General features: G+C 42.9%; 3 non-coding genes and 3 pseudogenes across 3 annotated transcripts; 2 read left to right on the top strand and 4 right to left on the bottom strand.

Annotated features, from left to right (window-relative positions):
• Positions 1-26,021: 26,021 nt before the first annotated feature.
• On the bottom strand, positions 26,022-26,104 carry trnal-uaa (transfer RNA leucine (anticodon UAA)). The gene has a single exon. It is a non-coding gene; the product is annotated as a tRNA-Leu (tRNA).
• Positions 26,105-28,230: 2,126 nt separating this feature from the next.
• On the top strand, positions 28,231-54,002 carry LOC139252685 (Ig heavy chain C region-like; annotated as a pseudogene).
• On the bottom strand, positions 29,368-29,450 carry trnal-uaa (transfer RNA leucine (anticodon UAA)). The gene has a single exon. It is a non-coding gene; the product is annotated as a tRNA-Leu (tRNA).
• On the bottom strand, positions 32,776-32,858 carry trnal-uaa (transfer RNA leucine (anticodon UAA)). Its single transcript has one exon. It is a non-coding gene; the product is annotated as a tRNA-Leu (tRNA).
• Positions 54,003-54,388: 386 nt separating the features above from the next.
• Positions 54,389-57,258, bottom strand: LOC139252683 (probable G-protein coupled receptor 139; annotated as a pseudogene).
• A 17,981-nt stretch (positions 57,259-75,239) lies between these two features.
• LOC139252682 (Ig heavy chain C region-like) lies at positions 75,240-108,310 on the top strand (annotated as a pseudogene).
• Positions 108,311-125,886: the final 17,576 nt, after the last annotated feature.

The raw sequence follows: 125,886 nt of genomic DNA, 5'->3' as shown, positions 1-125,886 counted from the left end.
AGAAAGTCTGTTATCAATCTCCTCGAGTAGACAGAATAGAGAACGATGCTGACTCTAAGAATATCTACCATCTGTTGTAAATATCTTTCAAATCCTGACTGATAAAACCTGGCATTTTCCTTTCAGTTGAAGTGAATGGAAGATGAGAGGGGACTTGGCATAGGGAACTTGGTTAATTCAACTTCTGAAAGGTGTTCATGTTTAGTTCATTCCATATCGGGGAAAATGTGGTTGTTATCATTAGAGAGAGATTTCACTGAACAACAGTTGGTGTTTGCAACCAACTGGCTGTGGATATTTTCATCATAGAATGTTTAGATTAGAAATATTATGCGTGAATAAGTAGAGTTCAAAGACTAGTGGTTTGTGCTTATCACAGGAAGACTAGTGCTTCCAACATTGTTGATGTATGTTGAAGAAAATGCAGACTTGTGTCTCTGGACTATGCCGTAGCCAAAGACGACCATATCAGGAAATGCCAGTTCCAGTTGGATAAGAGGTTGATGGCATTGCAAAAGATCCAGCAGTTAAAACAAAACTATCTCCAGTTATCTGCAGACATCGAATTACGCAGCATGGTCACAAAGTTGGACTCAAGAATTTAAAGTATTGAGTTAAATTATTGGGATTGATTGTTATTGAATTGAATTGTTGTAGAATGGAAAAGTGGTGAAGTTATGCTAAACTTATATCGAACCTTGGTTAGACTTTGTGCGTGCAATTCTGGTCACCATATTATAAAAATGATATGGAGGCACTGGAGAGGGTGCAGAGAAGATTTACAAGGATGATACCATAAAGGCGATCGTATACCTATCGGGAAAGGATGGACAGGCCGGGTCTATCTTCTCTTGAAAAAAAAAGGCTGAGGGGTGACCTAATGTCTTTAAAATGATGAAAGGTTTTGATAGAGTAGATACAGTGTTTCCACTTGTGGGGACCAGCATAATTAGAGGCCATCAACATAAGATAGTCACCAAGAAATCAAATAGGGAATTAAGAAGAAACCTCTACCCAGAGAGTGGTGAGAATGTGGAACTCACTGCCACAGGGAGTGGTTGAAGCGAATAGTATCGATGCATTTAAGGGGAGGCTAGACAAGTATATGAGGGAGAAGGGAATCGAGGGTTATGTGGATATAGTTAGATGAGGAAAGAAGGGAGGAGGCTCGAGTGGAGCATAAACGCCGGCATGGACTGGTTGGGCCGAATGGCCAGTTTCTGTGTCGTATATCCGATGAAATCCTATTGTCCAAGTCACACTGCTCGAAGGGGAAGATAAATGACTTGCATTCAAACGCAATTGTTACTTTTGTCTTCTTGGTAAAATGACCATGTCTGGGCATAATTTGTTTGTGAAATTAATACTGATTTTATATATATATATATATGTATTGCAAAGCGTCGCTGGTCAAACACATGGAAAGGAAAATTTAGCTGAAAATTGAGATCATTAAGTTTTATTTTTGAAAAGGTCCCGTCTCTGTGGTTCTGTCCAAACTATGTATTCAGAAATAAGTTTTTGGGGGTGACTGTTATGCTAAAGGTAACTAACATCCTTCCTCTTGTAGACTGAATTGCTCTCTGGCATATTTTGGAGAATAAAAGGTCCAAGAAGAGGTTTGGTTAAATAAAATTAAACAAAGAAACTGGGTCAAAACTTGAACCAAGTGGGATTATTTGATCGATGTTTAAAGACAGTATGATAATATTGTATTAGACAGTAAAGTTCCTCCGGGCTCATGAATGAAATGGTGAACACTGTATAAAATGTAATGAGAGGAAATGAGTGAGGATATACGAGGAAAACAGGAAAGTTACACCTCCAAATAGAAATGTTTCTTAACTCATTGTCATAAATCACCTGGGTACAATCTGGTGTTAATGTAAATTCTTGTTAAAGTCAGGGAAGTGTAGGAAATTGCTAAGATTTCTCTCTCAGATGTTTGTGTCATTGCCTACACTGAACAATAAGAAAACTGAATTTGATCGCCTGGCCACTACCCCAGACATCGGGACTGTGCAGAGGGAGATGAGCAAAGATCTTCAGACACCCCACGATCTTTTGATAAGTGCACCTCAAATGGCTTGGATCAGATGTCACATGTGGCATGATACTGGGATACCACTGCGTGTGTGTGTGAACGAGTCTCAGGCATGCTCCGTTATCGACAACAGCACAACATGAAATGGCTAATGTGGCTCAGGAGAGTGAGAGAACTTTTTAAACCATCAAGGCCGTGACACATTCTCCATAGAAAAAGCGACTTTGAAATAATCAGGATGGAGTTAAACACACTGCTACATGTCAGAGGCATTAGAATTAACAGTGGCGAGAATGCTGATCAAATTAGGATTTCCTCACAGCTAGAATGGTCGTCAGTTTCAAGGCCTCCACTAAGTACTGTACAAAGAAAGCTTGTAGAGAGGCTAAAAACAAAAAAAGCCAGCCTGTCTGTGTCTGGACAAGGTGGCCATGGCTGTGTACAGATCAGCTGCAAGCTGAAGGTGGGAGATAAAGAGGCCAGACCTCACAGGCTCCATAACAAAACATGAATCCAAGTGAGAGGCCATCTCCAACAGGAAGCAGAGGACCTCAAAAGGGATAGTTTTGGAATCGTGATAAACCGAGGTATAGACCCTCAAAAGCATAATTTTAGTGGTAATAGAGAAAGAACCCTAAAGCCTGCTCCTTGGAAAGATTGGGAGACCAGGAAGACTCCCCTGAACCAGGTGGGTTGGGACACATCCTGACCCCAAACACTAAATTAATAGTGTTCACTTAAAGAGTTAGTATCACACCAGGACAATAAGTAATTCAAGAACATTATGTCATACTTCAATACAAACTTAAAAGGTAATGACAGCAGGTTATTTTAAAGTAAGAAATGTCGTATGTTGATCAGTAATGTTAACTATTGGTTTGCCAAGTACAAACGCTGATAGTGATCATCATATGTGGGACTTAAATAAAATGACATCCCACCTCACAAAAAGACTCGACCTGTCCCATTCAGTAAAAGAACCCACATTTTATGGACTAGAAGTAACTGAATCAGGAAATGTATTATATAACAATGTGTGTTTTTAAATTGTGAATTGAAATCAAAAGATTTAAACATGAGCTTGAATCTATCAACTAGATTATGTGAAGGGAGATATTCACAGTTAATAGACAAAATTGGAAGAGAATTAGTAAAGGATGTGTTAGTAAAGAATAGAACACAGGAACCAAGGGATGAGGAAGATGGGGAAAACAAGGAGAAGCTGTTTAAATCGACAGTAAAGTGACAGCTGACAGGATAGCTCAGAATAGGAGCCACAGCAAGGTTAGCAGGAGTAAACAGAATAGATACAGAAAGTGAATGGGAACACGATGTGGCTTACTGGTGGTATTGTGTGTAGCCTCTGTGACATTTATGATGAATGTGGTACAGAAGGGACTAGACAAGAGAGAGAGTAATCAAATTCCTTTGTTTATTCATGAAGGACAACTGAGAAAAAGGTTTCGGGGAACCAAGTCATAGGCTTTGATGTGATGCAGCCAATAGGAATGGGGATTTGTCCCCCAAGGAAGGAGAAAGAAGTGAAGATATTAGACCAGTGGGATTGGTCTTGCCTTTGCTGAGGAAAAATAGAAATGAAACGAAACCTTGGACGGTGTATCGGGTAGAATCATTTGCAAGGGTGGAAGACTGAGTTAGGTCCGATCCATAAACAGTGTGAGGAATATCCAAGATATCTGATTCAGAAGGGAGGAACTTGGATAGCACCAGATAAGCAGTGTTGTACTCTGAAAGGAGCAACATGGCTGTAGCATTGACGGGGAAGGAGGTGATCTGTATAAAGAATTCGAAGGGGTAAGCTGCAGGACAAGTTATAACGAACCACAGAAGGCTGAAAACCAAGGGTGGGATAGGTGTATTGCCTGAAAAAGAAGGAATACAACTAAAGGGAGAATGTACCCCAGCGATCGTTAGAGGAAATATACGGCGTATGACTTGAAGCGTGACATGGTAATAACACAGTGAAGCTGGTATTGATCGTGTGTAGTGTAAGCAAGAAGGAATTCAAGCTAAAAAGTGGGGTGGGACCCCAGGATCCTAGGAAAACTGGCCAGTGGGATAAAATGCAAGCTAAAATAAATGGAAAATTATTAAAAGAAAAGAAAAATGTTGGAAAAGCAAATTGAATTTACAAAGGACAGTTAGTTTTTACCAAAAGATACAAATGCGAACTTCAAAGCTGCAGCAGCTTGAAAGAGAAACAAAGATGTTGAGGAAAATGGACTGGAGGAAGATCATCAAATTACAAAAACGAATTTGAAGAAATGAGATTTAAATTGGCTGTGAAAAAGATATTGGTTTAAATATAAAAACTTACGAGTTAAACCCGACAAAGCTTTGTGCTGAGAAAGAGAAACAACGATGTTTAACGATGGACTGGAGTAAGGTCATCAAAAAATGATTAAGTTCCGATTCAAAAGGGGGAAAAGTAGTAAGCTAGGCGAACTCAGCACAGAAAGAAAAAACTGGGAGTTACAGAATTCTTAAAAAAGATGGACCGGCACCGAAGTTTAGATTTTGTGCTGAGAGAAATAAAACACAAGATTTGCTCAGTGAACGGGATCGTAAAAAAACCAAACTGCTGGAATGTATATAGATTGCGTGGAAATTGGATTTCTGTAAACAGAATAGCTATTAAAAATGTGTGGTCTCGCTTTAAATCAATGAAAAACTCGTTGGCAAGTATTTGAATTGGATGTGTAGAGAAATTGGAGTTTAATCTAAAATGCTGCCTTTCCTGATGAAAAGGTTTTATTATGACAACTTTACTAATAATTTCTGCTATTTTAACGGATTCCTAATTTCTTATCAAGTTTTCAAAGCACAAAGACTTGGGGAAATATTTTCAGATGAATACCCGAAGTCACGTAATTACGTCAGACCTTCTTACAAACCTGTAGTGGAATTAACCCATTCCATTGACAGCTGTTTTATTTATACTGGACCTTATCAGTTTGGATTTCTTAATAAAAGAAAGAAGACTCACCCGACAGACAGAGGACATGGTGGGATAGTCAGAATAAAAATAAAATGAAGAAAGGCGATGCAATAATACTTGCCTGCTACAGAGGAGAGATAGATACTCAAACAAAACAAAAGTTAGCAGCCCGTCTGCCTGTGGACTGCAAATTTACAGAGCGACCTTCCTCACCCCGACCCTTTCGGCCCAGCAGACCATGCCAGAGTTTACTCCATCATCACGTCCTGATCTTAAACGGAGTGCACAAAGAGAGTAGTCAACATGGGAACGGAGGGAAAGTGAGATTCGGTGGTAAGTCCGTGGTGAGTCTAGCTGAATATTAGCTGTAAGAAGGGAAATTTAGATTAACGTTTTGAATTGAACTTAGAACTTTAAATACAGAAATTAGCAGAAACTGCCTGTTAGTGGTAGTTAACCACCAGTCAGCTGTAAGTGTTAGTCTGAAATATGTGCTAATTACTGCCAGCAATGGGCATGGAGCTGAGACAGCACTTGTAATTTGTGTGTGGCTCCAAAGATATAAAACTAAACACTGACTTGTGCTTCTCAGTGTGTTATGCACAGTGATATTAAACGGAATTTGGTGAGAGTTTGAATGTGAACAGTGGTTGAAGGAGGTGCTGCTTTGGCCTCCAAATTACAGCCGGTCGATGAACGTTTGGTGAGTATTACCTTTTTTCTCGAAGCTTGGTCTACACTAAGACCTGGGAGCAATAACAATACTTTATTAAATTAATAATTTAACTATAATTACTAATTAATTAATATCATTATAAATAACCATTGAATAAAAACTAAGTAATTAAATTAATTCAGTGTGTAAATAAGCAAATAAATTTATAAAAAAATAACTAAAGATGGCAGGGTAGACAATGAGTCGAGACTGTAGTGTGTATGAGTTTGTGGACATCAAATCTGTCCCACTTTCCCACATCTGCAGGAAATGTCTCTGCTTTATTCACTCTGGCTCAGCGCAATTGGGCTGGGGTGCGAGTTCGACACACTCTGAAACACACAGGATAAGTGATATAATCCAGAAAACAGTCACATCCCACAGAAAAACGCAGGTTCAGGAAAGTCCGTGGTGTATTGGGTGCCGTGTAGCGATAACTGAGGAGAGGCTGAGAATGAGATACTGCTCCTGCCCAACGATAAGGATAAAGATTGCGTGGAGGACATCCACAATACATACCAAGGTACGTCGCTCATAAGGTTGTCCACAGGCAGAGATAGGAAGAAATATTAAACAATTACATTGCATCAGTATTTATCAGGGAGTCAACACAGGTGGACATGACATTGGATGATATTAGAAATGAAATAAATGCATTTAAAATAACAAGAGGGAAAATATTATATAAACTAATCAAACCGAAATTGGATAAAATGCCGGCTTCGGACAAATTACATCGAGGGAAGAGATAGCAGAGGCATTAATAAACATATTCAATATTTCGTTCGAATAAAGTGCAGTGCCGGAGGATTGGCAGATAACGAATGTAATACCTATTTATAAGTAGTGAGGTAGAACGTGTCTGAGGAACTAGAGTACAGTCAACTTAACGTCGTTGGGAGTAAAAATAATGGATTTCCTACTAAAGGAGAAGGTGGAAGAACAACTAGAAACCAAAAATGAATAGTCAGCATGGATTATAAAAGGGAAAGTCTTGAATTGACCAAATTCTTTGAATTTTTCGAAGAAGTAACAGATAGCGTAAACTAACGTAATGTAGTAGATGTAATTTATCTAGATTTCCAAAAGCCTTCGATAAGATACCCCATAATAGATTGAAAGGGCAGAACAAAAATTGTAATTACAATTAATAATAATAATTGAGATGTTTTGAGAGTTAGCAGATTTTTAAAATGGATCCCACAGCCTGTTTTTCAATCAATGGGAAGCATGTGTGGGATGCCTTCCGCAGAGGGTCAGATGTTCCAATGCGTAGACCAAAGGCCTTGGGAGCTGGGCACAGACACAGATAACATCGAATTTGAATTCTGTAATACGATACAAGTTAAATAAAAAGAATCATAGCAACACGTATCCTGAATTACTAATTAAAGTATATAGAGGCCAGATTGGAGGAAGCAACCTACCAGATAATCATGTATTAATCAATCAGCACGTATTAATTGTAACTTGCGTAATTAAGTAAGACTATAATCTGAAACTTTATAAAATAAGATGTCTCTGGCAGTTTCTCTGAGCATTCCTTCAAGGGTAGCTCACCTGCCAGCTTGTATCTCCGAGTGGTGGTTTGAAGTTAAATCTAACAACGTGGCGCAGTCAATAGGATCGACTCGACGGGCAGATTAGACTCAAAAAGCCAAACCAACCGAATAACGAGTGAGTAGAGAATTACCTTGAGAAATTCTCCTCGCAAAGTAACCAGATATCCAACGAATCTGAGGTAGAGTCCATGCAGCCAGTAAATCCAGTTGAGGGGCGCGTCAGGACAATGTAAATAAGTACTGTAAGTGTTGGGGCAATAAGTACGCATACGGGATATCGGGGAAAAAGCCTCAGTGTAAATATTTCCGCATAATTAAAGGTGGAAAAACAGCACTAGTTAAAAAGCATTGGTGTAAAAAGTTCTGCTTAAGTAAAGATGGTAAAATAGGAACTGGTGAAAAAGCCCCAATGTCTGAAATGGCAAAGGAATCTGCCAAGGCCCTTGGAGGGCTTCGGTATAAACTACCAGAAGAGTTTCTGAGAGATACATCTGAAAAGGTCATGGAGATGGTTAAGGCAGGATATGATGAAGGGAAAAAGATAATTTTAACAGCCGGAAAGATGAATAGAAAGATACCCGAAGGTGAGATGGACAGAGAAAGTGACAAAAGACAACAGGATGTAAGTATAAAAATAGATATAGATGACAGAAGGGAATGGACAGAGGAATTTGGCCCAAATTTGTATCCCACACTAACAGGGTTATGATTAGGACTGAGGAAAATAAAGGATTGATTGGGGGCCAGAAGGCTCGCTTAGTAGATATTTTTCGTAAGTCCATAACACAAGATGTTAGTGACTATCTTAAGTGAAGTATGGATCCAAAAATAGAGCCGGCCAAACAATAAGCTTTGTTGAATGAAGAGAGACTTTTGTGAATGTCTGTCTTTGAATGAAAGTGCTTGTGTGATTTTTGGCTGCGAAATATTTGAGGTGGGAATTAATGAATTTTTCATGTGTCTGTAAGCCTGCTTCAGAAAGTGGTAGAGCTGTCTGTTGTTATGGCTCCACCCACTTTTTCAGACAGAGTGAATTTGTTTTAACCCTTTGCAGTGTTGTCCTGTATGAAGGAAGTTTTAAGAAAGTGTGAACCTAGATTTGAATTACATTTTAATTTAGAAACCCAGGTGTCGATTTATTCAGGTGATATGTTATGGAGCTAGGAAATGCACAAAGGATAGGTTTGTTGAGCAAAAGATAAAACAATGTGTGGTCCCGATGGTTTAAAAAAAACATTTCGACACGCTCACTTGTCAAAAGAAAACATGTAATCATTGATTACATTTGTTTGAAAGACAATACATTTAGTCTAGGAATGAGATAAAGAACGGAGAAGGGAAATTGTAATGCCTTAAAAAAAGAATCCTGCGTGGGTGTCTCAAGGCTGCGGGCTTGGGAAGTACGCCCCCATATTTCTTTGTGTAAAATCTTGATGCGAAAGCTTCGAGCTCAGTAAAAATATTTTTAAATCAAAGATTGGCATATTTGAATTGGGATTTTGAGATATTTGTGGTGATTCTCCTTGATAAACATTTTGGTTGTATTGGAAAATCTTGGGTTTGGAAGACTTTTAATAAAAGTAAACATACTGCGTCAGAAGCTGAAGCTTTAAATGATTACATTTATGAGATACTGTATCACAAAATTGCAGTTACAGCGCAAAAGATTCGAGTTTTTGATGTTCAGCTTCTAAAACAGAAGTGAGGCACATAATTATAAAAAAAGTAATTTGCATTCTGTGATCTGTGAATCACTATACGCATAAATGATAAGTCCGATTAAAAAACAGTATTTTCATATTTGACATTTCATAATCCAACAATAAATACAAATACTACAAAAAGGGAGCAGAAATTAGGATGGAAGCAGTGAAGAGTTAATTTTGTTGTGAAGATTTCAAGTACAACTATTTAAGAAAATACGCAACAAAATTAGATACATTTAAATTAAAAAGTTAAATCTGATCTCTTAAAAAAAAGAAATAAAACTATAATGTTTGGAAACAATGTAGAAATACCTTCAGGGATCAGGCCAAACTCCTGGGCATGTGGGGAGCTATCTGCGAAATTGCAAAAGGAATTTTGAAAAAAATTAAATATTAAAATGGCAGGCTTTAGCAGTTTAGAACAAAGGAAAATATAAGTTGAACTTGTGACTTCAGATACGGTGGTTGAAGAACCATAGAAACTGAGACGTAAAGGCTTTGAAACTGGAACATTTGAGACAACAGAAAGCAGTTATCAAAGCCTCCGTGCTAGACTCTGTTCTAGTAATGAAAAATACATTTGAGATAATGGAAAGCAGGATGTAAACTAAATCCCAAAAAGGCACAAATCGGACAATTTGTGGTACAGTACCTGGGACACGAAATATCCCAAGGAAATCGGACCATGTCCAATGACGGGAAGGAGGGCATTAGGATTATGCCCCGACCAAAACCAGTCTGAGGGGTTTGTAAGGTACTGGGGTTCTTTAGCTATTGTAGGAATTTTGTGCATAACCACAGCAATTGCAGAACCAATACAGTGGCGAGTGAAAGGAAAATCCGGTTAAAATGGAAATGGTAAGACTCTCACTAAAACCTGGAATATCCAGGATGTGCTTTATCAACAGAATATAAACGTGATCATCACCGTCCTTCCGATTCTACAAGGACAAGCTACAAGGCCGCCCCGAGGGGGCCCAAAAGCATTTAACCACAGCGGAGGGTACAACAACTACATAAAGCAGCATCTAGGGTGCGGCATCTAAGTGTCGGGAGCGTTTGTCTTGAAGCCATAAGATAAGTGAGTAAAAAATGTTAGCTGAATATTGTAAACCAGGGGAATTAACCTTGGGAAATTGCGTGGTAGTTAAACCTGGAACAGAAGTAATGTTGTTATTTGACAATGTGTAGCATGAAATGTTACCTGTGAGCATAAATTAATCAGCCAGAAAAAAATAACCACAAGACTAAAGCGTTGTAAATACGATTGCTAGACACAATCCTGAGAATATCTAGCGACACATCAGGAGCAAGGGAGTAACACAAGAAGCTGAGACACAAAGAAGGAAGACAGAGGAGATATAGAGCGAATGACGTATTAACTTTAAAGGGACATCTCTAGTAGTTGCACCAGATATACAGGCGATCCAGGCAGGTGTAGAAAGTTTGAGGGGAACAACGGAGTTACTAATCAGGAAACAGGCCAGGATTGGGATAGAATCTTCAGAGTTAGGATCTAAAACATCCCAAAAAAAATGCTAGAGGGTGTAGCCGTATTGGAAGGCCATGCACGAAAAATTAACGAGCAAAATAAGCAGGAATTGAGAGGACGATGCCGAGGACAGGAAAAGAGACACATGTCATGCTGATGGGAGATGGATGATTGGTCAGGTGAGACACGATATGGATCAGATACAAACCGGGCGAGTTACAGGTACAATAAATAGCACCCAGTTGAAAGAAATGGCACAGCACACTGGGCCATTAGATGCATGCACCCTGAAACATAGAAACATAGAAACATAGAAAACGGTTGCATGAATAGACCATTCGCCCCTTCGAGCCTGCACCAACATTCAATATGATCATGGCTGATCATTCACCTCAGTACCCCTTTCCTGCTTTCGCTCCATATCCCTTGATCCCTTTACCTTAAGGGCCATATCCAACTCCCTCTTGAATATATCTGATGAACTGGCATCAACAACGTTCTGCAGAAGAGAATTCCACAGGTTAACAACTCTCTGAGTGAAGAAGTTTCTCCTCATCTCGGTCCTAAATGGCTTATTTCTTGTCCTTAGACTGTGACCACTGGATCTGAACTCCCCCAAAATCGGGAACATTCTTCCTGCATCGAACTTGTCCAGTCCCATCAGAATTTTATATGTTTCTGAGGTCCCCTCTCAATCGTCTAAACTCCAGTGAATGCAGACCCAGTCGATCCTATCTCTCCTCTGATGTCAGTCCTGCCATCCCGGAAATCAGTCTGGTGAACCTTCGCTGCACTCCCTCAATAGTAAGAACGTCCTTCCTCAGATTAGAACAAAACTGAATACATTATTCCAGGTGAGGCCTCACCTAGGCCCTGTACAGCTGCAACAACACCGCTCTGCTGCTATATTCAAATCCCCAAGATATGGGGCCAACATGCTATTTGCCTTCTTTCTGTCTGCTGCACCTGCATGCCAACCTTCAATGATTGATGTACCATGACACCCGGATCTCGTTGCACTTCCCCTTTGCCTAATCATCCGCCATACAGATAACATTCTGCCTTCGTGTTTTTGCCACGAAAATGCATAACCTCACATTTATCTTTATTACACGACATCTGCCACGCAATTGCCCACTCACCTAACCTGTCCAAGTCACCCTGCAGCCTCTTAGCATCCTCCTCACATATCACAACGCCATCCAGCATCATGTCATCTGCAAAATTGGAGATATTAGACACAATTCCTTCATCTAAGTCATTGATGTACATTGTAAATTGCTGGGGACCCAGCACTAAGCCATGCAGCACCCAACTAATCAATGCCCGCCATTGCGAAAAGAACCCGTTTATCCCGACTCTGTCAGCCAGTTCTCTATCCACATCAATACATTACCTCCAATGCCATGTGCTTTAATTTTGCACACCAACCTCTTGTGTGGGACCTTGTCAAAAGTCTTTTGTAAGTCCCACTACACCACATCCACTGGTTCTCCCTTGTCCGCTCTACTCGTTACATCCTCACAAAATTCTAAAAGATTTGTCAAGCATGATTTCCCTTTCATAAATTCATGCTGATTTGGACCAATCCTGATAGTGCTTTCCAAATGTGCTGCTATTTCATCTTTAATAATTGATTACAACATTTTCCCCACCACTGATGTCAGGCTAACTGGTCTGTAATTACCTGTTTTCTCTCTCCCTCACTTTTCAAAATGTGGTGTTACATTCGCTACCCTCCAGTCCATACGAACTGATCTAGAGTTGATGGACTGTTAGAAAATGATCACCAATGCATCCATTATTTCTAGGGCCAATTCCTTAAGTATTCTGGGATGCAGACCATCAGGCCCCGGGGATGTATCGGCCTTTAGTCCCATCAATTTTCCGAACAAAATTTCCCACAAATAAGGATTTCCTTCAGTTCCTGCTTCTCACTAGCCCCTCGGTCATGTACTATTTCCAGATGGTTATGCGTGTCTTCCTTCGTGAATGCAGAGCCAATGTATTTGTTCAACTGGTCTACCATTTCTTTGTTCCCCATTATAAATTCACCTGAATCTGACTGCAAGGGACCTACGTTTGCCTTCACTAATCTTTTTCTCTTCACATATCTATAGAAGTTTTTATGTTCCCAGCAAGCTTCCTCTCATACTCTATTTTCCTCCTCCGAATTAAACCCTTTGTCCTCCTCTGCTGAAATCTAAATTTCTCCCCGTCCTCAGGTTGATGCTTTTTCTGACCAATTTATATGCCTCTTCCTTGGATTTAACACTATCCTTAATTTCCCTTGTTAACGACGGTTGAGCAACCTTTCCCGTTTTATTTTTTTACTCCAGACAGGGATGTCCAATTGTTGAAGTTCATCCATGTGATTTTAAATGTTTTCCATTGCCTATCTGCCATCAACCCTTTAAGTATCATTTCCCAGTCTATTCTAGCCAATTCATGTCTCATACCATCGAAGTTACCTTTCCTTAAGTTCAGGACCCCAGTCTCAGAATTAATTGTTTCACTCTCCACCTTAACAAATATTTCTACCTTATTGTGGTTACTCTTCCCCAAGGGGCCTCACACAACAAGATTGCTAATTAGTCCTTTCTCATTACACATCAACCAGTCGAGGATGGCCAGCCCTCTAGATGGTTCCTCGACATATTGGTCAAGTAAACCATCCCGAATACACTCCAGCAAATCCTCCACCGTATTGCTACCAGTTTGGTTAGTCCAATCTATATTGGATTAAAGTCGCCCATGATAACTTCTGTAGCTATATTGCACACATCCCTGCTTTCTTGTTTGATGCTGTCCCCAAACTCACTACTGTTGTTTGGTGATACACAACTCCCACTAGCGTTTTCTTCCCTTTGATATTCCGCAGCTCCACCCACACAGAATCCACGCGAATGTCCTTCCTTACTATTGGGTTAATTTCCTCTTCAACCAGCTATGCCACCCCACCTCCTTTTCCTTTCTGTCTATCCTTCCTGATTGGTGAATATCCCTGGATGTTGCGTTCCCAGCCTTCGTCACCCTGGAGCCATTTCTCTGTGATGCCAATTACATCATATTCATTAATTGCTGCCTGTGCAGTTAATTTGTCCACCTTATTACGAATACTCCTCGCATTGAGGCACAGTGCCTTCAGGCTTGTTATCTTAACACACCTTGTCCCTTTATAATTTGGATGCAATGTGGCCCTTTTTGATTTTTGCCTTGGGTTTCTCTGCCCTCCACCTTAACTTTTCAGCCCCCATTTTACTTCCCTCTGTCTCCCTGCATAGGTCCCCATCCCACTGCCATATTAGTTTAACCCCTCCCTAACAACACGAGCAAACTCTCCCCCGTGGACATTGGTTCTGTCCAGGTGCAGAGCGTCTGGTTTGCACTGGTCCCAGCTCCCCCTGAACCGGTTCCAATGTCCCAGGAAATTGAATCCCTCCATTCTGCACCACACATTCATCTGAGCTATCCTGCGATTCCTCCTCTGACTGGCAGGTGTCAGTGGTAGCTGTCCTGAAATTGCTACCTTTGATGTTCTATTTGTTAACTTAGCTCCAGGATCCCTAAATTCAGCTCGTAATTCCTCAGACAGAGTGAGTCAGACTCAAACACAAACACATAAAGAGCTCTCTTAACACAGAGAGTGAGAGGCACAGAAACATTGCATAATCCCATTTCTTTGTCAGTTGAGAATGTTATAAAGTTATCGACATGAACAGATTCAACAGAATACATTTGCGTATTACTGAGCAGGATGGGAGGAAATCGGATTTAATTTAAAGATTTACCAGGAGTGGGGTTCGAGCCCACGCAGCTATACACCCATTGGATTTTACGTCCCACGCCTAAACCACTCGGCCATCCTGGTTTTGTCAGTATTCGGATTTTGTCTCTGTGAGAATCTGGGCTGCAGCTCCACTCTCACAGACATCGGTTTTCAATGAGCATTTTCAAACATTTATAGTAATATTGACACAGGGGCAACTCTCCTATTCTTTTTCGAGTAATGCTCTGGGAACTTTCACATCTACCCGAGGGTGCAGACGGAGCTTCAATTTAACATTTCATCCGAAAGTCAACAGCTTCAACAATGCAAAATTGCCCAAGTACTGCATTTGAGCGTCAGCCAAGATTATATGCTCAAGTCTCAAGAGCAGGACTGACACACACAACCTCCTGATTCAGCCGAGAATGCTGCCACTGAACCAAAGCTCACATCCGTATTACTTTCCACAAGTCTTTTTCTAAAGTTCCAGGACATTTTGAAGCAATATTCAACATTTTGAAAAAGTTCCACCCTCGTCAAGGTATTGAACCCCGACCTCACGCGTGACAGGAAGGGATACTAACTACTACACTAACGACGAACTGACGGGCATTTGTTTTGTCAGAGCAGGAATCGAGCTGTGAACAGAACTGGACACCATGAGAAGTCGACAGGCACTTTGGGAGACAGAGACTTCCGACAAACAGGGAGAGACAGACAGCGAGATAGAGACAACGCGAGACAGAAAGTATGAGACTGAGAAGGAGAGGCAGACTAAGTGAGAAAAAGGCTCAAACACACACATATACAGAGATGTGTGTGTATGTGCTCTTTAAAGAGAGAGAGGGAAACAGTGAGAGAAAGACAGTGACAAAGACAGTGACAAAGAGAGAGACAGAGAAAGAGTGAGCGACAGATAGAGAGATAGACAGAGATAGAAACAGAAAATGATGGAAATACTCAGCAGGTTAGAGGCAGTAACTAACAGAGACAGGCAAAGAGAGAGACAGGTAGAGACATGGACAGACAGAGATGATGGGAATGAGAGCGACAGTCAGACAGAGAGACTGAGTGAATCCCATTGGAACAGAACTGGACATCGTGAGAAAGAGACAGATACGTTGAGAGACAGGGAAACAGGGAGAGACAGACAGCGAGAAAGAGACAAAGAGAAACAGAGACTTTCAGACTGAGATGGAAGGTCAGACTGAATAACAGAAAGACTCAAACACATACATATACAGAGATGTGTTTGTGTGCTCCATAAAGAGAGGGAGGCAAATAGTGATGGAATGGCAGGCATAAAGACAGGAACAAAGAGAGAGACAGTTCATAGAATGCATACGGGACTGTTTCTTAGAACAGTATGTAACAGAGCCTAAAAGGGAGCAAGCCATCTTGAATCTGGTCCTGTGTAATGAGACAGGAAAAATAAACGATCTCCTCGTAAAAGATCCTCTCGGAATGAGTGATCACGATATGGTTGAATTTGTAATACAGATTAAGGATGAGGAAGTTGTATCAGAAACGAGGGTACGATGCTTAAACAAAGGGGACTACAGTGGGATGAGGGCAGAGTTGGCTAAAGTAGACTGGAAACAAGGACTAAACAGTGGCACAATTGAGGAACAGTGGAGGACATTTAAGTAGCTCTTTCATAGTGCGCAAAAAAAATATATTCCAGTGAAAAAGAGGGGAGGCAAGAGAAGTGATAACCAGCCATGGATAACCAAGGAAATAAAGGAGAGTATCAAATTAAAAACCAATGCGTATAAGGTGGCCAAGGTTAGTGGGAAACTACAAGATTGGGAAAATTTTAAACGACAGCAAAGAATGACTAAGAAAGCAATAAAGAAAGGAAAGATAGATTACGAAAGTAACTGGCGCAAAATATAAAAACAGATAGTAAAAGCTTTTACCGATATATAAAACGGAAGAGAGTGACTAAAGTAAATGTTGGTCGCTCAGAAGATGAGAAGGGAGATTTAATAATGGGAAATGTGGAAATGGCTGAGACATTAAACAATTATTTTGTTTCCGCCTTCACAGTGGAAGACACAAAAACAAAGCCAAAATTTGCAGGCCACAGGAATGTGGGAAGGGAGGATCTAGAGACAATCACTATCACTAGGGGAGTAGTGCTGGACAGGCTAATGGGACTGACGGTAGACAAGTCCCCTGGTACTGATGAAATACATCCCAGTGTATTAAAAGAGATGGCTGAAGTTATAGCAGATGCATTCATTATAATCTACCAAGATTCTCTGGACTCTGGGGAGGTACCAGCGGATTGAAAAGCAGCTAATGCAACGCCTCTGTTTAAAAAATGGGGCAGGCAAAAGGCAGGTAACTAAAGGCCGGTTAGTTTAACATCTGTAGTGGGGAAAATGCATGAAACTATCATTAAGGAAGAAATAGCGGGACATCTAGATAGGAATAGTGCAATCAAGCAGACGCAGCATGGATTCATGAAGGGGAAATCATGTTTAACTAAATTACTGGAATTCTTTGAGGATATAAGGAGCATGGTGGATAGAGGTGTACCGATGGATGTGGTGTAATTAGATTTCCAAATGGCATTCGATAAGGTGCTTCACAAAAGGTTACTACAGAAGATAAAGGTACGCAGAGTCAGAGGAAATATATTAGCATGGATAGAGAATTGGCTGGCGAACAGAAAGCAGAGTGTCGGGCTAAATGGGTCCTTTTCTGGTTGGAAATCAGTGGTTAGTGGTGTGCCACAGGGATCAGTGCTGGACCACAACTGTTTACAATATACATAGATGACCTAGAGGAGGGGACAGAGTGTAGTGCAACAAAATTTGCAGATGACACTAAGGTTAGTGGGAAAGCGGGGTGTGTAGAGGAATCAGAGAGACTGCAAGGAGATTTGGATAGGTTAAGCGATTGCGCTAAGGTTTGGCAGATGGAATACAATGTCGGAAAGTGTGAGGTCATCCACTTTGGGAAAAAAAAACAATAAAAGGGAATATTATTTGAATGGGGAGAAATTACAACATGCTGTGGTGCAAAGGGACCTGGGGGTCCTTGTGCATGCATTCCAAAAGCGAATGGAATATTGGCCTTCATTGCGAAAGGGATGGAGTACAAAAGCAGGGAGGTCTTGCTGCAACTGTATAAGGTATTGGTAAGGCCGCACCTGAGTACTGCGTGCAGTTTTGGTCACCTTACTTAAGGAAGGATATACTAGCTTTGGAAGGGGTACAGAGATGGTTCACTAGGCTGATTCCAGAAATGAGGGGGTGACCTTATGATGATAGATTGAGTAGACTGGGTCCTTACTCCTTGGAGTACAGACGGATGAGGGGTGATCTTATAGAAACATTTAAAATCATGAAAGGGATAGACAATATAGAGGCAGAGAGATTGTTTCCAGTGGTCGGGGTGACTAGAACTAGGGGGCACAGCCTCAAAATACGGAGGAGTCAATTTAAAACCGAGTTGAGAAAAATGTTCTACTCCCAGAGGTTTGTGTATCTGTGAAATTCTCTGCCAAGGAAGCAGTTGAGGCTAGCTCATTGAATGTTTTCAAGTCAAAGATAGATAGATTTTTAATCAATAAGGGAATTAAGGATTACGGGGAGAGGGCGGGTAAGTGGAGCTGAGTTCACGACCAGATCAGCCATGATCTTATTGAATGGCGGGGCAGGCTCGAGGGGCTAGATGGCCTACTCCTGTTCCTAACTCTTATGTTCTTATGTTCTTATGTTCAAAGGGGGAGACAGATAGAGAGAAAGACAGATATAGAGAGAGATAGAGACAATAATTCGGTTCTGTCTTTACAAAGGAAGATACAAAAAACCTTCAAAATGTACTCGGGGCCTGTGAGTCTAGTGAGAATGAGGAACTGAATGATATCCTTATTGGCGGGAAATTGTGTTCGGGAAATTGATGGGAATAAAGGCCGATAAATCCCTGGGTCCTGATAGTCTGCATCCCAGAGTACTTAAGGAAGTGGCCCTAGAAATAGTGGATGCATTGCTGATCATTTTCCAACAATCTATCGACTCTGTATCAATTCCTATTGACTGGAGGGTAGCTAATGTGATGGCACTTTTTTTTTAAAAGGAGGGAGAGAGAAAGCGGGTAATTATAGACCAGTTAGCCTGACATCAGTAGTGGGGAAAATGTTGGAATCAATCATTAAGGATGATATAGCAGCCCATTTGGAAAGCACTGACAGGATCGGACCGAGTCAGCATAGATTTATGAAAGGGAAATCATGCTTGAGGAATCTTCTGGAATTTTTTGAGGATGTAACTAGTAGAGTGGACAAGAGAGAACCAGTCGATGTGGTGTATTGGGATTTCAATAGGCTTTTGACAAGGTCCCGCACAAGAGATTGGTGCACAAAATCCAAGCGCATGATATTGGGATTAATGTACTGACCTGGATAGAGAACTGGTTGGCAGACAGGAAACAGAGAATCTGGATAAACAGGTCATTTTCAGAAATGCTGGCAGTTACTAGTGAGGTGCCGCAGGGCTCAGTGCTGGGACCCCAACTCTTTACAATATACATTAACGATTTGGTTGAAGGAATAGAGTGTAATATCTCCAAGTTTGTGGATGACACTAAACTGGGTGGTGGTCCGAGCTGTGAGGAGGATGCTAAGAGGCTGCAGGGTGACTTGGACACGTTAGGTGAGTGGGCAAATATATGGCAGATGCAGTATAATGTGCATAAATGTGAGATTATCCATTTTGGGGGCAAAAACATGAAGGCAGAATATTATCTGAATGGCGGCAGACTAGAAAAAGGGGAGGTGCAACGAGACCTGGGTGTCATGGTTCATCAGTCACTGAAAGTGGGCACGCAGGTACAGAAGGCGGTAAAGAATGCAAATGGAAAGCTGGCCTTCATAGCTAGGGGATTTGAATAAAGGAGCAGGGAGACCTTACTGCAGTTGTACAAGGCCTTAGTGAGGCCAGACCTGGTATATTGTATTCAGTTTTGGTCTCATAGTCTGCGGAAGGACGTTCTTGCTATTGAGGGAGTGCAGCAAACCAGTTGCCAAACAGTTCTCTATTCACGTCAGTACATTAATCCCAATACCATGCACTTGGACTTTGTGCACCAATATCTTGTGCGGGACCTTGTCAAAAGCCTATTGAAAGTCCAAATACACCACATCCACTGGTTCTCCCTTGTCCACTCTACTCGTTACATCCTCAAAAAATTCCAGAAGATTCATCAAGCATGATTTCCCTTTCATAAATTCATGCTGACTCGGTCCGATATTGTCAACAGACTGATTCCAGGGATGGCAGGACTGTCATATGAGGAGAGATTCGATCAACTGTGCCTTTATTCACTGGGCGTTTAGAATGATGAGAGGGGATCTCATAGAAATATATAAGATTTTGACGGGCCTGTACAGGTTAGATGCGGGAAGAAAGTTCTCGATGTTCGGGAAGTCCAGAACTAGGGGACATAGTCTTAGGATAAGGGGTAGGCCATTTAGCACTGAGATGAGGAGAAACTTCTTCACTCAGAGAGTTGTTGACCTGTGGAATTCCCTGCCGCAGAGAGTTGTTGATGCCAGTTCATTGGATATATTCAAGAGGGAGTTAGATATGGCCCTTACGGATAAGGGGGTGAAGGGGTATGGTGAGAAAGCAGGAAAGCGGACCTGAAGGAATGGTCAGCCATGAACATATTGAATGGCGGCGCAGGCTCGAGGGGCCTAATGGCCTAATCCTGCAGCTATTTTCAATGTTTCTATGTTTCTAAAAATGAAAATGATGAAAATACTCATCAGGTTAGAGACAGGGACAAAGTGAGACAGGCAAAGACATGGGCAGAGATGATGGGAAAGAGAGAGACAGTCAGACATAGAATCTGAGAGAATCCTATTGGAACAGACGTGGGCACCGTGAGAAAGAGACAGATTGAGAGACAGAGACAAACAGAAAAACAGGCACAAACAGAGTGAGTCAGGGAGAGGCAGACTCAGACTCAAGCACACAAACACATGCACAGTTCTCCAAAGACAGAAAGGCAGAGACTGAGATACACAGATACATTTCACAATTTCATTTCATGATCGGCTCAGAATGTCACAGAGCAACAGAAAATTGTTGATTCTGCAGATGAAACGCAGGTATCACTGATCAGCATGGGGCAAAATCAGTGATACATTAAAGAGATTCGAGGAGTGGGGACCGAACTCTCGTGGGAAAATCCCATTGAATTTTAAGGCCAACGCCTTAACCACTCGGCCAGCCTGGTCCTTCCAGTGATTCGATTCTGTCTCTGTGAGAATCTGGGCTTCAACTCCACCTCACAGACACACAAACACACCGGGTTTCATTGAGCATTTTGGAATATTTTTAGTAATATTGACACGGGGGCAACTCTCCTATTCTTTTTCGAGTAATGCTGTGATCCACCCGAGGGTGCAGACGGAGCTTTAATTTAAAATATCTTCCGAAAGTCAACAGCTTCAACAATGCAAAATTCCCCAAGTACTGCACTTAAGTGTCTGCCAAGATTATCTGCTCAAGTCTCAGGAGTGGGACTGAAACACACAAACTCCTGATTCAGTCGAGAATACCGCCACTGAACCAAAGCCGATACCAAAGTTCACAACCCTATTATTTTCATCAAATCTTTTTAAGAAGTTCCATGACATACCAAATTAATGGTGATGATTTATACAGACAGTTGCACATACACAGATATATATATATATATACAGATAGACAGACACAGACAAACACACACATAAGCAAAAATATACTCGCAACAACGGACAAGGACAGATGTCTTAGACATCGAGAGGGATAGCCAGGCTGAATCACTGTCGCAACTTTGGCTGATTTTTGCGTTTTTCTACACGAAAGTATCGTGAATATTGCAGTTTAATAAAATTATTTAAAAAATGACAGTTTTGAAAGGTGTGGGACGTTATTCCATCTATCTTAGGATGAGTTTTGCAGAGACCTGGTTAAATTGTGAAATGGAATGAAAAATGCTGAGAATCGTAGTCGGCAGGTTTCGACCTTCAGCGGAAAAATACGATGGATTTTCTAGTTTATCGCTGTAACCTCTTGGCCACGACTACTGACTCATTAGTTCTTTAAATGTTACTCAGATAAAACTCAATCATCCACCTCTCTGCAGCAGATGACACAGAATTCTGAAAAAATCTCCTCTTCCTATATTTTTACTATTCTGCATTGCACTGGAACTTTTTAACATGAATCTCTCCCAAGAAACAGAAGTAAAATCCTACATTTTGAAAAAGCTTCCTGCCCGTTGGAGAATTGAAACCCTGTCTTCTGCATAATAGGCCGGGATACTAAGCACTGTACCAACGAATGTGGGTTTAGTCAAAGCAGGAATCGAACTGTGAAGAGAACTGGACTCCATGAGAAGTAGCGAGACACATTGAGAGACAGAGACAAACCGACAAACAGGGAGAGACAGATAGAGAGAACGAGAGACAGAAAGTGTGAGACTCAGAAGGAGAGGCAGACGCAGTGAGAAAAAATCTCAAACACATACATATACAGAGATATGTGTGTGCTCTATAAAGAGAGAGAGGGAAAGAGTGAGACAAAGACAGTGTTAATGACAGTGACAAGGACAGAGACAGATAGAGAGAGAGCGACAGATAGAGAGAGAGACAAAGATATAAACAGACAATGATGGAAATACTCAGCAGGTTAGAGACAGGAACTAACAGCCTCAGGCAAAGAGATACAGACAGGCAGAGGCATAGACAGACAGAGATGATGGGAAAGAGAGAGACAGTCAGACAGAGAGATTGAGAGAATCCCATTCGAACAGAACTGGACACCGTGAGAAAGAGACAGACATATTGAGAGACAGAGACAAACAGGGAAACAGGGAGAGACAGACAGCGAGATAGAGACAGAGATAGACAGAAAGTTTTAGACTGAGAGGGAGGGTCAGACTGAGTGAGACAAAGACTCAAATACTTACATACACAGAGATGTGTTTGCGTGCTCCATAAAGAGAGGGAGGCAAATAGTGATGGAATGACAAGAAAAAGACAGAGACAAAGAGGGAGACAGATATAGAGAAAGACAGATAGAGAGAGAGAGAGAGAGAGCGAGAGAGAGAGACATAGAAATAAAAACAGAAAATGATGGAATGACTCATCAGGTGAGAGACAGGGACAAACACAGACAGGTAAAGAGAGAGACGGTCAGACAGCGAGTCTGAGAGAATCCCTTTTGAACAGAATTGGACACAGTGAGAACGAGACAGAGGCAGACTTCGAGCGACGAAGACTCAAACACAGACACAGCTTTCGAAAGAGAGAGGTGGAGACTGAGCGACGCAGATACATTTCATTATCTGCTCAGAGTGTCACCGAAACATGCACATGCAACAGAGGTAAATCGGGTAACACTGAGCAGCATGGGAAATAATCTCTGTTTAATTAAATAATTACCAGTTGTGGGGTTCGAACCGGCGCAATTAGAAATCCATTGGATTTTAAGTCCAACACCTTAACCACTCGGCCATCCTGGGCCTGGCAGAAACGGGCTTTGTCTCTGTCAGAATTTGGGCTTCAACTCCACCCCCACAGAAACACACATACACAGAGGGTGTAAGGGAGCATTTCCGAACATTTTTCGTGATATTGACACGGGGGCAACTCTCCTATTCTTTTTCGAGCTCTGGGACCTTTCACAGCCATCCGAGGGTGCAGACGGAGCTTCAATTTTACATTTCATCCGATGGTAAACAGCCTCAACAATGCAAAATTCCCTAAGTACTGCATTTGAGTGTCAGCCAAGATGATGCGCTCAAGTCTCAGGAGAGGGACTTACACACACGACCTTTTGAATGGAGCCACTGAAACAAAGCCGATACCAAAGATCACAACCGTATTATTTTCCCCAAGTTTTTTAAAATGTTCCAGGACATACCAAATTCTTGGTGATGATTTCCATAGAGAGTTGCACATACACAGAGACATAGATACAGATAGACATACACAGACACACACACACATAAAATAACCAAAAATATACACGCATTAACATAGAATCATAGAAACATATAAATTAGTTGCAGGAGTAAGCCGTTGGCCCTTCGAGCCTGCACCACCATTCAATAAGATCATGGCTGATCTTTCAACCTCAGTACCTATATCCTCCTTTCTCTCCATATCCCTTGATCCCTTGAGCCGTAAGGGCCATATCTGACTCACTCTTCAATATATCTAACGAACTGGCTTCAACAACTTTCTGTGGTAGAGAATTCCACAGGTTAACCACTCTCTGAATGAAGCTGTTTCTCCTCACCTTGGTTCTAAATGGCTTACCGCTTATTCTTAGACTGTGACCCCTAGTTCTCGAACTCCCCAGCAACAGAAACATTCTTCCTGCCTCTCACTTGTCCAATCTCGTCAGAATTTTATATGTTTCTATGAGATCCCCTCTCATTCTTCTAAACTCCAGTGGATACCAGCAGAGTTGATCCAGTCTATCCTAATATGTCAGTCCTGCCATCCCTGGAATCAAGCTGGTGAACATTCGCTGCGCTCCATTAATAGCAAGGACGTCCTTCCTCAGATTTGGAGACCAAAACTAACAAAATATTTAACGTGTACAACTGCAGGAAGACTTCCCTGCTCCTATATTCAAATCCCGTAGCTATGAAGGCGAACATGCCATTTGCCTTCTTCACCGCCTGTTGCACTTGCATGCCCACTTTCAATGACAGATGTAGCATGACACCCAGATCAAGATATACACAGAGTGCCTTAGACAAGTAGACAGATAGACAGGCAGGGTCACTGTCGCTACTTTGGCTGGCCTTTGCGTTTTTCCGTCGAGAATGCTGCCACTGAACCAGAGCCGATACAAAAGTTCACAACGTATTATTTTCTCCAAGTCTTTTGAACAAGTTTCAGGACATACCAAATTCATGGTGATGATTTCCACAGACAGTTGCACATACACAGAGACATATATACAGATAGACAGACACAGACACAAACACACACACACATAACCAAAAATATACATGCACCAACTGACATGCACAGATGCCTTAGACATATCGAAGGATAGACAGGCTGAGTCACTACATTGGGTGATATTTGCATTTTTCTATCCGTATGTATCGTGAATATTGCAGACTAATAGAAATGTGAAAAAAATGTCAGTGTTGAAAGGTGTGCGACGTTATTCCATCTATCTTCGGATCATTTTTGCCAAAACCTGGTTAAATTGTAAAATGGAATGAAAAATGCTGAGAATCGTAGTCGGCAGGATTCTAACCTACGCGCAGAAAACCCAAAGTATTTCTAGTCCATCGCTTTAACCATTCGGCCACAATTACTGCGTCTCTGGCACTTTAAATGTTACTCAGAAAAAACTCAGTCGTCCATCTCTGTGCAGCAGACGGCCACAGAATCCTGAAAAAGTCTCCGTTTGCAAAAAATCTGAAGAGGCAATCTCCTCTTGCTGTATTTTTACTGTTCTATATTGCTCTGGATCTTTTTAATAAAATCTATACCAAGAAACAGAAGTAAAATTCGACATTTTGAAAAAACTGCTGCGCCGTCGGGAAATGGAACCCGGTTCTCCCGCATAACAAGTGGGGAAAATCACCACTATACGGACGAGGATATGGGTTGCGTTAGAGCAGTAATCGAGCTGTCAACAGAAGTCGACAGACACATTGATCGACAGAGACAAACCGGCAAACAGAGATCGACAGACAGCGAGAGAGAGAGACAACGCGAGACAGAAAGGGTGAGACTGAAAAGTGAGGCAGACTCAGTGAGAAAAAGACTCAAACACCTACATATACAGAGATGTGTGTGTGATCTATAAAGAGAGAGAGGGAAAGAGTGAGAGAAAGACAGTGACAAGGAGAGAGACAGATAGAGAGAGTGCGACAGATAGAGAGAGAGACAGATATAAACAGAAAATGATGGAAATACTCAGCAGGTTAGAGGTAGCAACGACCAGCGACAGGCAAAGAGAGACAGATAGGCAGAAACATAGACAGACAGAGATGATGGGAAAGAGTGAGACAGTCAGACAGAGAGACTGAGTGAATCCCTTTCGAACAGAACTGGACACCGTGAGAAAGAGACAGACAGATTCAGAACCAGAGACAAACAGGGAAACAGGGAGAGACAGACAGCGAGATAGAGACAAAGAGAGACAGAAAGTTTGAGACTGAAAGGGAGGATCAGACTGAATGAGAAAAAGACTCAAACACCTACATACACAGAGATGTATTTGCGTGCTCCAAAAGGAGAGGGGGGGCAAATAGTGATGGAATGACAGAGAAAATGACAGGGACAATGAGAGTGAAAAAGAGGGCGACAGATAGAGAGAAAGACAGATAGAGAGAGAGAGACATAGAGACAAACACAGAAAATAATGGAAATACTTATCAGGTTAGAGACAGGGACTAACAGAGAAAGGCAAAGACATGGACAGACAGAGATAATGAGACACAGAGAGACAGTCAGACAGAGAGTCTGAGAGAATCCCATTGCAACAGTACTAGACACCGTGAGAAAGAGACAGATTGAGAGACAGCGACAGACAGAGTGGGTCAGAGAGAGACAAAGACTCAAACACACAAACACATGCACAGCTCTCGAAAGAGAGAGAGCGGCAGAGACATTTCACAATTTCATTTCATTATCTGCTCAGAGTGTCACATAGTTACAGAAAACGAGAGATTCAGCAGATGAAAATTGGGTATCACTGAGCAGGATGGGAAAAATATTTGTTTAATTAAGGAATTACCAGGAGTGGGGTTCGAACCCACGCGGGTATAAACCCATTAGATCTTAAGTCTAACGCCTTTACCACTCGGTCGTCCTGGTCCTGATCCTGTCAGAGGTTGGACTCAGCCTCTGTGAGAATCTGGGATTCAGCTCCAGACATATCGGATTTCAGGGAGCATTTACAAACATTTTTCGTTACATTGACACGGGCGCAACTCTCCTATTATTTTTCGACTAAGGCTCTGGGAACTTGCACATCCACCCGAGGGGGCAGATGGAGCTTCAATTGAAAATTTCAGCCGATGGTCAACAGCTTCAACAATGCAACATTCCCCAAGTACTGCATTTGAGTGTCAGCCAAGATTATGGGTTCAAGTCTCAGGAGTGGGACTTACACACACAACCTCCTGATTCAGTCGAGAGTGGAACCACTGAACCAAAACCGATACCAACGTTCACAACTGTATTATTTTCCCCAAGTTTTTTAAAAAGTTCCAGATCGTACCAAATTCATGGTGATTATTTCCACAGACAGTTGGACATACACAGAGACATACATACAGATAGACATGCACAGACACACGCACACACAATAACCAAAAATATACACGCTTCAACATAGAAACATAGAAATTAGGTGCAGGAATATGCCATTCGGCCCTTCGAGCCTGCACTACCATTCAATAACATCATGGCTGATCATTCAACCTCAGTACCCCTTTCCTGCTTCCTCTCTATACCCCTTCATCCCTTTAGCCGTAAGGGCAATACCTAACTCCCTTTTGAATATATCTAATGAACTGGCCTCAACGACTTTCTGCAATGGAAATTTTCACTGGTTATCCACTCTCTGAGTGAAGACGTTTCTCTTCATCTCGGTTTCTAAATGGCTTACCCCTTACTCTTAGACTGTGATCCTTGGTCTCGAACTCCCCAGCAGCGAGAACATTCTTCCAGCCTCTAAGCTGTCCAATCTCGTCATAATTTTTCATGTTTCTTCTGATCTCCTCTCATTCTTCTAAACTCCAGTGGATACCAGCCCAGTTCATCCAGTCTCTCCTCATATGTCAGTCATGCCATCCCGGGAATCATGCTGGTGAACTTACGCTGTACTCCCTCAATAACAAGAACGTCCTTCCTCAGATTCGGAGACCAAAACTGAACACAGTATTCCAGTTGTGGCCTCACGGAGGCCCTGTACAAATGCAGTAAGATCTCCCTGCTCCTATACTCAAATCCCCTAGCTATGAAGGGGAACATGCCATTTGCCTTCTTCACCATCTGCTGCACCTGCATACCAACAATCAATGACTGATGTACCATGGCACCCAGATCAAGATATACAAAGATTGCCATAGACAAGTAGATGGATAGACAGGCAGGGTCACTGTCGCTACTTTGGCTGGCCTTTGCGTTTTTCCGTCGAGAATGCTGCCACTGAACCAGAGCCGATACAAAAGTTCACAACGTATTATTTTCTCCAAGTCTTTTGAACAAGTTTCAGGACATACCAAATTCATGGTGATGATTTCCACAGACAGTTGCACATACACAGAGACATATATACAGATAGACAGACACAGACACAAACACACACACACATAACCAAAAATATACATGCACCAACTGACATGCACAGATGCCTTAGACATATCGAAGGATAGACAGGCTGAGTCACTACATTGGGTGATATTTGCATTTTTCTATCCGTATGTATCGTGAATATTGCAGACTAATAGAAATGTGAAAAAAATGTCAGTGTTGAAAGGTGTGGGACGTTATTCCATCTATCTCCGGATCATTTTTGCCAAAACCTGGTTAAATTGTAAAATGGAATGAAAAATGCTGAGAATCGTAGTCGGCAGGATTCTAACCTACGCGCAGAAAACCCAAAGTATTTCTAGTCCATCGCTTTAACCATTCGGCCACAATTACTGCGTCTCTGGCACTTTAAATGTTACTCAGAAAAAACTCAGTCGTCCATCTCTGTGCAGCAGACGGCCACAGAATCCTGAAAAAGTCTCCGTTTGCAAAAAATCTGAAGAGGCAATCTCCTCTTGCTGTATTTTTACTGTTCTATATTGCTCTGGATCTTTTTAATAAAATCTATACCAAGAAACAGAAGTAAAATTCGACATTTTGAAAAAACTGCTGCGCCGTCGGGAAATGGAACCCGGTTCTCCCGCATAACAAGTGGGGAAAATCACCACTATACGGACGAGGATATGGGTAGCGTTAGAGCAGTAATCGAGCTGTCAACAGAAGTCGACAGACACATTGATCGACAGAGACAAACCGGCAAACAGAGATCGACAGACAGCGAGAGAGAGAGACAACGCGAGACAGAAAGGGTGAGACTGAAAAGTGAGGCAGACTCAGTGAGAAAAAGACTCAAACACCTACATATACAGAGATGTGTGTGTGATCTATAAAGAGAGAGAGGGAAAGAGTGAGAGAAAGACAGTGACAAGGAGAGAGACAGATAGAGAGAGTGCGACAGATAGAGAGAGAGACAGATATAAACAGAAAATGATGGAAATACTCAGCAGGTTAGAGGTAGCAACGACCAGCGACAGGCAAAGAGAGACAGATAGGCAGAAACATAGACAGACAGAGATGATGGGAAAGAGTGAGACAGTCAGACAGAGAGACTGAGTGAATCCCTTTCGAACAGAACTGGACACCGTGAGAAAGAGACAGACAGATTCAGAACCAGAGACAAACAGGGAAACAGGGAGAGACAGACAGCGAGATAGAGACAAAGAGAGACAGAAAGTTTGAGACTGAAAGGGAGGATCAGACTGAATGAGAAAAAGACTCAAACACCTACATACACAGAGATGTATTTGCGTGCTCCAAAAAGAGAGGGGGGGCAAATAGTGATGGAATGACAGAGAAAATGACAGGGACAATGAGAGTGAAAAAGAGGGCGACAGATAGAGAGAAAGACAGATAGAGAGAGAGAGACATAGAGACAAACACAGAAAATAATGGAAATACTTATCAGGTTAGAGACAGGGACTAACAGAGAAAGGCAAAGACATGGACAGACAGAGATAATGAGACACAGAGAGACAGTCAGACAGAGAGTCTGAGAGAATCCCATTGCAACAGTACTAGACACCGTGAGAAAGAGACAGATTGAGAGACAGCGACAGACAGAGTGGGTCAGAGAGAGACAAAGACTCAAACACACAAACACATGCACAGCTCTCGAAAGAGAGAGAGCGGCAGAGACATTTCACAATTTCATTTCATTATCTGCTCAGAGTGTCACATAGTTACAGAAAACGAGAGATTCAGCAGATGAAAATTGGGTATCACTGAGCAGGATGGGAAAAATATCTGTTTAATTAAGGAATTACCAGGAGTGGGGTTCGAACCCACGCGGGTATAAACCCATTAGATCTTAAGTCTAACGCCTTTAGCACTCGGCCATCCTGGTCCTGATCCTGTCAGAGGTTGGACTCAGCCTCTGTGAGAATCTGGGATTCAGCTCCAGACATATCGGATTTCAGGGAGCATTTACAAACATTTTTCGTTACATTGACACGGGCGCAACTCTCCTATTATTTTTCGACTAAGGCTCTGGGAACTTGCACATCCACCCGAGGGGGCAGATGGAGCTTCAATTGAAAATTTCAGCCGATGGTCAACAGCTTCAACAATGCAACATTCCCCAAGTACTGCATTTGAGTGTCAGCCAAGATTATGGGTTCAAGTCTCAGGAGTGGGACTTACACACACAACCTCCTGATTCAGTCGAGAGTGGAACCACTGAACCAAAACCGATACCAACGTTCACAACTGTATTATTTTCCCCAAGTTTTTTAAAAAGTTCCAGATCGTACCAAATTCATGGTGATGATTTCCACAGACAGTTGGACATACACAGAGACATACATACAGATAGACATACACAGACACACGCACACACAATAACCAAAAATATACACGCATCAACATAGAAACATAGAAATTAGGTGCAGGAATATGCCATTCGGCCCTTCGAGCCTGCACTACCATTCAATAACATCATGGCTGATCATTCAACCTCAGTACCCCTTTCCTGCTTCCTCTCTATACCCCTTCATCCCTTTAGCCGTAAGGGCAATACCTAACTCCCTTTTGAATATATCTAATGAACTGGCCTCAACGACTTTCTGCAGTGGAAAATTTCAGAGGTTATCCACTCTCTGAGTGAAGACGTTTCTCTTCATCTCGGTTTCTAAATGGCTTACCCCTTACTCTTAGACTGTGATCCTTGGTCTCGAACTCCCCAGCACCGAGAAGATTCTTCCAGCCTCTAAGCTGTCCAATCTCGTCATAATTTTTCATGTTTCTTCTGATCTCCTCTCAGTCTGCTAAACTCCAGTGGATACCAGCCCAGTTCATCCAGTCTCTCCTCATATGTCAGTCCTGCCATCCCGGGAATCATGCTGGTGAACTTACGCTGTACTCCCTCAATAACAAGGACGTCCTTCCTCAGATTCGGAGACCAAAACTGAACACAGTATTCCAGTTGTGGCCTCACGGAGGCCCTGTACAAATGCAGTAAGATCCCCTGCTCCTATACTCAAATCCCCTAGCTATGAAGGGGAACATGCCATTTGCCTTCTTCACCATCTGCTGCACCTGCATACCAACAATCAATGACTGATGTACCATGGCACCCAGATCAAGATATACAAAGATTGCCTTAGACAAGTAGATGGATAGACAGGCAGGGTCACTGTCGCAACTTTGGCTGTCTTTTGCGTTTTTCAGTCGAGGAAACTGCCACTGAACCAAAGCCGATACCAAAGTTCACAACCGTATTATTTTCCCCAAGTCTTTTTAAAAATGTTCCAGCACATACCAAATTCATGGTGATGATTTCCACAGACAGTTGCACATACACAGAGACATATATACAGATAGAAAGACTCAGAGACACACACACCCACACACATAACCAAAAATATACATGCACCAACAGACATGATTTTGACATATAGACGGATAGACAGACTAAATCACTGTCGCTACTTTGGCTAATTTTTGCGTTTTTCTATCCGTATGAATCATGAATATTGCAGATGAATAAAAATGAGAAATTGATGTCAGTGTTGAAATGTGTGGGACGCTATTCTGCCGATCTCAGGATCCGTTTTGCAAAAACCTGGTTAAATTGTAAAATGGAATGAAAAATGCTGTGAATTGTAGTCGGCAGGATTCGAAACTACACGCAGAAAACCGAAAAGATTTCTGGACCATCGCTTTAACCACTCGGCAACAACTACTGCTTCTCTGGCCCTTTAAATGTTACTCAGAAAAAACTCAGTCATCCATCTCTGCAACAGACGGCCACAGAATCCTGAAAAAGTCTCCGTTTGCAAAAGATCTGTAAGAGGCAATCTCCTCTTGCTGTATTTTTACTGTTCTATATTGCTGTGGAACTTTTTAATAAAATCTATACCACGAAACAGAAGTAAAATTCGACATTTAGAAAAAGCTGCTTTTCCGTCGGGGAATTGAACCTGGTTCTCCCGCGGAAAAGGGGGGCATAATCGGCACGACACGGACGAGAGAACGGGTTGCATCCGAGCAGTAATCTAGCTGTGAACCGAAGTCGACAGAAACATTGCTCGACAGAGACAAACCGATAAACAGGGATAGGCAGACAGCGAGAGAGAGACAACGAGAGACAGAAAGCGTGAGACTGAAAAGTCAGTCAGAGTCAGCGAGAAAAAGACTCAAACACCTTAATATAACGAGAGATGCGTGTGTGTGATCTATAAAAAGAGAGAGGGAAAGAGTGAGAGAAAGACAGTGATAAAGACAGTGACAAGGTGAGAGACAGATAGAGAGAGAGCGACAGATAGAGAGAGAGACAAAGATATAAACAGAAAATGATGGAAATACTCAGCAGGTTAGAGACAGGAACTACCAGCGACAGCCAAAGAGAGACAGACAGGCAGAAACATAGACAGACAGAGATGATGGGAAAGAGTGAGACAGTCAGACAGAGAGATTGAGAGAATCCCATTCGAACAGAACTGGACACGGTGAGAAAGAGACAGACACATTGAGAACCAGAGACAAACAGGGAAACAGGGAGAGACAGACAGTGAGATAGAGACAAAGAGAGACATAAACATTGAGTCTGAAAGGGAGGACCAGACTAAATGAAAAAAGACTCAAACACATACATACACAGAGATGCATTTGCGTGCTCCTTAAAGAGAGGGAGGCAAATAACGATGGAATGACAGAGAAAAGGACAGGGACAAAGAGAGAGACAAAGAGGGAGACAAATAGAGAGAAAGACAGATAGAGAGAGAGATTATCAGAGACAAAAACAGAAAATAATGGAAATACTTATCAGGTTAGAGTCAGGGACTAACAGAGACAGACAAAGACATGGACAGACAGAGATAATGGGACAGAGAGAGACAGTCAGACAGAGAGTCTGAGAGAATCCCTTTGCAACAGAACGAGACACCGTGAGAAAGAGACAGATTGAGAGACAGAGACAAACAGAGAAACAGGGACAGACAGAGTGTGTCAGAGAGAGGCAGACTGAGAGAGACAAAGAGTCAAACACACAAACACAAACACAGCTCTCTAAAGAGAGAGAGCGGCAGAGACCGAGCGACACAGATACATTTCACAATTTCATTTCATTATAGACTCAGAGTGTCATATCGTTACAGAAAATTGGAGATTCAGCATTTGAGAATCGTGTATCACTGAGCAGGATGGGAAAAATCTACTTTTAATTAAGGAATTACCAGGACTGGGGTTCAAACCCACGCGGGTATAAACCCATTAGATCTTAAGTCCAACGCATTTACCATTCGGCCATCCTGGTCCTGATCCTGTCAGAACTTGGACTCTGCCTGTGAGAATCTGAGCTTCAGCTCCACGCCCACAGCGACACACAGACACATAGGATTTCAGGGAGCATTTACGAACATTTTTCGTTATATTGACACGGGCGCAACTCTCCTATTCTTTTTCGACTAAGGCTCTGGGAACTTTCACATCCACCCGAGGGTGTAGATGGAGCTTCAATTTAAAATTTCAGCCGATGGTCAACAGCTTCAACAATGCAACATTCCCCAAGTACTGCATTTGAGTGTCAGCCAAGATGATGTGTTCAAGTCACAGAAGTGGGACTTACACACACAACCTCCTGATTCAGTCGAGAATGGAGCCACTGAACCAAAACCGATATCAGAGATCACAACCATATTATTTTCCGCAAGTTTTTTAAAAAGTTCCAGGATGTACCAAATTCATCGTGATGATTTCCACAAAGAGTTGCACGTACACAGAGACATGCATACAGATAGGCATGTACACACAATAACCAAAGATGTACACGCATCAACATAGAAATATAGAAATTAGGTGCAGGTATATGCCATTTGGCCCTTCGAGCCTGCACCAGCATTCAATAAGATCATGGCTCATCGTTCAACCTCAGCACCCCATTCCTGCTTTCTCTCCATACCCCTTGATCCCTTTGCCATAAGGGCCCTTTTGAAAATATCTAACGAACTGGCCTCAACGTCATTCTGCGGTAGAAAATTTCACAGGTTAACCACTCTCTGCATGAAGAAGTTTCTCCTCATCTCGGTCCTAAATTGCTTACACCTTATTCTTAGACTGTGATCCTTGGTCTCGAACACCCCAGCAACGAGAACATTCTTCCAGCCTCGAAGCTGTCCAATCTCGTCAGAATTTTATATGTTTCTATGAGATCCCCTCTCATTCTTCTAAACTCCAGTGGATACCAGTACAGTTGATCCAGTCTCTCGTCATATGTCAGTCCTGCCATTCCGGGAATCATGCTGGTGAACCTTCGCTGTGTTCCCTCAATAGCAAGAACGTCCTTTCTCAGATTTGGAGACCAAAACTGAACACAATATTTAAGGTGTAGCCTCACCAAGTTGTACAATTGTAGTAAAACCTCCCTGCTCCTATACTCAAATCCCCTCGCTCATAAGGCGAACATGCCATTTGCCTTCTTTACCGCCTTCTGCACCTGCATACCAACAATCAATGACTGATGTACCATGACACCCAGATCAAGATATACATAGGTTGCCTTAGACAAATAGATGGATAGACAGGCAGGGTCACTGTCGCTACTTTGGCTGGCTTTTGCGTTTTTCAGTCGAGGATGCTGCCACTGAACCAAAGCCGATACCAAAGTTCACAACCGTATTATTTTCCCCAAGTCTTTTTTAAAAGTTCCAGAACATACCAAATTCATGGTGATGATTTTCACAGACAGTTGCACATAAACAGGGACATAGATACAGATAGACAGACACAGCGACACACACACATCAATAACCAAAAATATACATGCACCAACGGACATGCACAGATGCCTTATACATATAGAGGGATAGACAGGCTGAATCACTTTCGCTACTTAGGCTGATTTTTGCGTTTTTCTATCTGTATGCATCGTGAATATTGCAGATATTGAGATATTGCAAAAAATGAGAAATAGATTTCAGTGTTGAAAGGGGTGGGACGTTCTTCCGCCGATCTCAGGATCAGTTTTGCAAAAACCTGGTTAAATTGTAAAATGGAATGAAAAATGCTGAGAATCAGAGCCGGCAGGATTCGTTCCTGCGCGGGGTAAACCCAAAGGATTTCGAGAACATCGCGTTAACCACTCGGCGACAACTACTGCGTCTCTGGCACTTTAAATGTTGCTCAGAAAAAACTCAGTCATCCATCTCTGTGCAGCAGACGGCCACAGAATCCTGAAAAAGTCTCCGTTTGCAAAAAATCTGGAAGAGTCAATCTCCTCTTGCTGTATCTTTACTGTTCTATATTGCTCTGAAACTTTTTAATATGAATCTATACCAAGAAACAGAAGTAAAATTCGACATTTTGGAAAAGCTGCTTGTTTATTGGGGAATTGAACCCGGTTCTCCCACGTAACAGGCAGGGATAGTCACCACTATGCGGATGAGAATACGGGTTGTGGTGAAGCAGTTATCGAGCTGTGAAAATAAGTCGACAGACACATAGAGAGACAGAGACAAACCGACAAACATGGAGAGACAGACAGCGAGATAGAGACAACGAGAGACAGAAAGTGTGAGACTGAGAAGGAGAGGCAGACTGAGTGAGAAAAAGACTCAAACATATACATATACAGTGATGTGTGTGTGTGATCTATTAAGAGAGAGAGGGAAAGAGTGAGAGAAAGACAGTGATAAACACAGTGACAAGGAGAGAGACAGATAGAGAGAGAGCGATAGAGACTAAAACAGAAAATGAAGGAAATACTTCTCAGCTTACAGGCAGGGACTCACAGAGACAGGCAAAGACATGGACAGACCGAAATGATGGGAAAGAGAGAGCCAGTCAGACAAAGAGTCTGAGAGAATCCCATTGGAACAGATGTGGCACCGTGAGAAAGAGACAGATTGAGAGACAGAGACAAACAGGGAACCAGGGACAGACAGAGTGAGTCAGACTGAGAGAGACAAAGACACAAACATACAAAACTCTCTGAAGAGAGAGAGAGAGGCAGAGACCGAACGACACAGATACATTTCACAATTTCATTTCATTATCGGTTCAGAGTGTCACATTGTTACAGAAAATTGCTGATTCAACCGATGAAAATCCGGACTCATTGATCAGAATGGGAGCAAATCCGTGTTAAATTAAAGAGATACCAAGAGTGGGGTACGAACCCACGCGGGGAAAACCATTGAATTTTAAGGCCAACGCCTCAACCACTCGGCTATCCTGGTCCTGTGAGAACCTGGATTCTGTCTCTGTGAGAATCTGGGCTTCAACCCCAACCCCACATACAAACACATACACATCGGCTTTCAGTGAGCATTTACGAACATTTTTAGTAATATTGACACGGGGGCAATATCCAGATATTTTTGTTTTTGTATCCCCTCAAAACAATACTATTTAGATGATACTGCCTCTCCATGTTCCACCCAAAGTATACCGCTTCTCAATTATCCGCATTAAATTGCACTGCCATGTCCCGGCCCATTTCACTCGTCTCTCTGATTCCTCTTCAAGTCTGTTACTATCATGCTCACTATTGCCTACGTTGCCAGGTTTTGCTTCAACTTCGAACTTCGAGATGGAATCCCTATAACCAAGTCCAGGTCATTGTTATATAACAAGAACAACAATGGGAATTGAAATGGACCGTTTTAAGGAGAAACTTCCAATTAACCGGATTTTGTAATGGTATTTAATTCGGATTATTTATTGAGTGGGAGGAAGGAGGAAACTCAAGAGACGTCCATTCAATAGGATGGAATAGAGCCCAGATCATAGTGCGCTGAGTAGGGAGAAACTGCTTCCGCTGTTTGGCGATGGACTACTCCCCCAAAATCACCAGCTTTTCCTGGAAGAAAGATAAAATCACCAGCCTTTCCTGGAAGAAAGATAAAGAGCCGGTTAACCATCACCGAGTCAGAGGTGTGCAGTAGCACCATCTACTGCGAGGTTTGACGTGGTGTGTCGGTCTGGGCCATCACAATGCCAGGTTAGTGATGTGGAATACAGGGCAAACTGTGATAAGATGAGAAGGTATGTTCAACTTGTACAGAAATTTGGTTAGACGACACTTAGAGTGCTGTGTACAGTTCTGGTCTCCATATTACACTTAGAATGAAGTGTACAGTTCTGTTCTCCAGATCACACTTAGAGTACTGTGTATAGTTCTGGTCTCCCTATCGCACTTAAAATACTGTGCACCGTTCTGGTCTCCCATATCACAATTAAAATACTGTGTATAATTCTGGTCTCTCTATCATACTTAGAATATTATGCACAGTTCTGGTTTCCATATCACATTTAGAATACTGTCCACAGTTCAGGTCTCAATATCATGCCAAGAATATTGTTTACAGTTCTGGTCTCCTAATCACTCTTGGAATACTGTGTAACGTTCTGGTCTCCAGATCATACTAAGAATATTATGCACAGTTCCGGTCTGCAGATTACACTGAGAAGACTGTGCACAGTTCTGCTCTCTGTAAATGCCAGGTTAGTGTTAGTCTGACAGCGAGGAACCTGTTAAAATATAAGGACACTTTGCATTTCTTAATGATTGATTTTGCAAGCAATGTCAATAATTTGTCTTCTCTTGAAGATCCTGAACGCGACATCATTCCTCCAACTGTTCTCCTCACGCTGAGTTCTACTGAACAAATCACCAGCAGCAGATATGCAAGCGCCGTGTGTTCAATCATCGATTTCCGGCCAAGGTCACTGACCGTGAATTGGCTGGAGAGTGGACAACTCATGGATTCGGGCTTCGTCACCTCTCCCGTCTTTGAGGTGAACGGGAACTTCTCGGCGGCCAGTCGGCTGACAGTCCCCGCCGAGGAATGGTTCACCGGCTCGGTCTACACCTGCTAGGTCACTCATGAAGTGGTCACGCAAAGCCGTAACTTCACCAGATCTCAGAGTAAGAAGCACAATCCCGAGAGGTTACAGACCATTCTGAGCGCTGATCTCAGTCAGGACTTTTATTGAAATTAGTAAAAAGCACCGAACTATTCCTAATTTCCAATCATGCAGTTTGTATATTCTTGTGATTACAAACTTGCCTTGAAACAGCGCCTTCAGCGACCTTAGGCTGAACCAAATCGCTTGCCAGCCAATGAATTAAGTTGTGAAATGTGGTCACAGTTGTAATGTACAACGTGCAGCAATCATTTAGTGCACAGCAATCTCCCACAAACAGCAGTGTGTTAATGACCAGATTATATTTTGCTTAGTGGTGTTTTTTGACCTATAAATATTCCCAGGCCACGAAGGAAAAGTCCTCGGCTTTTCATTGAAATAGTTCCAGGGAATCATTTACGTCCACCCAAGAGGCCAGACGGATCCGCGGTTTAACATATGATCCGAAAGACGGCACCTCCGATAGTGCACCACGCCCCCAGTACTGCACTGGGAGACTCAGCTTACATTTTGTGATCAAGTATCTGGAGTGAGACTTCAACTCACGATCTTCTGGTTCAGGATTCCTCATTGTTCAGGATTTAATAAACTCGCCAACGAAGCTTTCCCCCTGCTCTGATTTCAGGCAGTGAGTGACGTGCCCGTATTCTCAGGTTTATCCTGAGTTGGCTGATCATATACGGAGCGGCAGTCGGAGTCTGGAACCCTTTACTGCTAACTGTCCAGGAACCCACTGTTGGAATGGGCATCTACCCTATTCAGAGCGCTGAGTCCAATTCTGGGCTCCGCACCTCAGGAAGGACATACTGGTCATGGAGGCGGTAAAGTGCAGGTTTATCCGAATGATACCGGAGCTAATAAAATAAAATGATGAGGAGACGAGTAGAGAATATTAAGAGGTGATACAATTGAGGTGTTCAAGTAGATAAATACAATTGATCAAGTAGATATAGAACAATTATTTCCTTTGATGGAAAAGTCCAGAACAAATAGCAGAATCTTATAATTAGAGCGAGATCGTGCGGAAGTGATGTCAGGAAGGATTTCTTCACAGGAAGTCTGGATTTCCCTCCCCAAAAGCTGCTGAAGCTTGGTTTCAATTGAAAACTGCGATTGATAGATTTTTGTTAGGCAAGATTATCAAGTGTTACAGAACTAAGGCGTGAATATGGTGTTGAGTGTAGATCAGCCCTGATCTAACTGGATTGCGGGACAGGATGGATGGGCTGAATGGCCTCCTCCTGTTCCTATGTTGCTATTAATGCCCTGAGATCATATTTAACTCTGACTCTCTCTTACCAGACATGATAAATGTTCAGTAACGACAGAAATTAACAAACTACATCACATCATTACAAATGATGCCCCACCACAAAAGACCCTTTGGAACTCCATTCTCCCGACCTTGAACTTCTCCTCTGACGGGGGCTGTGACTGGTTCCTGCACATTTTCACCGCAATAAAGATCACAGCAAGTGACCAGAAACATAACTTTGTTTCCTGCTGTCCCATAAATCCTGAAATTAATTTGACACTTGTTTTGAACCAGAGTAATGCTGGTGTAGACCTCTCGACCTTCGGGCTATTTGGGTTACACTATTATAACCAGCGGAGATGCGTTTGGATGCATAGATCTACAGATGGGTGTAAACATAGAAACATAGAAACATAGAAAATAGGTGCAGGAGTAGGCCATTCGGCCCTTCTAGCCTGCACCGCCATTCAATGAGTTCATGGCTGAACATTCAACCTCAGTACCCCATTTCTGCTTTCTCGCCATACCCCTTGATCCCCCTAGTAGTAAGGACCTCATCTAACTCCTTTTTGAATATATTTAGTGAATTGGCCTCAACAACTTTCTGTGGTAGAGAATTCCATAGGTTCACCACTCTCTGGGTGAAGAGGTTCCTCCGCATCTCGGTCCTAAATGGCTTACCCCTTATCCTTAGACTGTGACCTCTGGTTCTGGACTTCCCCAACATTGGGAACATTCTTCCTGCATCTAAACTGTCTAACCCCGTCAGAATTTTAAATGTTTCTATGAGGTCCCCTCTCATTCTTCTGAACTCCAGTGAATACAAGCCCAGTTGATCCAGTCTTTCTTGATAGGTCAGTCCCGCCATCCCGGGAATCAGTCTGGTGAACCTTCGCTGCACTCCCTCAATAGCAAGAATGTCCTTCCTCAGGTTAGGAGACCAAAACTGTACACAATACTCCAGGTGTGTCCTCACCAATGCCCTGTACAACTGTAGCAACACCTCCCTGCCCCTGTACTCAAATCCCCTTGCTATGAAGGCCAACATTACATTTGCTTTCTTAACCGCCTGCTGCACCTGCATGCCAACCTTCAATGACTGATGTATCATGACACCCAGGTCTCTTTGCACCTCCCCTTTTCCTAATCTGTCACCATTCAGATAATAGTCTGTCTCTCTGTTTTTACCACCAAAGTGGATAACCTCACATTTATCCACATTATACTTCATCTGCCATGCATTTGCCCACTCACCTAACCTATCCAAGTCGCTCTGCAGCCTCACAGCATCCTCCTCGCAGCTCACACTGGCACCCAACTTAGTGTCATCCGCAAATTTGGAGATACTACATTTAATCCCCTCATCTAAATCATTAATGTACAGTGTAAACAGCTGGGGCCCCAGCACAGAACCTTGAGGTACCCCACTAGTCACTGCCTGCCATTCTGAAAAGTACCCATTTACTCCTACTTTTTGCTTCCTGTCTGACAACCAGTTCTCAATCCATGTCAGTACACTACCCCCAATCCCATGTGCTCTAACTTTGCACATCAATCTCTTGTGTGGGACCTTGTCGAACGCCTTCTGAAAGTCCAAATATACCACATCAACTGGTTCTCCCTTATCCACTCTACTGGAAACATCCTCAAAAAATTCCAAAAGATTTTTCAAGCATGATTTCCCTTTCACAAATCCATGCTGACTTGGACCTATCATGTCACCTCTTTCCAAATGCACTGCTATGAAATTCCTTAATAATTGATTCCATCATTTTACCCACTACCGATGTCAGGCTGACCGGTCTATAATTCCCTGTTTTCTCTCTCCCTCCTTTTTTAAAAAGTGTGGTTACATTGGCTACCCTCCACTCCATCGGAACTGATCCAGAGTCAATGGAATGTTGGAAAATGACTGTCAACGCATCCACTATTTCCAAGGCCACCTCCTTAAGTACTCTGGATGCTGTCCATCAGGTCCTGGGGATTTATCGGCCTTCAATCCCATCAATTTCCCCAACACAATTTTGCGGCTAATAAGGATTTCCCTCAGTTCCTCCTCCTTACTAGACCCCCCGACCCCTTTTATAACCGGAAGGTTGTTCGTGTCCTCCTTCGTGAATACCGAACCAAAGTACTTGTTCAATTGGTCCGCCATTTCTTTGTTCCCCGTTATGACTTCCCCTGATTCTGACTGCAGGGGACCTACGTTTGTCTTTACTAACCTTTTTCTCTTTACATATCTATAGAAACTTTTGCAATCCGTCTTAATGTTCCCTGCAAGCTTCTTCTCATACTCCATTTTCCCTGCTCTAATCAAACCCTTTGTCCTCCTCTGCTGAGGTCTAAATTTCTCCCAGTCCCCAGGTTCGCTGCTATTTCTGGCCAATTTGTATGCCACTTCCTTGGCTTTAATACTATCCCTGATTTCCCTTGATAGCCACGGTTGATCCACCTTCCCTTTTTTACTTTTATGCCAGACAGGAATGTACAATTGTTGTAGTTCATCCATGCGATCTCTAAATGTCTGCCATTGCCCATCCACAGTCAACCCCTGAAGTATCATTCGCCAATCCATCCCAGCCAATTCACGCCTCATACCTTCAAAGTTAGCCTTCTTTAACTTCTGGACCATGGTCTCTGAATTAACTGTTTCATTCTCCATCCCAATGCAGAATTCCACCATATTATGGTCACTCTTCCCCAAGGGGCCTCGCACAACGAGATTGCTAATTAATCCTCTCTCATTACATAACACCCAGTCGAAGATGGCCTCCCCCCTAGTTGGTTCCTCGACTTATTGGTCTAAAAAACCATCTCTTATGCACTCCAGAAAATCCTCCTCCACCGTATTGCTTCCAGTTTGGTTAGCCCAATCTATGTGCATATTAAAGTCACCCATTATAACTGCTGCACCTTTATTGCACGCACCCCTAATTTCCTGTTTGATGCCCTCCCCAACATCACTACTACTGTTTGGAGGTCTGTACACAACTCCCACTAACGTTTTTTGCCCTTTGGTGTTCTGCAGCTCTACCCATATAGATTCCACATCATCCAAGCTAATGTCCTTCCTAACTATTGCCTTAATCTCCTCCTTAACCAGCAATGCTACCCCACTTCCTTTTCCTTTTATTCTATCCTTCCTGAATGTTGAAGCAGCAAGGGATTTCAGGATGAGCGCTATTCAGTGCCTAACACAATAGCACCACAATGTATTCCCGTTTTACGCCGGTTATTTGCTTCACAGCCCATTACAGGTGGCTCTGGCTTCAAATACACAGGAAATGTTACAGATCTCCCGGAATCGTTGCCAATACATTGTCCTTCCAATAACGCCGGTGTTAAAGCAATAGCGTGAGGTTGATATCTCAAAAGTGATTTATCCCCCTTGAACGAGTTAAGGCTAAAAATTGGTGTCCGGATTCTGAAGATGCAGCTTTTCCTGACTTTCATTCCTGTTTTGCAGTGGATGTCCCATGCAGCGATTCAAAAATCACTCTTCGCCCACAGTCACTGGCACAGGACTTACTGGAGCGACGGTGACCTTAAACTGCGTCGTGTCTGATGCTCCTTATGGGCTCACCGTGTCCTGGACCTGAGAAAAGGAGGCTTTGAAATCAGAGATTGCCGTCTAACACGGAGAGGGTCCCAGCAGCGTAATCAGCAACTTAAACATCTCGACACAAGACTGGCTGAGTGGGGATAAGTTCTACTGGATGGTGAGCCATCAGGATATACCGACTCCTATCAGAGATTCCATCCACAAGGAAAAGGGATAGCGGGGAGATTGTTGCAATAAGTCAGATACTGTGACTATTTCTGCTGCATGTGCAAGGGCCAATTCATTATTTAAAGTGTTTAATGGGCTACTCTGATCATTCAGTTTGGTAATTCCACGAACTCAGCACTCTGGGACCTGATGTTATGTATTTTAGGGGAAACTGGATAAGTCCATGAGCGAGAAAGGAATAGAAGGGTATGTTATTAGGATGAGATTAAGTGAGCTAGGAGGAGGCATGTGTGGAACATACACACCAGCATAGACCAGTTGGCCAAATCTCCTTGATCTGTGCAGTAAATTCAAGTCCAACCCTTCAAGATTTCAGAGAGAAAAATTATGTTCACTCTGCTGCGGGATGGTAAACCAGAGAGGCCCCAGAGGGGAAATAATAAAACGTTAAATGTCAACGAAGAGCATATTTCTCTGACGTACAACCACGGGACATTGGCGAATGTTAAAAGAGAAGGCGAGTTGGTGGTGGTCTCAAAGGCCACCCGGGAGCAGAGGAGGATTGGAATCCGAGTGAGGAGCTCTCGGATCGCGGGGGGTGGGTTAGGCAGGGACCCTGGATCCAGGAGGGAGGTGTAAGGGCAATAACCACCTGGGTGCAGCCGTCCCCGCATCGCTGTAACTGCTGCGATTTACACAGTGTGTCAAGCCGGACCAGCTACAGTTAAAAACCGAATGGAGGTTAAAATAGAGGATTCCAGCCTCCTATAAATATATTATTCAAATACAATATTACAACCAGGAGTGGTCGGGTTGATGTCGGGATGCCGATTTTTACCAACTTAATCACCCCCACACCCTCAATACGCCTGCTTTATTAGATTACAACTCACACCATTGTCTCTGGAACTGTCCAGTTCATTTGCCTTTATTGTAACTGTTCTACAGCGAAAGATCCATGGGAACCAGCCTTGTCTGTCCTCCTGCCCTCGGCAGAAGAAGTCTCTGCTCAGAGGTTGGTCAGCCTCACCTGCTTAGTGAGAGGTTTCTCCACCCGAGAAATCTTCGTCAAATGGACCGTCAAGGACAAGCCGGTGGTTCCGACAACTACAAGAACACCGAGGTGATGGCGGAGAATGGCAGCAGCTCCTTCTTCATGTACAGCCTGCTATCCATTGCAGCCGAGGAGTGGGCCCGCGGCGCCTCTTACTCCTGTGTGGTGGGACATGAAGCGATTTCCTTGAAAATCACCAACAGAACCATCAATAAATTCAGAGGTAAACTCTGTTTTGTGAACATTTCCCTTGCTCTGATGGACAACATCAATTCTTATCAATGAGAATCTCTCGATTGCCTTTCAGTTCTTAAGTAAAAAACAATAAAGGCCTTTTCTTCCAATCGTGAGTTACACACACAGCCGCTCAATTAATTTTGTTTCCTATTTTAGCCAAGGGGCGGGCTGTTAATCTGAAGCAGAATATTTGTCGGACTTGTGGCCAAAGCTGGTACATTCAGCGCTCTCAGCTCATATACACCACAGGTTGGAGAGAAAGAGAAGATATTTAATGACAGGATACCTCAAAGTCATTTCAGCAACTTTCGTCCCACTGGGAGAATCTGCATAGTTCTATTTCCCGATAAACAAATGCTGTACATTTATATTTCGGTGCCCTTGTTTCTCGTGTTGTCCATCCCTTCAGATTTGGGGACAATTTATTTGGCAGCATCGCACACTCTCGAATCTGAAATGAGGTCCACACACGAACACGAACTGAATCTCCCATCGCCCCACCAGAGAGAGGTGAAATGGCAATTGTTATACCCCTGTACCTCCCACTACACCACCAGAGAGGTGAAAGCGCAATTCTGAACCAACTGTACCTCCCACTGCACCACCAGAGAGAGATGAAAAGGCAATTATTCACCCACTGTAAGCCCATTGCCATACCAAAGACTGGTGAAATGGCAATTCTGAACCCACTGTACTTCCCACTGCCCCACCAGAGTGAGGGAAAACGGCAATTGTTAATGCACTGTAACTTCACTCCGTCTCTGCAAGATTCTACAAGTTCCCTGGCAGGACAGACGCGCCAAAATTAGCGTCCTCGTGCAGGCCAACATCCCAGCATCGAAGCACTGACCACATTTGATCAGCTGCTCTGGGCAGGCCACATTGTCTGCATGCCAGACACGAGACTCCCAAAGCAAGCGCTCGACTCGGAACTCGCCCATTGCAAATGAGCCAAAGGTGGGCAAGGGAAACGTTATAAGGGACCACAAAGCCTCCCTGATAAAGTGCGACATCCCCACTGACGCTTGAGAGTCCCTGGCCAAAGACCGCCCTAAATGGAGGAAGTACATCCGGGAGGGCGCTGAGATCCTCGTGTCTCGTCGCCGAGAGCATTCAGACATCAAGCGCAGGCAGTGGAAGGAACGTGCGGCAAACGTGTAAAATCTTCCCCTTCCCGCAACCACGGTCTTTCCCACCTGCGACAGAGACTGTGGTTCCCTATTGGACTGTACAGCCACGTAAGAAATCAGGCTAAGAGTGGAAGCAAGTCTTCCTTGATTGCGAGGGACTGCCTTTGATGATGTAAACCCTCTCCCCCACCAGAGAGAGGGGAAAGGGCAATTGTTAACTTACTGTCCCGCCCACAACCCCAGCATAGTGAGGGGAATCTGCAATTGTTAACCCAATGTATCCGACTTCCACACAAGCGAGAGGGCAAAGGGCAATTGTTAAATCATTGTACCCCTCAATGTCACCAGAGAGAGATGCCCATCGATTCATTTGTTGCATTCCGTCAGCTGATGTCACATTGTGTCTCACACTGAACACATTTACACAGAGCGAGGAAGAATGCGTGGAAACGTTAGTAGTGTATGTTTTTGTGGAAGTTCACACTTACACATAAACACAACACGGATTTACACATAAACACACAGCGACTTACACATAAACACACACATTGACACACTGACACAAGATATTACGCATACCCAGAATATAATACACACCGTCATTGTCAGAACCACAGCACCATTAATATGACAGCAAAAATAAACACACCCTTAAATAAAACAGAAGCACTAACACACACACACACACACAAACACACACACTTTCACTTGCATAAACACATATTCAACACAAATTAACTAACGCATAACACACACACACATTTACATGCGAACACACACAGTTACACATAAATGCACACATTGTTACCCATAAACATACACAACACGTACACATAACCATACACAAACACATTAAAACACGCACATGAACGTACTTACAAAGAATAGACATATTTAAACATAACCACAAACAATTGCATATATACACATAAAGGCTTACATGTAAACATACACAAACTTACAAAAATACACAAACACTTACACAAAAATATAAATATATGGAATGACACATTAAAACATTCAAACTTACATATCAACATACATCAACACACAAACACAGACAACACCAAAAGAAGAGATCGTCATACACACAAACACAAACACTAAAGTGCAAAAAATACGTCAGGTAACAGACGAATATAGAATTAAAATAAATTCTTTGAACAGACAGTCTGCAACGATTGTATTAAATAAATCATTTCTGATACCATAATATCTAACATTCCTATATTCTGGTCCTGAACGCAAACTGAATCAAAGTTCTTAGTTGGAAACTCATGCAAATTAATTATGTTCAGAACCTTGACTACCACAAATTAATCCAGATTATAACTCACATCTGATGTCTTACCCTGTCCCTTTGACAGTCTCCGAATAATTAGCTATCTGAAGCTATTGTTAAATTAATCGATATCATTCAGTATAGTTCCCCCGATATTACATCATACTATTCCCGAATGGTAAATCCTATGAAATTGATGCAAAATCAATTAGCCTGTGACATTGAAGGAAAACTGTCATATTTTCCAAAACCGACTATAGAAGGATCATAAAGAAGGAACGACTGTGGAATTAGGAACACAGATAGATTACTGAGCGTGATTAACTTAACACAGGGCATACATTGAACATTAAAATAGAGAACAATCTAACACCTTAAAAAAAGAAAATAGAATACGTAATAATAAGATGAGATCGTGGGTTAACAAACGATCTGAATATATTTCCTCCCCTGCATCCCGTAGATTCCTCAGACCACATCTGGAGTGAAGAGTATGAGGACGAGAGCAGCAACATCTGGACAACCGCTTCCACATTCATCATCTTGATCTTCCTGAGCATTTCCTACAGCGCTGCCATCACTCTGGTGAAGGTGAGAAGATTCAATGCACTCAGTTCGAGTTGATTGAAGAGGTTTGACAAATCTCTAAATGTTTCATTGATAACAACCCTGAAATTAATGCCCCAAATCACTAAAACGCTGCTTCAAACTTTTATCCCTCTTTTACAGGTCAAGTGATTGACTGAATTTCGGCCGCCGTGGATTTTTCTCCTCTGGTTGTTCACATCACTGTGTCTTGAAAATAAATTATGTCCTCTTGGTGATTCCCGGAGTAAATTGCCTTCAATTTTTTCATTTCTCTGTTTGAAATGTGTGAGATAACCGTGGCTATAATGTAAATGTATCTCGGAGTCAAACAATTGTTTGAATATCTCATGTGTACATAAGTCACTTTTATCATTCATGATTCACAATTATTCACTTCCCTTGGTGTTGAACATCTGTTTCTCTCCCTGATGTCTGTTAGAGTTGTACAAATAGCTGGCAGCTCAGACCGACTGTGTTCTGGTCTTAATGTGACGCTCATTTGTTGTATTCAATTTGTGTGAACTTTTGAAAACCTTCTCTGTGAATTGCTCTCTGTGAAATTGTTAATAAAACTGCAATGACAAATGGAATAATTTGGACTTTGCTGAACTCTTTACTCCAAGGCTCCTTCACACTGTTCTATTTCCCTATCACACGTTGTTTTATTTCTATGAAATTTATTCTTCCCGCGTCCTATCCTGATGTGTTTGAATCCAAGTCCCTTCGGTTAAGGAGCCACTGCGCCACCTAGTGTCCCATCAGAGTGACGGCACATTTTCCCCTGCCTTGTTACATCATGCACCAGAGGCGGAAGGACTGCACAGTGACCAGGCGGTCTCCTCTAATATTATGGCCTTTCACGTGCCAGGTTATATTAAAGAGCAGGCCTCTGATGCACCATAGTCCGATACAGTATAGTATGTGTCAGAGCAAATCTCCCTCTACACTGTCCTAACAAACACTCTCAGGGCAGGTACAACACAGGTTAGATAAAGAGTAAAGCTCCCTCTGCACTGTCCCATCAAAAACTCCCAGGGCAGGTGCAGTACGGGTTTGATACAGAGAACAGCTCCATCTACACTTGCACACCACACCCTCCCAGGGCAGGTACAGCACGGGTTAAATATAGAATAAATCTCCCTCTACACCGTCCCATCAAACACACCCAGGTCAGGAGCAGCACTGGTTAAATACAGATTAAAGCTCACTCTATACTGTCCCATCAAACACTTCCAGACACACTAGAGAGCACAAACTCTTGGAATGATTCCCAAAGACTGGGGCCTAACTGACACACAGACACGCGCTCCAATGTTTCTGTTATACACATATAGAAAGCCAAGAAAGAGACGACAGGTGGAGAGATTATCTTTGACAGAGAGGAGATGAGGGTTCACGCGGCATCTGCAGGTACATTTGGAGCTTTGTGCCCGTTGGGCACCTACATACAAAATGTGTGATGCACGGGCAATATCAATTTCTGATGTAAAATCATTGTCGTTTTGTTCTACCCAAATATATGATTGACATCCTCCTCTCTGGGAGGGCATTCGTAGAATGTAAGTTTCGTTTACGATTCAACTCTTTAAAGGTCACCTGAATGCATATGGTCCATACGGACAGAAATGCGTAGGGTTATCACTGCCAACCGTTCTCCATTATGAGGAACATACATAAAAACATAAGAATATAAGAAATTGGAACAGGAGTAGGCCATACTGCACCTCGAGCCTGCTCTGCCATTCAATAATATCATGGCGGTTATGATAATGGACTGAGCTCCACTTTCCTGCCTGCTCCCCATAGCCCCTTATCGTTTAAAACACTGTATATTTCTATCTTAAAGTTATTCAATGTCCCAGCTTCCACGGCTCTCTGAGGCAGCGAAGTCCAGACATTTACAACGCTCTTAGAGAGGAAATTTCTCCTCATCTCTGTTTTAATTGGGCGGCCCCATATTTTAAGATCATGCCCTCCAGTTCTAATCTCCCCCATCGGTGCAAACATCCTCTCTGCATCCACCTTGTCAAGCCCCCTCATAATCTGATACATTTCGATAAGATCACTTCTCATTCTTCTGAATTCCAATGAGTCGAGGCCCAAACTACTCAACCTTTCCTCATAAGTCAACCCCCTCATCTCCGGAATCATCCGAGTGAACCTTCTCTGAACTGCCTCCAAAGCAAGTATATCCTTTCATAAATATGTAAACCAAAACCGCACACAGTTCCAGGTGTGGCGTCCCCAATATCCTGTATAACTGTAGCAAGACGTCCCTGCTTTTATACTCCATTCTCTTCACAATAATGGCCAAGATGCCAATGGCCTTCCTGATCATTCGCTGTACCTGCATATCATCCTTTTGTGCTTCATGAACAAGTACCCTCAGGTCCCGCTGAACTGCGGCACTTTGCAATCTTTTTCCATTTAAATAATAACTGTCTCTTTGATTTTTTTCTGCCAAAATGCATGATCTCACGTTAAACACGACCCGCTGTCACCTCTTCCCCGGACTGCCTTTCTGTCTGCTCTGCACTATTCCCTCTGATACCATCTCGCTTAACTCACTGAACATCACCCACAGATTTGTTCTCACTGCTCTGCTCCATTCCTTCTGATACCATCTCCCTGAACTCACTGAACATCTTCCTAGGGATCCTGCCTCCCTGCTCTGCTTCATTCCCTTTGATACCATCTCGCTGAACTCACTGAACATCACCCTGAGGATTCTGTCTTCCTGCTCTGCGCCATTCCTTCTGATACTATCAACGTGAAATCAGTGAACTACTCCTACGGATACGGCAGTAACCTTCGAAGAAACAGCCAATCACTGTGCTATGATGTATGCGAGGGATTATGGCGTCATCCACGGAATCCAGGTACGCAACTCAGTTGAAGTTATTACCAGGGACAAACATATTTCCTGATGTTTGATTTCTGATTTAAGCAAATTGGAAAAGGAGCCTGAGGTGAAAAGGGCCGAATTTATTGATGCAGTTATGATCAGGAATATACTACGTGAAAGAGTGGGGAAAAGAATTAATATTAACTTTCAAAAGGGAATTAGTTAAATATCTAAAGGGAGAAAATTGCAGGGCTTTAGGAAAAGAGTGGGACTAATACGATAGCTCTTTCAAAGTGCCAGCACAGGCTTAATATTCTGATGCTAGATTCGAGGCGATGCCAGCGAATGTTGTCATTCTGTTCTCACAATTAACTTTAGCTGCAACCAGTTGGCTTCTGCTTCGTGCATGTCGCTAAGATACTCAACCTGCCCAATTGATTGGCTCTGCAGGACATTGCCACGAGTATCAAGAAATCAGTTTATTGTGAGCCCTTCATACAGGAGACTCTCCTTTGGGTCCATCTCAGTGTGTGTCGGCTCACAGGAACCAATGTGGCAGGATCTGCCCGCCGTTCTATACGACTTCAGCAGTCGGAGCCAAGATCTACAAAGTGGCGGGAGGTTCTGTATGAGGGTTGAACTGAGTTCCATCACTGTGAGTGCCAGGGCACGTTAATAAACTGCAGGTCCAGTCATCTGCAGCCCAGAGATGGTTAAACCGGTAAACTTAGTCACAATTTAGAGATCTGCAGAGAAACGTATCTGGCAAAATATATTACCTTCATAATAGCCGATGTATTTCACCAGAATAATCTCGATCGCAGGTAGGTTGTGGTAAGTGTTCCCTGTGCTGGTTTAAATTGTGCTAATTAAGAAGGACATTAAATGATGATCTAAATAAGCTTTACAGGTAAAATCCAATGGAGTTCGGTAATGCAGCCTCAATATGAGATGACGGTATATGAAGGAGAAAAAACCTGAAATAAATGCACTTACAACACCAGTTCCGAAGATCCAGATCGTTACTGGTACGCCTGCACCCGATCCCGACAACGCAGTTTACCTTATACCGCAATAACACCAGAGAAATTGGTGCCGATTTTGCAAGAGGAAAATTCGGTGCTCGTCATTTAAATGTATATTAATTTTTCCTTTGTCAATTCAGAAAATGAATGCAGCGCCGTTTATTTCTGTTGACTGAGAATCACGGTGCTTCAAACTGCTCGACTATGTAAAAAATTCTAGGGAAGCCACAGACCAAACCAAGAAGATATCTGTCATCGAGCGATTCAGTAAAGCAATATCTGTAATTGAGGGAACTTTTAAAACAACATGTTTAATTTGTTTCATATCAGGGATGTGGGCATTTTGTGGAGGGACTGGAGAAGCTGGCATTGATCTCATTAAAACAGAGAAAGTTAAGAAGAGATTTAATAGAGTTGTTCAAAATTATGAAGAGTTTTGATAGATTAAATTAGGGAAACTCTTTCCACGAGCAGAAGGGTCGGTAACCAAAGGACAAAGATTTAAGGTAATTGGGAAAGGAACCACAGATGACACGAGGAAACATTATTTTACCCAGCGAGTTGCTTTGATCCGCAATGCAGAGCCTGAAAAGGGGGAGGAAGCAGAGTCAGTAGCAACGTTATAAATCGAATTGTGTAAACACTTGAACGAATAAACGAACAGTTCTATGGCGGAATGCAAAGGTGTGGGACTAATTGAACAGCTCTTGCAAAGAGGAGGCACAGGCACAAAGGTCGTAACGGCGTCCTTAGGTGTTGTATCATTCTACGTACGGGACCGTTGTCCCGCAGCAATGCTCCAATTCCCCTTGAATCATGCTGCAAGTCTCTTTACTGCAACTCATAAGAAGAAGCGTATTCGTGTCGACCAAAACACAGCGGGGTTAATGGAAGGAGTAGATTGGAGAAGGTTCTTTCACAGAGCGAGCACAGACATGATTGGTCAGACGGCCTCCTTCAATGCTGTATTATTGTGTGATTCTATAAGTCAAGCACCATCCGGAATTTTCATTTATCCATGTTACTTTATTGTCCATGGGTTGAAATACTGGAACTTCCTACGTGACATCACATTCACCACATGGACTGCAGCGGTGCAAGGAGAAAGCCCACCAACACTTTTTCAAGGGCAGCCAGTAATGCACAATAAATTCCGGCCTTGCCATCTACGCCCATATCTTGAGAATAAATACAAACATCTAAGAGAAACAGCGGGTATAGAAGGACAATTACAAAGTAAAACATTTCTTGATTTCTGTCATTTTTCCTTTCCTTTACTATTATCTTATTTTTTTCTCTTACGCTTCTTGTTCTTTCTCCATTTCAATCTTTCTCTCCTCTCTCACACTTTCTCTTGTTCACTCTATTTACTGATTCCAATTCCTTCTTTTGCAATGTTCATAACGTTGAATGGTTAAATTGCATCCCCGAATATTTTCTTATTTTGAACAAGTGAGGTGCAGTTGGGAGGGAGGCTTGAATTACCATTGAGAAATACTACCCAGAGAAATGCTCCTCCAAAATCTGTATATCTCCTCCTTCATTGTTACTGAGTGGTATTCTGAGTGATGCGCCAAATTCACATGAGAGGGAGTAGAGTAAGTACATCGTGGCGATTCGTCAATCCTATTCAAACGCTGTTACCCAATTAAAGAATTTGGTGCCTTTTACCAGGAAAAGAATTGCATGCAATGCTTCTTTACTTTCTGTTATACCTCCCTGCCAAACAGTTGCTCACTTTACTGAGTATAGCAGCTTGCAATGGGAAATAGAATTTAAATTTTAAGGTGTTGTTGGTGACGCTGTAATAGCGCCCATATCGTACCATCATATCATTATATTGTGGCTGGTGCAGGATCATAGAATCATAGAATGGGTTACAGCATAAATGGACACATTTCGGCCTGTGGAGCCCCTGTCCGCAATCTGCAAGAGCACCTCAGCTATTCCCACACCCTACCTTTTCCTCATAGCCCTGCATTTTTCCCCTTTAGGTAGCTATCCAACATCCTTTTGAAAACTACGATTGAACTTGCCACCACCATCCTTTCAGGCAGTGCTTTCCAGATCATAACCACTCGCTGCATAAAAAAGTTATTCCTCAAGTCGCCTTTGGTTCTTTTGCCAGTCCACTTAAATCTGTGTCCTCTTGTTTTCGAACCTTCCGCCAATGGGAAGAGTTTCGCCCTGTCTTTTCTGTCCCGAACCCTCATGATTTTGAACACCTCTATCAAATGTCCTCTCAAGGTTCACTGCACCAGAGAACAACTCCAGCTTCTCCAGTCTATGCACGTAAATGAAATCCCTCATCCCTGTAACCATTGTTCTAATTTTTCTGCACTCTCTCGAAGGCCTTCACATCCTTCCTAAAGTGTGATGCACAGCATTGGATACAACATCCAGTTGAGCACGAACCAGTGTTTTATAGAGGATTATCTTAACTTCCATGCTTTGGTACGCTATGCCTCTATTTATGAAGCCCAGGATGGCGATTGTTGTTTTAACTGCTTTCTCAACCTGCCACTCTTAACGATTTGTGAACGTGTATCCCAGGTCTCTCTGTTCATGCACGCCCTTTAGGATTGTACCCTTTAATTTATACTGCTTCTCCTCGTTCTTCCTACCAAAATGTTACACTTCACACTTTTCTGCATTGGGTTTCATCTGCCACGGGTCCGCTAATTCCGCCAGCCTGCGGTCCCCTTTTGAAGTCTATCACTGTCCGCGTCAATGTTCAGCATCCTTCTAAGTTTTGTGTCGTCTGTAAATTTTGCAATTGAGACAAGTACACCCAAGTCCAATTCATTAATATATATCAAGAAAAGCAACGTTCCTGATAAAGACTCCTGGGTAACACTGATATCAGTCAGAAACACATTCCATTCATCACTAATCCCTCTTTCCTGTCATTCAGCTAATTTGGTACCCATGCTGCAACTTTCCCTCTTACTCTATGGGCTTCTACTTTGCAGGCAAACGTATTAGCTGGCACTTCGACTTTTTGGAAGTTCATGTATACCACATCAACCGCATTGCCCTCAACTACTCTCTCTGTTACCAACGTAAAAAAACTCAATCAAGTTATTTAAACACAATTTACCTTTAACAACTGCATACTGGCGTCCTTTAATTAATCCATACTTGTCCAAGTGACTGTAAATTTTGTCTCTATTTTTCGCAGGATCACAGAGACTGCTGCCATGATCCACCACTCGCAATAGTCCTGAGAGTTATGGATCAAGGATATTCAGAGCGGTCTCTACAGGATAACAACTGGTTGTCACAAAGTCGCATAATCCTGACTCTAAGAAGGAAAGAAAGAAAGTACTGGATTTATATAGCACCTTTTACAACGAGTGGATGTCTCAAAGCGCTTTACAGCCAGTGAAATACTTTTTGAAAGTGTAGTCACTGTTGTAATGCAGTGAGCCGATGGTGATTCATGAGAGCACGATAGAATTGAAAAGTATCTGTTAGCATTGGTTTGATAATACTACTCTGAGGATCAAACCGCCGGCAGTACTGAAATAAGGCCCTCTGATTAAAATATAATCTTAATTACACGCAAATCAGTTGTACGATTTCTCACACATGGATGTCAAGATGTACGATATCGCGCATGTGGATGTCGAGATATTCAATTTCTCAGACTTGGATGTCGAGATGGGCCATGTTATTGGGGCTGATGGAGCTGGACAAAGCTGGTTCAGAACTGACAGGTCAGGATGGCCCACTGGGTGTGATGTAATGCAGAATTAACACGAAAATACATTTTTATAATTTGATTAATTTTATAATGAGATTCATTGGATATTTCAGCGCATCCATTAACTCCTCTCTGAATTTACTCTGGATCACTGAATAAATACACGTGTTTGTGCAGGAACTCAAAAGCTGAAGACTATTTCCGGTTTCTTGGAGAATACATTTTGGGTCTTTGAAATTGGAACCTGAGAAATAATTATTCTTTGTAATTCGGACATACAAGAAATTTACAACGTACACTGTCCATAATAGGATGAAACTGCCCGAGATGGTAAAGTGTAAAACGATTAATTTTCTCCGGCTCTCCAACTCTGGGTCGCTTTGATTCTCTCCATTGCTGTGGGCCCGGAGCCTTCTGCGGGCTCTGCTCGTCGCTAGAATATGTCTGACGGTCAGAGCATTGAGCAGCAATATCAGGAGAACGGGGAGTCATGGCGTTAAAATTCTGTCAAGCCAGTCATATACTATCCATAGAGGAGAACGATAAAATATTACTTTGATGTTACATAACCATGGGACATTGTCAGTTATGAACATAGGTTCATAAGTGAGATAAGAAGTGATGTTTTTTTAAACAGCCAGGGCACCGACCATGACTATAATCTGAGCCGCACTTTTCTCAGTGCAATATTTTGTTTTCAGTTTCTGGCATCATATGGCCACAAATCGATCGAAGGTGAAAGCGACCGTTAACCAGATGGAACTATCCGTGGCTACATAAATTAGGATAGATGTTATAGTACAGCCTGGAGTAGTGGACAGCAGACTAAATTGAAAATAAATTCCACTGATCCGGTTTAATATCACAGCGGTGATAATGACCAGGAGATCTGCCACTGCCATGGACAGCAGGTACCAAGTGATACATCTGGAAAGACCGCACTTTCCTCGGGACAGGATCACAATTATCACCAAGTTAGCTGCAGGAAATAGACAGAAAAGAAAACAGTAACATTAAGTATCACTCCTCCTTGATGTTTATTTATTTTGATCATATTTCAGCCTCGCGATGGGAATGATTCAGTGACCTGTCGGCAGAGATTGATCTGTTAAGATTTGAATAATGTTTGAGGAAGGGAAGCAGGAACAGCGAAAGTGAAGGAGCGTGGGCGGACTAAAGCAATGAATGAGGAGCAGGACAGTGAGAACAGGCCAAGGAGTTTTAGCTGCAACTTCGTGACTACAACCGTTTATCGTTCACTGATTGCCATCCATTTAATGACTCAGAATATCCCTTCAATAATTGCATGGCTAAAATCACACGTCAATCATGCAATCATTCAATCAGTTCAGAAATTCGATCATATAGACTCATAGATTCATGGAAGCTTACAGCACGGAAGGAGGCCATTTAAGGCCCTCGACCAACAAGAAGCTTTCCAGCTTAATCACACGTTCCAGCTCTAGGTCTGTAATCCTGCAGGTTACGGCACCTATGGTGCATATCCAAGTACTTTTTAAATGTGGTGAGGGGTTCTGCCTCTACCATCCTTTAGGCAGTGAGTTCCAGAACACTCTGCATGAATAAATTCCCCTCAAATCCCCTTTAAAACTTTTAATTATTTTAAATTGATGTATCCTGGTTGTTGATCCCTCTGCTAATGGCAATAGACCCTTTCTATCCACTATATCTAGGCCCGTCATAACTTTATACACATCAATGAAGTTTCCCCTCTGTTCCAAGAAAAACAAATCCAGCCTATCCAATCTGTCCTCGTGGCTAATATTCCCCACTACCGGCAACATGCTCGTAAATCTCCAGTTCAATCATCTCCTTCCTGCAATGCGGTGACCAGAACTGCACACAATACTTCAGCTGTGGCCTAACCAGTGTTTTATACAGTTGACGCATAAGCCCCCCCCCTGCTCTTGAATTTTATGCCGCGGCTAATAAATGCAAGCTTTAATTATGCCTTATTAATCACCTTATCTACCTGTCCTGCTAACTTCAGGGATCTGTGGACATGCACTCCAACGTCTCTTTGTCCCTCGACACTTCTCAGTGAACCATTTAATGTGTATTCCCTTTCCTTGTCAACCTTCCCCAAATGCATTACCTCACAAACCTCTGGATTAATTCAATTTGCCACTGTTCTGCCCACCTGACCCGTTGATAGACATTTTCCTGCTGTCTGCACCTTTATTCTTCATTATCAAGCACACAGTTGATTTTAGTATCGTTTCAACGCAATAGTCAGAAATAGATGCATTTTAAATACCCTTTACACGCATCATTTCTGGACATTTGTCCGTCGACAGCATTTGTGAACCTGTGTTTGATCACCAGAATTAACTGTACTGATAAAAAGTGGCGGGAAATACATATCAAGACACACATTATTGTCGCATCGGTTCACTTCAGATTTTTTCATCAGTCACACGATTCTTACTTTTTAAAAATAAAGACTTTTGGACTTGAACAGAGATTATTAGCTGAAGGCAGTGCGAATATAGATCTGGGACAGGAAGTCACGCTGATGCAAAATAATGTTGTAATAAATTTTGCTTTGGACACCCGGGGAATTTTACAATTCCAATAAAATGTCACACTGAACAGGGATACAGAAGACACATACTCTGACTCAGGGAGATTTGAAATGAGACCAGAAAACCTGGAAGGTCAAGCAACATCTGTGGAGAGAGAAAATGAGTTAATGTATCAGATCAGTGATCTTTCATCAGAACACAATGAACAAAGCGGCTGTGAAGCAAAATCTCGAAACACAAAATGCCAAATCGGGTAAAGATGCAGATCATCAGCAGAAACCGTGATATCCTTAACAACCAATGACTTGCTGTAATACCTTACCTGGAACACCGACAGCAGCGAGAAGCGGATAGTAAATGGCAAGTATTGGACTGTTTCCAGGGGCGTGCATTCTCTGTGAGAAACGAATTGCTGGAGACAGTAGCTCCAATATGAGTTGTGGCTCATTCTAATGATCCCTTAGTTATACCGAATGTTAATCCCTAGTGAGCCAATCAGATTATGCAATTTTATTGTGAGCTACGGTCATTGAAACAAACAAATTAAGGCAGCCATTTTCGAGTTCACCTTTTCTACATTACAATAACTTCCAATGAATATTGCACCATGTGGCAGGGGAAAAAAGACTTCCATATCTTTCTAAGGAAAATATAATGTAAATCTCCATCTGGACATTCGAAGATGGCATAAAACCATACACAGCATAGAGGTCCGAGTTCAATTCCTGGTTTTTTCTTTTGAACTATGGGGCACAGTCTCAGGATAAGGGGAAGCCCATTTAGGATCGAAATGAGGAGGAATTACTTCACTCAGAGGGTTGTGAATCTTTTGAATTCTCAGCCTCATCGGGCTGTGGATCCCGAATCTCTGAATATATTCAAGACTGAGGTAGATAGATTTTTGGAGTCTATGGGGAATCTGGGGATATGAAGATTGTGCAGGAAAGTGGAGTTGAGTTCGATGATCGATCATGAATTTATTGAATGGCAGAGCAGGCTCGAGAGGCATAGGGCCTACTCCTGCTCCTATTTCTAATGGTTTGTTATGTTCCTTAATCAGACCCAAATTATCTCAATGGGAGAAAGCAGTTGTGCAATCTAATGATAACTTTTGTCTCCCATCCTGCAATAAAGCAGTCATAGTGTAGTAGGTGGTGCTATCTTTGGACAGAGCACCCCTTGTTCTGCAGCAAACCGTCATACGGCAGAAGGGGTGCTAAAATTATAAAGCACATCCCTCATCATCCGATAAATTAATAATCGGGATGGTACAACTAGACAGACAAATAAGATGTAAACAGAAACGTGTTTTTTCAATTAAAACATGCAATACTCAAATAAACGGGGTTGAATACAGGAAACAGCTAAAGAAAATGATGGCTGCTATCACATCATCAAACACTAATGGACTAATGGTTTGTAGACAACTGTGGCAGTAATGGGATCAGCATTTTTCTTTACGTGGTGAATCAGAGACTTATCAAAGATTGTATTGGGCCACTGAAGGGTGTTCAAGGGCAGGTTTCAAAGGAATCACTAAGAATGGTGGAAATATTACATTTGTACTTTGCATCAGTCTTCACCCTTGAAAATGATTCTCGAATATTAGAATTTAATTCTACTAGTTTTGTTAGCAGCATTACCAAAGATAAAAACGTTAGGGTAAAAATAATTAAGAACTTGAAAATAGACAGAGCAGCCGCGCTGGATGATATCCACCTGATGGTCCTCTGGGAGATAGGACATGAGCTGTGAGAGCTGCTGGCCTGTATTTATAATAGCTCACTGCTCTCTTGAATGGTTCCTACAGATTGGATGGAGACTAATGCAGACCCCATTTTTGAAATAGGTGACAAGACAGACTCGGGCAACTATAGGCCCATCAGTTTAACATCAGTAATATGTAAGATGCTTGAAGCAAACATAAGGGATTTAAGAATACTTGGATAGGGAGGGACATTTTAGGCATACCAATATGACTTCATAAAAAAGAGGTAGTATCTCACAAATCTAATTGTATTTTTTGAAACAGTTACGAAGGTTGTGGATCAGGGAAGCCCAGTAGACATTGCCCACTCAGATTTCCCAAAACATTTTGAAAAATACCGCACAAAAGGCTTTTGTATAAGATCGGAGCCTCTGGTATACGTTGAAATATATTGAGTTGGATTCAGAACTGGCTGGCAGGAAACAGTCAAAAAGTAATAATTGATGGATTTGAATCTGATTGTAGACTAGTCACCCGTGGTGTCCCGCAGGGGTCAGTGTTGGGTATATTGTGTTTTACTATTTTTAATAATGATCTAGATTTTGGGATTTCGCGCAAAACTTTTAAATTTGCAGATGATACCAAGATCTGAGTGAGATTTTGAATTATAGCAGATGCTCGACTGCTTCAGGCAGATCTTAATGTGCTGGTAGATTATGCTCAAGGCTGGAAAATTATGTACAACTTAGATAAGTGCATATTTATGCATGTAGTTAGGGCAAATGTTCACATTCTTACACCCTCCAGGGAAAGGTATTAAAGTTGGCGCAGATAGAAATGGAATTGCGCATTCTAGTACATACATCCTTAAAGTTACATGAGCAATGCCGGGCAGTGATAGTTACAGCAAATAAGGCATCGGGGTGTATCCAAATGACTTTTGATTATAATAGGACGTATACTGTTATGTCCTTGAACAAGGCCTTAATCAGACCGAGCTTTGAATACTGTGTCCAGTTTTGTCCTCCTCACATGATAGGTGATATTGACACTCTGAAAAGGAGAACAAGAGGGTCACGAGGCTATTTCCAAGTATAAAGCATTTTAATTACCAATATAGGTTGAATGAGTTGGTACTCAATTCCTTAGATCAGCGTAGACTTAGGGGGGATCTGATTGAGGTTTATATAAAAATGAAGGAAATAGAAGGTTTTCCAACCGATAGTTAATTTCAATTAAATAGGTTAGGTTGGACCAGGTATCACACATTTAAGTTGTATAGGACTAGATCTAGGTTAGATGTCAGGAGGTGGATCTTTTCCCAGAAGATAGTAGACCACTGTACAATCTGTCGTTTCATGTAATGAATGCAGACTCACTGAATTCCTCAAGTGAAAGCAGGATTTGTTTCTGGCTGCGGTAGAGATCACATGTTATAGAAGGGAGGTACTGCAGGGAATTCAAGGCCAGAGTAATCAACTGGACTAGTTTCGATCATCTAGATGGATCAGAGAAGAATTTGCCAAATTTCTTCCCCCAAATTGGCCTGGGTTTTTAATCAGACTTTTGCTACTTCCAGGAGATCACATGGTTTCGGGCGGCGTGGGACAGGCTCAATGGACCAGATGGTCTTAACCTTTCCATCATTGCATGTATGCTCGTATCTTTGTTTGTAGAGTGTCCGTTCTCTTGCAGTAAATCTGTCATATGGCAGTGGGCGTTGCTAAATGTATACAGAGCGTCGTTTGTCTTGCGGCAAATCAGTCAGAGGGAGGCAGGGGGCGCAACAATTATTAAAGAACATACTATTACATGCGTTAAAAAATTAAGAAAGCAGTAGGGGGCGCTACAATTATAAACGAATAAAGATATTGAAAAAGAGATAAATTCCTAGATCTAGAGATGGATAGATAGATAGATAGATAGATAGATAGATAGATAGATAGATAGATAGATAGATAGACAGATAGATAGATAGATAGATAGATTGATTGATTGATTGATTGATTGATTGATAGATTGATTGATAGAGTGATAGAAAGAGAGAGGGATAATCTGCCAGCTAGGCAGATAGAAAGATAGACAGACAGCCAAATAGATTGATAGTTACATAGATCGACTGATACATACATAGATAGATAGACAGATATACCGACAGACAGACTGATAGACAGGCTGACAGACTGAATAACAGATAGATAGTTAGACAGATAGACAAAGAGGGCTAGAAGAATCTATAGATATATAGACAGACTGAAAGATAGATATTGATAGGGCACACAGATAGCTCGGTAGATAGGTAAATATCATGTTGAAAGCAACATATTAATGAAAGGAATGTCCTTGAAGAGAAAATGAGCGCTGTTTGCAGTTCGAGTTGTGTGTGTGGAAAAGTTACAATTTCAAAATCAAGTTATGGAAATCTCATTTTGTACTGACATGTAATGCACTGCATGGTGGGACTGGTGACCAGAGTCTGCAATAACATAATGCAGGAGAGGGGCGAGGGTCAGGAGATGGAAACAGCAGGGTGTATTGACACTTGATAAATGTACATTTGGCACACTGTAATTAAAGAATGTAAACAACTTGCTCATCCAGTCTGAATCAGACCGACCTTCATCTCCTTTCCTTGTTGCTGGATGTGATGCTATGTCTCAGGATCAAGTGGACACTATCTCAACAGTCCTTAAAACCGTGGATGTACAATACGAGTCACATCAGAAATTATATTCAAATGAAAATCAGTGAGGCACAATGCAGGGATACATAATACATAAAAAGTCGGAGCAGCAAGAGGCCATTTGGCCCTGCGAGCCTCTCCGCCCTTCAGTAAGGTAATGGCTGATCTTGTACCTCAACTGCACTTTCCAGCACTATCAAGAATCCCTTGATTCACTTATTATCCGACAATCTATCGACATGTGCATTGAATATACTGAACGAGTATGCCTCCACTGCCCTCTTGAGCAGAGAATTCCAAAGAATCACCCCCCTCTGTGAAGACATTTCTTTTCATCTAAGTCCTGGTTTATCCTGAGATAATGAAAGCCTAGTTCTAGACTCTCCTGCCAGATCTTCCCTGCGTCTACCCTGTAAAGCCCTGGATGAATGTTGTAGTTTTTATATGACATTTTATTCTTCGTAACTCTAGAGGATATAGGAGTAGTCTACTCAATCTCTCCTTATAGAGTAATCGATAGATAGATAGATAGATAGATAGATAGATAGATAGATAGATAGATAGATAGATAGATAGATAGATAGATAGATAGATAGAGAGAGAGAGAGAGAGATAGATAGATAGATAGATAGAGAGATAGATAGATAGATAGATAGATAGATAGATAGATAGATAGATAGATAGATAGATAGATAGATAGATAGATAGATAGATAGATAGATAGATAGATAGATAGATAGATAGATAGATAGATAGATAGATAGATAGATAGATAGATAGATAGATAGATAGATAGATAGATAGATAGATAGATAGATAGATAGATTGATAGATAGATAGATAGATATCTACCTGAGCAAGGAGGGACTAAGAGGCACCCGTCACCGTGCAGATATTACCATGAGGGTTTCAGACTGAGACACCAGTCGATGTACTGATATGTCCCTGAGGAAGGAAGTCATATGGATACCAATCAATGTCGAGATCTCCCCCTGAAGGAGAGGGAGTGAGAGAAATCAGTCAATGTACAGATATCTCCCTGTGGAGTGGAACTGAGGGACATCAGTCAATATTCTGATATCTCCATGAAGGAGAGGGACAGAGATAAACCGTCCATTGTACAGATAGCTCCTCAGGACATCAGACAGAGAGACACCCGTCAGTGTCCAGATATCTCTTGAGTATGCAGGTATAGCCATGAGGGATAGGGGAATGAGGACAACAGTCGATATATTGATACCTCCATGCTTGACAGGGATGGAGAGACAGGAGCCAGTGCATAGCTATCTCTCTCAGAGAGAGGAGACTGAGACGCCAGGCACTGCACAGATATCTCTTGTGCGAGCAGGGACTGAGGGACACCAGCCAGTCTATAGAAATCTCCCTGAGTTGGGAAGGGACTGAGAGATACCAGCAGTGTACAAACATTTCTTGAGTGAAAGAGACTGGGAGACACCAGTCAATGTAAATATGTTTTCCTGCGAGAGAGGTGGGGGTCATCGAGACATCTGTAAATATACAGTTAACATCGGGAGGGAGAGGGACTTAGATATTAGTCAGTGCACAGATATATCGCTTTCTCACGTATAGGATGACATTATTTTCAGTATTTCAATAACTTTAATCATATCCGTCCATTTACAGGATGCAATTTCCTCCTTGATGTGTGAAATTATGCATGCTGGAACCTCAGGGATCTCTTGTATCTACTGGTTTCCAAAGATTTCAGAGAGGAACATCATAGAATCACAAAAGTTTACAGCACGGAAGGAGGCCTTTTCCTCCCATCGTGACTATGCCGGTCAATCAGAGGCAAACCAGCCAAATCCCACTTCCCATCCTTGGTCCGTAACCCTGCAGGTTACGATACTTCAACTGCACATTCAAGTACTTTGTAAATGTGGTGAGGGTTACGCCCTATTCCACACTTTCAGCCAGTGAGTTCCAGACCTCCGAAACGCTCTGCATTAAGAAATTCCCCTCAACTGCCCTCTAAACCTTCTACCAATTACTTTAAATTTATGCCCGCTGTAAGTCGACCCTTCTGCTATGGGAAATAGACCATTTCTATCTATTCTATCTTGGCCCCTCATAATTGAATACACCTCAATCAGTTCTCCGCTCAGCCTCGTCTGTTCCTAGGAAAACAAATTTAGCCAATCCAATCTGTACTCACAGCTAATATTCTCCACTGCTACCAATATCCTCCTAAATCGCCTCTATACCCTCTCGAGTGCAATCACGTCCTTCCTGTAATGTGGTGACCAGAACTGCACTCACTACTACAGCTGTGGCCTAACCAGTATTTTATACAGTTCAAACATAAACCACCTTTCTTGTATGCTTTGCTTTGCCAAATAAAGGCAAGCATTCCGTAAGCCTTCTTAACCAGCTTATCTACCTGGTCTATTACCTTCAGGGATCTGTGGACATGCACTTTGGACATCCAAAGTCTCTTTGTTCATCTACACTTCTCAGTTTCCAACCATTTAAAGTGTATTTCCGTTCCTTGATAGCCATCCTCAAATGCATTACCTCACAGTTCTCTGGATTCAATACAAATTTACACTATTCTGCCCCCCTGACCAGTTGATTGATATCTTCCTGCATTACGCAACTTCCCTCTTCATTACCAACCATATAGCCAGTTTTAGTATCATCTGCAAACTTCTCAATCATACCCCCATATTCAAGTCTAGATCATTGATGTATATCACAAAACGTTGAGATCTAGTACTGAGCCCTGTGGAACCCCACTGGAAAGATCCTTCCAGCCACAAAAACACCCATCAACCGTTACCCATTGCTTCCTGCCTCTGAGCCAATTTTTGGTCCAACTTGCCACTTTGCCCTGTATCGCAAGAGTTTTTACTTTTGTGATCAGTTTGCCATGTGAGACCTTATCAAAAGCCTAGCGAAAATCCATATTCACTACTTCATATGTTTGGCTCTCATCGACCCACCTGGTTAATTTCTCAAAAAGGAGGTAACTTCAACCAGTCAAACCCAGTGAGATCGGATTAACATGGTGGAGAAGCAACTGATAACTTCAACAACAAATAACCTTACATTGCAGTATCAACTGTTTTTGGAGAATATATCTTTAATTTACCCCATATTTTGATCGGTTGCTCTTTATTATTTGCCACAACATCAAATGGTTAGTTTTGAGAGTTGGAACGCAAGTCAACAGATCAGGGTCGGAGATCAACTCATCCAATCAGACTGGGCCCTCGATGGACAACGCCTATGACGAAGTAGCACAGAACAAAACCATCGTCCTTCCCTGTTTCCTTGTATTAGTGCTTGTATCGGGCATTACCGGGACCTCAAGTGCACTGTGGAACATCGTACGAATGAAAAAGGTCTCACAAGCAAGTGATGTCCTCCTTCTGGATTTAATGATCACCGACTTCTTGATTATCCTGGTCTCTATACTTTCTCTTATTCAATTTATCCTTGGAAGCAGATTATGGAGTAATTCCGTGATGTCAGTGCCCTCTTGCGTCTAATCAATCTTTATGGCAACGCACTTTTCATGACCTGCATTGCTATTACATAGAAACATAGAAAATAGGTGCAAAAGTAGGTCATTCGGCCCTTCGAGCCTGCACCACCATTCAATATGATCATGGCTGATCATGCAACTTCATTACCCCATTCCTGCTTTCTCTCCATACCCCTTGATCCCTTTAGCTGCAAGTGCCTCATCTAAGTCCCTTTTGAATATGTCTAACCAACTGGCCTCAACAACTTTCTGTGGTAGAGAATTCCACAGGTTCACATTTCTCTGAGTGAAGACGTTTCTCCTCATCTCGGTCCTAATTGGCTTACCCCTTATCCTTAGACTCATGGTGCTGGACTTCCACAAGATCTGGACCATACTTCTTGCATCTAACCTGTCCAATACCATCAGAATTTAGCATGTTTCTATGAGATCCCCTCTCATTCTTCTAAATTCCAGTGAATATATGCCTAGTCGATCCAGTCTTTCTTCATATGTCAGTTCTGCCATCCCGCGAATCTGTCTTTTGAACCGTCGCTGCACTCCCTCAATAGCAAGAATGTCCTTCCTCAGGTAAGGAGATCAAAACTCTACATAAATATCAAGGTGTGGCCTCACCAAGGCCCTGTACAACTTCAGTAAGACCTCACTGCTCCTATATTCTATAACTTTCGCTATGAAGGCCAACATGCCATTCACCGCTTGCTGAACCTTCATGCCAACTTTCAATAACTGATGTGCCATGACACCCAGGTGTCGTTGCACCTCCATTTTTCTTATTTGTCACCATTCAGATAATATTTTGCTTCCCTGTTTTTGTCACCAAAGTGGATAACCTCACATTTGTCTATATTATACTGCATCTGCCATGCATTTGCCCACTCACCTAACCTGTCCAAGTCACCCTGCAGCCTGTTACCATCCTCCTCACAGTTCACACTGCCATCCAACTTAGTGTCATCTGCAAACTTGGAAATATTATTTTCAATTCCTTCGTCTAAATCATTAATGTATATCGTAACTAGCTGAGGTCCCAGCACTGAACCTTGAGGTACCCCACTCGTCACTGTCTGCAATTCTGAAAAGGAACCGTTTATTCCTACTCTTTGCTTCCTGACTGCCAATCAATTCTCTATCTACGTTACCCCCAATACCATGTGCTTTAATTTTTACACACTAATCTCTGATGTGGGACCTGGCCAAAAACCGTTTGAAAGTCCAAATACACCACAACCACTGGTTCCCCCTTGTCCACGCTACTGGTTACATCCTAAAAAACTTCTAGACGATTTGGCAAACCTGATTTCCCTTTCATTAATCCATGCTGACTTGGACCGATCCTGTCACTGCTTTCCAAATGCGCTGCTATTACATCTTCAACGATGGATTTCAACATTTTTCCCACTACCGATGTCAGGCTAACCGGTCTATAATTCCCTGTATTCTCTCTCCCACCTTTTTTAAAACGTGGGGTTACATTAGCTATCCTCCAATCCATCGGAACTGATCTAGAATCTATAGAATGTTGGAAAATGAACACCAATTCATCCATTATTTCTAGGGCAACTTCCTTAAATACTCAGGGATGCAGAATATCAGTCCCTGGTGTTTTATCGGCCGTCAATCCCATCAATTTCCCTAACACCTGATTCTGACTGCAAGGGAACTATATTTGTCCTAACTAATTTTTTTCTCTTTACATATCTATCGAAGCTTTGCAGTCAGTTTTCATGTTCTCGGCAAGCTTCCTCTCATAATGTAGTTGCCCCCTCCTAATTAAATCCTTTGTCCTCCTCTGCTGAATTCTAAATTTCTCCCAGTGCTCAGGTTTGCTGCTTTTCTGGCTAGTTTATATGCCTCTTCCTTGGATTTAACACAATCCCTAATTTCACTTGATAGCTACGGTTGAGCCAATTTCCCCGTTTTATTTATATGCCAGACAGGGATGTGTAATTATTGAATTTCATCCATGTGATCTTTAAAAGTCTGCAATTGCCTATCCACTGTCAACCCTTTAAATATCATTCGCCAGTCTATCCTAGCCAATCCACGTTTCATTCCATCGAAATTAACATTCTTTAATTTCAGGACTTTATTCTCTGAATTAACTGTGTCACTCTCCATCTTAATGAAGAATTATATCACATTAAGGTCACTCTTCCCCAAGTGGCCTCGTAGAACAAGATTGCTAATTAATCCTCTCTCATTACACAATCTAGGATGGCCAGCTCTCTGGTTGGTTCCTCGACATATTGGTCTAGAAAACCATCCCTTATACACTCCAGGAAATCCTCCTCCACCATATTGCTACCAGTTTGGTTAGCCCAATCCATATGTAAATTAAAGTCACCCATGCTAACTGCTGTACCTTTATTGCACGCATCCCTAATTTCCAGTTTGATGCCACCCCAACCTCACTATGACTGTTTGGTGGTCCGTACACAAATTCCACTAGCGTTTTCTGCCCTTTGGTGTTCCGCAGCTCTACCCATACAGATTCCGCTTCATCCAAGCTAATGTCCTTCTTTACTATTGCTTTAATCTCCTCTTTAACCAGCAACGCTACCCCATCTCCTTGACCAATATATTTTTTTGTCCACCACATTAGGTCTCATGTCTGGTGAAGGCCTTGATGCTACCTCATTCTAGTCTATGCAATTTGGGTGGCAGTGTTGGCCCTGAGCCTGATAGCCTTTTCATAATGAGAATTAGCAGATAATGTTTCATGCAAATATATGCAATTATCGTGGCAAATTTTCATGCAATTTTTTTAAATTAAATTATTTCCGATCCTGATGTTGTTGATCTGCTATACCCTAAACGCAAAAGTAATGATAGAAGTGGGAGCTGAGAAGGAATCTATAGAGCTGATGAAGAAGAAAGTGCTGAAGTACATTCGTGTAATTTTGGTGCTTCTTTTCTGCTTTGACCCTTATCACATTCTTGAACTGTATTTTGATTGTATTTTGAGATTAAGGATTTGCTAGATCCAGCGAATCCATTCCCAGTTTTTTTACAGGGGCAATAGTAAATTTTACAACTGGACCCTCCCTTCATTCATTGCCTTCCTCAATCCCTTGCTGTACATTTTCAGGTCGCAGAGCTTTGAATGGCGATCGCGCTGCTGCACTGTGTAACATGCTCGAAACAGTAACCCACACGCTCACATCAGCAGGGTCTGAGTTAGAGTGTAAGAACTCACCATCTGCTTTTCCACATTAAGTACGGAGAGAATGTGCTGAAGACACGGACATCAGGAGCAACAGTGTTTGTCCAGTTGTTGCGACTGAGCAAATAGGCTACAAATTATAGCAGATTGAACTTGCCTGAAGTGAAATCATTCCAAACTTAGCTTATGTGTCCATCAAGAACGAATGATTACATTTATCTATCAATGTTACGTACTCATAAATTTGTTTTCTGTTGATTTATCTTACCGCGTATCACTATAAGTACCGTTTAACCATATGCATATCTATCCAACCATCCATCAATTTCCATCTTTCTATGTATGTTGCTGTTGATGCATCGATTAATATCTCTATCACAGAATCCTTCTACCATTATCTACATATTTATGTATCTCCATAATCTATCTATCTCTCTATCTAACTTTATTTATATGTTGCTATCTAAATCTGTTTATCTCTCCATCTATCTGTCTCCATCACTCCTTCTATCGATCTGTCTCTATCGAATATTATTGGCCTGAATTTGCGGTCAGAGCTTTCCCATGGTCGAATGCCTCTGAACGACAAGAAAATACGAACCTAACTGATGGTCACGGAAGTTCGAACACTGGTGCTCCTGGGCCTCTACAGGTACGCATGCATAAACGTCCACATATCCCAGGGGTGCACGCGTTTAGCATGTGACCCTGGGACCATTTGGGCCAGGCCGACCAAACAAAAGGTGAATCCCAGTTATGTTCATGGAGATTCTACTAACTTTTGGAATCAACAAAAGCATAAATAGGAATGTGCCTGTTGGACATGGCCAGAAAAAGCAGCAAACCTGAGGACTGGGAGAAATTTAAAATTCAGCAGAGGAGGACAAAGGGTCAATTTCGGACCGTGGAATATAGATTATGAGAGGAAGCTTTCTGGGAACATAAAAACTGACTGCAAAAGCTTCTATAGATATGAAAAGAGGAAAAGATTAGTGAAGACAAACGTAGGCCTCTTTCAATCAGAATCAAGTGAATTTATAATGGGAAACAAAGAAATGGCAGACAAATTGAACAAATACTTTTGTTCTGTCTTCACTGAGGAAGACACAAATAACGTTTCAGAAATACTAGTTCCTCCTTCTCGATGGTCTATCGAGAAGGAGGAACTGAAGGAAATTCTTATTGGACAGGAAATTATGTAAGGGAAATTGACGGGATTGAAGGCCGATAAATTCCCAGGGCCTGATAGTCTGCATCCCACGAGTACTTACAGAAGTGACCCTAGAAATAATGGCTGCGTCGATGATAATTTTCCAACAGTCTATCGACTCTGGATTAGTTCCTATGGACTGGAGGGTAGTTAATGTAACACCACTGTTTAAAAAAGGAGGGAGAGAGAAAAGGGGAAATTATAGACCAATTAGCCTGACATAAGTACTGGGGGAAATGTTGGAATCAATTGTTAAAGATGAATTAGCGGCATTTGGAAATCAGTGAAAGGAGCGCTCCAAGTCTGCATGCATTTAGGAAAGGGAAATCATGCTTGAAGAATCTTTTACAATTTTTTTGAGGACGCAACTAGTGGAGTGGACAAGGGAGAACCAGTGGATGTGATGTATTTGGACATTCAAAAGGCTTCTGACAAGGTACCACACAAGAGATTGGTGTGCAAAGTAAAGCACATGGTATTGGGGGCAATGTATTGACGTGGATAGAGAAATGGTTAGCAGACAGGAAGCAGAGAGTCGGGTTAAACGTGTCCTTTTCAGAATTGCAGGCAGTGACAAGTGGGGTGCCACAGGGGTCAGTGCTGGGATCCCAGATATTTACAATATACATCAATGATTTAGATGCAGGAATTGAGAGTAATATCTCCAAGCTTGCAGATGACACTTAGCTGGGTAGTGGTGTGACCTGTGAGGAGGATGCTAAGAGACTGCAGGATGACTCGGACAGGTTAGGTGAGTAAGCAAATGCATCACAGATGCAGTATAATGTGGATAAATGTGTGGTTATCCAATTTGGTGGCAAAAACGTGAAGCCAGAATATTATCTGAATGGTGGCAGATTATGTAAAGGAGAGGTGCAACAAGACCTGCGTGTCATGGTACATAAGTCATTGAAGCTTGAAATGCAGGTGCAGCAAGTGGTGAAGAAGGCAAATGGCATTTGGGCGTTCACAGCTAGGGGTTTTGAGTATAGGAGCAGGGAAGTCTTCCTGCAGCTTTACAGGGCCTTGGTGAGGCCTCTCTTGGAATATTGTGTTCAATTTTGGTCTCCTAATCTGAGGAAGGAAGTTCTTGCTATTGAGGGAGTGCAGCGCAGGTTCACCAGACTGATGCCCGGGATGGCAGGACTGACATCTGAGGAGAGACTGGATCGACTGGGCGTCTATTCGCTGGAGTTTAGAAGAATGAGAGGGGATCTCCTACAAACATAGAAAATTCTGACGGGACTGGACAGGTTAAATGCCGGAAGAATGTGCACGATGTTGGGGGAGTTCAGAACTAGAGGTCAGAGTCTAAGGTTGAGGGGTAAGCCATTTAGGACCGAGATGAGGAGAAACTACTTCATTCAGAGAGTTGCTCTCCTGTGGAATTCTTTTCCGCAGAGAGTTGTTGATGCCAGTTCGTTAGATATATTCAGGTGGGAGTTGAATATGGACCTTATGGCTAAAGGGAGCAAGGGGTATGGAGAGAAGGCAGGAAATGGGTATTGAGGTGAACATAGAAACATAGAAACATAGAAAATAGGTGCAGGAGCAGGCCATTCAGCCCTTCTAGCCTGCACCGCCATTCAATGAGTTCATGGCTGAACATGAAACTTCAGTACCCCCTTCCTGCTTTCTCGCCATAACCCTTGATCCTCCGAGTAGTAAGGACTTCATTTAATTCCCTTTTGAATATATTTAGTGAATTGGCCTCAACTATTTTCTGTGGTAGAGAATTCCACAGGTTCACCACTCTCTGGGTGAAGAAGTTTCTCCTCATCTCGGTCCTAAATGGCTTACCCCTTATACTCAGACTGTGACCCCTGGTTCTGGACTTCCCCAACATTGGGAACATTCTTCCTGCATCTAACCTGTATAAACCCGTCAGAATTTTAAACGTTTCTATGAGGTCCACTCTCATTCTTTTGAACTCCAGTGAATACAAGCCCAGTTGATCCAGTCTTTCTTGATAGGTCAGTCCCGCCATCCCGGGAATCAGTCTGGTGAATCTTCGCTGCACTCCCTCAATAGCACGAATGTCCTTCCTCAAGTTAGGAGACCAAAACTGTACACAATACTCCAGGTGCGGCCTCACCGAGGCCCTGTACAACTGTAGCAACACCTCCCTGCCCCTGTATTCAAATCCCCTCGCTATGAAGGCCAGCATGCCATTTGCTTTCTTAACCGCCTGCTGTACCTGCATGTTAACCTTCAATGACTGATGTACCATGACACCCAGGTCTCGTTGCACCTTCCATTTTCCTAATCTGTCACCATTCAGATAATAGTCTGTCTCTTTGTTTTTACCACCAAAGTGGATAACCTCACATTTATCCACATTATACTTCATCTGCCATGCATTTGCCCACTCACCTAACCTATCCAAGTCAATCTGCAGCCTCATAGCATCCTCCTCGCAGCTCACACTGCCACCCAACTTTGTGTCATCCGCAAATTGGGAGATACTGCATTTAATCCCCTCGTCTAAATCATTAATGTTCAGCCATGATCTTATTGAATGGTGGTGCAGGCTCGAAGCTCCGAATGGCCTACTCCTGCAGCTATTTTCTATGTTTCTATGCTTCGATGTTCCTACTGACCTGCTCTATCAGTTCCTCTCTACCTGGTTTTCAGAGATCACATTGTAGGTGAGCACCTTAATCGTGGAGCAGTTTGCGGACTTCTGCATAGTATACTGACACAGTGCCCCGCCCCCCGCCCCCCACCCCTGCACCAGTTCCAGCACGTGACTCTCCTGCGCTTTCCGATTCTCTCTCCAACAGCTCACACTTTTGTCGTTGGTTATTTTCTACTGACCACGTATATTCTGGCGTCGTGTCTCGACTTCGCTGCTAGCCACCTGTGACGGTATTTTCTGCATCTTCCCTGGGTCCCGATCTCCTTGTTGGTCCGTGCTGTACCTTTGCTGGTCACAACCTACCTGTTGGACCGTGCTGTACCTTCCCTGGGTCCCGATCACCCTGTTGTTCCGTACCTTACTTTCCTCGAGTACCGATATTGCTGTTGGCCTCAGCCTCCGACTTCACTGCTGATTTGTGATGAACCTTCCCTGGATGCCAACTTTATTGCCTGTCTTGGCTTCCCGACCTCGCTTCTGCGCTGTGCCTCACGACCCTGCAGCTGGTCCGTGCTGTTTCTTCCCAGGGTCCCGACCTTACTGCTGGCCTTGGCTTCCCAACCTCGCTCCTGCACTCGGTCTCCGGACCTAGCTGCAGGTCTGTGCTGTACCTTCCCTGGGTTCCGTACTCGCTGCTGACCCCTGCTAAACCGTTCATGGGTCCTCCGATCCTCGCCGGCCATCGATTCCCACCGGTCCTCCGATTCTCCATTCCCGCCGTCACCCAGCAACTGGTGCCACGTATTTTTACCGGGGTTTTACCCGTTTTCTTGCCAATCGCTGCCCGACTTGGATGGATTGGAGACACCCGGTGTTTGCGCCACACACACCTTGACACCCATGCAGCAGAGCCTCGTCTCCAATCATCTTGCATCCCCTTGCCATTGGACCAAGACTTAGTCTGTCAGGTTCGGTGGTAGCTCGTGTGCAAGGGACACACCTCAGTAATATAATTCATGCAGGGGTATCTTCTAACCTTTAAAATGAAGTTCAGGACCTGAAAACTTTAGGACCCTCATGGACAATCCCAACATTAACAGACCAGAACGTCATACTGCTGCCATTGTCCGGGAACTGAGATGCTTCGACATCGACAACAATGCCCTGAGTGATACAAAGTGGGCAGGACAAGGTCAGCTCAAGGGACTAGGTGGTTGATACACATTCTCAAACGGCACACCAGAAGAATAACACAGTCTCAATGGGGCATACGCACCAACCCTGGAAACTACGGACACGGACAAAGAGGAATTCTACTCCAGCCTGGAACAATCCCTGTCCCGACTCCCAATAGGCAACACGCTGATTATTCTTGATGACTTTAACGGCAGAGTTGCAAAGGACACAGACCTCATGAGAGGGGTGATTGCCAGGGAAGGAGTAGGGAAAACTAACTCCAATGGGATCCTCCTCCTGAGGAATTTCTTATAACATGGTCTTGTCATATCCAACACCTTGATTCGTCAGAATGACTACTACAAGGCCACATCGCAACACCCTCGTTCCAGGCACTGGCATCCGATTGAGGGACCACAAGGATGTCCGCATCACTCATGACATGACAGGAGCTGCTGACTGCTGCATTGCCCACCGCCTAATCCGTTCTATTATCTCCATCAATATAGCCTCAAAACAGCAGGGGCAACATAAATCCTGCCGTAAAAAATCAACATTGAAGGTCTCAAAGACCCTGCAAAGAAAGTCCTAATCAGCCAACTGCTCACAGCCTACCGAACGACTTCCAATCAACCAAAGCCGCAGAGTGTCCATAGTGCCTGTTCTGCCCTAAATCCACTAAAATTAGCATCTGCGAATAAACACTTGGCTACAATACCAGAAAATATCAAAACTGGTTCGATGCGAATGACCAAGAGATCCAGGAGCTAATAAACCGCAAACGCAAATCATTTCTGAATTGGAAACAACACCACAACTCGAGTGAAAGCAAGCAGTTCTAGAGACAACTAAAGGCTGATGTACAACAAAAAACTCGTGACATAAGAACAGATGGTGGGTGGAAAACGCGCAGGAGATCCAGCAATTAGCTGACAATCATGACGTGCGTGGATTTTCTTTTAGCACAATCAAGATCACCTACGGGCCAAGCACACTGTCCGATTCTGCAGAGAACCGAGAATGGAGGAGTGCTCTTCATGGACAGAGAGGCAGTCATTAGCCACATGAAGGAGCACTTTCTGGATCTCCTCAACCAAGCCTCTGTCTTTGATGTGAGTGTCCTTGAACCCATCCCACAACATATAACCCGTCACCACATCGGTAAAATCCTGACCCAGCACGAGAGTGAAAAGGCTATCTGACAACTAAAGAACAGCAAGGCCTCAGGAATCCCCGCCGAAGCACTAACATATGGTGGAGTAATACACTTGGCGCGAATTCATGTCCTCATATCCCTTAACTGGAAGGAGGAGAGCATACCAGGGCCTCTCAAAGATGCCGTAATCGTGCCCATCTTCAAGAAAGGTGACAAGTCCGATTGCAGTAATTACAGAAATCCGCAGGGAATATTATCGCACAAGTCATCCTCAATTATCTCCTCCCAATGACTGAAGAGCTCCTCCCACAGTCGAAATGCGGATTCCACAAACTAAGGGGCACAATGGGCATGATATTCACCGTGTGACAATTCCACGAAAAATGGATAGAGCTACTTCAATCTCTGTACATCGCTTACTTTGCTCTCACAAAGGTCTCCGAATCCGTCAACCATGAGGGATTATGGAGTGTCATTGTTGAAAAAAAATATGTAGTGGGAACCTAATTGGTTAATAAGGGGACCTAATTAAATAAAGCTAAAAATTAAAAGCAAGTTTGTAAGAGAAAAAAATACGTGCTACGAACATAGGGAAAATAATAGAACTAGAACGCTCAGGAAGATAGATCAACTTATCACAGTATAAACCAGACAGTTTGGAAAAATACATTCCAAGGCTAGGTTACATGGGGTAGTAAGAGATTACGGGAAACAAAAGATGATTGAAGAATATCTCACCTGATTCAAAGCAGTTAGGCAAAGAGGAGAAGAGCAAAGATTGATGTGACACTTAACTTATCAGATAAAAAGTGCACAAGGACGTAACGAAGCTTGCTTTCAAAGCAATTGCATTAACCAATTAATATTTGTAATCGTAGTAGGTAGGCGAAAATTTTGTGATGCAGCAGGAAAACAACAAATGGAAAGCCTCTACATGGAACTTTATGATTTTGTATGTATTCATAGACAAACTTGTGTCGAGTATCTTTTTTAATACTCCATATCAGTCATTCTCAAAATTGGATCTCCTCTGAAATTTGTCACCAACGGATCTACTACAAACACAATATAAGTGCAGAAGGAGGTTAAGCAAGGCTGTGTCATCACAAGGACGCTCTTCTCAATCTTCCTCGCTGCAATGCTTCACATCATCTTTAAAAATCTCCCCACTGGTGTGTAGTTAATCTAATGGACAAGCAGGAAATTGTTCAACCTGTGACGCCTCCAGTACAGATCCAAGGTAGGTCCAGCCTCTTTCATTGAATTACAGTATTCAGACGTTGCTTGCATTTGTGCACATTCGGAGCCCATACACCAAATCTTCATTGACACTTTCACTGGAGCATACGAGAGTGTGGGCCTTTCATTAAGCATCAGTACGACAAACGTTCTCCAGCAACCCGACCCCGCTGCACAGTACTACTTCTCGATTATCAAGATCCATGTCGGGATCTTTGACAATCGGGACCACCTCCCATAACTTGGAAGCCTACTTTCAGCAAGGACAGACATCGATGACTAAGTCCATCACATTATTCAATGTGCCAGTGGAGCCTTTGGTCGTCTGAGGAAAAGAGTGTGCAAACACCAAGATCTCAATCCCAGCAACAAGCAAATGGAGTAAAGTGCAGTCGTGGTATCCGCCCTCTTCTATGCTTCAGAGACATGAACTATGTACAGTAGGCACCTCAAAGCACTGGAGAAGTAGCACCAATGCTTCCTCCGCGAGATCATGCGAACTTATTGGCAGGATAAGCGCACCAACATCAGGGGTCTCTCTCAGGCCAAATTCTCTTGTATCATGGCATTTAATATGCTCGATCAGTTCCGATAGACGGGCCACATGGTCCACATGTCCGATACTAGAGTTCCGAAACAAGCATTCTTCTCTGAGCTATGTCACAGCAGGCGAGGTCGAGGAGGGCAGAGAAAACGCTTCAACGACACCATCGAAGCCTCCTTGATAAAAATTAGCATCCCCACTGACCCTTGGGAATCCCTGGCCCAAGTGGATCAGAAGAATCCTACAAGGCACCAAGGACTTCAAGTTTCTCCGCCGTGATCATGTAGAAGCCAAGTATAAAGAGCGGAAGGAGTGAACCACAAATCAAGCACCCCACCCACCAGTCCCTCCAAAAACCCTCTGCCCCACCTGTGAGAGAGACTCTAAATCCAGCATTGTTCTCAGCAGTCACCTTAGAACCCATTTTAGTTTGGAAGCAAGTCATCCTCAACTCGGGGGTCTGCCTAAGAGAAGATAATAGGAAGCCCCTAATAACAGAACTACACACCTGTTAATTATAAATCAAGCAATACATCAAAATGAATTAAAATACAATTAAAGTAAACATTTTAAACAAATATTAAACTTTTTGAAAAATAAATGTAAACGTTTTCAAGAAGTTAAGTTAACATAATAACTTTTAAAGGTTTTATTATGTTTAAATGATTAAAATATATTTTAATAATAACTGCAATCTTACACTGGTAAAATAAAACACTCTGCCTCCTTTTAACAGGTGCAAGATTTTCATGGGCATTCGCTAGGCAAATAGCCAAAATCTCCACCATCAAATGTCCATTTCCCAGGGATGCGGCCGATCTGTCAAGCAAAATCTTGACAGATTGCAATTTCTGTGTTTTCATGCATGCACATCACTTCCAGAAAGCTGGAACTTGCGTGGCACTTATGGCCCCATTGGCACCATGTATGCATTAAATGCCACGGATATTCCTGGCCATTATATTTATGTAACTCTATATATGTCTAAACCGTGTTGGAGATATTCCCACTGTTATAATACTCATTATTTCTGCGAACCAATCACCAACTTGCCGTACTGGATACTGGGCAGGGGAATGGAGAGGGATTCACAAATGGGACTTGTTCTGGAATATTCTCTTGTCCCTTTGAAACCAAAGCAGGGCAGTACACTGTAGGATATGGGCAAAATGCAAGATCTGAAATGGAGGACTTGAAAGAACCTGCAACGACCATCAGTCCATCAGCTTCACAGCAGCTGTCCAACGTTGTAGAGTTTGCTGACTATACAATGTACCACTTGCTTAAATTGTGGCGTAAATTTTACAAATTCAATGTTAATTTTTTTGATCAGTATGATAATTGATGCAAATTCAAAATAAATGGTGGTGTTTCAGAATAAATGTAACTTACGTTGATTGTAATGTATTATATACATGTTGAGAAAAAGCTGATGTGGCGACCTGGAGGGTCTGGAGCTGCCTTAAGGCGCTAATAGGAATAAGTAGCATTTCTTAATGTGCTGATATGTTGAGAACCTGTGATTATTCCATCACGTGCAAGTCAGAATGACATTTCAATGGATGCTGTAGCTATGTTAGTAACAAGCTATTGTCATCGTAAGGCATGACGTTTCGTTTGGCCATTTGTAAGCTGAACATGTTAAAACTGCAGGCTTAGCAGTTTAGAACAAAGGACAGAAATTTCAACTTGAGATTTCAGATATGGTGGTTTAGAACCACCGAACGTGAGATGTAAATGTCTTGATACCGAAACATTTGAGATAACGGAAAGCATCTTCCAAAGCCTACGTGCGAGACTCTGATCGCTTTGGAAGAGACATGGGTGTATACATTAACCAGTCAGATGGGCAGAGCCAACGGTTGAACAGCTGCTAGTCACAGACATATATGGATGTTTTTTATCATTGTAAATTGTCAAGCTTACGCTTCCGCACAATCATTTATAAAACCTGATGCAATTGTTTATCGGAGAGAGCCTTTGCTAATATTCTCTCCCCTGCATGCTTGTAATAACGTTTCTCACATCATAGCCTGCCCACGACAAAGGGTAGTTTCTTTCCACATCAACAACTGAGGAGTACTGTGAGGTAGGATGAGGTGGAGCAATTGGAATGATGTAAAACAAAAATCAGAAGCCACTATCAACCAGGATCCAGAGATTGTTTTTCACTCTTGAAGCATGCTGCCAGTGCGTCTGCCGTATAATACCGGAAATTGGGTTTTTGAAGTCCTTTTAATTGGACTCTGGATTTGTGGGACATCAATACACCAGAATTGTAAATTAGGCTATATTATTTTGCTTTCGATGATTACTAGTCGAAATCACCTAGCATTTTATATAGTGACCAAGAAACAAGTGTAGTTATCAGTTTAAATGGAGTTGGAAAGCTGAGGGAGAATTAAGATCAGAGATATGCAGAAATAATTCATCAATGATATAGATACAGGAATTGAGAGTAATATCTCCAAGTTTGCAGATGACACTAAGCTGGGTGGCAGTTTGAGCTGTGAGGAGGATGCTAAGAGGCTGCAGGGTTAATTAGACAGGTTAGTTGAGTGGGCAACTGCATTAAAGATGCAGTATAATGTGGATAAATGTGCGGTTATCCAATTTGGTGGCAAAAACATGAAGGCAGATTATTATCTGAATGTTGGCAGATTAGTTAAAGGGGATGTGCAACGAGACCTGGGTGTCATGGTACATCAGTCATTGAAGGTTGAAATGCAGGTGCAGCAAGCGGTGAAGAAGGCAAATGGCATGTTGGCGTTCCTGGCTAGGGGATTTGAGTATGGGAGCAGGGAGGTCTTGCGGCAGCTCGACAGGGCCTTGGTGAGGCCTCACCTGGAATATTGTGTTCACTTTTGGTCTCCTAATCTGAGGAAGGACGTTCTTGCTATTGAGGGAGTGCAGCGAAGGTTCACCAGACTGATGCCCCGGAACGCAGGACTGACATATGAGGAGAGACTGGATCGAATGGGCGTCTATTCGCTGGAGTCTAGAAGAATGATAGGGGATCTCATAGAAACATATAAAATTCTGACAGGACTGGACAGGTTAGATGCAAGCAGAATGTTCACGATGTTGGGGGAGTCCAGAACCAGGGGTCACAGTCTAATGATAAAGTGTAAGCCATTTAGGACCAAGATGAGGAGGAACTTCTTCACTCAGAGAGTTGTTAACCTGTGGAATTCTTTTCTGCAGAGAGTTGTTGAGGCCAGTTCGTTAGATATATTCAAGCGGGAGTTGATTATGGACCTTACGACTAAAGGGATCAAGGGGTATGGAGAGAAGGCAGGAAAGGGGTACTGAGGTGAATGATCAGGCATGATCTTATTGAATGGTGGTGCATGCTCGAAGGGCCGAATGGCCTATTCCTGCACCTATTTTCTATGTTTCTATGTTCCTACTGACCTGCTCCCTCAGGTCCTCACTAAAATGTTTTCAGAGATCATAGTGTAGGTGAGCACCTTAATCTTGGAGCGGTTTGCAGAATTGTGCATAGAATATTAACAGTGTGCTTCCCCCACCCCCCGCGCCAGCCCCGCACCAGCACCAGCATGCGGCTCTCCTGCGCTTTCCTATTCTCTCTCCAACCGCACACACTTTTGTCGTTGGTTGTTTTCTAGTGACCACGTTTATTCTGGCCTCGTGTTTCGACCTCGGTACTGGCCTCGGATCCGGGCCATGCTGCTAGCCTCCTGTGCCAAACTCCCTGCTGGCATTTTCTGTATCTTCCTTGCGTCCTGACCTCCTTGTTGGACCGTGCTGTACCTTCCTTGGATCCCGACCACCCTGTTGTTCTGTGCTGCTCTGTAATTCCTCGTGTCCTGACCTCGCTGTGGGTCTCAGCCTCCCACCTCACTGTTGGTTCGTGCTGTACCTTCCCTGGGTCCCGAGCTTACTGCCGGCCTTGGTTTACCGACCTCGCTGCTGCGCTCTGCCTCCCGGCCCTGCTGCGGGTCCATGCTGTACCTTCCCTGGGTCCCGAGCTTACTGCTGGCCTTGGCTTCCCGACCTCGCTGCAGCATTTGGACTCCGGATCCTGCTGCTGGTCTGTGTTCTACCTTCCCTGGATTCTGTCCTTGCTGCTGACCCGTTCCAAACCGTTCCTGGGTCCCGACCTCACTGGTTGTCCGTGCTGACTCTTTCCTGGGTCCTCGCGACCCGCCGATTACTGCCAGTCCTCCGATCCTCGCCGGCAATCGTTTCCCACCAGTCTTCCAATTCTGTAGGCCCGCTGTCACCCGGCAACTGGTGCCGCATTTTCTTTACCGGGATTTTACCGGTTTTCTTGCCAATCGCTGCCCGACTTGGACGGACTGGAGACACCGGGTGTTTGCGCCACATACATCTTCACCGACTGCCAGTGCGTCCGCCTGTATAATGCCAGAAATGGGGTTTTTGAGGTCCTTTTAATTAGACTCTTGAAGTGTGGGACATGAATGCACCAGAATTGTAAATTAGAATATATTTTACTGCCTGATACAAGCATTATTGTTGCTTTAGATGATTACAAGTGGAACTCACCTGGCATTTTATATAGGGCGCAAAAAACAAGTGTAGTGCTCAGTATAAATGGGGTTGGAAAGCTGAGGGAGAATTAGACCAGAAATAATTGCAGAAATAAGTCTTCTCCATTTTAAAGTTATACATGCTGCATTCGTTTCATTATATTATGTTTTGGTTTCATGTTATTACCTTTAGGTAAATAACAAGAGTTAGTGTATTTTGGGAAGGAGAGAAGTAGATTTGTATCGAAAATCGGGCATTGCTTGCTGTCGAGGCGGGGAAGGCTAGAGATGCAAAACTGAGGCACTACAGCGCCACCGCTATCGGGAGAGTGTAATCAAAGCGTGGCACGTTTGCATAAGCAGTTTCCATTATAAATGTAGAGATAGGAACATAAAATGCGAGAAGTTCGCACAAAGATCGCAAAGATATAAGATTTCTATGATATTATAGATAGATATATGGGTCCTGAATTTGAGGTCTGAGGCATACACCCGGAGTACGCCACCGACACGAAAATAAATTGGTGTCTCTGGAGCTTTGGAGTCTTCAGGTCTTGGGACTCAATGCATATATCTGCATAAAGGCCAATGGATCCCAGGGAAGCAGGCGGTTCGGAAGCATTCCTGGGATCACGTGGCTGGGCCAGCCCAACCAATTAAATAGAGGGATTCACCATTACCTTATGGGGCTTCCAATTACAAAATAAATTCCCATAAGCTTGTGAGAAATCTCTCAATAAAACACAATTCCAATAAAAATAACGAATCCCCTGTTCCAAATGAATGAAAAGTCCCTTTTATTAAGCATTTAAAATGTTTCAGGGGCATTCGGTGGGGCGCAGTTGGGCCCTGCACAAGGAAGAGTGTTTTCGGGGTGATCGCAGATGATCAATCAAGATGAATCTTGACAGATCGGAACTTCCGGGTTTTACGTGCATGCGCAGCGCATATGGAAAGTCAGAAGTTGCGGACCCATTCTGAGGACTTACGACGGCGCACGCTGTGCAGACACCATCATCAGCCCGGCTAAATCCGGGCAATTATGAATATTCATCATTTTATTCCAATCGTAAATGGACAGACAGACATATCGATAGATAGACAGTTAGATAGACAGATCGACAGATATATAGATGGATAGATAGATAGATAGATAGATAGATAGATAGATAGATAGATAGATAGATAGATAGATAGATAGATAGATAGATAGATAGATAGATAGATAGATAGATGGATAGATAGGTGGAAAGATATATCGACATATATACAAACATATAGTGAATGTTGTTGATATAAATTATGACATATAGAGCAATATATAGGTAGACATGCAGACAGACAGACAGTCAGATACAGAGAACGGTACAGTGATGCAGAGAGATCGATAATACTTTTCACAAATCATTTTAATATTTTAAGAGACTAATGAGTAGCCTTGAGTACAGATGGATAGATTACCATGGTGAATGAGTGTTTGTTTGCTGTTCGTGTTAAGAAAATGGAAAAGGCTCTTTGTAAACATGAGGGTATGGAAATCTCAACGTGCAGTGGCATCTGATCTACAGCAATGTGGCATTGGGTACCAGAGTCTGTAATACTATAATTGAGAAAGGGAGACATGACATGAGCTGGAGATCTCCCTCTGTACTGACTTCTGATCTACAGCAGTTTAGGACTGGTCCCGGGACCGTTATATTATAATGCTGAAGGGGTGGAGGGGTGGGGGTGGGGGGGGTTGCCTTGTGTAGTGAAACCTGATAAAAAGTAGTGAGCGATTTGACTAAAATATGTAGACAAATCATGGTGGTGGGAGGGGGTGCGGCAGAGAATTGAATATCAGTGAGTACAGACACTTGAACTACTGAAGGTTGGGACGGGGTGTCAGAGTCTGTAATAATATAATGTCAGGAGATGGAAATCTTAATGAATACTGAACTACTACGGGGCAGTTCAATTCGTACTAATCTTGCCCCATAGCCATTTACATCTTTATTTTTGAAGAATATATCAAGGTAATTATGAAGGTTACTAATAAAATCTGCTTCCACCTCCCTCTCAGACAGTGCATACCCTGTCACAATATCGCGCTGCACAAAAATGCCTCCTAATTTGCCATCTCTTTTAATACCGATTAACTTAAATCGATATTGCCTGGTTACGATCCTTCCTCCAGTGGAAACTGTTCAGTTTAATTTACTCTATCGATATCTTGTCTAATATTGAAGACCACTATCAAATCTCCACGTAATCCTCTCTGCTCAAGGCGTCAGCGTTTGCTCAGCAGTCGCACCCGCACCTCTGACATCAGAAGGTTGTGGGTTCAAGTACCGCTACAACGATTTAAGCACATAATGTAGTCTGGCACGCCAGTGCATTGCTGAGGGAGTGCTGCACTGTCGAACGTGCCGTCTTTCTAATGAGATGTTGGTCTGAGGTTTTCCCTGCTCTCTGATGTGAATACAAAAGAACCCATGGCAGGGGAATTTTCCTGGTGCTCCGGCTAATATTTATCCCTCACCCACCATCATTAAAGTACATTATATGCTCATTTATCTCATTGCTGTTTGTGGGGTCTTGCAATGCATCGATTGGCTGCTGCGTGCCCTACAATGAACAGTGGCTTAACTTCAAAAGTACTTCATTGATTCTAAAGCGTTTTGAGACGTCCTGAGCTCATCAAGCACGCTAAATTAATTCGTTATTTATTTCCTTTCCACACGCAAACAAGAAAAAATCTCCTTCCCTTCACCCTTCCCCCACTCCATCAGGGCCTACCCATTGGTTTGAGTAGAAACCTCTTTCCACACACTGCCAAGAGCCAGGGCTACTCTTCGCGGTCTCACGCTGTTAACTGGTGTTCCATAAGTATCTATCCCTGGCCCCCAGATATTTCTCATCTAAACGGCGCCCGTCGGGGCCGTCATCCAAAAACACAATATCACGTTCCACATATATGCTAACGACACCCAGCTCGACCTCACCACTACCTCTCTCCACCCCACCAGTTTCTCTAATTTGTCAGGCTGCTTTTGTGACATACGGTATTGGATGAGCAGAAATGTTCTCCAACAAAATATTGGGAGTACTGATGCCATCGTCTTTGCTCTCGCCACAAACTCCGTTCCATAGCCACCCACTCCATTCCTTTCGCTGGCGTCTGACTGAAGCTGAACCAGTCTATCTGCAATCTTGGGATCGTATTTGACTCCGAGATGAGCTTCCAACCACCTTTGCGCTCCATCACCAAGATTGCCTATTTTAACCTCAGTAACCTCGCTATACACCACTCCTACCTCAGCTCATCTGCTGCGGAAACGCTCATCCATGCCTTTCTTATCTCCAGACTTCATTATTTCAACGTTCAGATGGATGTGCTCCCATCTTACACCCTCTATAAACTTTACCATATCAAAAGCTCGGCTGCCCGTGCCCTAACTCACACCGACCCGCTCCTCCATCACTGACCTTCATTCGCTCTCGTTCCGGAAAAATCTCCATTTAAAACTCTCATTGTTTTTTTAATTCATCCCTTTCTCGCTAAGCTCTGTAACCTTCTCCAATACAACAACCCACCGACATCTGTGCACATCTCTAAATCCCGGCCTTTTGCGCATTCTCTTTGTTAATCACTCAACATTGGTGGCCGTACATATAGCTGCGTAGTTCCTCAGCAAAATAATTCCTCCTTAAACTTCTCCACCTCTCGACCTCGCTCTCAGTCTTTAAGACGCTGCTTAAGACCTACATCTTTGACCAAGCTTTTTCTCATCCATCCTAATTTCTTCTTATGAGGCTCGGTGTCAGATTCTGTTTAATAACTCTCCTGTGTAGCACCTTGGGACGTTTTTCTTGGTTAATGGCGCTACATTGACATAAGTTCTTGTTGGTGTTGACAGACGAGGAACGCATTGCTATAACCTTGAATTAGTAGATTGTGGTGTTTTTAAAAAATTAAATGGTTCGGCTCTTTAACATATACATTCAGAGTTTATTGACTGCCAATTTTAGAATTACAACATTCACAGATTCAAACAACATTTCGCAGCAAACAGCAGGTAAAGAAACAGACAATGAGAATTAGTATCTATGTTGAGAACCTGATCGCATTTCTCCTTGATGAAGCAACTAATTAATAAATTGTTTACTTTGACCAAATGCAAGTGTCCACATATAGAATCTGGGATATGAACCAAAATTTTATAGCGGCACAAACTGAAGCCATTCATTCAGATCGGAATTACTGATTGCAATTTTGCCCCTTGTGTGATCCTGTCCCCTCTCTCTCCAGAGCCGTATATAAATATCAATCTAATCCCACAGCCGCGCTCATTCCTCATCGTGCTGTATAAACCGAAACTAATCATACAGCCACTCTCTCTCGGAAGCCCGATACCAATTGCAAACTAACACCAATGCGCCTCTTTCCCCAGATTCATGTAGGAATTCTAATCTAATCCCACAGCCTCGCTCATTGCCTATACCCCAGTTACAATCCCAAACTAAGTATGCTTTCTTCTATTTCCCTATATTCGTCGAACTATTCCACTGCATACTCTCCACAAAGCTCTGTATTACTGAAAAACAAATTGCTCTTTCCCCTCTTTCCCCATATTTCTGCATCAATTCAAAACGAATCCCACTGTCCAGCTCACTCCTCATTGCCCTGTACAAATCCCATGCTAATCCGACAGCCCTCTCTCTCCCCACAGCCCTCAATCTCACCCAAACTGCTCCTGCTGCCCCACTGTCTCCCCATAACCCTGTATCAATCCCAAACTAATCGCATGGCCCCGCTCTCTCCCCACAGCCCTGTATCAATCCCACACTAATCACACTGCCACACCCACGCAACATAGCCCTTTATCAATGCCACAAAAATCAAACTGCCCACCCAAGCACCATAGCCTTTATCCATCCGAAACTAACCTCAGTGTGCCACTCTCTCCCTCTGGTCGTATATGAATCCCAAACTAATGCCACTGCCATGCTCTCTCCTGGCTCTCTTCACGTAGCCTTCTATCAACGCCAAACAATTCCCACTGATCCATCATGAAGGAAGGGAAAAAGCACATGGACCTGCTCCATGCAGTCGCTATTTTCCAATTGAGGAACATGGGTGGAGACTCGGTAAAATCAAGTCCCCACATCAATTCTAACCATATACCAATCCGAAATACTTATGCCTTCCTATTGCCTCCCCGCCCTGTCTACACACAGCATGTCTTAAATTTTATCGTCTTCCATCAGTGAATTATTTGGTCCCATAACTAGATCTACCGTATGCAAACTGCATGTGAAGCACCACTGCTGGCTTGGAGTCGCCGGAAACGTTACAGTAGGTCACCAGCAATGAGGTCCAGTAGTCCGAGGTTCGCTCGTGACTTCCGATATTCAGCAGCAGATTGCTCGTGGCGTTGCCCAGGTCAAATTGATGCATGCAATTTGTTTTCATATACTCAAAATGGCAACACATTTGGGATCGAGACAGTAGAAACGAAGTGGCCTCGTAGTGAGTCTCAGCAACTACAACTACATTTAATAATGCACAATTGAATGAAAAATGTTGATGTAGCAATTTGCAATGGGAGATGGTGAGAGAAAAGCATGATCGAGAGATAGATAGATAGACAGATCGATAGATCGATCGATAGATAGATAAATAGATAGATAGATAGATAGATAGATAGATAGATAGATAGATAGATAGATAGATAGATAGATAGATAGATAGATAGATAGATAGATAGATAGATAGATAGACAGATCGATAGATCGATAGATAGATAGATAGATAGACATACAGACAGATAGATAGACAGATAGACAGACAGTTAGACAGACAGATAGATTGAGAGATAGATCGATAGATAGATCCCTACCGCAGAGAGTTCTTAATGCCAGTTCATTGAAATTATTCAAGAGAGAGTTAGATATAGCCCTTGTGGCTAAAGGGATCAAGGGGTATGGAGAGAAAGCAGGAAACGGGTTCTGATGTGAATGATTATCCATGATTATATTGAATTGTGGTGCAGGATGTAAGGGCCGAATGGCCTACTTCTGCACCTATTTTCTGTGTTTCTATGTTTCTATCTCCCATTTCCTCCCGCCACCCCAATTGGATGTGATTTCTGGGGTAAAATTCGATAGAGATAGACGGGGTACAGTTGACCCCCACCTATTGGGGAACTGGGTAGGCCAATGGTCCTGAGCTATGTTATTACAGTGGGACAAATATTCATATTAGATCCGGTGTCAGTCAACACAGAGATTTTCAGCAGTGACTTCCTCTCACTACATTTGTATATGACTGGTCCCCACTGCCACGGTGCAGTAGATCAGCTGTCAGTACACAATAAGATTTCCATACCCTGATGATAAAGCTCAGCATTTTCTACATTCTTAATCCGAACTACAAAAAGAGATAGGGTTTTATTCAAAATAATTCAGATATCCGTCCATTCACATTCTTGTTCTAATCTTTCAGATTGAACTTTTATCAATCAACCAAATTGTTCAATGCATCAATATCTTTCTATCTATCAGTCTGCCCTATAATCTACATAGAGCTCTATTTGTCTTAATTTCATAACTTATATCAACAACTCTCTCTATATGTTTGTATATATGTCGGTCGATCTATCTATCTATCTATCTATCTATCTATCTATCTATCTATCTATCTATCTATCTATCTATCTATCTATCTATCTATCTATCTATCTATCTATCTATCTATCTATCTATCTATCTATCTATCTATCTATCTATCTATCTATCTATCTATTTATCTATCTATCTATCTATTTGTCTATCAATATATCTATCTATCTATCTATCTATCTATCTATCTATCTATCTATCTATCTATCTATCTATCTATCTATCTATCTATCTATCTATCTATCTATCTATCTACCGATCTATCTATCGATCTATCTGTCTATTTATCTATCTATCTATCTATCTATGAACAAATATTTTGTCTCGGCCTTCACGGTACACGACACTAAAAACATCCCAATAATAGACAACAAAGTGGAAATGGGGAGGAGGAAACTTAAAACATTTCACTTAAGAAAAAGTATTTGTTAGCATAATGGGACTAAATTTTCACAAGTCGCCTGGAACTGATGGTCCGCATCCTCGCGTCTTAAAAGAATTGGCTGCAGAGATATTGGATGCATTGTTTGCATTCTACCAAAATTCCCTGGATTCTGGAGATATCGCAATGGATTGGAAAATCGCAAATATAATGGTGCTATTTAAAAAATGAAGACGACAGAAAAAAGGACATTATACACTGGTTAGCCTAGCATTTGTCGTGGGGAAAATGCTCGAATCCTTTTGTAAGGAAGTAGTAGCATTGCATTTGCAAAAGCATAATACATTCAAGCAGAGTCAGCATGATTTTTTTTAAAGTAAATCATGTTTGACAAATATTCTGGAATTATTTTAGAATGTAACTATCACGGTGGATAAGAGGGAATGAGTGGATGTTGTGTATTTTGATCTCCAGAAGGCATTCGATCAGGTGCCACATAAAGGTTACTGCACACGATACAAGCTCAGGGGGTCGGTGATAATATATTGGCATGGACAGAGGATTGGCTAACGAACAGAAAATAGAGAGTCGGGATAAACGGGTCATTTTACTTTGGGAAAACCGCAATTCATGGGATGCTACAGTGATCAGTGCTATGGCCTCAACTATTTACAATGAAGATTAACGATTTGGATGAAGGAACCATGTGTAATGTCGCCACGTTTGCTGTTTATACAAACATGGGCGGGAAAGCATGTTGTGAGGAGTACACAACGAATATAAAACGGGATATAGACAGGCTAAGTGAGTGGGAAAAGATTTTGCAGATGGTGCATAATGTGGGAAAAAGTGAGGTTGTCCACTTTGGCATGAACCATAAAAAACAATTTAATATTTTAATAGAGAAGGACTACAAAATTCAGCAGTACAGAGGGACCTATTTCTCTATCCCTCTGTGAACAAACATTTGGTTTCGATCTTCACGGTACAAGACACTAAACACATCCCAATAATAGACAATAAAGTGACTATAGGGAGGAGGAAACGTAAAACAATCACTTTCACGAAAGAAAATGTATTGGGTAAAATAATGGAACTAAAGTTGGACAAGTCGCCTGGAACTCATGATCCGCATCCTCAGGTCTTAAAAGAAGTGGCTGCAGAGATATTGGATGCATTGTTTGCAATTTACCAACATTCCCTGGATTCTGGAGAGATCCCAACGGATAGAAAAATCGCAAATATAACGGTCCTATTTTCAAAAAGTAAGATGACAGAAAGCAGGAAATTAGACACTAGTTAGCCTAACATCTATCGTTGGGAAAATGCCACAGTCCTTTAGTAAGGAAGTAGGAGCATTGCATTTGGAAAAGCGTAATTCATTCAAGCAGAGTCAGCATGATTTTTTTGAGAAGTAAATCATGTTTGGCAAATATACTTGAGTTCTTTGAGGATGTAACTATCAGGGGAGACGAGTGGCTGTGCTGTATTTGGATTTCCAGAAGGCATTCGATCAGTTGCCACATAAAAGGTTACTGCACAGGAGACAAGCTCAGGGGGTCGGTGGTACTATATTTGCATGGATAGAGGATTGGCTAACTAACAGAAAACAGAGAGTCGGGATAAACAGTTCATTTTACGGTGGGCAACGGTAACTAATGGGGTGCCACAGTGATCGGTGCTATGGCCTCAACTATTTGCAATCTATAATAATGACATGAATGAATGAATGCAGTGTAATGTGGCCAAGTTTGTTGATTAAGCAAAGGTGGGTGGGAAAGCATGTGGTGAGGAGGACACACAGAATCTGCAAAGGGATATAGACAGTGTAATTGAGTGGGAAAATATTGGGCAGATGGGGCATTATATGGGAAAGTGTGGCAGGAACAACAACAAAAAAATTAATATTTTAATAGAGATGGATTTAAAAATGCCGCAGTACAGCGGGACCTGAAGTCTTGAGCATGAAACACAAACGTTAGTATGAATGTAAGGCAAGTAATCAGGAAGGCAAATTGAATGTTGGCCTTTATTGCAATGGGGATGGAATATAAACGTAGGAAAGTCCTGCTACAACTGTACAGGATATTGGTGTGACCACACCAACAACACTTCGTTCAGTTTTGGTCTCCTTATTTAACGAGGGATATACTGGCATTGGATGGAGTTCAGAAAAGATTCACTAGTTTGAATCCTGAGATAAATGTGGTGACTTATGAAAAAAGGTGGAGCAGGTTGGATCTATACAAATTGAGGATTAGAAGAATGAGATGTGAACACGTTGAAACATATAAGTTGCTGAGGGTGTTCGACAAGTTAGATGCAGAGAGCATGCTTAACTATCTATCTACCTCTCCGTTTTCCTCTGCCACCCCAATTGGATGCGAATTCTGATGTGAACCTCAATAGTATACAAGCATTGGTGGGATGAGTGTTCGATTCACCCCTGGAACTTGAGGTGAAATGCAAACGCGGACAAGGGGATGAAGTTCTGCTCTATCTATTGGTGGATAGCATGTGTCAGTAGCTCAGTGACTTCCGTTTGGAGACGGGATCAAATTCATACACAGATAGACGGGATATAGTTGTCCTCCCTCTATTGGGGGACTGGTTAGGGCAATGTTCCTGGACTTTGTTATTACAGATAAACACGTGTTCATATTAGATCCAGTGTCAGTTGACACAGATATTTTCATCTGTGACTTCCTCACACTACATTTGTACATGACGAATCCCCATAACCACAGTGCAGTAAATCATGTGTCAGTACATACTGAGATTTATATCTCCTGACTTCCTCCCACAGTATTAGTGTATGATTAGATCTCATTGACATTGTGCAGTAGATCAGGTGTCAGCACACAATAAGATTTCCATACCCTGATGATGACACTAAGCATTTTACACATTCTTAATCAGAACTTCAAACAGAGATAGGGTTTTATTCAAAATAATTCACAATTCATCTGTTCACATTCTTATTCTACTCCTTGGGATTCAACATGACATTTGTCAATCTACCAAATTATTTATTGCATCAATACCTTTCGATCTATCAGTCTGTCCAATAATCTACATATTGCACTCTCTGTCCTAATTTATATCAACAACCCTCTCTATAATGTTGTACATATATCGATATATCTTTCCATCTATCTATCTATCTTTCTATCTCTATCTCTTTCTCTCTCTCTCTCTCTCTCTCTCTCTCTCTCTCTCTCTCTCTCTCTCTCTCTCTCTCTCTCTCTCTCTCTCTCTCTCTCTCTATCTATCTATCTATCTATCTATATATCTAAATATCCTAACATGTATCTATCTATCTATCTATCTATCTATATATCTAACTATCCTAACATGTATCTATCTATCTATCTATCTATCTATCTATCTATCTATCTATCTATCTATCTATCTATCTATCTATCTATCTATCTATCTATCTATCTATCTCTCTCTCGCTCTCTCTATCTCTCACACACAATCCCTCGCTCTTTTTCTCCATCTATCCATCTATCTACCTTTATATGTACATATCTACCTATCCATCTATCTATCTCTCTATCTATATATGAACGAATATTTGTTATCGGTCTTCACGGTACACGATACTAAAAACATCCCAATATAGAAACATAGAAACTAGGTGCAGGAGTAGGCCATTCGGCCCTTCTAGCCTGCACCGCCGTTCAATGAGTTCATGACTGAACATGCAACTTCAGTACTCCATTCCTGCCTTCTCGCCATACCCCTTGATCCCCCTAGTAGTAAGGACTTCATCAAACTCCTTTTTTAATATATTTAGTGAATTGGCCTCAACAACTTTCTGTGGTAGAGAATTCCACAGGTTCACCACTCACTGGGTGAGGAAGTTTCTCCTCATTTCGGTCCTAAATTGCTTACTCCTTATCCTCAGACTGTGTCCCCTGGTTCTGGACTTCCCAACATTGGGAACATTCTCCGTGGATCTAACCTTTCTAAACCCATCAAAATTTTAAACGTTTCTATGAGGTCCCCTCTCATTTTTCTGAACTCCAGTGAATACAAGCCCAGTTGATCCAGTCTTTCTTGATAGGTCAGTCCCGCCATCCCGGGAATCGCCGCACTCCCTCAATAGCAAGAATGTCCTTCCGCAGGTTAGGAGATCAAAACTGTACACAATACTCCAGGTGTGGCCTCACCAAGGCCCTGTACAATTGTAGCAACACCTCCCTGCCCCTGTACTCAAATCCCCTCGCTATGAAGACCAACATGCCTTTTGCTTTCTTAACCGCCTGCTGTACCTGCATGACAACCTTCAATGACTGATGTACCATGACACCCAGGTCTCGTTGCACCTCCCATTTTCCTAATCTGTCACCATTCAGATAATAGTCTGTCTCTCTGTTTTTACCACCAAAGTGGATAACCTCACATTTATCCACATTATACCTCATCTGCATGCATTTGCCCACTCACATAACCTATCAAAGTCGCTCTGCAGCCTCCTGGCATCCTCCTCGCAGCTCACACTGCCACCCAACTTAGTGTCATACATATATTTGGAGATACTACATTTAATCCCATCGTCTAAATCATTAAGGTACAATGTAAACAGCTGGGGCCCCAGCACAGAACATTGCGGTACCCCACTAGTCAATGCCTGCCATTCTGAAAAGTACCCATTTACTCCTACACTTTGCCTCCTGTCTCACAACCAGTTCTCAATCCATGTCAGCGCACTACCCCTATCCCATGTGCTTTAACTTTGCACATTAACCTCTTGTGTGGGACCTTGTCGAAAGCCTTCTGAAAGTCCAAATATACCACATCAACTGGTTCTCCCTTGTCCACTCTACTGGAAACATCCTCAAAAAATTCCAGAAGATTTGTCAAGCATGATTTCCCTTTCACAAATCCATGCTGACTTGGACCTATCATGTCACATCTTTCCAAATGCACTGCTATGACATCCTTAATAATTGATTCCATCATTTTACCCACTACCGGTGTCAGGCTGACCGGTCTATAATTCCCTGTTGTCTCTCTCCGTCCTTTTTTAAAAAATGGGGTTACATTGGCTACCCTCCACTCTATAGGAACTGATCCAGAGTCAATGGAATGTTGGAAAATGACTGTCAATGCATCCACTATTTCCAAGGCAACCTTCTTAAGTACTGTGGGATGCAGTGCATCAGGCCCTGGTGATTTATCGGCCTTCAATTCCATCAATTTCCCCAACACAATTTCCCGACTAATAAGAATTAACTCAGTTCCTCCTCCTTACTAGACCCTCTGACCCCTTTTATATCCGGAAGGTTGTTTGTGTCCTCCTTAGTGAATACCGAACCAAAGTACTTGTTCAACTGGTCCGCCATTTCTTTGTTCTCCGTTATGATTCCCCTGATTCTGGCTGCAGGGGACCCACCTTTGTCTTTACTAACCTTTTTCCCTTACATACCTATAGAAACTTTTGCAATCCATCTTAATGTTCTCTGCAAGCTTCTTCTCGTAATCCATTATCCTTGCCCTCATCAAACCCTTTGTCCTCCTCTGCTAAGTTCTAAATTTCTCCCAGTCCCCGGGTTCGCTGCTATTTCTGGCCAATTTGTATGCCACTTCCTTGGCTTTAATACTATCCCTGATTTCCCTTGATAGCCACGGTTGAGCCACCTTCCCTTTTTCATTTTTACGCCAGACAGCAATGTACAATTGTTGTAGTTCATCCATGCGGTCTCTAAATGTCTGCCATTGCCCATCCACAGTCAACCCCTTCAGTCTCATTCGCCAATCTATCTTTGCCAATTCACGCCTCATATCTTCAAAGTTAGCCTTCTTTAAGTTCTGGACCATGGTCTCTGAATTAACTGTTTCATTCTGCATCCTAATGCAGAATTCCACCATATTATGGTCACTCTTCCCCAAGGGGTCTCGCAAAACGAGATTGCTAATTAATCCTCTCTCATTACACAACACCCAGTCTAAGATGGACTCCCCCCTAGTTGGTTCCTCGACATATTGGTCTAGAAAACCATCCCTTATGCACCCCAGGAAATCCTCCTTCACCGTATTGCTTCACGTTTGGTTCGCCCAATCTATGTGCATATTAAAGTCACCCATTATAACTGCTGCACCTTTATTGCTTGCACCGCTAATTTCCTGTTTGATGCCCTCCCCGACATCACTACTACTGTTGTGAGGTCTGTACACAACTCCGACGAACGTTTTTTGCCCTTTGGTGTTCTGCAGCTCTACCCATATAGATTCCACATCATCCAAGCTAATGTCCTTCCTAACTATTGCATTAATCTCCTCCTTAACCAGCAATGCTACCCCACCTCCATTTCCTTTTATTCTATCCTTCTTGAAAGTTGAATACCCCTGGATGTTGAGTTCCCAGCTCTGATCATCCTGGAGCCACGACTCTGTAATCCAAATCACATCATATTTGTTAAGAACTATTTGCACAGTTAATTCATCCAACTTATTACGGATACTCCTTGCATTAAGACACAAAGCCTTCAGGCTTGTTTTTTTAACATCCTTTGTCCTTTTAGAATTTTGCTGTACAGTGGCCCTTTTTGTTCTTTGCCTTGGGTTTCTCTGCCCTCCACTTTTCCTCATCTCCTTTCTGTCTTTTGCTTTTGTCTCCTTTTTGTTTCCCTCTGTCTCCCTGCATTGGTTCCCATCCCCCTGCCATATTAGTTTAACTCCTCCCCAACAGCACTAGCAAACACTCCCACTCGGGCATTGGTTCCGGTCCTGCCCAGGTAGGACAATAAAGTAGCTATAGGGAGGAGGAAACTTCAAACAATCAGTTTCACTAAAGAAAGATTATTGGGTAAAATAATAGGACTAAAGTTGGATAAGGCGCCTGGAATTGATGGTCTGCTTCCTCGGGTCTTAAAAGAAGTGGCTGCAGAGATATTGAATGGATTGGTTGCAATTTACCAAAATTCCCTGGATTTTGGAGAGATCCCAACAGATTGGAAAATCGCAAATATAACGGTCATATTTTAAAAAGTAAGACGACAGAAAGCAGGAAATTGTGCACAGGTTCCATTAGTAAGGTATAAGAAGCATTACATTTGGAAACGCATGACACATTCAAGCGGAGTCAGCATGCTTTTTTGAAAAGTAAATCATGTTTGGCAAATTTCCTTGAGTTCTTTGAGGATGTAATTATCAGGGTGATAAGGGGGTACGAGTGTATGTGCTGTATTTGGATGTCCAGAAGGCATTCGATAAGTTGCCACATAAAAGGTTACTGCAAAGGATACAAGCTCAGGGGGTCGGTGGTAATATAATGGCATAGATAGAGATTTGGCTAACTAAAGAAAAGAAAGTGTTGGAATAAACGGGTCATTTTACGGTGAGCAAACGGTTACTATTGGGATGCCACAGTTATCGGTGCTATGGCCTCAACTATTTACAATCTATATTAATGAGTTGGTTGAAGGGACCGAATATAATTTAGCCAACTTTGCTGATGACACAAAAATGCGTGGGAAAGCATTTTGTGAGGAGGACACAAATAATCTGCAAAGGGATATAGACAGGTTAAGTGAGTGGGAAAACATTTGGCAGATGGTGTATACATTGCGAAAGTGTGAGCTTATCCACTTTGGCACGAACAATAAAAAAGCAATGTAATATTTTAATGGAGATGGATTACAAAATGCAGTAGTACAGAGGGGCCTGACGTCTTGAGCATGAAATACAAAAGTTAGTATTTATGTACAGCAAGTAATCAGGAAGGCAAATTGAATGTTGGTCTTTATTGCAAAGAGGATGGAAGTTAAACACAGGGAAATCCTGCTACACTGTAGTGGTTATTCGTTTGACCACACCAACAGTACTGCATACAGTTTTGGTCTCCTTATTTAAGGATGGATATCCTGGTTTTGGAGGCAGTTCAGAAAAGTTTCACTAGTTTGAATCCTGTGATAAAAGGGGGGACTTATGAAAATAGGTTGATCAGGTTTGATCTATACACATTGGGGATTAGAAGAATGAGAAGTGATCACATTGAAACATATAAGTTACTGAGGGTGTTCGACAAGGTAGATGCAGAGAGTATGTTTAACTATCAATCTAGCTGTCCATTTTCGTCCGCCCACCCGAATTGGATCCGATTTCTGATGTGAATCTCAATAGTATACAAGCATTGGTGAGATGAATGTTTTACTCAACCCCAGAACTTGAGGTGAAATTTAAACGCTGACAGGGGTTGAAGGACTGCTATTTCTAATGGTGGACAGGACGTGTCAGTAGTTCAGTACCTTTATTTGGATCTGGATTCAAATTCAGACACAGATAGACGGGATACAGCTGTCCTCCCATATTGGTGGACTGGGTAGGCCAATGTTCCTGAGCTATGTTATTACAGAGTGACAGTGTTCATCTTCGATCTGGTGTCAGTCGATACTGATATTTTCATCTGTGACTTCCTCACACTACATTTATACATGCCTGCTCCCATAACCACCGTGCAGTAAATCATGTGTCAGTACATACTGAGATTTATATCTCCTGACCTCCTCCCACAATATTAGTGTATGATTAGTTCTCACTGCCATTGTGCAGTAGATCATGTTTCAGCACACAATATGATTTCTATACCCTGATGATGACACTAAGCATTTTCCACATTCTTAATCCGAACGGAAAACTGAGATGAGCTTTTATTCAAAATAATTCGCTATCCTTCTGTTCACATCCTTGATCTACTCCTTGGCATTCAAAAGGAATTTTGTCAATCAACCAAATTGTTTATTGCATCAATACCTTTCTATCTATCAGTCTGCCCAATAATCTACATATTGATCTATCTATATTAATTTATATCAACAACTCTCTCTATATGCTTGTACATATATCGACATATCTTTCCATCCATCCATCCATCTTCTATCTATCTATCTATCTATCTATCTATCTATCAAATTATCTATCTATCTATCTATCTATCTATCTATCTATCTATTTATCTATCTATCTAGCATCTATCTATCTATCAATCTATCAATCTACCTATTTATCTATCCATCGATCTGTCCATCTATGCACATATCTATCTATCTGTCTATCTATCTGTCTACTGAACATGCTGGACATAATCAGCAGGTCTGACTGTGTCTGTGGAGAGATAAGTAGGTTTAAGATTTCTGGTCGAAGACCCTTCATCAAAAGTGGAAACAGTTGGATATGTTACATATTATTAAGCAAGTTTCAAGTCAGGGTTAGGTGGTGTGGAGTAAAGAACAAATGATAAGCTCTGTGATAGAATGGAAGGCAAGGGTGATATAAAGACAAAAGCGATGATGGTGCTAGGCAAAAGGAGATGGTATGGGACAAGTTAAGAAACAAATGTTTGGTCCGCATGAAGTATAAATGGGAACGGCAGAACCATCAACTGCTGCCATTTGGCAGAAAAACATCGAGGCGGAAGTTCTGGTCTGAAATTCTATTGAATTCGATATTGAGCAAGTAATGCTATAAAATCGAAGATAAGGTGCTATTCCTCGTGCTTGCATTGAGATTCGTTGGAACCGTGTAAGAGACTGAGGATGGAGACGTCAGTGTGGGAGTGGAGCAGAAAATTAAAGCGAGAAGCGGGTTCATGCTTATGGGCTGAATGGATCTATTCTTCAAAGGTGTACAAGTGTGGTCTCGATATCACACTTAGGACGCTGTGTTCAGTTCTGACCTACATAATCACACTTAATTTACTGAGCATAGTTCTGGCTTCCATATGAGAAGAATGATACAGAAGCACTGGAGAAGTGCAAATAAAGATTTCCAAGGAGAATACCAGAACTGAACGATTTTAACTGCCAAGAATAAATTAAACCGGCTGGGGATCTTTTTTTTCAAGAAAAGGGAAGGCTGAGGGGTGACCGAATAAAGTTTTTTGAAATTATGAAGGGGTTTGAAAGGTTAGTCGGGTAGAAGATATTTCTGCTTGAGTAGGAGCCTGATACTAGGGCCCATAAATATAAGATATTCAATAGGTAATTCAGGAGGGTCTTCTTTACCCAGAGAGTGGGTAGATTGTGGATCTCACTACCATAGGTAGTAGTAATTGAGGCAAATATCATAGATGCGTTTCAGGGGAATGCAGATAAGTACACGACGGATAAAGGGATCGAAGGTGTTAATAGGTGGTGATGAAGTAGGGAGAGAGGAGACTCATGTGTAACATAAAAATCAGCCTATTGGACTGAATGGCCTGTTTCTATGAAAAAAACTCTTTACAATTCTTAATTGTTTGGATTGCAATAAATAATATCAATAAAATAAATTTCTTGCACATCGTGTGGTACATCATTCAACCGTTATCCTCATCCTGACGTCCGTGAAGAAATCACCAGCATCAAATATGCATCAGCTGTGTGTTCAATCCTCAAATTCCGTCCAAAGAGTGAGACCTTGAATTGGCTGAGCACTCATGCATCAGGGCTTCGTCACCTCTCCCATCTGTGAAGTGAACTGAAACTTCTCGGTGACCAGTCGGCTGACATTGCCCCTGGTCTCTACCTGCCAGGTCTCTCATCAAGGGTTCAGACAAAGCCGAAACTTTGCCAGATCTCACGATAATGGACACCAGCCCGTGGAGTCCCAAATGATTATGAGCGCGGATGTCAATCAGAGCTTTTATTCGAATTAGTAAAGAGCACAGAACATTTTTCATTGCCAAACATACAGATTGGACTTCCTTTCGTTGTTCGTCCTAATTTAAGTTCCCTCATGGTTCAGGATTCCATAACCTCGTCAAAGGTTTCCCTGAGCGGTGATGTCGGATAGTGAGTGAGGTGTCCTTAGTCTGAGGTTTATGCTGAGAAAGCTCTATTTCTAATATACAATCGTGCTGTTTATGGTTTCTTCCATTATATTATAAAAGAAAGAAATGCCATGGCCGAACTCCAGTTGTCCTAAAGTGCTTCACCACCAAGGAAGTTCTTCTTGAATTGTGGTCACTGTTTTACTGTAGAAATCGCGTCGGCCAATGTTCAGACAGTAAGGTCCCACGAACACCAATGTGATAATGACCAGATAATCCTTTTGTTTAGTGCTGTTTGTTGAGTCGTAAGTATTGTCCAGGACAACTGGGAGAAATGCCCTGCTCATCTTCGAAATAACCCCAAGGGATATTTTCCATCCACTTCAAAGGGCAGATGGGGCCTTGGTTTCCTATCTCATCCGAAATATGGTACTCCCATAATGCAGCGCTCCCTCAGTATTGCACTGGGAGTAGCAGCTTACATTTTTTGTTCAAGAATGTGGAGTGCGACTTGAACCCACAATCTTCTGATTCGGGATTCCTCATGGTTCAGGATTTAATAACCTCGCAAGATGTTCGCCCTGACGAAGGGTCATCGACCTGAAACGTTAACTATTTTGTCTCTCCACAGATGCTGCCTGACCCGCTGAGATTTCCAGTATTTTCTGTTTTTTTTCAGATTGCAGCATCTGCAGTATTTTGCTCTTGCTTTCCCTCTGCTCTAATTTCACATAATATGTCTGCTGCCCTTGGTCTCAGGTTTATACTGAGATGGAGCGACAGGAGGTGTTGGAACCCTTTGCTGGTAACTGTCTCAGGACCCACTGCTAGAAAGGGCGCCTGCCCTATTTAGAACATTGTGTTCAGTTCCGTGCACCGCGCTGCAGGATGGATATACCGGCTTTAGAACGGGTGCAATGCAAATTCACCCGAATCATACCGGGGCTAAAATGCGGACAGGTAGCACAGAATAGGCTTGTATTACTTTGCATTTTGAAGGTAAAGAGGTGATATAAGTTGTTTAACTTGATAAACGGAATTGTTAGGGTAGAGAGAAAATATTTCCTTGGTGCGGGATTGAGAACAAGGGGCAGAAACTCAAAATTCGAGCGAGCCCATTGAGGAGTGAGGTCAGGAAGGATTCTTTCACACAAATGATAATAGTAATCTGGAAATCTCTCCCCCAACAGCGGTTGAGGCGGAGGATCAATTGAAAATGTCAAAACTGAGATTGATACATCTTTGTTAGGCAAGGGGTTACACAAATGAGGCGGATAGATGATATTGAGGTATAGTATTGTGTTCCTAACACAGATGAGACTTCAGAGGAAGGTTAAAGTAACAGTGACCTCAGTCTTTATTAAGACAATCCAGAGTGAGTAACAGACCTTCGGGGCCAGCTTATATACAGTGCTCTCAAGGGATGCTGGGATCCCTTGGGTCTTCTGGGGATGCGCTCCCTGGTGGCGGAACATGGGAGTGCATGCTTTACAGATGCACAGCATCACTCCCCCTCAAAGTCAAAGTGAAAACTATTTACAAGGTGAGGCGGTCGGGAGCCTTTCTTTCCCTGGTGGACGGCCTTGATACAAATGTCGGTTCTGGTGTGTTGGCTGCACCCTCGCTGGGCTGGTGTGTTGTTGGCCCTGCAGAGCTGCTGGGTGAGCCTGGCCTTGCTGGGCTGTTGGGAGTGATGGGTTCGATTTCCTGGTCCGGCGTGGTGTTGTTGATCCTTTTGGTGTGTGTTATGCGCTCGAAAAAGGTGGTGTCTGTTGTGGGTTGTTCAGGGCAGTCTATGAACCACAGCCTCGTGTGGTCCAAGTGCTTCTGCAAATTTGTCCATTGGCTAGTTTGAGTACAAACATCCTACTCCCTTCTTTAGCTATCACCCTGCCCGCGATCCACTTTGGACCATGTCCATAGTTTAGCACATACACAGGGTCATTCAGATCAATTTCCCCTTACACAGTGGCGCGACCATCGTTTACATTTTGTTGCTGCCGCCTGCTCTCTACCTGGTCATGCAGGTTGTGGAGAACCAGTGAGAGTCTGGTTTTAAGTGTCCTTTTCATGAATAGCTCAGCCGGGGGAACCCCTGTGAGTGAGTGGGGTCACGTGCGGTAGCTGAGCAGCACTCGGGACAGGCGGGTTTCGAATAAGCCTTCTGTGACTTGTTTGAGGCTCTGTTTGATTGTTTGTACTGCCCGCTCTGCCTGCTCATTGGAGGATGGTTCAAACGGGGCGGAGGTGACATGTTTGATCCCATTGCGGGTCATGAATTCTTTAAATTTGGCACTGGTGAAACATGGCCCGTTGTCACTGACCAGTATGTCAGGCTGGCCGTGGGCGGCAAACATGGCCCTCAGGCTTTCAATGATGGCGGTGGCGGTGCTTCCCGACATTATTTCACATTCAATCCATTTTGAAAAATCATCCACCACCACCAGGAACATTATACCGAGAAACGGGCCCGCATAGTCGACATGGATCCTCGATCATGGTCTGGAGGGCCAGGACTACAAATTTAGTGGTGCCTCTCTGGGCGTGTTGCTCAACTGAGCACGCATGCTGCATTGGCATACACAAGACTTCAAGTCAGAGTCGATACCGGGCCACCACACGTGGGATCTGGCTATCGCTTTCATCATTACTTTACCCGGTGGTGTGCTTTGGAGATCCGAGATGAACGTCTCCCTGCCCGTTTTGGGTAGCACTAGGTGGTTACTGCACAACAGGCAGTCTGCCTGAATGGGCAGCTTGTCCTTTCACCGCTGGAACGGCTTGATTAGCTTTTGCATTTCAACGGGTTTGCTGGCCCAGCTCGCATGCAGTACACAGTTTTTTACTCGGGACAAAAGGGGTTCTTGGCTGATCCAAGTCCGAATCTGGTGGTCCGTGATCGGTGATTTATCATTTTCAAACGCTTCCATGCCCATCAACAAGTCTGCGGGCTGCGCCACCGTCAATAAGTTTGCAGGCTGCGCCATTTACACCCCCATGGTGGGCAATGGTAGCCAACTGAGAACAACTGCACAGTTATCGGTGCCTGGCCTGTGGCGGATGGTATAGTTATACGCTGATAGTGCGAGTGCCCACCTTTGTATGCGGGATGAGACATTAGTATTTATCCCCTTGTTTTCAGTGAACAGGGATATGAGGGGCTTGTGATCGGTTTCTAGCTCAAATATGAGGCCAAACAGGTACTGACGCATTTTCTTTACCCCGAACACACACGTTAATGCGTTTTTATCAATCATTCTGTAGGCCCTCTCGGCCTTAGACAAGCTCCTGGAGGCATAGGCGACAGGTTGCAACTTCACCACATTGTTAGCTTGTTGTAATACACACTCGACTCTGTACGACGACGCATCACATGCTAGCACAAGTCTTTTACATGGGTTATGCAATACAAGCAGCTTAATGGAGCATAAAATATTTCTGGCTTTCTCAAAAGCAATACTTGTTTTTTTCCCCATAACCAGTTCTCACCTTTAGTCAATAACACATGTAGGGGCTCTAAGAGGATGCTTAACCCCGGTAGGAAGTAATCAAAATAGTTAAGGAGTCCCAGGTACGACCGAAGCTGAAGGACCTCCTCCAAGTTTTGTAGGTGCTCGATGGTGTCCCGACCTGTGACCAATATGTCGTCATGAAAAACCACCGTGCGTGGTACTGACTTGAGTAGGCTCTCCGTGTTTCTCTGGAAGATCGCTGCAGCCGACCGAGTTCCAAATGGGTATCTGTAGTAGATGAACAATCCTTTTGCGTGTTGATGCAGGTGAGGCCATTCGAAGACTCCTCCAGCTCTTGCATCATGTAGGCCGAAGTCAGGTCGAGCTTGGCCAACATCTTGCCTCCTGCCAGCGTCACAAATACGTCATCTGCCTTAGGTAGTGGGTATTTGTCCTGTAAAGAGAAACGATTAATAGTTACTTTATAATCACCACAAATCCAGACCGTGCCATCACTTTTGAGTACTGGAACAATCGGGCTGGCCCACTCGCTGAATTCTACAGGGGAGATGATGCCCTCGCGTTGCAGCTGCCCAGCTCGATTTCCACTCTGTCCCTCATCATGTGCAGTACCGCTCGCGCCTTGTGGTGAAAGGGTCGTGCCTCTGGGACCAAGTGGCACCTTCACCCGGAAATGTTTCCAATGCCTGGCTCAAAAAGGAAGGACATTTTTGAAGAACCTGTGATAGCGCTCGGAAGTCATCCCAGTTCCGACGGATTTTGCCCAGTCAGCTCCTTCCAAGCAGTGTGGGGTCATCCCCCGGGACAAACCAGAGTGGCAGTTCATGCACCGTGCCCTCGTAGGTGACGTTGACCATGGCGCTGCCCATGACAGTGATAAGCTATTTGGTGCAAGTTATCTGTTTCGTGTGGATGGGGCTTAGGGATGGTCTGAGTGCCTTGTTGCACCACAGTCTCTGAAACATCTTTTTACTCATGGTAGATTGGCTAGTGCCAGTGTCCAGTTCAATGGCTACGGGTAAGCAATTCTATTTTATATTTAGCATTATAGGTGGACATTTCATCAAAAATGTGTGAACCCAGTGTATTTCAGCATCTGCCTCCTCTCTCTGTGGCTCGAAATAGCTTTGATCCATCATGGACCGATCTTCCTCTGCCACGAGGTGGTTAGCACGTTTTGCCGAGCTGCAGCTCATCTGCAAGCTCGTTGGAGGAGCTCCATTGTTCCACAGCTCTTGCAACCATACCCTTTGAAGCGGCATGAATAGGCTGAATGGAAGCCTCCACAAAGCCGTCAAGGTGGAATTGCCTTGCATTCATCCTTTGTTGCGGGCTCTGAGTCATCTGGTTCACCTGAGGCCTTCTGGCAGTTGCAGACTCGTGCGTTCTGCCCTGTACATTTCTGCTCGAAAACACAGTTCCAGTTAATTTATGAACATTGCTAGCACTTGTGTACTGAGAGATTTGTTTGCTGTTTTCACTGGTGGACATAAACGCCTGTGCTATCGCAGTGGCCTTAATGAGGGTAGGTGTCTCTACAGTCAAAATTTTCATAGGATGGTCTCGTGTCCAATACCCAGTACAAAAAATCTGAGCATTTGCTCCAGGTAGCCATTAAACTTACATTGTCCTGCAAGTTACCTTAGCTCAGCGACGCAGCTCGCCAATTCCTGACCTTCAGATCGCTGGCACATGTAGAACCGATAGCTCGCCATCAACACGCTCTTCCTCAGGTTAAGATGCTCCCAAACCAGTGTACAGTGCTCCTCATATGACATATCTGTGGGTTTCACCAGAGCCAGAAGAAACTTCATGAGGCTGTAGGTCGGTGCCCCGCACACCATGAGGAGCACCGCTCTCCTTTTTCCAGTGCTTCCTTCTCCATCCAGCTCGTTGGCTACAAAGTACTGGTCTAGCCGTGCGACATCCACTTCCCAGTCCACACCATCCGAGAAATTCTCCAGGATGCCCACAGTTTGGTGCATCTTTGCGTTGGATTCGTATACTCGTCGCCAGTTATTGTGTTCCAAACACAGATGAGACTGCACACAGGGAGGTTAAATTAACAGTGACCTCAGTCTTTATTAAGACACTCCAGAATGATTAACAGGCCTTAAAGGCCGGCTTATATACAGTGCTCTCAAGGGATGCTGGGATCCCTTGGGACTTCAGGGGATGCGCTGCGAGGTGTCGGAACATGGGAATGCATGCTATACAGATACACAACATGCAGGTCATCCAAGAACTAATTGAATGGAGGAACAGGCTTGATGGACTGAAATTCATATTTCCTTCTGACACTCTTTAACAAGGCATGATAAAGGCTCACTAATGATAGAAATGAAAAAACTACTTCACACCAATATTACAAATGATTCCCAAACACGAAAGACCCCTTGGAATGCCATTCTCCCGACCTTTCTCTTGGATGGGGGCTGCAAGTGCTGCTTGTACATTTTCATCGCCCCAAAAATCACAAGACACCAGGATATTAACTGTATTTCGTTTCGATTCTAAAATCCTGAGTTGGATTTGTTATTCGTTTTGAGCCAGTGTAAGTTTCGTGTTGAGCTCTTGAACCTGGGGCAGAGTCATTTTTAGAACGGTGATAACGTTTGGGCACAAGGATCTTTAGTCGGGCGTAATGGAACAAGGGTTTTCGGGAGGAGCGCTATTCAGTTCGTAACACTATTGTGCATGAATGTATTTAATGTTTTACGCCGGGTATTTGCTTCACAGCACATTAAAGGTGGCTCTGGATGTAAACACACAGAAAATTTGAAAGATTCTCCCGGGCACGTTGCCAATCTGTTGTCCTTCCAATAACGATTTGTTTAAGCGACAGCGAGTGCTTGATATCTCAAAGGTGATTTATTCTTCTTGGGGGAATGAAGGCTGCATGCTGTTACCCTGATTTTGAAGATGAAGCTTGGCTTGATTTATATTTCTGCTTCACAGAATATATCCAATGCAGAAATCACTCTTCTGCAACCGTCAGTAGAACAGGTCTTACTTGAGACATTATCCTGTGTCGTGTCTAATGGTCCTTATGGAATCAAAGTATCCAGGACCCGAGAAAAGGAAACTTGGAAATCAAAGATTGCCGTCGAAGTCGGCGAAGCTCCCAACAGTGTGATCAGCAACATAAACATCTCGAAACAAACCTGGCTAAGCGGTGTTGAGTTCTGCTCCGTGATGAGGCACCATTATTATAGCGACTATAAGAGATTCCATCCACAAGGAAAAGGATGAGCGGAGAAATTGTAGCAACAAGTGAGACGCTCTGACTATTTCCGTGCATGTGCTAATTGGCTCTATTAAGTGTGTTAATGGATTGCTCTGATAATTGAAATGGTAATTCCACTAAATAATCCGACTGGACCCGAAATTATGCACTTAAGTGGAATCTGGATAAGTCCATGAGGGAAAAAGGGAAATATATTTTATTTGTGTTGGATAAAATTAGCTGGACGAGGCTCGTTTGGAGCATAAACAACGATAATGACCAGTTGGGAAGAAAATGCTATGTTATTTTCCAGTCCGACTCCTAAAGGACCCAGAGAGAAGGATTGCATTCCCCTCTGCTCCGTGCTGCAAAGCCTGACAGGCCACAGAGGGGAAAAAGGGAATCCTTTAAAAATCAGCGCAAAGCACATTTCTCTCACATCTAACCACCGGTTTCTTTGTCTCTGGAATTATCCAGTTTATTGACCTTTAACGTAATTGTTCTGCAGCTAAAGATCCGCGGGAACCGGCCGTGTCTGTCCTCCTGCCCTCGGCAGAAGAAGTCTCCGTTCAAACTTTCTTTACCTTCAACTGCTTAATGAGAGGTTTCTCCCCCCAAGAGATCTTCGTCAAATGGACCATCAATGACAAGCCGATAGATTCCGGCAACTACAAGAACACCGAGGTGATGGCGGAGAACGGCAGCAGCTCCTTCTTCATGTACAGCCTGCTATCCATTGCAGCCGAGGAGTGGGCCAGCGGCGCCTCTTACTCCTGTGTGATGAGACATGAAGCGATCATCTTCAAGATCAACAACAAAACCGTTAATAAGTCCAGTGGTAAACTGACTTTTGTGAACATTTCATTAAAGCTGGTAGATACGGTGAATTATTGTCAATGAGAATCTCTCGATTGCATTTAAATTCTTAAATAAAATACTTTAAAGGCCTCTTCTTCCAACTGCGAGTTAAATACATAGCCACTCAATTAATATTGTTTTTCTACCCATTTTTGCGAACGCGGGAGGCTGCTAAACTGAAGCAGGCTATTTACAGGAGTCGGGTCCAAGGCTTGTACAGCCAAAGTTCCCAGCTCAGATAAACCACTGGTTGGAGACAGGGTGAAGCTCATTCATAACAAGTTTCCTCAATGTAACTTCAGCAAATTTCCTCCCACTGGAGGAATCTTTAACGTTCCCATTTCCGACAAACTAATGCAGCCATTTAGATATTGGCGTCCCTGTTTCTCATGTTGTCCATCCCTTCAGAATTGAGGCCAGTTTTATTTTGAAGCTTCGCATCTTCTGGAAACTGAAAAGAGGGCCAGACACGTATATGAACTGCACCTCCCATTATCACACCAGAAAGAGAGGACAGGGAATGGTTAACCCACTGTCCCTTCAACTCGCCAGCAGAGAGAGCGGAAAGGACAATTGTTAACCCAATGTACCTCACACTCAACCAGCAGAGATAGGGGAAGGACAATCGTTAACCCAATGTACCTCACACTCAACCACCAGAGAGAGGGGAAAGGACAAGTGTTAATCCAATGTACCTCACACTCAACCACCAGAGGGAGGGGTAAGGACAATTGTTAACCCAATGTACCTCACGCGCCCACCATCCGCCCCCCGTCCCTACCGCAGAGAGGGGAAGTCAACCAATCTCCATTCTGTGAACTCAGTCGCAACCAGTAAAATGATAGATTCCAACTCGCTGTCAGAAAACGTTAAACTTGCCGAATATGCATCATATTGTATAATAAATGTTGTTCAACATTTTAGCTTTAACTAGTATTTGGTTAAATCTATATCAGTTATTCGTAAACTAACTGATTGAATTTTAATAGTCAAAATGTAAACTAGTTATTCAATCCTCTGCAGGTTTTTCATGGTTATCTCCAAGATAGGTCCGAGGCCCATCGTTGAATTGTTGAAATCCATCAACTGACATCGCATTGCGTCTCACACGGAAACACTTTTACATAGAGCGGGCGAGAATGCCTGTAAACGTGCGTGTGTGTCTTTATGTGAACGTGTGTTCGTTGTTGTGTGTAAATTTGCGTGGTTTTGTGTAAGTGCACACTTCCATACAAACACACTCAGACTTACAAATAAACAAACAATCTTCATACCAACACAGAATAATATAGGTATCCAGAATATAATGCACACTGTTATTGTCACACTCGGTTACTGGTACTCTCTAAAACTTTGAGTAAACATACACAGTCTTACACAAAGTACACAAACACACGCATTAACACACAGATTTACACACGCATAACCACACATATCAACACAAACACACATACACAAATCACACACACAGATACACACGCAGTTACACTCAAACTCACACAGTTACACATAAAAACACAAACATAGACCTCAACATACAAAAACGCTTACATATACACATAAGGTACATGCACATTGCTACACATAACACGCACACTTATATATGTAAATACACATATACAAAAACACACAAAGACTTACATATAAACATACACACACTTACATAAACACTCGCACAATTATATATAACACACACAGTTACATATTAACATAAACATTAAAACACAAACACAGGGAAAACGAAAACAAGAGATCATGATCCACACATATGCAAACAGTAAAGCGCACAAAACATATCAGGATATAAACATATGTGGAATTCAATGCACTTTTTATATAGGCACAGCATGGAACGATTGCACTGAATAAAAAATTCCTGAAAACATAATTCTCACTTTCTCAATTCCTACACTGAATCCATGTTCTTGTTGGAAACTGATACAAGTTAATTATGTTCAGAACACAGCCATAACAAGTAAATAAACAATATTATATGTCACAACTGATCACTTACCTTGTCTCCTTGACAGTCTCCAAATAAGTAGCTATCTAAACCTATCGTTAAATTATCGATATCAATCAGTAAACCTCCCTCGATCTTACATTATACTATTCCCGAATGGTAGAATGTAGAAAATTGATGCAAGATCAATTGAAGGCAACATTCATATTCATAAAGGAAGAATGACTGTGGAGGTAGGAACAGAGATAGATGGCCGAGAGTGATTAACATAACACAAGGTATATATTGACAATTAAATTAGAGAACAAAATAATAATTCATGGAAAAGAAAAGAGAATATATGATCACATGATATCTTGGTTTCATAAGCGATCTCGATATATTTCTATCTCTTCATCCCCGTAGATTCCTCAGACCACATCTCGAGTGAAGACTATGAGGATGAGTGCGACAACATCTGGACAACCGCTTCCACATTCATCATCCTGTTCTTCCTGAGAATTTCCTACAGCGCTGCCGTCACTCTGATGAAAGCGAGAAGATTCAATCCATTCACATCGATCTGTTTGAAGCGGTTTGACAAATCTCTGGATGTTTCATTGATAAAAAACCTTGCGATAAATGCCCCATACCACTAGATCTTCACTTCACTCTTTAATACCTCTTTTACAGGTCAACTGAACGGTTGAATTTCGGATGCCGTGGATTTTCCTCTCTGTTTATTAACAACTCTGTGTCCTGAAAATAAATATGTCCATCGTGATTCTCAGAGTAAAATGCTTCAATTAATAGATCCGAATCTGTAGCTGAGAATATCATAACCGGGATTTCCATCTTTCTGTTTGAAATGTGTGAGATAATCGTGGCCATAATGTAAATATATCTCAGAGTTTCACCGTTGTTTGAATATTTCTTGGGGAAAAAAGTCACTTTTCTAGTTCCTAATTCTCAATTATTCCCTTCCTTTTATGTTGATCCCTTATTTTCTCTCCCAGATGCCTGTTACATTTGTACAGATAGCCGGCCAGCTCAGACCACCGGTGTTGTGGTCTCAATGTGCTGTTATATTCACTTTGTGCTACATTTTTGAAAAACTTCTCTACAAATTGTTCTTTGCGAAATTGTTAATAAATCTGGAATGGCGATTGGACTAAGTTGGAAATGTTGTTGAATTCCTTTCTAGGAGGCTCATCCGCACCGTTGCAGATCCCATTACACTTTGTTTTATTTCCCTGACTGATATTTTTTAAACATCCTGTTTTGGTTTTGTTTCAATCCAAGTTCCTTCGGTTAAGGAGCCACTGTGCCACCCAGTGTCCCATCAGAATAAAGACACCTTTATCTCTGCCTTTGTAAGTCAAGTCCCAGAGTGCAATTGACAGCACAGCGACAACGCAGTACCTCTAACATTATGGTCTGTCACAGTAAATGTCAGGTTCTATTAAAGAGCAAGGGGAGAGGAAGAAGAATGGAAGAGCTGTAGTGGTTGGGGCTTCAATAGTCAGGGAAGCAGACAGTCGGTTCTGCGGCCGCAGCTGTGAATCCAGGATGGTATGTTGCCTCACTAGTGCTAGGGTCAAGGATGTCACCGAACGGTTGCAGGGCTTTCTGGGTGGAGGAGGATGAACAGCCAGAGGTCCTGATCCGTATCGGGACAAACGTCATGGGTAGTAAGAGGGATGAGGTTCTGCAGGCAGAATTTAGGGAGCTAGGAGACAGATTAAAAAGCAAGACCTCAAAACTAGTAATCTCCAGATTAATCCAGTTGTCAAGAGCTAGTGAGTACGGAAATAGGAGAATAGAGCAGGTAGATGTGTGACTGATTGAAATAGTACAAGAGGGAGGGCTTTCGAATCCTGAAGCATTGGAACCGCTTCTGGTGGAGGTGTGACCTGTACAAGCCAGAACGGGTTTCACCTCAACAGAGCCGGACCAATATCCACGCGGGTTGGTCGGGTGGGGTTGCGGGGGTTGAGAGGGGTTGCTCGTGCTGTTGCGGAGGGTTTAGATTATCTTGGCTTGGGAATAGGAACAGGAGAATAGATTCTCTTTGAAGGGGAATTAATAATGGAGCGCAGGGAAATGGCAGAGACGTTGAACAAATATTTTGTACCGGTATTCACGGTAGAAAACACCAAAAACATCCCAATAGTGGATAATCAAGGGGCTATAGGTAGCGAGGAACTTAATCCAATCACTATCATTAATGAAGTAGTATTAGGTAAAATAATGGGACTAAAGTTGGACAAGTCTCCTGGACCTGATGCATTATATCTTAGGATCTTTAGAGAAGTGGCTGCAGAGATAGTAGATGCATTTGTTGTAATCTACCAAAATTCCCTGGATTCTGGGGTGGTCCCATCAGATTGGAAAACCACAAATGTAATGCGACTATTTCAAAAATCAGGCAGCTACAAATCAGGAAACTAGACCAGTTAGCCAAATATCTGTCATTGTGAAAATGCTGGAGTCCATTATTAAGGAAGCAGTAGCGGGACATTTGGAAAGCAGGATCCAATCAAGAAGAGTCTGCATGGTTTTATGAAAGGGAAATCACGTTTGAAAAATTTGCTGGAGTGGGTAACGAGCAGGGTGGATAAAGGGTAATCATTAGATGTGTTGTATTTGGATTTCCAGAAGGCATTCGATAATGTACCACATAAGTGGTTACTGCACAAATTAAAAGCTCACCTGGTTGTGTAATATATTACCATTGATTGAAGATTGACTAACTAACAGAGCAAACCATACAATAGCCAAGAGATCAGGAGAAATGAAATGTGGAAGGAACATAGTTATGATTATACATTCTGGGGAGGTTTTCTTGGCAAGATATGCAGTTACTGTTGAAGAAGCTGGTAATGAGCAAGGGAATTGCAGCTGCAAAAATCCCCAACCACCTTTAAAGCTGGAGTAGCAGGAAGAGCTGCATCTGAGTTTCCTGTGGGCGGCTGGGCATGTGAGCCGCTCTTACGCCCGGATGAAACGTGCTGCAATAAGCACTGAGACACCGCCTACTTTTCAAATGCATCTGTTTGACGGACATTCCACCATTTGTTTCTGACAAACAGTTGGCCATATATGTTTGATGTGCTGTCGGCCGTGTTAGTATGACGTAGCCATGTTTCTGTGACGTCTCATTACATGAACTAATGTTTCTTTACAACCATTTAAATAAAACATGACTTAAATTCCCACAAAGGAAACAATTTTACTTTTTCAATAAAAACTAGCAAATAGGCGACAGAAATAAAGATACAGGCAGCCACGATTAAAGTGTTTGACAGGTTTGAGCCACAATGCCCTTCACACTACCCAGATGCTTTGTCGTTTGGCGAGTAGCACATGTGCGAACAGTCCTCCCATAGAGCACCGCGGCCCGGGGACCATATTGAGCCTTTTTTGGCCGCTTTGCATTGTGAAAGCTCTGTTATTCACGACTCCTTAAATCATTGAAAGGATGTGAGCTAAAGGAACCAGTGAATGCCAATTTATTCAAGCCCCCATAAGGCAATCAGAGCTCTCCGTATGAGCTAATAGCACTTGGCCAGATGTATTTCAGGTTAATCAAAGCATGGAAATTATATTATTGAGTCAGAGACCGGAAAGTAAGAAGAGCAAATTGTACAAAAATCTTTATTTTCCCCAGAGTCCCAGAAACATACAACTATTTTCTCTTTCATGTCCTCCCTCATTCGGTTGAGTGATTGCAAGACCACTGTTTTCAAGTTTGGAAAGTTACAGCTGTCTTTAGGTGAAATTTAAAGAAAGTAATGGGCCGGAGCCTTCCACGAGCAGAACAACACGATAAATATCCAGCTTTAAAGGAATACACGGGAGGAAATCACCCACAGAGGCAGAATATAGGAACTAGAACCTTTCCTATTAACTAAGCGACAAGCTGACCTTGGAGCTCCTGGAGCTGATCTGAACATCCATCCATCAAGTCAAGGGAAAACAGCTGATCAGAAGCAGAAAGGACAGTTTAGAAGTCAGTTCATTCGATGGTGGTCGATTCACAGGTCGATTTTCGGACCGATTGAATAATGCAACTTGTTTTCTCGGCCGCTCCTGGAATCATTTGGCTGACAATTGGATCCGAGGTTAATTTGGTATATTCTCTGTGTGTCTGAGCGCCTGACAGCGCGCTGCACACTGTGGCTGCATCTGCCCGCGATTCCAACAGGCAGGAGCTCCGCCGAACTGGCCAATGGCAGTTTTTGTACGGTGGTGATGTTGCTTTCCATCTCTGCATGTCTCAGGGCGCTGTAATACACGCCAGCGTCAGTAGGGTGCAGCCCGGAGATGTTTAAGCTGATGAATTTATTCGTGGTCTGGAGCTCTGCAGAGAAACGGGTTTGAGCAAAATCTGCATTATTCTCACCACCGTTCGAATATTGCCTCAGTGTAAACGTGGGCTGTGTGTCTGGGTGTTAGCAGTAGCAGAATAAATAATACAAGCTCCATGCAGTTTCATAATATAGCTTAAAGTCACCATTTCACCCTGTGCCTTAACTCCTGAGGACAGCTGGTGAGTGACAGAGTCTCCTTTACTCAGATCTGGGCAACTTGTTCAAACAGGAAAAGGTCAGACCGGGCTGTGATTACAATTCAGTTTCAACCCATATTAGAAATGATAGAAAAGATTAAATAGGTTTTGTCCACAATTATCTTTCAGAAATGTCCCACGCAACCCCGCTGCTGAGTCATCGCATTGTCGCTGCTGCTTTGTAAAAGGGGTTTGTATATTTAAAGACACCCATTCTAATACCCACTCTCAATATTCGTGTGTCGTGTCTCAGGATGCTCTCGGTTGTGCTGTGAAACCGTAGGTGGTGAGCTGGCAGCCAGTGTACGGCAACACTCCGAGCTGGGCTACACTCAGTGTACTTATACGGGAATGGTTTGGTTTTAAACACCAGTGCTGGGAATGAAACCTTTACCTGGTTATTGTGACTGAAATTTGCAGGATTGTTGATGGCTTTGTTTTATAGGGGGAGGGGCGCTTTTTAGCAATTTCCCGTTCGTCTATTTAATGTTCACGGGAGCAGAATGCGGGGAAATTGTACAAAAGGGCAGGGTGATTGGAGGCTGGGTTCAAACGCAGAGGATGAATGTTGGGCGGCTATAAATCGCCAGGGTGTGGTGCAGGGCAGATTCACGGCCCCCGAAGTGAGGTGTTGGACGGCATCAAACCACCAGACTGAGGTGTTGGGCGTGTTCATAGCGCTAGGGTAGGTGTAACGTGAACCAATAGCCCCAGGGTGAGATGTATGGCGTGTTTAGACCCCCAGGGTGAGATGTAGGGCGATTTCAGTGCCCTAAGGGTGAGGTGTGGAGCTGGTGCAGAGCACCAGTATGAGGTGTAGGGCGGGTTCAGACCCCTAAGGCGAGGTGTAGGCCGGGTTCTTTTTAATAAAAGATCAACATCAGCATGGCCGGAAAAAATGTCCTTACAACTTTCACTCATATTAGAAATGGATATGGCGCAGAAATCAAATAAAGTACAGGCGGATTCGATTTATTGTTCGCCCCGTTAATATCGATCTCTACCATTGGTATAATTAATGGCATCAGAAATCAGATCTCAGTGTGTGTCATTGATTCACATTTTAATGTCGTGTTTTCGATTCGCCACACTCTTCTAGTCACGTGTTCTGTCCACAGTTTACTAACCAAAGCCATCGTTCGATATGACTGATGTCTTTTTTTGATGATTGTGCCCGAAGTACCGACCCAACCCATTTGCGGATTTCACACATTAATCTTCAATTCATTCCACAATTTGCACAACTTTTGGAATAAAGCAGAATTTAACACAATGCCCGGGATCTGATCCACAATATGTATATTGTGACCTGACACCATCTACAGATATTCAGTGAATTGTTCAGATCTCGGGGGAAAGTGTGGGATATTCACTGACCTGATGCAGTTCCTCCTTATGGGAAGCTGGGTTAGAGCAGTCCTGAAATAATATGCCGAGCAGCAGCAAAGGTTTTACTAAAGACAGAGAGAAGGAAGTTCGTAGCATTATGGATAAAGAGTGGAGACAGGGGAAGAGAAGGTACATACAGGCACGGAAGTAGCATCGAAAGACAAAGGGTGAATTGTGGCACCACAGACATGATTTCTGAAGTTAATTTTATTATAACTACGAGTTGAAATCACAAACTAATATTAATCCGCCGTTTTACTCTCGCTGCATAGAGATAAATCACGAAGGAATTATTTTCAAGTGGCAGGCGTTTGTGTTAATACTTTCCTCTTCAACCATCATTTCAGGAACTGCCTGTTCCACTGTGCCGTGGTGTCTCCATGGTAACATTAAATAATAGTAATAGTCATCATATTCATCGTCACCATCATCTCAAACAAAATAACCATCATCGCCACCATTACACATTTAACCAATAATAACATCTGGGTTACAGCAGTGAAGGGGAGAATGGATTTTCACTGAGAAAGAAATACTTATTAAGAAGTGATATAATAAGAACATAAGAACATAAGAAATGGGTACAGGATTAGGCCATGCAGTCCCTCGAGCCTGCTCTGCCATGCAATAGATCAATGCTGATCTGATCATGAACTCAACTCCACTTCCCTGCCTGCTTCCCATAACCCATCATCCTCTTTATCATTTAAGTAACTATTTATGTCTTAAATTTATTTTATGTCCCAGCATCCACAGTTCCCTGCGGCAGCGAATTTCACAGATTTTCAACACTCTGAGAGAAGAAATGACTCCTCATCTCTGTTTTAAATGCGCAGCCCCTTATTCTAAGATCATGCCCTCTAGTTCTACTCCACCCCATCAGTGGAAACATCTTCTCTGCATCCACGTTGCCAAGCCCTCTCATACTCTTATACGTTTCGATAAGATCACCGCTCATACTTCTGCATTCCAATGAGTAGAGGCCCAATCTACTCAACGTTTCCTCAGAAGTCACCCACTCATCCCCGGAATCAACTTAGTGAAGCTTCTCTGAACTGCCTACAAGCAAGTATATCTTTTCGTAAATATGGAAACCAAAACTGCACACAATATGTGGCCTCACCAATATTCTGTACAGCTGTAGCAAGACATCCCGGCTTTTATACTCCATCCCCTTTGCAATAAAGGCCAAGATTCCATGGGCCCTCCTGATCACTTGGTGTACCTGCATACGATCGTTTTGTTTTTCATGCACCAGCACCTTCTCTTCCCGCTGAACTGTGGCACTTTGCAATCTTTCTCCATTTACATAAGAACTTGCTCGTTGGTTTGTTCTGCAAAAGCGCTTGACCTCCCACTTCCCAGCATTATACTCCATCTGCCAAATTCTTACCCATTCACTTAGCCTGTCTATGTCCTTTCGCAGTTTTTTGTGCCCTCCTCACACATTGCTTTTCCTCTCATCTATTTATCATCAGCAAAATTGAATACTTTACTCTCAGCCCCTTCCTCCTAGTTGTTAATATAGATTGTACATATCTGAGGTCCCAGCACTGATGCATGCGGCGCCGCACTGGTTGCCAACCAGAGAATGAACAATTTTTCCCGACTCTCTGTTTTCTGTTAGTAAGCCAATCCTCTATCCATGCTAATATATTACCCCAACCCCTTGAACTATTATCTTGTTCTGTAATCTTTTATGTCAAATGGCTTCCGGAAATCCAAATACATCACATCTTCTGTTGCCCATTTATCCACCCTGTTCGTTAGATCCTCAAAGAATTCCAGCAAATTTGTCAAAAATGATTTTGCTTCATAAATCCATGGTGACTCTGCTTGACCGAATTTTGCTTTTGCAAATGTCCTGTTACTGCTTCTTTCATAATGGACTCCAACATTTTCCCAACCACAGATGTTAGGCTAATTGGTCTATAGTTTTCTGCTTTTTGGCTGACTCCTTTTTTAAACAGGGATTTTACATAATGATGAGGAGCAGTGCGAGATGGTTCCACATTACATTCCCTGAGTCTGAAGCTATGCGGTCCTGGAAACCCTCTGTCGGAACAGAAATAGAGTACCATGCCACACTGCCCTGCTGATCCAAACAATGCTAAACAGGGATCTGCAGCAGCAATCTCTCCAATAAAACAGGGCATGCAAGCAGTTTAAGGGCGCCCATGAACAGACTAACTATTTGTACTACGTCGCCCTTCTGCGCATATGCACATTAATGTGTCTGTGTGTGTGTATGTGCGTGTGTGTGTGTGTGTGCGTGTGTGTGTGTGTGTGTGTCTGTGTATGTGTGGCTGAGTGCATGTCTATATGTCTATGGATGTCTATGTGTGTGTGTGAGTACGGCTGTCTGTGCATGTGTGTATGTGTATATGTATGTCTATTTGTCCGTGTTGCCAATGCACTGTGCCATAGTTGTATGATCGGCAGGAGTGAGCTCTCTGATCACTTTACAAAGATCATGATCTCTATGTACAGTGGTGGCTGTTTAGAGAGGTAAAAATGGGCGGGAAGAAGAAATCCCAGCCAAGCTGATAAGATCCCCGTCCTATTTGAGTTTTCCACTTCAGGCCTGGTAAAGGCAGTGATGACAGTATCTTTTTCCTGGAGTTTAGACTGTAACAATTGAAGTGAAACTCTTCCTGTCTCTGATTATTGTCCTGAACAGAGTTTGTGATATTTTGAACCATTCTATAAGATTCTCCAGTTCTCATACAACTTCTCGTTTCCATCTACGGGTGCTTCTTCTCTACCTGTTTCTCTGTCTAACCTGCTGTGTGTCTGCTGTTTATTTTCAGGGATGACGAGCGGAGACTCTGTGTCCCAAGGAGTCGGGTCAGAGTTGGGTGCAGATTCAGCAATAAATTGCAGTTACTCTGTATTGGCTACAAGCTATGGCCTGTTCTGGTATAGAAACATAGAAACATAGAAAATAGGTGCAAGAGCAGGCCATTCAGCACTTCTAGCCTGCACCGCCATTCAATGGGTTCATGGCTGAACATGAAACTTCAGTACCCCTTTCCTGCTTTCACGCCATACTCCTTGATCCCCCGAGTAGTAAGGACTTCATCTAACTCCCTTTTGAATATATTTAGCGAATAGGCCTCAACTACTTTCTATTGTAGAGAATTCCACAGGTTCACCACACTCTGTATGAAGAAGTTTCTCCTCATCTCGGTCCTAAATGGCTTACCCCTTATCCTTAGACTGTGATCCCTGGTTCTGGAATTCCCAAACATTGGGAACATTCTTCCTGCATCCAACCTATCCAAACCCGTCAGAATTTTAAACGTTTCTATGAGGTCCCCTCTCACTCTTCTGAACTCCAGTGAATACAAGCCCAGTTGATCCAGTCTTTCTTGATAGGTCAGTCTCACCTTCCCGGGAATCAGTCTGGTGAGTCTTCGCTGCACTCCCTCAATAGCAAGAATGTCCTTCCTCAAGTTAGGAGACCAAAACTGTACACAATACTCCAGGTGTGGCCTCACCAAGGCCCTGTAAACTGTAGCAACACCTCCCTACCACTGTACTCAAATCCCCTCGCTATGAAGGCCAACATGCCATTTGCTTTCTTAACCGCCTGCTGTACCTGCATGCCAACCTTCAATGACTGATGTTCAATGACATCCAGGTCTCGTTGCACCTTCCCTTTTCTTAATCTGTCACCATTCAGATAATAGTCTGTCTCTCTGTTTTTACCACCAAAGTAGATAACCTCGCATTTATCCACATTCTACTTCATCTGCCACGCATTTGCGCACTCACCTAACCTATCCAAGTCACTCTGCAGCCTAATAGCATCCTCCTCGCAGCTCACACTGCCACCCAACTTAGTGTCATCCGCAAATTTGGAGATACTACATTTAATCCCCTCGTCTAAATCATTAATGTACAATGTAAACAGCTGGGGCCCCAGCACAGAACCCTGCGGTACCCCACCAGTCACTGCCTGCCATTCCGAAAAGTACCCATTTACTCCTACTCTTTGCTTCCTGTCTGACAACCAGTTCTCAATCCACGTCAGCACACAACCCCCAATCCCATGTGCTTTAATTTGCACATTAATCTCCTGTGTGGGACCTTGTCGAAAGCCTTCTGAAAGTCCAAATATACCACATCAACTGGTACTCCTTTGTCCACTTTACTGGAAACATCCTCAAAAAATTCCAGAAGATTTGTCAAGCATGATCTCTCTTTGACAAATCCATGCTGACTTGGACCCATCATGTCACCATTTTCCAAATGCGCTGCTATGACATCCTTAATAATTGATTCCATCAAATTACCCACTACTGAGGTCAGGCTGACCGGTCTATAATTCCCTGCTTTCTCTCTCCCTCCTTTTATAAAAAGTGGGGTTACATTGGCTACCCTCCACTCGATAGGAACTGATCCAGATTCAATGGAATGTTGGAAAATGACTGTCAATGCATCCGCTATTTCCAAGGCCACCTCCTTAAGTACTCTGGGATGCAGTCCATCAGGCCCTGGGGATTTATTGGCCTTCAATCCCATCAATTTCCCCAACACAATTTCCCGACTAATAAAGATTTCCCTCAGTTCCTCCTCCTTACTAGACTCTCTGACCCCTTTTATATACGGAAGGTTGTTTGTGTCCTCCTTTGTGAATACTGAATCAAAGTACTTGTTCAATTGGTCTGCCATTTCTTTGTTCCCCGTTATGACTTCCCCTGATTCTGACTGCAGGGGACCTACGTTTGTCTTTACTAAACTTTTTCTCTTTACATACCTATATAAACTTTTGCAATCCGCCTTAATGTTCCCTGCAAGTTTCTTCTCGTACTCCATTTTCCCTGCCCTAATCAAACCCTTTGTCCTCCTCTGCTGAGGTCTAAATTTATCCCAGTCCCCAGGTTCGCTGCTATTTCTGGCCAATTTGTATGCCATTTCTTTGCCTTTAATACTATCCCTGATTTCCCTTGATAGCCACGGTTGAGTCACCTTCCCTTTTTTATTTTTACGCCAGACAGGAATGTACAATTGTTGTAATTCATCCATGCGGTCTCTAAATGTCTGCCATTGCACATCCACAGTCAACCCCTGAAGTATCATTAGCCAATCTATCTTACCCAATGCACGCCTCATACCTTCAAAGTTACCCTTCTTTACGTTCTGGACCATGGTCTCTGAATTAACTGTTTCATTCTCCATCCTAATGCAGAATTCCACCATGTTATGGTCACTCTTCCCCAAGGGGCCTCGCACAATGAGATTGCTAATTAATCCTCTCTCATTACACAACACCCAGTCTAAGATGGCCTCCCCGCTAGTTGGTTCCTCGACATATTGGTCTAGAAAACCATCCCTTATGCACTCCAGGAAATCCTCCTCCACCGTATTGCTTCCAGTTTGGTTAGCCCAATCTATGTGCATATTAAAGTCACCCATTATAACTGCAGCACCTTCATAGCATGCACTCCTAATTTCCTGTTTGATGCCCTCCCCAACATCACTACTACTGTTTGGAGGTCTGTACACAACTCCCACTAACTTTTATTGCCCTTTAGTGTTCTGCAGCTCTACCCATATAGATTCCACATCATCTAAGCTAATGTCTTTCCTAACTATTGCATTAATCTCCTCTTTAAACAGCAATGCTACCCCACCTCTTTTTCCTTTTATTCTATCCTTCCTGAATGTTGAATACCCCTGGATGTTGAGTTCCCAGCCCTGATCATCCTGGAGCCACGTCTCCGTAATCCCAATCACATCATATTTGTTAACATCTATTTGCACAGTTAATTCATCCAGCTTATTGCGGATACTCCTTGCATTAAGACACAAAGCCTTCAGGCTTGCTTTTTTAACACCCTTTGTCCTTTTAGAATTTTGCTGTAAAGTTGCCCTTTTTGTTCTTTGCCTTGGGTTTCTCTGCCCTCCACTTTTCCTCATCTCTTTTCTGTCTTTTGCTTTTGCCTCATTTTTGTCTCCCTCTGTGACCCTGCATAGGTTCCCATCCCCCTGCAATATTATTTTAACTCCTCCCCAACAGCACTAGCAAACACTCCCCCTTGGACATTGGTTCCGGTCCTGCCCAGATGCAGACCGTCCGGTTTGTACTGGTCCCACCTCCCCCAGAACCGGTTCCAATGCCCCAGGAATTTGAATCCCTCCCTGCTGCACCACTGCTCAAGCCATGTATTCATCTGCTCTACCCTGCGATTCCTACTCTGACTAGCACGTGGCACTGGTAGAAATCCCGAGATTACTACTTTTGAGGTCCTACTTTTTAATTTAGCTCCTAGCTCCTTAAAATCTTTTCGTAGGACCTCATCCCTTTTTTTACCTATGTCGTTGGTACCAATGTGCACAGCGACAACTGGCTGTTCTCCCTCCCACTTCAGAATGTCCTGCACCCGCTCCGAGACATCCTTGACCATTGCACCAGGGAGGCAACATACCATCCTGGAGTCTCGGTTGCGGCCGCAGAAACGCCTATCTATTCCCCTCACCATCGAATCCCCTATCACTATCGCGCTCCCAATCATTTTCCTGCCTTCCTGTGCAGCAGAGCCAGCTACGGTGTCATGAACTTGACTGCTGCTGCCCTTCCCTGGTGAGTCATCCCCCCGAACAGTACTCAAAGCAGTGTATCTGTTTTGCAGGGGGATGACCACAGGGGACCCCTGCACTATCTTTCTTGCACTGCTCTTCCTGCTGGTCTTCCATTCCCTATCTGGCTGTGGACACTTCTCCTGCGGTAAGACCAACTCACTACACGTGATACTCACGTCATTCTCAGCATCGTGGATGCTCCAGAGTGAATCCACCCTCAGCTCCAATTCCACAACGCGGATCGTCAAGAGCTCGAGGCGGATACACTTCCCACACACGTAGCGCCCAGAGACACCGGAAGTGTCCCCGAGTTCCCACATGGTACAGGAGGAGCATATCACGTGACCGAGCTCTCCTGCCATGTCTTAACCTTAGATACCCTTAAATTGGTAATAACAATGCTAAAGTTCACTTACTGATATAAAAAAGAAAAGAAAATTTACTCACCAATCACTAGCCAATCACTTACCCCATTGGCTGTGACTTCACTTTTTGATTCCTTTCTACTTCTATTTTGCTTTCTCTCCCGCTGTAGCTGCAGCGGTACGCTGGCTCTCGCTCTCCCGCTGGGCCTTTTATAGGTCGCTCCCCTCTCACCAACTGCCGCTGGCTCTCGATCTCCCGCTGGGCTTTTGACAGGTCGCTCCCCTCTCACCAACTGCTGTTGGCTCTCGCTCTCCCGCTGGGCCTTTTATTGGTCGCTCCGCTCTCACCAACTGCCGCTGGCTCTCGCTCTCCCGCTGGGCCTTTGACAGGTCGCTCCCCTCTCACCAACTGCTGTTGGCTCTCGCTCTCCCGCTGGGCCTTTTATAGGTCGCTCCCCTCTCACCAACTGCCGCTGGCTCTCGCTCTCCCGCTGGGCCTTTGATAGGTCGCTCCCCTCTCACCAACTGCCGCTGGCTCTCGATCTCCCGCTGGGCTTTTGACAGGTCGCTCCCCTCTCACCAACTGCCGCTCTGCAGATTCCCCACCAAGCCCCCCAGTATCTGATCGGAGCCGATAGTTAAGGCATTTGAACACTTCAGCAGGAATCTCAACCGGACACAAAGAACTTTTCACTTATCCATGAAAGGCATTAAGATCAGAAACAGTGCCGTGTATTACTATGTGCGATGACCCATAGTGAATAAGAATCCCTCGGGCCTCATGCATAAACAGGTCACAGGTCAGCAAATGTGGGCTCTGGAAAAATGCCAGCGATTGAATCCTACAGAGTTTGTTGAGGAAATAAATGTGAAAGTACAACCTGATCCGAGAGGTATTCTTCAGTTAAAGTCATTGCTGTCAGTGTTGGGAAACGTGAAATATCTCTAGCATTTTATTGTACCATCAAATTCAGACATTTCCACTCCAGTAATACACAACCCTGCAGATCTCTCTGATTGCTAACAGGCTCAATCTGTGAAAGTAAAAGTCCTGGGTGATGCAGATCTGACATTTGAGTCTTTCAAAAGTGATCTAATCTCTAAGTCGGCCTCGGGGGCGGGAAAATTCAGAGCTTCTGGGATGCTAATACCACAAGTAGTGACTGATTGAACTCAGCTCTTTACTGGTATCGTATCCCGGTTTTACTATTATCGTGTCCTAGTGGCTTTAAGACTGTAACTATTAATGATGCTGATGAATTGGACGATATTCATTAATACTAGGGCTTGAAATTAATTTGGAATTATTTACTTTTTCACCTTAATTATGGAGAGATCTATATATCTATTGATAGAGACATTGAGGTCGACCGAAAGGTATACAAAGCCAGAAACGCAGTCCGATTGACAGAGACACGGTGCAGGAGTGTGAGACAGATAGAAAGACACACAGGCACTGACTGGGAAGGAAAGAGTTTGGAGGGAGCCATCAGTAATTGGTCCTCAACTGACAGTGATTCGTCCACAGCTGGCGTTGGATTTGAGAGAACATCCAATCCAAGCCCTGAGAAACGCACCTCAGTTTTGAAATAAATGATGACTGCCGCTGATTTGGGTTTGCTCTTTATTATCAGACCAAAAACGGCAACATATTTAAAACATTCAATTATTGTACATCGAAATCTAAACTAGACACCATGTGTTCCCCATGTTCACTACTGATAATAATTGCCATGCTGCCCGGTGAGTCTATGTTTAAAGGGTCAGTTTGTGTTCCATGGGTTATATTTACTATCAGACTTTTAACACATTCTGTATTTTGTTCCAGGAAGGAGTGGCGAAGATTCAGTGTCCCAGCATCCGTCTGAAGTAATGATTCAGGAGGGTCAGACCTTAAAACTGAACGGTAATTACTCAGCAGCGTACACTGCCCCAATTCTCTTCTGGTATGTCCAGTATCCCGGGGAAGCTCCGAGATATTTACTGAACAGATACGGCAAGGGGAATAGGGATCAGTCTCCTGATTTTCCAGGACGGTTTTCTGCTGCTTTGGACCAAGACTAGTAAAGAGTTCCTTTAAATATATCCGGGGCTCTTGTCTCTGAATCTGCCGTGCATCACTCTGCGCTGACCCCCACACTGCTACACGGGCGCAGTCAGTCCGTACAAAACAAGCAATGGAATTTAATTACCTCTCACTGAATCAGCTCTGAGACCCGGCATTGGTATGTTACAATAGAAATCAAACAATAAAACGAAAACGCTCGATAATATATAGCTGGGTAGATAACTAACTAGATAGACCGGCAGATAGCTAAATACACAGTCTCTCTCACTCTCTCTCTTTCTCTCTCTCTCTGTCTCTCTCTCTCTCTATCTCTTCACCCAATGATCCCTTCCTCCTTTCTTTGAAATTATCATCAGATGCAGACAAAAGTGTTAATTCATGCTGCGGCGTCTGCAACGTGTTTCACTGCTCAGTAACGGCGTTGTAATGATTAGTTTCGCAGCTGAATGATGAAATAATTGGACACTAGCGCTGTTCCAACCATCACCCGAGTTCCAGACTGCAATTACTCCAACAGGTTATCAAGATCGCGAAGTGCATAAAAAAGTTAACTCTGATTATTACTTTAAATGAAACCGCGTAAGTAGAACCTGAGGACGCAAGTTCAAAGTATGAAAGGTCAGCTTAGGACTGATGCTGAAAATTCTTCAGACGCAATATGATTTACCGAGTTTCTCTTTTATTCTTTCTTCCCCTCCCCCTTTCAGTGCTCCATAAGAATCTTTTCATTCGGAACAATCGCCAGTTCTGATGAAGGTTCATCTACCTGAAAGGTCAACTCTGTTTCTCTCTCCACAGATGCTGCCTGGCCCTCTGAGATTTCCAGCATTTTATTTTTTATGTCAGATTCTATCATCCGCAGTATTTTGCTTTTGTATTATGATTTACCTCTTGGTGTTCGCGCCATCGCATTCTGCTCAAACCTGCCAGTGACTCTCCATTTTATTGAGGTTAAAAGAGTTCTTTTAATTTACCACATCATTGTGTTCAAATCCTTCATGGCTCGCTTCCCGTCTACATCCCCCTTTTATCGGCTATGGTTTGTTATAATGGTCAGCAAGCAGCTCCTTTAATGGGAAGCTCCCGCACAGCTGCCAGAACAACATTAATTGTTTCCTTCACTGCTCTCGCTTTACAAATTGACCCTGTTAAAGAGGTAACATAGACAGATTTTTGAGCGATAAGGGAATAAATGGTCATGGGGAGAGCGCAGGGAAGTGGAGCTGAGTCCATGATCCGATCAGCCATGATCTTGTTGAATGACGCAACAGGCTCAAGGAGCCAGGTGGCCTAATCCTGCTTCTATTTCTTGTGTTCTTATAACATTTGCCACCTAGCTACATACGGAGATATTAGGGCAGATATTTAGGGGTGGAATTCCAGAGTTTAGGGCCGAGGCAGGTGAAGACACGGCGGCTAATTTTGGAGCGATTAAATTGGGATTGCACAAGTGGCCAGATATTGAAGGAGCAGACAGGTCGTGGAGGGTTGTCGGTTTCAACAGTCTGAAATTAATGCAACTGCATCTTAAACCTTTCCTTTCGTTATTAATTATAGGGATATGGATTTCACTGGCATGTCAGCATTTATTGCCCATCCCTTGGTTTCCCCTTGAGAAATTGCTGGTGAGCCATCTGCTTTTCGAACCACTGCAGTTCTGCTCCTTCCAAGCGTTTGATACAACTGGGGGGCATGCAGGGCCATTTCAAAGAGCTAAATCACGTTGAGTATGGGACTGGAGTCACTTTTGGGGTAAGGACGGCTGATTTCTTTCCCTGACGGGACATTAGTGTACCCGTTGGGGTTTTTGCCAATGCCGATCACTTTATGGTCACTTTTTCTGATACCAGCCTCTCATTTATTTTTTAAAAATCGGAATTTAAATTCCCAAACTACGCAGGTACCATTTTAATTCGTGCAATAAACTGCTTCGCCCAGGCCTCTGGATTACAAATGGAGTAACATAACGAAAATACAGCTGCAACATTTTTAAGGCGTAATGTTCTCTGCCTCAAACACTATTTGTGGCAAAATGTCCCATGCTCCAACAACTCCCACGCTCGCGTCCATGCATATATTTTTCTGAGCTTCTGTCACTCTCTTGTTAATATGTTGAATTTTATGATCTTTCTTTACCGATTCCCACAAGCAGAGGAATCAGTCTTTTCATCTTCTCTCCAGTAAAGCTACTTTACAACAAAAACTCGATTAGATCGCTTAAACTTATTAGCTTCAATCGAAATCTCAAGTCTCCAATCATAAATGCAGTTACAATTGCTAGGTTCGTCTTTGTCCATATCAGTAGTTAAAGCTTCTAACTTTAATATGATTTCTATAATGGGCCATCTTGCTCTACAGATATCAATCTTACAGTGGAACAACCAGCCCAGCAGTAAGAGTACTAGACCAGTAACTCGCAGTTCGTAAGTTCGAAGCTCCCCAAGCCGTGAAACTGATGTAAAATACAGCTGAAAATATGTGAGTTGCCAAAAGGAAAGTAGGATGAAAGCTGACGGATGGTTGTTAAAAACCACAATTGGTTGAATAATATCTTTCATTGTAGGGAATCTGTTCCTCACTTAACCTGCTTCTCTGCTAATACACTCAAGGCGCCAGGGGATTGGCTAGTAAAACCTCGCTGTAGTCATTCACCTCCCAGGGACAAAGAACATTTTGAGCCCTAAAAATTTAGTTGTCCGAGTACAGCAATCACTAAAAGCTAGCGGACTGGACAGCTACACAGGCTCTCGTATGGACTGTTCAGCCACCAAAGAACTCACTTCCGGAGTGGAAGCAAGTCTTTCTCGATTCCAAGGGACTGCCTATGATGATGATGATGATGATGATGATGAACACATTTAACACAGAATTTGACAGATTTTTGATCGATGAGGAAATAAAAGGGTCAGGGGGAGCAGGCAGGGAACTGAGTCCATGATCAAATCAACCATGATCTTATATATTGTGGAGTAGGCTTGTGGGGCCAGGTGGCCTCCTCCTGTTGCTATTTCTTATGTTCTTGTGTAACTCCGTGCTTCGAATCCGAAGCTCCCCTGTTTACCCTGGCACCCAGAAGAGCAGATACAGGACATTGAAAAACTAACTCCTACAAGACGATGGAAACCTACTTCTGCCGATGGCATCTCCGGCCAAACCCGGAAAAGATTGTCACCTCGGCATTCCACCTTCACACCAATCAAGCATACCAAGCTTTGAAAGGCTCCTTATGTGGAATAGCGGTAAACGATGCCAAAA

This window comes from Pristiophorus japonicus, unplaced genomic scaffold, assembly GCF_044704955.1.
Source record: "Pristiophorus japonicus isolate sPriJap1 unplaced genomic scaffold, sPriJap1.hap1 HAP1_SCAFFOLD_477, whole genome shotgun sequence".
Classification (NCBI taxonomy): Eukaryota; Metazoa; Chordata; class Chondrichthyes; family Pristiophoridae; genus Pristiophorus; species Pristiophorus japonicus.
The sequence above is the reverse complement of the archived record's forward strand: the minus strand, read 5'-3'. Positions and strand labels throughout refer to the sequence as shown.